This window comes from Saccopteryx leptura, chromosome 12 (assembly GCF_036850995.1).
Source record: "Saccopteryx leptura isolate mSacLep1 chromosome 12, mSacLep1_pri_phased_curated, whole genome shotgun sequence".
Classification (NCBI taxonomy): domain Eukaryota; kingdom Metazoa; phylum Chordata; class Mammalia; order Chiroptera; family Emballonuridae; genus Saccopteryx; species Saccopteryx leptura.
This window is the reverse complement of record NC_089514.1, coordinates 8,480,618-8,624,796: the sequence shown is the minus strand read 5'-3', so window position 1 is coordinate 8,624,796 and position 144,179 is coordinate 8,480,618. Positions and strand designations below refer to the sequence as shown.

Genomic DNA, 144,179 nt, shown 5'->3' with positions numbered 1-144,179 from the left:
AGAGAGATTTCCCTGTTTGTAGGGTCCTTAGCAGTGCTCCCCACATTCTGCCCTGTGTGACGCTGCGTTGTTGATGTGTCTTTCCTCCCACAAGACCTTGAACTTGGATGAGTTAGGAGAGGCCCTTAGTAACTGTCGATCACACACCTTTGTCTTGTCAGGAGTGAGTACGTGCATCATTGTACACACTCCCTAGGCAGCTCGGAAAACTGAAGAGCCCGCTTTCAGAAAGGGGGTAAGAGACCTCGAGCACTAAGAGGACAAGCCAAGGCGGAACAGCTCCGTTCTATAACCAAATTCCATTGTGCTTACCTAAGAAAATTATTTCATCTGGAACCGGACAATATCCTTTCCACGTCATCAGCCGTAGGCTGGCCCAGGGATGGAAAGATATGAACCAGGAATTCCGTAAACCAGTGTGGGGCTATCAGAGCATTCAGGGAACCCCAGCGCTCTGATTACGCCAAGCCTGACCTGCGGGACATCCAAGCCAAAGCCGACAACTGGGTTTTTCCAGAATCAGCAAACGGGAAATCCTATCTAGCTGTTTCTGGGATGCACGGCCTCGCTGACTGGTTCTACTTCCTGGTACCTAAGACCCACAGGTAACCTGCAAATCTGGGGTCTTCACTCCGCAGGGAGAAGTTATGAGCTGAGTCTTCGACACCGGGTCAGCTGCAGCTGTCCACGCAGACTGGGGAGGGGGGTTGTCAAATGCCCCCCAGGACTACAGTGGCTGGGAGCAAAGCAAATGGACACATATCAAGTAAGAGTAGATATACTTAAGCCCAATATATTAGGGACTGTCAGAAGTCCAGTCATCAGAAAAGCTTCTCGTCCTGGCAAAATTAGGATGTGCCTTGATGACATTGCTTAGAATTAACTTTAATTTCTCAATAATTCGTGTCAACAGGTGTCCATGTATTTACTACTCATCAACATGACTTCATACAGAGTAAGGGTTCAAGACAGGCAGGGCGAGGAGTCCCTGACCTCAGGAGATTATGACCACTTTGGGCCCAGGGTTTAACGCAAGCCGATGTCAGGAAACAAGGGACAGAGACGCTGAGAGGACGGCAGTAAGGGGCGCTCTGCCGTGGGCTGGCAGTGCCGGCAGGGCCCCGAGCTGTGGCGGCAGCTCCCGCAGGGTGTCCGGGCATCCTGGGCTGAGGGCAGAGGACTTCGGACAGGCGTGAGGGCAAAGGTGCCAAACCACCAGCCAACGTGTTGCAGCAAAAGAGTCCAGGCTCCAGATCCAACACCACGGTCCCCATCCGTCACCATCCAGCACACTGCAGCGTGGCTGTGCGGTCATGCTCTTGGCTGATCTGTCCATGGCAGGTGCCCAAGCATGGGGCTGGGGGGTCCTAGAACAGGATCTCTCCTTAGAAGGAGGGTGACAGGAGCTGGCCCCCGCAAGGGCAGGCCCCAGGACGACCAATGGGAGCACCAGAGATGTCATTCAATGCGTTCTCCCGAGGCAGCTGCATCAATGTTTGCTCACTCACACAAACCCGTGAGTGGAACTCAACTTTGACAAATGCGCTCCACACACAAAAAATTTTTAGCATGGCATTTTTAATTATAAAAACAATAAAATCAGGCACTTATCTAAAAAAATAGATAAATAAAAGTTGTCATTTTAAAGAAAACAGGAATAGAAGCTTTTTAAAAACCTTTCAATTAGCCTGACCAGGTGGTGGCGCAGTGGATAGAGCATAGACCTGGGATGCCTAGGACCCAGGTTCGAGACCCCAAGGTCACCAGTTTGAGCACGGGCTCATCTGGTTTGAGCAAAAGCTCACCAGCTTGGACCCGAGGTCTTTGCCTCAAGCAAGGGGTTACTCGGTCTGCTGAAGGCCCCACAGTCAAGGCACATATGAGAAAGCAATCAATGAACAACTAAGGTGTCGCAACGAAAAACTGATGATTGATGCTTCTCATCTCTCTCTGTTCCTGTCTGTCTGTCCCTGTCTATCCCTCTCTCTGACTCTCTCTCTGTGTCTCTGTAAAAAACAACAACAACAACAACAAAAAAAAACTTTCAATTTTAAAAAAGGGAGTGGTGTTTGCTGCCCGCGGCCGAGATCGTGTATGTGGAAGGTCGTAGCAATTCCAACTGAAATACCTCAGACGCCCTCTGTCCCTCTCACTCGGAGTCCAAGTGCTAATAACAGACTCATCTCTCACCTGTTATTATGCCTAATTGCTGATGAAATGAAAAGATTTGCATCCTTTGGTTCCGGAGTACCAGCAGTCCCCCTCACAGTTCATCCCAGCGACCGCTGTGTCGACAGGTGGGGTAACACGGGGTTCTGGAAGCTGAGGCGCTTCTGGACACTCCCTACGGGAAAGCCTTCTCTCCTTCTGGAAACGTCCTCGTGGCCCAGGGTGCCTTCTCACTGATGCCCACGGTCGCTAAGCATCCCAGGAACAGGCAAGACCTGAATCCAGGAACGAGGAAGAGAGGTGGACAGGGTCCCGGCGGGGGAGACAAGATCACAGAGAAGGAAAGCCGAGGAGCTTTCTTGTTTTTATCTCTCTCTCTCTCTCCCTCTCTCTCTCTCTCTCTCTCTCTCTTTGATCACTGTCACTGCAGAGAGCAGAGGGAGGTCTTAATAACTGCATGAGATTATTTAAATCCAATTAATGAGTGATGAAAACACAGTCTGGCTTTCTTCCCCACAGGCTCTGCTGGAAACTGAAGGACCAGCTTGTTCCTTACACACAATGCCTAGCCCAAGACAGAACCCAGAAAACTGGGGACGTGCACCTCCCCGGTCCCTTGGTGGTTTTTCAAGCAGAGGCAGAATTGCGTTGTTGTGAAATACAAAGGCTTTTTAGCCTAGGACCGATGTGGTTCGCATCATGGCCAAGCTGTTTTTTTATGTGACATTATGCATGTCACTTGATTTTTCAGTGCCTCAGTTTTCATGTCTGTGAAATGGAGATAAAAAAACAGCACCTACTTTATAGGGTTGCTGTGGCTAGTGAAAGATATAATGACAAAATGCCTAGACCACAGACCTCATACGCAGTAACTGTTAGTTGGTGCCATTAACTGTTAGTTGGCACTATTCAGCTGGGGAGAGAATCATTTCTGTCCTCCCTCTTCCAAGCCTATTGTTGGATTGGAAACCAGAGATGGCAGCTTGCTTGTGGTTCTAGGTGGCCGTTTGGGTCCCTCCTGCCCGTGGGTATATCTCACTGGGTCCCGCCCCTGGCCGTGGCAACGCCCCCTGAGTCTTAGTAACTGCGGATTTCTCATCACTTCTTTCAAAACTCTGCACCGTTGAGAACAGCTCTTGCTTCTGGGACACTGCACACAGGACTCGGGTCCGGGATGCTGTTCCTGGCCTCTTCTCATCCAGTCCTCCGGCCGGCAAATGCTCACTCAAGACCCAACTTTGAAAGTTACTCTCGGCCCTGGCCGGTTGGCTCAGCGGTAGAGCGTCGGCCTGGCATGCAGGGGACCCAGGTTCGATTCCCGGCCAGGGCACATAGGAGAAGCGCCCATTTGCTTCTCCACCCCCCACCCCCCCTTCCTCTCTGTCTCTCTCTTCCCCTCCCGCAGCCAAGGCTCCATTGGAGCAAAGATGGCCCGGGCGCTGGGGATGGCTCCTTGGCCTCTGCCCCAGGCGCTAGAAGTGGCTCTGGTCGTGGCAGAGCGACGCCCCGGAGGGGCAGAGCGTCGCCCCTGGTGGACAGAGCGTCGCCCCTGGTGGGCGTGCCGGGTGGATCCCGGTCGGGCGCATGCGGGAGTCTGTCTGACTGTCTCTCCCCGTTTCCAGCTTCAGAATAAAAAATAAATAAATAAATAAATAAATAAATAAATAAATAAATAAATAAATAAATAAGAAAGTTACCCTCTCAGGTAGAGGTTGGCACTCCCTCCTCTGGGTTGCACGGGTCCTGTTCATAATTATTCTAGGATTTATCACGTGGCATTTTGACTCCTTGTTTATCATGTGGCGTCTTCCCAAATAGAATGTAACCTCAAGGGTAACGACCATCTCACTCATCCCTGTTTCCTCAGCCCTTTTCCCACGGCTGGCATAGGTGCCTGTTGGGTAAATCTGGTAACCCTAAAGAAAGTACATCCGTTCAGCATTTCACTATATTTATATTCTCAGTGTCTTTCTGGCTCACCCCACTCTCCTGAAATCCTTCAGGGCAAGGGCCATGTTTTCTTATATCTCTGTAGCCCTAGGAGAGTCCAATACATAGTAGGTGCTTAATAATCAATCAATCATTTATAGAACAAATAAAAAGATGAATTTATGGAATAAATAAAAGGATTGTTTCTTTTGAACATAACTTTATGAGCATATAGAGTAAACCAATGCTGCTAGGGTCAGATAAATAGCACAATTAATCAAAATTAAAAAGAAATTAAAGATAAATAGTATAATTTAATCAAAAGTGGCCCTGGCCAGTTAGCTCAGTGGTAGAGCATCAGCCCAGCATGTGGATGTCCCAGGTTTGATTTCCAGTCAGGGCACACAGGAGAAGGGACCATCTTCTTCTCCTTCTCTTCCCTACTATCTCCCCCATTCTCGCTTCCCCTCCCACAGCCATGGCTCAATTGATCCATGATGGCCCCAGGTACTAAGGATGAATCCAGCTAGCCTCCACCTCAAGCACAAAAAATAGCTCCGATGCCAGTGGCCCCAGATAGGCAGAGCATCAGCTCCAGACAGGGTTTACCAGGCAAATCACGGTTGGGGCACATGCAGGAGTCTGTCTCTCTATCTCCTCTCCTTTTACTTATAAGAAGAAGAAAACTCTACTAAGGTAGCATTTTATAAGTAGAATGTTTAGCTGATATAATAAATCAGTTGTTTAGGGATTCTAATCCTTGATCCCCAGGTAAATTATGGCAGTTGAAAACTCCCTGAGTTATTAGAATTTGTCTTCTTGGGTTCCACCCAATTTATTTACATCCATCTATTAAAAAAGAAAAAGAGCTCAGACAGATTTTTTTGTTGTTTTCTTTTTCCAACTGTCTCTAAGATCAATGTGAAATTAAGATGGAGAACCATCCTGGCCCTCTAACGTACTAGATCTTGAGCAAATTTCTCATTTCGCTAAGTCCCAATATTCTCCTCACTTGTAAAACAAAGAGATAGTTATCATGCCTCCCTGCAAAGGATGAGTAAGGTTTAAGTGAAAGTGCTGAACACAGTACCTGCAATGCTGAGAGCAGGAAACAAACATTACTGTCATTTTCTTAGCGATTCAATTTTTATTATTGGAGTCTGAGCCTCGCCACCGCCCACGAGCCAGCTCTGCCACCATCGTGGCCCAAATACCCTAACTGCAGGTCCCAGTCCTCTGCATTTAAATAATCGAAACCAGAGCACCTGCCAATCCGAACTCAATTTATCAAGTAAAAGAGGGGCTGGCTGATAAGCATCCCAGCGACCCTCCCTTCTGTCAGTCTCTGCCATCAAGCCCCCCATTTCCCCCCTGCTTTCTAAGAATTAAATTATGCAAGTCTCATTCACCTTACTTGCTCCTGGGGGGAGAGGAACGGCAGCAAAGGAGGTGCTCTAAAGCAAAACTTTCAAAATATTATTCATCCCAAAAGAGTGCAAAGATGGCTGGGGAAAACGTACTGTGAGGGAAACTGTTTTGAAAAAATAACCTGGATTGGTTCATTAATCTCCTCTCCGTTATCTCTCTGACATCCTCAGCACCTCCTGTCCATTTCCATTTCATGAAAGGGGACCCAAATGAGTACCTTCTATGCAAATTACAGCACGTGCAAACTCCTTTAAGATAAGCTCGGAAATCCATTTCTGTGTTACTTTTTAGGGGAAACGAGGTAAATATTTATGAGTAAAATAAATGCTTAAGGTAGAAAAAAAAAAAGAATCTTTGAAGAAAATAGCCCAGGAACTCCTATCTTCTTCTCTGAGGGTGGAGGTGATCGGAAAATAGAAACCGAGTCTTAGAGTGGAGAAAACGTCACTAGAATGTCTTCAGTTGAGACCACCGCTAGACGGCGTCTACCGCAGAACTCACCTTCACATTGGTTATGAAAGGCACTCTTCCCAATGACAACGAAAGGGAAATCCTGTTACCCCAGGATCACAGGTGAGGAAATGGTGCTCAAGGTGAGACTTCACAAGTCCCAGTTAAAGGCGAGACTTCACAAGTCCAAACTACTGTTAGGGGCAGAATGGAGTGAGACCACACGGGGCTTGCTTCATTTCAAGACTGATCCTCCTCCTACTGAACTCTCCTGGGTACCACAGAGAAGGAGCCCACAGCTAACAAAGCCATTGCTAACTGCACCAAGAGTGTCCTTCCAGAAACGGGTGCAGGGCTCTGGGGGAATAGTAGGTGGCACGGAGGCTTCCCTGGGGGCACGAGGCCAGGAGCACCTACCCTGTACAGGTGGTTTTCAGACACGTGGGATGTGAATAAACAGTCTCAACTTTGCAGAAGAAAAAAATTGGTCAATGGTTAGAGGACAATTTATTTCTCAGTTCTTCATGCTTTGATTTGAAAAAGATATTTTCTTTTCTCTTTCTCTTTCTTTTCGTTCTATCTCTTTTATTTTCTTTCATTCTCTTTTTTCTTTTTTTACTTATTATGGCATTAGAGCCATACTGAGACATTTTTCTCTATTTTGTCAGATGAGATTCTAAACATTTTTTTCACTTTCTCTTTTGTTTGTATCAACAGAAAACAATGCTTTCTGAATCAAAGTATTTGATGTTTCCCTACCAATTCCTCAAAATCTTAGCATGAGACAGGAACAACTCTCCACTTCAAGCTCAGTGCTTCCCTCTCCACAGAGGCCTGAGTGGGAAAGAGCTCTTTAAGGAAATGATACTCAGAAGCCCTGGCCGGGTAGCTCAGTTGGTTCAAGAATCGTCCCAATACACCAAGGTTGTGGGTTTGACCCCCGGTCAGGGCACATATAAGAACCAACCAGTGATGCATAGATAAGTGAAACAACAAATTGATGGGGTTTTTTCTCTCTCTCTCTACCTTCCTTCATCTCTCTCTCTCTCTCTCTCTCTCAAATCAATAATTTTAAAAAGATTTTTAATTGCCTTTTAAAGGCATCTGTACCAAAGGGCTAGCTTTGGAGCAGTGAACCACAGGCTTACTGCACTGTTCTCTGAATGATCTCCGGGCTGTGGGTTCTTAGAGCTGACCTCTCTCTCACAAAGAGGGGAAAAGGATTTATCACAATGGATAAATACAGCCTTCTGCAAAATGTTACCAGTTTTAAGCAACGGCAGTACATTCAGGTCTCACATCTCTCCTCTCATTTAATTCTTAAGACAACTGTTCTTATTCCTGTTTATCAGAAGGGGACACTGAGGCCCCGAGGGGTCACTTAGCTTGACCACGGCCACAGAGGCCCTGAGAGATGGACCAAACTTTCTCTGATCTTAACCTATGCGCTTGTGCAGTGTGAGGACCTCAGAAGCAAAATACTTGGGTTCGAATTCTGGATCCACTAGCTACATGACCTTGGACATGTTTCTTAATCTCTCCGTGTCTCAAAGACATCATCTCCGAAGTGGGGAATAGTACTAGAGACAGGAAGTCACGGGGCATTGAGAGGATGAATACATTTTAAGTTCTTAGGGCAGTGATTCCCACTCACCGTGCCCAGCTGCCCCACGGCACTGTGTGAATGTCATGGAGGGTTGCTGGGGCACGTAAAATTGTCACAGGACCAGTGGTAATACCTGACATCTGTCAGACACTGAGTGGACTACTAGCTTAAAGCAGTTCATGATGCCAACATCAGATCACACGGCGTTCCTTCTGATGATGGCAGATCTTCCGAAAGCTGGATTTTCAGGGAATGAGGGGCAGGGTCTAATCTGATCGCTACATTTGCGAAGTTGTGCAGACCCAACAGGTGCGCACATTCCATTGTAAATCATCGTGTTATTGAAAAAGGAAATAAAAAATATTATCTTTTCTTTTCATTTATGGATGTCATTTTTTTCCCCCAAATGACTACTTAAGTTGTCAGGACATAAATATGTATCAGGTTGTTAAGACCTAACAACATAATAAGTGGATGTGATGGGTATTTCTTCTGGCCCAGATGTGCCAGGCAGAAAACATATTGTCACTATGAATGCCACGAAATGAGAACGTTTGGAACTCCTGGCTTGGAGCAATTATTGGAGCACAGTCCCACCGTGCGTGTGAGCTGTTATTACGCCCCACGCTGTACCAGGTTTCATACCAAGTGCTGCCGGTTCCAGTGAGCAATGTCGCTCATGCTGTGTCTGCAAACTGCCTGAGCAGGTTGGGAGCGAGAGAAGACCTGTGTTTACAGAGAAAAGAAACGATGCCGGCATGTGACTTGTCCTGGATCACTAATCTGCCCCCCTGATGTTTCCTCTGAAACAGCCTGCTTCTTCGCCAAGAAGTGGCGCTGAACAAGAAAAATGTGTCACAACAGTTGAGTCCCTTTCTTCTTTCCTTTAATTATCAATTCAATTGAAAAAGGAAAAAAAAAAACCCTGTTATTTACCATTTTAATGCCAGAGTCACTCTACTGATTAGGATGACACATAGGCAGAATTAATTTTCCTCACTGACTAATTGGAAAGGGCTTAAAGATCTCACCAGGGATTCTAGGATTTACATCCCTATCTGCTACTTCTACTCTGGGAGAGTCGAGCCCGGTGGGGCGGGAGTCTCCTGCCGCCTCTTGAGAACCAGGGCTGGCTTCCTAGAGACCCAGCCTGGGTGCCACAGAGGGGCAGCGGCTCGGACATCTTAGTCCTGTCATTCCTAAGCAGCAAAAACAATACCGCAGAGAAAAGATTCCACTTGACGGAGATAACAGGACGATTGGAGCAAGAAGCCGCCTAGCGGGGGTTGTGTTTTCCTGTTGGTTTGCTCATATTATCTTTCCAGGTTTCCCTTTAAATATTTAGGGAGGCCCTGGCTGGTTGGCTCAGTGGTAGAGCGTCGGCCTGGCGTGCGGAAGTCCCGGGTTCGATTCCCGGCCAGGGCACACAGGAGAAGCGCCCATCTGCTTCTCCACCCCTCCCCCCTCCTTCCTCTCTGTCTCTCTCTTCCCCTCCCACAGCGAGGCTCCATTGGAGCAAAGATGGCCCGGGCACTGGGGATGGTTCCTTGGCCTCTGCCCCAGGCGCTAGAGTGGCTCTGGTCTGGTCGCGACAGAGCGTCGTCCCGGAGGGGCAGAGCGTCGCCCCCTGGTGGGCAGAGCGTCGCCCCTGGTGGGCGTGCCGGGTGGATCCCGGTCGGGCGCATGCGGGAGTCTGTCTGACTGTCTCTCCCCGTTTCCAGCTTCAGAAAAATACAATATATATAGGGGATGGGTTTACCTTTCATACGCTCATAGCTCATAGCACTCCTGGGTAAAGCTTCATTCATTTCAGTGGCAGGTTTCCTGTTGGCTATTTCACGGGGTGGGTGAGGGGTTCCGCAAAGGGGCTCGGAGGACACCAGGGTCTCGGCGACCTTCAGAGGTCCAGCTCTAAGGCCTTTCAGCCTCTGCAGCCCGCCCCCTCGCTGCCCTCACTGGGCACCTGTGGAGGGCACACTCGGACACACAGTCTGTTCAGAAACTCAGTGCCGAGTGCCGCTCCTACGACTTGAATCCTCCTGCCCTCCCCACCGCCCAGCCTCCTTATGACCTCATCACTCAGTCCCCTAAGTCTCGCTCTGCTTCTCCGACAGGTGCTGCTACAGTGGTGCTGGACTTCCCATCAACACTCTTGTCACTTCACGGGTCTTTCTCCCACAGTACCCACAGTGTTAGCTATTAGCATTATCATTATTATTAAAAGAAACGATCTGTTTATTAGCCCAATCATCAGAGACTTTATTTTTGATGGGTAATAAGGAAGTGAGTATACCTAATTTTCAGAATTCAGTGACAGGCTGCCCACAGAGTCCAGCCCAGCCTCCCCGGCTCCCACCACTGGCGCCTTCCTTAGTGTGAGAAGTGTCTCCACCTCTTGACCCGGTAAGGACGGGGGGAAACCCAGAGCCTCTGGTCAGGAGGCCTCCACAAATGTATGCGCCATTATCCCTCGACCTGTGAATACATTATGTTCCACGGGAAAAAGGGATTTCGCAAGTGTGGTTAAGGTTATGGACCTTAAAATAGGGAGACACCCGGGATGATCCGGGCGGGCCAATCCAATCACATGAATTCCTACAAGCGGAGAGAATTCTCCGGCTGGAGCCAGAAGGATGGGGCGGAAGGGAGTGGGAGAGATGGGACATGTGAGAGGGACCTCACAGGCCAACAACGGAGGGGCTGGCCATGTGGGAAGTGTGACAAGGAACTCAGGTAGCATCTAGGAGCGAAGAGCTGCCCCAGCTGACCACCAGCAAGAAAACGGGGGGCCTTGTCCCACCACCACAAGGAAGCGGATTCATCCAGCAGCCGGAACGAGCTCGGAGGCAGATTTGATCCCTGGAGTCTCTGGAGAGGGACACAATCCTCTCAACACCCCGATTCCAGCCTGGAGAGCCTCAAACCCGAGCGCCCCAGGAGCAGCGTTAGGGAGAAGTCAAACGCACGAGTGACTGCAGCCCAGGGAATGGAGGGCTGGAGCCCATCCGCCAGCGCACGCGGTGTTCCCCTTCGAGCCCGGAAAGCAGCGCCAGGTACCTGTGTCCGCAGCTGCGCGCGTGGGAAAGAAGCCAAACCATGTGCTCTGTATGGATTCTGTCACTGTCCCGCCGAAACCCCTTTCTGCGCCCTCCCCCGAGCAATCCAGGCTCTTTCTTCACAATAAAATAAACACATCGTGAATACTGCCTTGTCCCTTGGTCTGGGACAATGTATTTGAACAGGCATCTAAACAATCTCTCCCTGAATCCATACAAAAGCAAAATAGATGGGGTGTCTCTCTACCACAATGGGCAAATAGAGAAAAAGATACAAATCAATAAGAACAGTCAACAGTTCCAAAGAAACAGAGCGTTCTGAGAAACCAGAATAAAGGCTTCCCATTACAGAGGAAGTCAAAGAAAATATACATTGTAAACAATTTCTGTTCGTGTTTTCAAAAGATGCAAGAGAAATGTGTATCTCTGAGAAGTTAAAAATCTGGGTTAAGGACCATCCTTGGATGATCAACATATAATTAGGATGAAAATACAACAGAGGCTGTGAATGACAAAATATATATATATATATATTTTTTAAACACTGAAATTGTTTACTTGTATGAAAAGCTTAAGGAATTTTCTGGTAACAAGGGGGAGCATAGTCTAAAGGTAGACACAGTTGAAAGGACCAGGAAATTTTATTCACCTATTATAGGAGCAAGAGAAGGAATACATAAGAGAGACAGAATTATATAAATAAATTTTTTTAAGTAATAAAAAAGAAACTCCCTGAGATGTGGGAAGCTTCCACTTTCAGATGAAAAAAGCTACTGAGTACTTGGAAACATGAATGGAGAGAACCAGTAGCCAAATTTAATTAGAATTCCATTTGCAAGGGCCCCTCCAGAGTTCAGTAGTGGAGCAAGGGCAGGGAAGAGGTTTTAGAGCAAACAGGCAAACTGGCACAGTAATCATGTGCTGTTTATTTCACAAATAAAATATAGTTCAATATGAGAAAACCTCTATGGCAATTCATTATATAAATGGATCGAAAAGTATAATAATAATAAAAAACACTCAAGTGGTACTGGAAAAAAGATAAAAGCAGTCCTTCTTGAGCTGAATACTAAAGATAGACCTACGAAAGTAAAAAATGATCCAAGATAGTTTGCTACAGTTAAATTACTAAATATATATTGTTCTGGATATTTGGGCCAAGGCAATAAATTCTTTGCCCATACTAAAAAAGGAAGAAAATAAAAAAGGTTAAACTGAGAGTGATAAATATTGGAAAAGAGGAGACAAATTACCACTAATTTCGTATGCTGTCATTTTATACCTGTTGAACTGAGAAAAAACCCAGCTAAGTAACTACGGGAACGACTAGTGCTGCTGTTGCAATGGGAGCTAAGGGCTCCTCGTGGGAAAGCCAGGGCTCTGGAGGAACTTGGGACCACAAAGGAAAGGGCTGTCCTGCACTGGCTGGCGGAGCCCGTGAGGAGACGGGTTACTGCCCCAGGGCACACTCAACACAAAGAAAAAAAAGCAGAGAAATAGCCTGGCTTCTCCGCTCATTGGCGAATCTACCTGGAACTTAGGCAGGGAGTCTGGGATAGGTAGTCCCCTTGGCAATGCAGGGCAGAACAATAAACGCTGAGGAGTGAACCTGCGAGAAAACAGCAACAAGCCCACACAACTGTTACATAATACTTGTTGATAAAGAAAACATAGCTGTGACGTGTTTTAAGGAAAGAAACAGGTTATGAAAATGTATAGTGTCCAAATAAGCATATGAACATATGCACACATACATAAACACATAGAAAAAGGCAAAGGAATTAAACTAAAAACAAACAAACCGGCCCTGGCCGGTTGGCTCAGCGGTAGAGCGTCGGCCTGGCGTGCAGGGGATCCGGGTTCGATTCCCGGCCAGGGCACATAGGAGAAGCGCCCATTTGCTTCTCCCCCCCCCCCTCCTTCCTCTCTGTCTCTCTCTTCCCCTCCAGCAGACAAGGCTCCATTGGAGCAAAGATAGCCCGGGCGCTGGGGATGGCTCCTTGGCTTCTGCCCCAGGCGCTACAGTGGCTCTGGTCGCCGCGGGGCGACGCCCCGGAGGGGCAGAGCATCGTCCCCTGGTGGGCAGAGCATCGCCCCTGGTGGGCGTGCCGGGTGGATCCCGGTCGGGCGCATGTGGGAGGCTGTCTGGCTGTCTCTCCCCGTTTCCAGCTTCAGAAGAATACAAAAAAATAAAAAAAATAAAAAATAAAATAAAATAAAAACAAACAAACCTAACAGACACAGACAACAGTATGGGGGCTGCAGGAGGGAAAAGGGGGGTGGGGGGAGACCTCACTTGGGGTGGTTAACACACAATGTAATATATATCAATAGATGGTGTATTATAGAATTATACACCTGAATCTTGTCATTAACCAATGTCTCCCCAATAAATTCAATAAAAAACTTAAAAGAAAAAAAAAACTTGTCTAGAGAGCGCACACCAAGATATTAAAGTTAGCATGTGTCTGGATGATATTATTTTGGGGTTATTTGTATCTTCTAGTTATTCTAAAATAAATTTGTAACACTAGTGATTTTAAATAATAAAAGGAGAATTGGTTACTCTGTTAATGAAGAGAGCAACCAGGTTGCTGGCCTCCTGAATACTGAAGATAAAGATGAGCTATCTTTATTATGTTTACAGCCTTTAATTTAGAGAAGAAAGAAGAACTTAAACTTGTCTTCCATTATGACATATGTAACCACATCTATTGATGTTGACCATTAGACAAAACGTTCAATATATGCTTACTTCCGTTCGCCCTTTTCCACTTACGTATATAATTGAAATAACAAGGTATACTGTAGCTGACTCATTTTTATCTCTTAATACATCATGAATCATCGCCTTTAAGAATTCCTTTGGCATTTGTTTCATTTTTATCATGTTAACCTCTGTAATTCAGACAGTTCCATTTTATGGTTTTCAGTTCAGTATCATTTATTTTAAAACATACATTCTCTATCCTATCGGTTTGAATATTTCCCCCTCCAGACACTATCCCATTATTGGAATAGTATTAGAATAGAGATCTTGTTTGGGAGGATAGTTCTGATGCCAATATGAAATGGGAAAATGAGATCCTCTTACAGCTCCATCAGTAATACCCGCCCCCCCCCAGACTTGTCTCAGTTGGTACTCAGTAAAAAGGCAGTGATCACACCGGGTATTTTTACAGAAATAAGTTAACACAAAATAGTTAATTATAATTACATATTGGAGAAATGAAAAGGAAATTGCCAAGGCTGTAACTGGAAGAAGTAGTAACCATGTCCAGGGTTGGGAGGACAAACAGAAGGGGCTGTGATCAGTACAATTTACATGCTTAGAGGAGAGAGGTCCTGAGTAACTAAGACGAAGTCCCCTTGAGCAGAGGACACCGCCTGCGGTGAAGGGTTGATGACGCTAAACATGAAATTCATAGGTTAAAGAACTTCTAAGTCTTCTTCACATTCAGAGTCCAACCCATGTTCTAAATATGCTACACGTATAAAACTCTAATAATGCTACTATTTTGTCTTCCCATAATTCAGTGGACATCCCGCTTTTCCTCCTCCTAATTCATGAGATCTCGGTAAATCACACGTCTTTCTCCCAGCTGTATAAAAGGAGGTGGATATTATTCGCCATTCCTTCTGTTGCGTTGAGGTAAAAATGGAAAACCTCAAAGGGATTGGAGCACAAGCTCAAAGACACTGAAAGACAGTGTGGGAATTGTGGCAAACATCTCAGCAGAGTGGAAGCAGTGTAAGGAGTACCAAGCTCGCTCCATCTAGGAGTCGCCATGTTTAGTCAGCTCTTACTTGAGTTGCTATAAGAAACAGATCACTGTCTAGCGTGGATTTCCATGTGAAAGACCCCTGCGTAGTGAAGCCATGAATATGATGATATTCATAATAACACACTTCAGGAAGCTGTTATTAACAATCACTGTTCTAACAGAATTTAAAGTATCCATGGCCTGGTCCCCTTTCCTGGTCATATATTTAAAGCCTTGATTAGGCATTCTTTCCATTTCAAAGTCTTTGTGGACAACAAAAAGCACAACTACAACTGTTTCTATCTTTTCAAGGATGTAAATTGTTTCTTTGTTGGAGCTTTCTTGACTTGTACAAGCTTTTCAGGAGCAAAGTGAGTACTCTATCCGCAAAATGTAGTTCTAATCTCTGTTTCTTTTCAGCGGTAGACCTGATTAGAGAATTCATCTGCTATCTGGCTCAACTGTGAGAATCCCAAAAAACTGGAATTGTGGATTGGAAAAAAAAAATCTTTTGATACGTATGCTCTATTTATATATTAGCATAGTAAATGTCAGACCAACAATATTTCCAATGGGTGAAAGAACTCTCTCTCTGATCCTTCCCAACACTCTCTGTTCCAGGAAGTAACCTAGAAACCAGAGTATACAAACTCAATATAAAGAGGACTCTATGGTTACAGTATGTTTCTGAGAGCATCAGTTGCCCTTCCAATTCCTAAATGTCTTAAAATAGACACTAAATAGATATTACTACTACTTGACTTATTCTCTTCCAAAAGATATTTTCATGCTAATGAGCAAGTTGAGGCACTGGATCTGAAGAATGGCCACACATGTTTAATGATTCAAGTCTTATTAAAATAATAAAAAAAAATTGGACAAAAAACTCCCGTTAAAGTAAATAACTAAAAAACAATGAGGAGATTAATGAATTCTTATCCAGGCAACATATGGTCTTTAACAAAAAACAGATATATGATTATATTCTATGTTTATAAATTTTTAATTTTCCGAACTGTTCTAAGAAGCTCAAACTCATTTTTGGCATGTGTCACTTCTTAAAACACAGTCTGTCTTTTGATTCACAAGAATAAAATTATTTTTTTGACTTGAAGATTTAACTGATGTCAATAATCAGATGTTAGAGAAACTAGTTTCATATAAGCCATGGGTAAATATCCTTTTAATTTAATCGTTGTTTATTTCTTTCAAAAGTCATGCCTGTCTAACTTGTCATAGAATTCCTCACATATCCTGATCTATGTCACACATGAATTCCTCCATTTAAAAAAATTTTCAAAAGAAAACTACGGAGCTGAGAGATGAGGCTGGCATGAGGCTCACACATGACTCCCACTTCCTCCTGAAAATTTTCAATTGGCTTCCTACATTTATCCATGATGATGATGATGATGATGATGACAGTGACGATAATGATGTTTCACTCAAATGTCATTAGATTATTTTGCATAGATGCTCTTACAACACTTGCACATTTATTACCTCCTTTAATTTTCACATCAGCTCTGCAACAGATAATATTATATCCATTTTTATGAACAGCATAAGAGAGATGAAATAATTTTACAAAATTACAGCATTATCAAGGGCTGGTATGCAGAATGGTACCCAGCCCTCCTAATGCCCAGCACACTGTGTGTTCCATTATGTCCTCAGTGGAATTAATTTGAGTCTTGGTATTGGACACACTTCAGTAGGAATTTTATCTCTTAACTAGCTAGATGAGAGTGGTTTTAGCTAAATTCCTTAAGACTCTCCTTGAGCTTCAGTTTGCTCATCAACAAGATAATAAATAACAATATATAAACATCTTGGCACAGTTACCAGCACATCCTAAGTTTTTAACAAGTAGATGCAGTGAAGATGCCACTTGCTACATAACAGATGCTCCCTAAATACAAGTTTCTTCTTCCCAGCCAGATCACATCAAGTTTTGTTGCAAGTAAGACTATCATTAAATTAAGATTAATAACGTAAAACACATTCACAAATTAAGTTGAACAATTACTATTAATAATTAATACATGTGAAGCACCTACTAAAGTGCTTTATATCTAAAGGTACGTACTTATTAGTAACTCCATTTTACATATTAAGAAACTGAGTAGAGCCTGACCAGGCGGTGGTGCAGTGGATAGAGCGTCGGACTGGGATGCCAAGGACCCAGGTTCGGGACCCCAAGGTTACCAGCTTGAGCCCAAGGTCCCTGGCTCGAGCAAGGGGTCACTCAGTCTGCTGTAGCCCCCCGGTCAAGGTACATATGAGAAAGCAATCAATCAACAACTAAGGTGCCACAACAAAGAATTCATTCTTCTCATCTCTCTCCCTTCTTGTCCCTGTCTGTCTGTCCCTCTCTCTGACTCTGTCTCTGTCACAAAAAAAAAAAAAAAAAAAAAAAAAAAAAAAATACTGCTGTTAGTAAAAAAAGAAACTGAGTAGAAAAGATGTTAATTTCCAAAGGTCACTTAACAGTGACAAAGCTGAGATTTGGACCAGTTAATCTGGTGTGAGTCTTCCGAGTATAGGTCAATTCTAATATCAATATGACATCCAAATTGTTTCAGCAAAATGATATAGCCAACCTGCGTAGGAACAAGCCCTGTTTGCTGTTATATTTTGGCAATAATCCATTTTTATCTTTGCAGCAGTATCTAAGCTTAATAAACCAAAATTACCAATATCTTGATATGAGGTAACAATTGCTTTTAAGAACAAGCCAACCAACAGCTATTTTTTTAAACCATCAACTAGCCATTAAAATCCTGTCTTTAAACACGAAGAAGAAAGGTCTCTCTCAAGTAGATCAGATGGTATCATCCCACTTCTGAGCTCCAAGACCTCCACTGTCTCCCCTTTCCCTTCAGAATCAGCTCTTCTTTTACTCAGAGCCTGAAGTCTCCACTCATCTCTTAATGTTACATTCCACTGTTGTCTGCACAGCTTTTCTCTAGTTCTCCCCACACCCAGGACGCCACCGTGCCCTCTCTCCACTGTCCCTGTCCATTCTCCAAGGCATACAGGCAATGGGCAGCATTCTAGGAGTTACCTCTCGCTTCCACTGTCCTCTCTCGCTAATGATGGAAGCACCCTGACGCCTCCAATCCTTTGATGTCAACCCACACATAGATGGAGCACCCATGATGTACTGGCAGTGGGCAATGAACTCATTTTAAAATCAAATTATACATAAATTGATCTGGCAAATGCTGCGTCTGGGCAAAATGAGCATGTTATATTATTTCTTGAAAGATTATTCTCATATTTACCTTCCTGAGAGCATCAGAAATTCCAGTGCCTACCTAATAAAGGCATGTGTGTCGGGAACTGATCTCGGCCAACCCCGATATCCATGCTGGACTGGCTTTATTAAAGAGCCCTTGTTGTATGGGGCATGACGATCACCACCTTCCCTTGCGAATAGTGAAACAGAAGTGGACGGTACTGGCGGGGGTTTGTAGGAAAGCTCCTTTAAAAAGAGCTGAGTCCATGTAGGAAACAAAAGGCAAAACTTAAGAGAATTTCAACAACAATGGGGAACATAAACAAGCTTGTCTGAGTCTTTGAGAAAAGCATGTGAACAAAAACTAATAGGTGACCTAGAGCTGTTTTCTCTGAACATATGTACCCTGATTTATCAATGTCATCCCATTAAAGTTAATTAAAAAAAAAAAAAAAAAAAGCTCAGATGAAGACCAGGGAATAGATGAGTAATTAATATGTGAAGAGGTTGGGCATCAGTCCCTAGTTATTTGTAAACTAATTCTGGACCAAAAATCAAACTTCATCTATTTTTTTTTTCATTGATGTTCACATTTGAATAGAACTTTCTATAATAAAAAAAAACAAAACTAATAGGTGAAGAAGATGAAGTTCTAAAGAATATAGAAAGATTAATAAGGGTGCCCTGAAATATTGGCACATGAAAGTGTTTGTGTGTGTGATTATTTTATTGTCTTGTAAAGAGAATTCCATGTTTTTTAAAAGCCAATTATATAAAATTTTTTAAATATTTCAAAATACTGATCTTGCCTTTGAAACACAATTCAAGAAATAAATAAAAATATGAAATGGCATTGGATTGCACAAAGATATCAACATTGGGAAATCACTCACAAGTACCTCTTTGGTCCAAGAAGAAATCAAAATACAAATTACATACATTATCAAACCTAATAAAAGAAGGAATAATATGTATCAGAATCTAGACAACATGGCTAAAAGCATATTCAGAGGAATATTCATTGCCTTAAACACTAAAGAATGAAAATAAATGTCAGCATTTCATCCAAGGCTTCAGATAAAGAACAGCAAAATTAAGACAAGCAGAAGGAATGGAGGAAGAAGAAACTGCAGCAAATGCACCTCAAGAAAAATCTTTTGAGTAAATTACCAGACAAGTGTTCAGAGATGAATGTTCAATGCACACTTTTTCGAAAAACCAGACAACTTAAATCTCAATTATATGGGGATGAGTGAATAAATCCTGGCAACACTACATATTAGCATTACAGAGAGACACTAGAAATACCCGTTATATTTATTGATAGAAAAGCCGACAATATATGAACTTAAAAAGCAGAATGCCAAACCGACTGCACAGTCCGATCTCATCTGGGGACTGAGGGATACATTAGCAGTGAATATAACTTGTGTCTTTGCATGTCCAAGCATTTGCTTAGAGTAGGCAAGTTTTCCTGTTTAAATCAGAGCGATACAATTCACAAAGCGCAGACTGCTAAATCATATTTCTTTGTGCATCCTCTTTAAAATAGAGCATGGCCACCCATGTCTTTAGGGACTACATCTCATAAATCATTGTAACATGTGTAACCTCTCGTACCTATCAGAGCAAGCAATTACCAGATGTAATAATACTGCGCTTATCTTTTCTCCGAGATCCCAAGGATTTCCCTCTGCTGTCCAAGCAGTTTTCTCTCAGCGGCCAGGATTATTTCACACGCAGGACTGAGAGAGCCCTCACCATCACATCAGAACGCAGCGCAAAAACAAAGGAGCTGGGGCAAGGTTCACCGGCGTGGAAGTCAATGATTATTTCTAATTGTGTTGCTCTACCTCTACCTGCCTGGTTAAAACTCCTCCAACCACTCCGTATTTACACAGATTCTAAAAGAGGCACACAGACGTCCAAGCGCAGCAGCTGTGCTGCTGGATCCACGTTAGGTAACAGGTGAGACATCATGACTACCACAAGCTTACGACGTCCGCTTGTTCCTTTGAGAGAGAATCCGTGGGGTGGAGCGTCTGTTAGCACCTGAAAGTTAACCTCTGCGGGCAGCGGCAAAGGTTGGTATCAGAGGATCAAAGTCCCCCAGAGGAACTTTGTCCTAAACCCACACTTAACCTGTTCTCCACCCTGGTGGAGGGAGAAAAGCAGTGTGCTCCATTCAAAGTAATCTAAAAGAAACCAAACCTACATTTAAAGTTCGAAACCATGATCCTTGCCTTCCCGGAGCCCAGGACATTAATTCTCTCGACTGCTCACTTGGAATAGTCACACTCTACCTGAGTCACCTGCGGCTTTTGCTATCCCGCCGGGGAGAGAGCCCGGGTGACCTCTTCAACCACACCGGAACTTCCCCACGCCACCGGATAATCACACAGTCCTCACACAGCAATTGCTTAAATACATTCTTTACAACCGATACCGCTTTTCAAAAATTCAGCAGAACACAAATCTCTGAATGGGTCAGAGGTATCACAAACAACATGGCACTTTGGTAAGAAGAGACGGAAGAGATGGTTGCAAGGGCAGGAAGGGGACCATTGCAATAGGGAGACTGGCCCTCGCAGGCCTCTGCGGACACCTCAGGGCTTAGGCGCAGAGGGGTCACGAGGCTGGCCAAAAGCAGGCATCATGGTCTGACCCTGGGGGGGGCGGGGGGAATGACTTCCGGTCAGTCAGCCGGTTCCAGTGAAGGGTTCACTGGCTCAGGCTGAGGGGGAGAACTGAATCGTAACCCAAGTCTGTCTACCCAGCATTCTCCTCCGATTGATCGGTGGGGACTGAACCATTTAGCTAAACATTTATGAGGCACAGAAAGGGAATGGAAGGGTCTGTGTCTGGCGTGGTCGTAGGTGCCGATGACCCACAAGGGGCCATCCGTGAGTCTGAGCTTGAGTCACAGGGGGGAATGACGGTCAATTGCAGTCAGCTGTTTGAAAAACACAAAGAAATGGTGACCTTCTCCGTTCTCCAGGATCAGCGGGCTGAGGTGACAAGTTCAATGCGGCTGGAGGACACCAAGAGAAAAGGGGGCAGCTCCCGCCCTTCAGGAATTTTGAGACTAAAACGAAGAGCCCGGAACAATACACACACTATCAAAATACAGTCATAATTCTCAGAGGGGAAGAGGAAGCCGTTAATACGAATGCACAAGGATTCATCATATCCTTCCATCCCCTGGGGTCAGGAGGGCAGAGTGAATTTCCAAACCACCCCGAGAGCAAAGAAAATCTGACGGGTGGAGCTGGCCTTCTGTGAGCCAGACTCCCTTCCTTACCTGGAAGCTCTCCTCCCAGGCTCTGGGTGGACAGTTAGTTGTTAAGGACGGTGACAGTGCTGGAAAGGTGATCCAGTGGCCTGTCTGCACGCCTCCAAGGTGCAGGTTAGCTAAGACTTCCTGTTGCTGACAGGAAGAGGAAAGCCTGGTGGCCCCCAAATACGGAAAGCAATGGAAAAGCTCCCGCCCACTCTCTGCTCTGCAGAGGCTACGGGTGCCCAGTGACTCAAAGGAGGTCTTGGGAAAGGAGAGCCCGGGAATGATGTTGGGCTCTCTGCAGGGTCCGAAGAGTGACTGAAGCAGCGCTCGGGCATTGCAGGGGCAGACATTGAGGACAGTGGCCCCAGGATGAAGACCACAGGCAGGGGCAAACATCACAGAGTGGGAGAAGTGACCTGGAGAGGCTGTTCTCCTGGGGCAGGGTTTCTCTTCCCTGGACGTACATTAGAATCACCTGGGGACCTTCAAAAACCTACCGGCCCCGGGGAATAATCTAATCAGAACCCAAGATAACCTGGTCTTCCCAGGATCATCTGATCAGAAGCTTTGGGGTAAGAGCCAAGCATTAGTATTCTTTAAGAGCACCTGTGGTTAATCCAGCGTGCAGACAGGTAGGGAGCACCTGTCCTGGGGAGCAGGGAACATGCCGTCGACAGGCCTTGGACACAGCCCCCCGTTTCCACAGGGAGTGGAGAGATTTGAGACTGTGAATTGAATGAATATAGCAAGTATGAGATAGGAGCAAAAAAACAAAAGCTAAACAAATAATAGTAAAACTGTGAGCCCATTCCGGTCACCTAAGGGTTTCTACTCACCTAAGGGTTTCCTTGGTGTCTAACTCTTCAATAATTGAAAATTTATGACTGTGAGATTTCCACCTGTCACAGTAGACCATTGTCATTCAGGTGTTTTGCATCCTATGAATTAATTCTTTTTTTTTTTTAAGTTGAATTCATTGGGGGTGACATTGGTTAATAAAATTATATGGGTTTCCGGTCCCCCGTTCCGTGACACATCATCTGTGCACTGCACCACGCGGTCACCACCCCAAGCCACGTCTCCTTCCGTCACCATGTACCCCACTTCCCCTCTCCCGCCTCTCCTCCCCACCCTCTCCTCCCGTAATCACCACACTGCTGTTTGTGTCTACGAACTTTTTTTCTTTGCTTACTCCCTTCACCTTTTTCACCTGGCCCCCAGCCCCCCTCCCCTCTGACAGCTGTCAGTCTGTTCTCTGTATCGATGACACTGTTTCGGTTTTGTTTGCAAGGTTATTTTGTTCATTGGATTCCACAGCTGAATGAAATCTTATGGTTCTTGTCTTTCTCTGCCTGGTTTATTTCATATAGCACAAAAGTCTCCTGGTCCATCCCTGCTGTCACAAAAGGTAAGGTTTCCTTCATATATATGAGTAGTATTCCATTGTATAAATATACCATAGCTTTTTAACATACTCATCTACTTGGACTGCTTCCAGATCTTGGCTGTTGTAAATAACGCTGTAATGAACATAGGGGTGCAGATATCCGTTCAAATTAGTGTTTCAGGTTTCTTTGGATATATTCCCAGAAAATGATATTGCTGGTTCATAAGGCAGTGTCGTTTTTAATTTTTTTGAGGTAACTCCATACTGCTTTTCACAGTGACTACACCGATCTGCATTCCCACCAACAGTGCCTGAGGGTTCCCTTTTCTCCACATCCTCACCAAGACTTCTCTTGTTTGTGGGATGACTGAGGAGAGCCGTTCTGACAGGTGTGAGGTGATAGCTCATTGTGGTTTTAATTTGCATTTTTCTGATGATTACTGCTGTTGAGCATCTTTTCATATGTCTATTGGCCACCCATGGGTCCTCTTACCACAATTTCTGTATCCACTTCACTGTTAATGAGCCCTTAGGTAGTTTCCAGGTAGCAACAGTTACAAACAGAAGTGCTCTATTCATCTTTACATATACATAAATGTTCCTAGCAGTGAAACTGCTGGGTCAAATAATATACATATGTTCAACTTTAGATAACACCACTGAGAAGTTTTCCAAAGCACTTGTGCCCATTGACAGCACTGCAGCAGTGTGACAGTTCTTCCTCCCGCCCGTCCTTACCAATACACGGTGTCTCCTGTCTTCATGATTTAAGCCTTGGTAGCAGGTGTCTCGTGGTTTTACTCTACAGCAGGGGTCCCCAAACTTTTTACACAGGGGGCCAGTTCACTGTCTCTCAGACCGTTGGAGGGCCGGACTATAAAAAAAACTATGAACAAATTCCTATGCACACTGCACATATCTTATTTTAAAGTAAAAAAACGGGAACAAATACAATATTTAAAATAAAGAACAAGTAAATTTAAATCAACAAACTGACCAATATTTCAGTGGGAATTATGCTCCTCTCACTGACCACAAATGAAAGAGGTACCCTTCCAGAAGTGCCGCGGGGGCCGGATAAATGGCCTCAGGGGGCCGCATGTGGCCTGCAGGCCGTAGTTTGGGGACCCCTGCTCTATAGCCTGTGATCCATCACTGCCCCTCCCATTTTATTTGTAGAATCTCTGGGGATGAATTCAGGTAAGGAGCTAGATGCCATGTGTATTAGTTGGGGTTCTCCATATAAATATAACCAATAGGAGGTAGGATGGATGGGTGGATGGGTGGATGGGTGAATGGACGGGTGGATGGATGCATACATGATGGATGGATAGATAAATAGATAAATAATTATTAGAAATAAGCTCATGTGATTATAATAGAGGCTTTAGAAGTCCCAATATCTGTAGTCAGCAAGCTGGAAGGTTAGGAAAACAGATATGTAGCTCCAATTCCAAAAGCTGTCAGGCTTGAGACCCAAAAGGAACTGATACTTTAGTTCAGCGGTTCTCAACCTGTGGGTCGCGACCCCGGCGGGGTCACCTAAAGCCATCGGAAAATACATAATGCATATCAGGTATTTACATTTCAAATCATAACTGTAGCAAAATTACAGTTATGAAGTAGCCACCAAAATTATTTTTTGGTTTGGGGTCACCGCAACATGAGGAACTGTATTGCGGGGTCACGGCATTAGAAAGGTTGAGAACCACGGCTTTAGTTTGAACCCAAAGGCCCGAAGAGACCAATGTCCCAGCTCAAAGCAGCCAGGCAGGAAGGGCTCCCTCTTATTTAGGGGAAGCTCAACCTTTTTCTTCTATTCAGGCTTTCAAATGATTGGAAGAAGGCCACCCACATTAGGGAGGGCAGTCGGCTCTACTCAGTCTACTGATTCAGAAGTTAATCTCATCCAAAAACATCCTCACAGATACATGGAGAATAACATTTGAGCAGATGTCTGGGCACCTTGCTGCCAGTCAAGTTGATACATAAAATGAACCACCACATACGTCTCTTAGTTTGCCATCTTGCCTGCAACCCTTTCTTTGCACTGTTGTGTAGCATTCCATCGTGAATGTGTATGTAAAATACATATATATGCCTGTATACATGCATACAGTTATACTTTATATTCATGGGAAAAGTGTGTATTACTTTTTTTCATATTACTGTAAGTATTAGCTATAATGTTGTATTGGCTGCAGATCGTTCCTTCTCACTCTGTCATTGTGTGACCACGTGGAAATGTATTTATCCAGTCTACTGCTGATGGACATGTGGGCAGTTTCCAGTTGGGAGCGTCTTGTTGATATTGTCACCATAAATCTTTGAGTTGCTTCTGATTTGTTTGTGTCTCCTTATACATATATATATAGATGTTCCTCTTGGGCAGCCACAGGTCAAGAAATGACCGTCTGGACCGTGAGTGGACAACACACCCAGAAAGCTCCCCCTTTACCCCTTCCCCATCCAGGGCGTCTGCCACTTCCTCTCTCTCCACCCTCACCACAATTCGACTTACCCAGCGTCGGCCCTCTCCCAGAAGTTATTTGCAGATTTTGTTTTATAAATGTGTGTTGAAGTCAAACATGCCCATGGAACAAAAAGCACTTGCATTTTAAGCGTGGAGTGGAATGCATTTTCCTAAATTGGACACCCATCAAAGTAACCCAGATCAAGAGATGGAAAATGACCATCACAGAGATACGGCATGATTATAGGACAGGTCATCTCATCTTCACTGATCCCGCCAAATTGTTCTGCAACATGACCGTGCCAGCCAACTCTTAACACCAGAAGTGGAAAAGTACACTCATTTCTTGCCGTCCTTGTCAGCCCCTGGGGTCGTCACACCCTAATTATACAACACCGATAGGTCGCCATTCTGTTATTGAGCATCTCTTCACGTTCATTTGCCAGGGGGATGTTTTTTCGCTCATTTTGCTATTGGGCTGTTCTCCCATCTTGACACCCCCCCTTCTCTAAGAGCCGACTGCTCGCATGGTTTCCTGCATAGCGGGTCCGCTGCCCCTTCCTTACAGATGTAATCTCTTCTCCCCTCTAGCACACTGCATGCTTCCTGGGCTTCCCGGGTTGTGCTAAAGCTTCCCCAGGAGCCACCGTGAGGTCTGCAGTCTGTTACGATCATCACTCCAGCTGCTACCCCTTAGACCAGGTGTCATAACCAGCTGCTGTGCGCATTGGGCTCACAGAGTATGTGCACTGTCAGTGACCCGTAGGTAATATGCGTGGTTGCTGTATGAACGGCTTAGCTGCTATTGTTTTACACCTGGCCGCCACCCTTACTCATGCCCACATAGGCACTCGGGATGTTTGGTGCAGCTCAGTGTCCATTGCAGTAAAAGCGCCACTGTCCAGGAACTTCTGAAGACGTGGCTTAACCTCCCATTTCCATCACCGGCTGTGGGATCTTGGACAAGTCACCCCACCTCTCAGAGCCAGACTTGTCTGGTGTCCAGTGAGAGCCCGCAGGTATACGCCCTGCCTGCCTCACGGGTGGGTGTGGATGCCGAACGAAAGCACTGGGCCTGACCAGGCGGTGGCACAGTGGACAGAGCACCAGACTGGGACGCAGAGGACCCAGACTGGAAACCCCAAGGTCAGGGGCTTGAGCGCGGGCTCACCAGCTTGAGTGGGGTCACTGGCTTGAGTGTGGGATCATAGACATGACCCCCTGGTCGCTGGGTTGAGCCCAAAGATCGCTGGCTTGAGCTGGGGTCATTCACTCTGCTGGAGCCCTCCAGTCAAGGCACATATGAGAAAGCAATCAATGAACAACTAAGGTGCCACAACGAAGAACTGATGCTTCTCATCTCTCTCCCTTCCTGTCTGCCTGTCCCTATCTGTCCCTCTCTCCGTCTCTGACACACACACACACACACACACACACACACACACACACCCCTGAGGCATTAAAAGTGTTTCCCAGGCACAAACCCCGTCATCACAAGGGACTGTGGCTTATTGACAGGCACGGACCCCAGGCTTCTCAGAGAACTGCCCTGTGCAGATCTAAAGTGCAACCGGCAGGGTAACGTACAAATGTGCTATTTGCCCACGTTTACTGACATAACGTGCAAGCTACTGAGTCCACGGCTGAGTGAGGACTGGAAGTCGGAGGCAACCTCCGCTGCACAATTATGATTGGGTTTCAGAAGTGCTACCACGACCTGAATTAATCAACCTGCTGATCAGTCCCAATTCCTCTGTTGCTGAAACTGTAGCAAAAGGGTGTGTGGGAGGAGTCCCTCCTAGAAGGAAACACACAACCGGGCAGGGAGGCCTGTCCAGGGCGCCCCGTGGATGGCTGCAGGGGGCTCTGGCGAGCCCCCGGGGGTGAGGCCCGGGCCCTGGGCAGCTCTGTGGGCGGAGGAGGCTGTGCCGGCTCCTGATCAGAGCTGCCGAGGAGAGAGCAGCACGTGAGTCCTCCCTGTCGTCAGGCGGAGCTCTTCAGTGAGGTGGGCTCCGGCAGGGCTCTGTGCCGCTGCCGAGCCGAGCTCCAGCCAGAAGCCTTGGGAGGCAGAGGAGGTGCAGCTGCTGCCCGGCTCTCAGGAGGAGCTGGACCCTCTGCCTGGGCTGTGGGCGCGGGGACAGCCGGGCTCCACCCCACCTGAGCCATGCCAGCCAACTTCACCCAGGATGGCCCCGATTCCAACGGGACCACGCAGACCCTGGATGCTCACTCAGCCGTCTGCCTCCCCACAACTTTCTCGGAAGCGGTGGAAGAAGAGGAGTGGGGCTCCTTCTACTCCTCCTTCAGGGTGAGTGCCCCCCACCCCTTCTGAACACTACTGCTAAGAACGGGAAAAGTAGAATTTAAGAGACCTCGTTAAAATCTAAGTAGACAGTATTGTAAATGCGGGCCGTTTATGTTCCTGAATTAAAAGAATGAAACTGATAAGCTAAACCCACAAGTTTTGTCTATCATGCAAGGAACTATATTGTAGTTTTTTATGAATACAGCTCTTTTTTTTTTTTTACTGCTGCTAATAAAAATGTGTGACTAGGAGTGGATGATATTTTTTTTAAAGTTCTTCTCATTTCCTTAAGTGAAAGTATTTTTAATGAATCCTATAGTTGTGCTTGAAATGTCTGTCTTGTAGAAGTTACTGCTGTGAGGTATTTTTTGCTAGAAACATCAGAAGGGTGGTAAACCCCACACCCCCAGGACAGGAGATGCCAGGACAGAGACACAGACCCAGGAAGGAAGGACGGACCACACTTTCTTTGTCGATGATTTTTTTTCATTGACTATCAGTAAAAAAAAAAACAAAAAAAAAACGATTCTTGGACAGCAGTGAGTGGTGTGACCGCAACAAGTGTTCTCCCAGAACAAATAAAAGAATCAGAGTGAGTTTTCAACCTGAAAGCAGGCAGGGGCCACAGGGAGGAAAGGGTTCCCGTTAAGCGAATACTGCTCCCTCTTCGGCAACAAGGCTGCGTGTGGTCGGGACCAAACCGGGCGTCAGGAAAGCAGCAGTCTCCTGCTCCCGGCCTCAGGAAGCTGGAGACGAGACGTCAGGGTATTTCACACGTTTCCCCGCCGTGCGTCCCATCATTAGCAATAATTCCCAGGTCTCAGACTGGTCCTTTACACCCGAAAGGAAAAACACTTCAAGAAAAAAAAATCCAGCCGTTTCTTTTGAAAAACCCTCTTGGTGTCCTGGAAATAATACGGTGTAAGCCAGCAAGGTAGAATGACTGTAATGCCACCTCTCTGCGAGAGAGCTCTGCTTCCGTGCAAACACTCAAGAATAAAATGTCCAGTGGGAGCCGTCCCCAGGGCCAGCCTCGCGCTCCCCACGGGCCAAGACGCGCTGTAGCCAAGTGGAGCCCAGATGAGTCACTTGACTCAGACTGGCTGCACGGGAGCCTGTCCCTTGGAGCCACCTCCGAAGGCACGCACAGGTGCAGCCCAGCTGGTCGGCGCCGCGCACGCACACTCACACGTGCACGCGCACGCACACACACAATTAGCACACTGAAATTAGAGTTCATTGCCGTTTACTGGTGACTAAGTAATCCCCCTATAAAAGCCGCCTGCAGCCCCCGACACTATCTTGGAGGAGCGGGCTGAGAGCGCCCAGGATGCACAGGGACGCTCTCAGAGCTGCTGCCTCTGCAGCCTCTTTGATATTTATAGAACGCGACAGCGGGCGGGGTGGAGAGGGACCGGCCGAGCGAGAGGGATAATAGTCAGCACGGAGGCGCTCCTTCTGAGACCCGGGCAATAACCACTCTCTGGCTGAAACCCCGTTTGCCATTTTTAAAAAATAATAATAATAATAATAATAATAATAATAATAATAATAGCAGCTCCTAAAGGGCTACTTTGAATATTCGGACAAACAAATCCCTGCCCTCTCTCTACCAGTGGCTCTACTCTGTCCCAGCAACATTACCTCGGAGCGCTAATGGCAGTCACCTCGTTTATATATCTCATACCGATGGGCACATACATTGCCACCAAGCAGCTGGACCACGGGGTGCAGAGAGAAGCAGAAAGAGGGCAGGCCAAGAGCTTACCTACCGTGTCCCGTTTTATTTTTTTGAGAGAGGCAAGCATTGACTAGAAACAGTGATTTTCAGTAACATGGCAGTCAGTGGTGGTGTCCCTGGGAATCTACCTTAAACGTCTCAGGGTCACCTTTCTCCACGGTCCCTTGGAGCACAAGCACTTTGGATGCCCTGGTGAGACAGAAAGAGCTCTGACAAAATCAAGTTTAAAACAAACCCTTGTTCACGGTGATGCTTTCATCCCACATGCTTCCCCAGAAGAAAGTCGGAATTGGGCTTCTTGGCTCTCTTCCAAGTGTGCCCTTTTAATCCCCATTGCCTTTACCAAAAAATATATCATAAAAATAAAAATGGTAACAGCAGTAAAAGCAGCTAGGGCCAGACGTCTCGGTTGCTGTGCGCTTCCTCGGCGATGGGAACCCTTCTAATCCACTTTGGTTCTGGGAGGTAGATGTTGGCACGTCCGCCTACTCCAACGCCATCTTGTCTCTCCGGGAACCCTTCTAAATGACTTCACCGAAGTAGCTCCTTTAATCCTCACAATTCATGGAGTGTCCCTCCGTCCGGAATTGCTTTCCATCTTCCTCTGCGTTTATCTAAGTTCCACTTGCTCTTCAAGGCTCTTTTTGGGTTGCTTCCTCCCTGAAGCCCCCCGTGACTTATCCCTGCTCCGAGTTCCAGTAGTGTCATAGAGTGTCCCTCTCCCCTTTGCTGCTTCATCCAACTCTGTCTCCATCCGCCCTTTCAGTATTTAAGGTCCTCAAATGCAAGCAACCTCTGATGTCCATTTTAGATCCTCTCCAGAAACCTGCACATCTTGGGCACACGCAACAAACATTTAGTGCAGAAGTGAAGGGTGGGGTTCCGTTTCTGTCCATCAGCCACGTGTTGTCAGTGCGGGCGACAGAAAGCTTGCTTTCTCTGTGACAGCGGTGGGGGCCTTCTTAATCACTGCTCCACCTGTCGGCCCTGCCCGGCCCTGCCCTGCCCTGCCCTGCCCTGTCTGGCCTCTGCCAGCCACACGCTCCGAGGTCCTCCTCCACAGGGACATTCAGGGCATCCTTATCCTACTTCGAAGCCTACATGACCCAGGTAAGTTATAGGTTCTGGTGGGTGGGGTATGGAATTCGTTGTGGCACCATGGACTGATAGCCCCTTACCCGGTGTAGCCACAGGGAACCTATAGCCACTGTGTTGTAGCCTTGTCTGGACTGAGCTGTCTTGCCTCGGACTGCATGTCTGAGCTTCTTAGCACCCTACCAACCTCTACTTCTCCTCTGACCCCGGCGCTCTCGTGGCCGAGACAGGAGATCCTGGTCTCGATCGTACTCGCTCTGCGCTCCTAGGCTTAGACCCCTTTCCGCCTTTCCATCTCCACCCCCAAATTCTTGCCCTGCTCCCCACCCTGCAAACCGACTCTGCCATTCTGAGCATGTCGTCGGATATCAGCAGGGGGTCAGAAGTGAGTCTACCGCCTTCTTCCTCTATCGTGAACTTCAGGGGGCTAACACTGTGTGGTCCTGGGGTCAAGGTCCTCAGTTCAGGCCCCGGGTTCCCCTTCCCAGTTTCCAATTTCTCACACGTCCCAGGTCCTGTCCAGCTTACTTCCTCACGTCCTAACCCCCAGCAGTAAGGGATTATCCAGGCTTCAAGAAGGGGACCAGAAGTTTCCCCGGAGGAAGGGACAGGTCTCCTCAGACAGTAAACTGGGCACCTGAAGATAAAGCCATCCAAGGGGCAGACAGAGATGGAATAATGAATCGCCTCTTCATAATAGCCGTGAACTCTGCCAGGCATTTCGCGAGCAATGTTTTCCAAATCTTTTGATTCTTAAAGATGAGAAAATTAATTCAAAGTAACTGGGCAGGGAACCTGGCTCAATTAGTAAATTGCCTAAGTTATACAATAATGCAAATGAATTCACTTTTATTGCTCTAAGGTGAGGGGAGACACAGCAACAAGACAGCTAGGTGTCACCTAATGACAAATCTTTTTATTGAATCTCCCTAAGTGGGTAGTTACAAATGATCCACAATTAGTCTAACCATTGTTTGTCTGCAAACGGGAGCTTCTAAGTGTGAGGTTCGTCCCCTTTCTGTGGGGTTTTCCCTGCCGGCTCTTACTGGGCATTTTCTGACATGCCCTTCCTCCGTCAGTGCAGCAAAAGCAAACTCCCGTTCCACCCATGTCCCAGTTATCTCACACTAGGCTTTAAGCAGGAGCTCAGTGTACGGTGTTTAAGTGTACTACTTGCATTGGGCTGGTTTTCATTATATTTAGTTTGACAATTTATTGGTAAGAACTCAGTCTGCCTACTGAGGACCATGATTTCCCCCTTTCGTGACTGTCATTTCGGCTCCTCTCCGCCCACTGGGCTGCTTCCTGGAAACCCCTTCTCGTGGCATCACACCCCTTCAGGACTTGCTTGAGCCTCCCGCCCTGCTCTGGACCCCAGGACAACCTCGGTGACGCCCCTTCCGGATCCCAGCAGCTCTTGGTCCCCCTGGCGGCCGGTGTATGTCCTGCACCCTTGAACAAGGGATACTGCGTTCACACCCTGCGTTTCTCATCCTCTTCTAATCAGTTCCACTCCGTGTGCTGTTCATTTGGAGTTTCTACAGTTGAATCCTACAGCTGCTCAAAGGAAATTACTATTCGTTTTGCTTAATGAAATAATTTATTTTCTGTGTGTTTTTTTTATTGATTTTAATTTATTGTGTTTACATGGATTCAAGTGTCCCACCGAATACATCCCCCCATCCCTGTGTTCCCCTCAACATCCCCCTTGCCCCCCTCCCCCCAACACCCTTCCCCCTTCCCTCCAGGATTTGCTGTCCTGCTCTCTATAACGCTGTGTTATGTATATATAATTTCACCATCTCTTTCCCTTCTCTGGTCCCATCCTCTCCTCCCCTTTCCCTCTGTCCGCTTTCCCTCTGGCCCCGTTGATCCCTCCTCTGTCTCAATTCCGTTCCTCAGTTCACATTGTTCCTTGGATTCCTCAAATGAGTGAGGTCTTATGATATTTTTCTTCCTCTGCCTGGCCTATTTCACTTAGCATGATAGTTTCTGGGTCCATCCATGTTGTCGCAAGTATTTTTTTTTTTTTTTTTTTTTTGCATTTTTCTTAAGCTGGAAACAGGGAGAGACAGTCAGACAGACTCCCACATGAGCCCGACCGGGATCCATCCAGCACGCCCACCATGGGGCGACGCTCTGCCCACCAAGGGGCGATGCTCTGCCCATCCTGGGCGTCGCCATGTTGTGACCAGAGCCACTCTAGCGCCTGAGGCAGAGGCCACAGAGCCATCCCCAGCGCCCGGGCCATCTTTGCTCCAATGGAGCCTTGGCTGCGGGAGGGGAAGAGAGAGACAGAGAGGAAGGCGCGGCGGAGGGGTGGAGAAGCAAATGGGTGCTTCTCCTGTGTGCCCTGGCCGGGAATCGAACCCGAGTCCTCCACACACTAGGCCGATGCTCTACCGCTGAGCCAACCGGCCAGGGCTGTCGCAAGTAATTTTTAAAGGCCTGCTCTTTACTGCCCGTTTCCGCTACACAAACCTGGAACCATACTTTCAAATCCCCTGCCTTCGGTAAGCTCCACCATGGCCAATTTCTCTCCGTGTCACTGAGAAAGGCACAGATGTTGCTGGCTGGACCCACAAGGATGCAGTTCCCAAGTTGTGCGCTCTGGTTGTGAGAAAGGAAAGCTTCGTCAATTAAACGTCCCTGTGTGTGACTGATACATCTGGCGGGCTCCCGCGTCAGGGACGAGGCAGGTGGCCAGCCCCGGGCGGGAGCTGAGCCAAGTGGGCATCGGAGATTGAGGCGTTCTTCCGGCCTTCGAAAGCCGCCACCCTGGCCCTGACCCTTGTGTTGACCCCCCCTGGCTGCGGTCAGGCACGCACTGCCTCCTGCTACAGCATCCCTTGGTCATTCTTCCCTTGGGGACACAGGTCCCTCTCTCAGTCCTGGCTCAACGTTTGAGTCCTCCCTGGGAATGAAACATTTCACTTCCTTCACTCCCAAATCTGGGCGGCAGAAGAATCTCTGGTTCTTTCTCTCCTCACGTGGCCATCATAACTGGACGACTCTCACACCAGGAGAGCTGGGAAAATCCCCGGGGGCGGCCCCGCCCCGGGTTCAATCCCGCACGCCCCTCATCCCGAGCCCCACACTCAGCGGGCGCTATCTCTTCCTCCCTCTTTCTGTCTCTTCCTCCCTCTTTCTGTCTCTTCCTCCCTCTTTCTGGGCTAACCTGCGGAGGTGACAACAGAACGTCCTCTGAACAGTGTCCTGCTTCCTTGACACCTGTCTCCCCTTGTGCCCTGTAACACTCTTGTGTCCCTTAGTCCAGTGGTCCCCCACCTTTTCTGGGCCACAGACCGCTGTAATGTCAGAAAATATTTTCACGGAACGGCCTTTAGGGTGGGACAGATCAATGTATCACGTGACCGAAACAAGCGTCAAGAGTGAGTCTTAGACGGATGTAACAGAGGGAATCTGGTCATTTTTTAAAAAATAAAACATTGTTCAGACTTAAATATAAATAAAATGGAAATAACGTAAGTTATTTATTCTTTCTCTGTGGACCGGTACCAAATGGCCCCACGGACCGGTACCGGTCCGCAGCCCGGGGGTTGGAGACCACTGCCTTAGCCAATTTCTCTGGCGTGAGGAAACGGACCACACTCTCCTTCCAAACTGCTTATTCCGGGCTCTCTGCTCTGCATGTGCGAAAGGCACGTCTCCTCACCAGGGAAACAGCCACTTCTCTCCGCGCGGCTCTGATCTCCTTCCTCCGAGAGGCACGTTGCAAGCGTGATGCCGACCGCTTCTCCTCCGTCCACATAGACAGGGCGAAGATTCTCCACTGCGAGCGGGTGGAGTAGAGCCCTTGGCTGCCTGGCTGGGGTGGTTTCAGCAACAGAGAGGGGGCTGAGCTCGTCCGATAAAGCTTCAAAACTGTCATCCTGACATCCTTGAAATACTTCCCTGTGGCCGTAGCCGGGAAGAGTGTTTCCGGCCATGAACTCCACGTGGACAAGGCACCTACCTAACTTTCCTTTTTCTCTAACTGCATCCGGCTTCTCTCTGGACCTCTCAGGCCACCTGACCGCAGAAAACGTAGCCTCGTCATCCCCGGGTATAAACTCAGTCTCTCCACTCTTCGTCATTTTAATGAGGCCCAGATCCAAATGCCCGAGTCCCAGCGCCGCCCCTGTCTGGCTCTACGACCGTGGCGGTTTGTGTCTGCCCGTGCCGTGGTTCACTCACCCAACAGATGACGCTGAGAACTGACATTTTTCCGGAGGGCGGTCATGAAAAAGTTACATGACTGATACTAGGGAGTGAAACCTTTAGGAACAGCGAGAGGCCCGGAGTTGACTACATGTGAGCTAGTCTACCCCCAGGGACTCGTAGTTTCACTCTCTTCTCAAAGCCACTTTACTGAGAGGTGACGAGCCACCAGCATTCTCAGTATGGAGGAAGCTTCTGAGGACTCTGGGAGAGGTCACTGCAGGTGGGGGACCCTCCGGGATGGCTTCAATACACATTAGGTCCTCAGACAGTGGTGGTGAGGTGAGCTATTTCTTTTCTTTCAATTTGACCATGGAACATGTAGCATAAGATATTTAGAGAAAGTTCCATTTCTTACTTTATCATCCAAATATAACGTCTGAGTGTTATCTTATTTTTTATTTTTTTTTTTGTATTTTTCTGAAGCTGGAAACGGGGAGAGACAGTCAGACAGACTCCCGCATGCGCCCGACCGGGATCCACCCGGCACGCCCACCAGGGGCGACGCTCTGCCCACCAGGGGGCGATGCTCTGCCCCTCCGGGGCGTCGCTCTGTTGCGACCAGAGCCACTCTAGCGCCTGGGGCAGAGGCCAAGGAGCCATCCCCAGCGCCCGGGCCATCTTTGCTCCAATGGAGCCTTGGCTGCGGGAGGGGAAGAGAGAGACAGAGAGGAAGGAAGAGGGGGGGGGGAGCAAATGGGCGCTTCTCCTATGTGCCCTGGCCGGGAATCGAACCCGGGTCCCCCGCATGCCAGGCCGACGCTCTACCGCTGAGCCAACCGGCCAGGGCATGAGTGTTATCTAGACAAGCTTAATGGCCCACTGCATGAAGGGCTGCTCCCAGACAGGGGAACGATGCTCACTCAACCCGAGGAAAGGAAGGGTGGGTTTCGGCTGTGCCAACAGGACTTTCCAAGTCACAGGAAAGAAAACCACCCAAGGCCCCCATGAAGTCATGACGGGGTGATCGGGGTTCTTCTCTTTGTCACAGGCAATACTGAAGGCTGCCCACCGATCACGGCTCTCGGACTTGGTCTAGTTAGCTCTTCAGAGCTAACCACACGATCTCACACGGTCTCATCCGAACCTCCCTTCAGCTCAAGAAGGGTTGAAAATAGCGTTCTTGTTTTCTTTGAACCAGATGTGAACCTCAAGGCTAAGAGAAGTTAGAGACCTGAACTTTCTAAAAAGTAAAATCAAATAAAAAGGAAGGGAGGAAAGGAAGGAGGGAAAGAGAAAGAAAAGAAAGAAGGCAGGGAGGGAGGGAGGAAGGAAGAAAAGAAAAAAATTTAAGTATGATTCTTTTGCTGATTTTAATCAGAATAGGTTAGACTCGGCAACAGTAAAAAATTAACCCCTGAATCATAATGTCAATTGCAAGCAGGTCACTTCTTCTAGAACAAGTGGTTTCTAAAGAAGATTGCAACCTCTTTTGATCTATTTTAGCCTGAAATGACACGTGACTTTGATTCCAATTTCATTGGCAGGAATGAACTAGCCGATGGGCATGAAAAATGTAGCCTCGCTGAATACCCTTTGTGTGGGGAGCACCATGTGCGCTGTACGGCGCGGTCTGATCATCACCTGGCGCAGGATACAACCCAGACTCTGCAGCCGGGCCGAACCACCCCCCTCTTCCCCCTCTGCCCCTGTCCTCACATCTGGGCTGAACCACCCCCCTCTGCCCCTGTCCTCACATCTGGGCTGAACCACCCCCCTCTTCCCCCTCTGCCCCTGTCCTCACATCCGGGCCGAACCATCCCCCTCTGCCCCTGTCCTCACATCCGGGCCGAACCATCCCCCTCTGCCCCTGTCCTCACATCTGGGCTGAACCACCCCCCTCTGCCCCTGTCCTCACATCTGGGCCGAACCACCCCCCTCTTCCCCCTCTGCCCCTGTCCTCACATCCGGGCCGAACCACCCCCCTCTTCCCCCTCTGCCCCTGTCCTCACATCCGGGCCGAACCACCCCCCTCTTCCCCCTCTGCCCCTGTCCTCACATCCGGGCCGAACCATCCCCCTCTGCCCCTGTCCTCACATCCGGGCCGAACCATCCCCCTCTTCCCCCTCTGCCCCTGTCCTCACATCCGGGCCGAACCACCCCCCTCTTCCCCCTCTGCCCCTGTCCTCACATCCGGGCCGAACCATCCCCCTCTTCCCCCTCTGCCCCTGTCCTCACATCCGGGCCGAACCACCCCCCTCTTCCCCCTCTGCCCCTGTCCTCACATCCGGGCCGAACCACCCCCCTCTTCCCCCTCTGCCCCTGTCCTCACATCCGGGCCGAACCATCCCCCTCTTCCCCTGTCCTCACATCCGGGCCGAACCACCCCCCTCTTCCCCCTCTGCTCCTGTCCTCACATCCGGGCCTAACCATTCCCCTCTGCCCCTGTCCTCACATCTGGGCCGAACCACCCCCCTCTTCCCCCTCTGCCCCTGTCCTCACATCTGGGCCGAACCACCCCCCTCTTCCCCCTCTGCCCCTGTCCTCACATCCGGGCCGAACCACCCCCCTCTGCCCCTGTCCTCACATCTGGGCCGAACCACCCCCCTCTTCCCCCTCTGCCCCTGTCCTCACATCCAGGCCGAACCATCCCCCTCTGCCCCTGTCCTCACATCCGGGCCAAACCATCCCCCTCTGCCCCTGTCCTCACATCCGGGCCGAACCACCCTCCTCTGCCCGTCCTCACATCCGGGCCGAACCATCCCCCTCTGCCCCTGTCCTCACATCCGGGCCAAACCATTCCCCTCTGCCCCTGTCCTCACATCCGGGCCGAACCACCCCCCTCTTCCCCCTCTGCCCCTGTCCTCACATCTGGGCCGAACCACCCCCCTCTGCCCCCTCTGCCCGTCCTCACATCTGGGCCGAACCACCCCCCTCTGCCCCCTCTGCCCGTCCTCACATCTGGGCCGAACCATCCCCCTCTTCCCCCTCTGCCCCTGTCCTCACATCCGGGCCGAACCACCCCCCTCTGCCCCTGTCCTCACATCCGGGCCGAACCACCCCCCTCTGCCCCTGTCCTCACATCCGGTCCGGTCCCACACCCGGCACGGAACATCTCACCACATTCCAAGGAGACGAGGTTCGGCTTCCCTTGGGCACAAATGCTTTTCTCACACCTTTTTCTTCTGCTATCACCTCTGAGCTCCGGGTCCCCCTCTTCTGTGAGGTCCTCGGGTTCGTGCAGTAGTCCAGCACCCTGACTGCCCCAGAGCACTTCGCCCCTCTGCGAGACGTGACCCATCTCTGGCCGTGGGGGTTTGCCCACCCACAGAAACACAGATCGCTCACGGACATACTCACCCGCACGCAGACTCACGTCACACACACTAGATGTCAGTGATCTGAGAGCAGCCTGGGTCCACCTCCCCGAGCACAGTGACTGATGCACAGTAGCTAGGATGGCCCATAAATACTTTGTTGAACAGAAGAACGTATCAAGAAGCAATCTATATGACAAGTTTCTTCCTAAGGTCTCAGTGAATTCATGTGAACGGTTTAACGTGGACGGAGTCTTCATCCTCGTTCTACAAGGCATTGGGTTTGCGTTTTAAAGACACCATGATTTGGGGGACTCCCTGATACCACGGCAAGCCATATTGCAAGGGGAGCATGTGCAGACAGATCTTTAGACCCAGAGCAAACTACATCCGAGGTCTGTCTCCCTCCCTGTGCCACCAGCTCTGGTCCTGCATCTGACCAGGGGGGTCTGACCATCCCCCTGGGAGCCCCAAGCCCCCAGGCAGGTGTGAAGGAAAGCACACGTGAACATCCACATCCCTGCTCTTTGCTTATGTGTCACACACACAGAGCCACAGCGGAACTCAACAGTTTGGTGGGGACAATGCAATGGATGGTTCTGCATGTCATTTCTTTCTCCCCTCTCGCAGATCATTTTCCTGCTCCAATCCCCGACTGAGAACTTGATGCTGACTTCCAGGTTAGGCATGCAACCCGTGAATCATCTATTCCTTTGAAAATCCATTTCTCCAGCCTCGTGTCATTTTTCTATTTTCGTTAGGATGGGCTGAACCACAGAGTGTGTGTGGGCTTCCGTGCCGCCTGGAGAACAATCGGAAGGTCGATGTGGCCAGGGAAGGAGTCAGGCTAGAGGATCAAGCTGGCCCAGGGGGACTGCTCCTGCTGGGACAACCAGGGCTCCTCACAGAGGTCCAGGGTGGTGTCACCAACCTTATCCAAATCCGGGAGGCCCGGGTGGGGGTGATGCTTGGAGCCAGGCAAAGGCTGCATCTGTTCCCATGGAGATAGGCTCCCATGAAATGACTAATGACAGGTGGAGGGACAAGTGCCCCATCCTGGGAAGGGAACACCTACAAGGCTCACATAGCCCATGGGGGACGTGGAAATGCAGGCAAGGGGACAAGAGGACACACGGAAACCAAGACAGATGACCAAATATGTGAACGGGGTTCATGCCACATCATTAGCCTTTTTTTAACCTCTGCCCACCGACCGCCCCACGTAGATGCGCAGACAATGAAGCGAGAAGAGTCGCAGTTCAGGACGTTCCACCTGGAATCCTCCTACCGAGTCCCTGTCACACCCCTTTCCCTTCCCTGTCCCCTACCAGGATGCTCAGCTTCCTGCCCTGGCCGCACACCTGCTTCTGCTCCTCCATTTCCCAGTTGCCCCAGTCTCTTCTGAACCCCCTGGCCGGCCTGGAAATCTCCCACTGAAAGTATTGGGGTGTGAGCAGAGCTAAGCCTCTCCCCCCGCCCCCGAGGGAGGGGAAGTGTCCTCGGTCAGTTTCCACTGTTTATTATCACCTCCAGAACAAAAAAATAAAATCCCGCAGACTTGTTTTTTCATTACATGGGTCATCAGAGAGAATAGTTTCTTGATATTTTTATTTCCCAGTAATTACCTTGGTTTCTACTACCTTGTAAGGTTTTGGACCTAATTTGAAGCAAATGCTAGTTTTCAATATTTGAAGGGTCTAGAACTCAAATAGCAATATAAATGTTAATCTCAGTTCTCAGCACACGGCAGATGATTCACTCGTTCAACAAATATTAATTACCTCCTGGACCTTGAGCCCGGCGGGTTTTCAGATGGTGTCTAATATCCCCGGTCGGTGTATTATAAGAATTCAGATAGAATCCCAGAAGTTAATTGCCTCGAAGTTTCCGAAGTTTCCTGTTTGTGATTAACCTAGAGGGCTTCTTGTGATCTCAGAACGAGACACAGAAAGTGACTCCCATTTAAATGCATGTGGGACACCCGGCGGTTCAGTTTCTGGTGAAATCCGAGGATTTGTTAGCAACCAGAAAGCGAAATCAGGCAGTTATGCAAATGGAGTCCCATGCACCCAACTCTGGTTGAAATGAGAACAGTTAAGCAGAAGGGAATTAACATTGCTAATTGAACATGAACTCCGACCCCCAGCAGTAATGATGAAATATGCCAGACCGTGGACTCCTAACCCTTTCAGGTCAGAGTAGAAAGAGCTGATGTAGTTATTTAATATGTCCTGGAAGCAAAACTAGCGAGTGGCTTCCCTGTTCAGCCCCAGTCTGAAAGAGGCGACTTGGCTGCATTCTATCACCTGTGACAATGGCGTTGAGAGGTAGGACAAAGGCCATTATTCCAGCAAGGATGACGACTGAAGAAAATTCCAGATGGGGAAGAATCTTTTTCTCTTGGTGGCAAAGTTCTTCCAACTCAGGACAAAGACGTGGGGTGGACCTTGCCCTGTTTTTGAAATAGTTGGTTTTCAGAACACTGGTTCAGTTTCTCATCTACATATAAGCCTTTCTCTGCTCTGTGACCACACCTAGTGTTCAGGGATGTCCCCATCTGTCCGCTGCTTTCTCCCATACTTGGCCAGGTATCCTGCTTCTTTGCCTGGCTACTTTCTACTCACTTTTTCCGACATGACTCACATGTTAAGTTGTCCAGGACATACACACCTTCTGGGCAGCCTCTTCCTAAGTTCTCCATTACAGTAGGTCACACTGAAAATTTTTGTCTACATATATGCCTCCACCATCAGACTACGAGCTCCTGTCTTAGCCTTCCTTCCATCCCCAAAGTATTTTGAACTTTGCTACAAGATTCTCAATAAATGTTTGTTGAACTTAAGTATACAGAATGCAAGCCAGTATAATCATGTTCAAAGCAACGTGGTTTCAAAGAACAGTTTTCCCACTTCTGGCCTGAGTATCGTTTCTGCACCACAATATATATGCCTAGGGTCTCCCTCAGGATAAATGCCTCCCCCTCTAATATCCTACAGAGAGTTCAGAGAATGACCTAGTCCACAATTATGTGGAACCACTTTGGTCCACAGCCCTGCTGTCAACCTCGACAGACCCAGGCTGTGACAATACCTCCCATCCCATTCATGCTCTCCGTTCTTCCTGCCTGAGCCCCCCATCAACCTGTCCCACCAGCCCCTAGTCAGAGGGTGCAACCAGCATTCCTGTTCTGAGTACCTGTAACAATGAGGAGCTTTACAAGAATATAAAACTTGAATTAACATTCCCACTTCTATGTTGCTGTATCACTTTTTTATATTTTGTAATAGTAATGCATTAAAATGTCTTGTTTTGCCCTGGCCGGTTGGCTCAGCGGTAGAGCGTCGGCCTGGCGTGCGGGTGACCCGGGTTCGATTCCCAGCCAGGGCACACAGGAGAAGTGCCCATTTGCTTCTCCACCCCCCCTCCTTCCTCTCTGTCTCTCTCATCCCCTCCCGCAGCGAAGGCTCCATTGGAGCAAAGATGGCCCGGGCGCTGGGGATGGCTCCTTGGCCTCTGCCCCAGGCGCTAGAGTGGCTCTGGTCGTGGCAGAGCAACGCCCCTGAGGGGCAGAGTATCGCCCCCTGGTGGGCAGAGCGTCGCCCCTGGTGGGCGGCCGGGTGGATCCCGGTCGGGCGCATGCGGGAGTCTGTCTGACTGTCTTTCTAGCTTCAGAAAAATACAAAAAAAAAAAAAAAAAAAAAAAGTCTTGTTTTATATGTACTTTTTTATCATTGAATAAGAGAAATAAAGAATGCCCTGGATAATTCAAGATAGAATAGCTCTAGGTCTAGGTAAAACCATCAGAAAGGGTGAATGCAGATAGAGGGTGTGATGACGAGAATTCAACTGTCTTTGCAAGGGTGTCTCCCGGCGGGGTTCCAGGGAAGGCTGGTGAAAGTGCCCATTTTCAAAGGGAGCGTCGTCGGGAGGAGGTGGTCGTGGGGAAGAAGCCCAGGGGAGCCCTGCCGAGCACGCGCAGTCCTCCCTCTGGGCCTCCTGCTTCACTGCTCCTGGCTGTTACCACCTGGCGGTGCCCTCGGAAGCGGCGGGCGGGGTGAAACACGGGCCCGTTGGGACCAACGCCTGACTGAGTGGTTCCCAACTGTTCAGACATGGCTGCCCTCCAGGGGTCTCCGGAGCCTCCGACTGTGTCTCATTCCCTGGTCCCAATTAAGGAACCCGAAGTTTTGCCGCCTGTTCCCTCCTGTCCCGCTTTAAATCGTGAGCTCCCTGTGTTGCATGGTTATTCATCTGCAATGGCCTTAGATGTTCTCAGATCTCTGCTCCTGGTATTTCCAACCCACCTCCTGCAAATTACAGAGGCTCTGAGCAGCCTGAGAGGCTGGGCGCTGTGAGTGACAGGTGCGTCCCTGGTCTCAGCGACAAGTCAGCACCGTTCCTTTGCCTGCTCGCTGAGGACAGAGGCTGAATTATAACCTCTCTGGGAACTTCATGTCCTCTCTTGGGAAGGAAGATGTATTTGCTCTTTCCTGTGTTTGAGATACTCCTCTTCAACATCCCAGGAGTAACAATAATCAGGCAATAAACCACGAAAATGTGAGGGGTACGAAAGGCTCCATGATCGCCGGGCCAGAGGATGGGGCTGCATCTCGTGTGGCATTTAGGAGGGTGTCGTGTGGAAGCCATACAGGGCTCCAGTGTCTGTCCGTTCAAACGCACATTGAGCATAGATAGACCTTCTCCTCAGCCTGACAGTAACGTCACAAAACCAACCCAGCTCCAGAAATCCAGCTTCAGACAAGTTTGGGGTCAGAAGGAAAATGAAGATCTGTTTCCCACTTGAAAACTGAAAGTAAATGAGGCAACCTCACCATGTCCAGCCCCATATCGGAGCAGAAAACCACGACAGGAGGCAGGGCACGGAATTCCCAGTTAAGCAAAACAATATTCAGATCTCAGCTGCATTGCTTCTGAACCACGTGTACCAGTTAGGGACTTCTCTGAGCCCCATCTCTTCCCTGGGAGACTGAGGACGGTGACATGTTGTTGGTCAGGTTGTGAGGATGAAGTGAGCAGTAAGTACAGCATTTCAAACAATGCTCGGCACGTGACAATCGAAGCAAAGATTTATCGATCACCTACTGTCCAGTGCAAACTGACAAGGTCAGGAGCGAGATTAATGGAGTCGCTCAAATAATGTGGGTGCCCATTCACCGTACGGTTGTTCAAGATCCTTCAGACATTTTAAAATGATTATTTTATTGATTTTAGAGAGAGACAGAGAGAGAGAGAGAAAGAGAGAGAGAGACAGGAACATTGATCTGCTCCTGTAAGTGCCCTGACCAGGGATTGAACTGGCAACCTCTGTGCTTCAGGACGATGCACTAACCAACCAAGCTATCTGGCCAAGGCTAGACGTTTTTTCCTTCCAGGTTCCAGGGTTTGGGTAAATCGTGTCTTCCTCTCCAGACAAGTCTGTCCTATTCAGTTCCAACTAGAGCCACCTAACGAAACGTTCTGTATTTCCTGAGATAAGCCCTATGTCGAATAACATTTCCTAGAATACGTCTAAGTACCCTTGCACTTGTCATCAACCATTCAGCCATCCTACAGATACTTACCAAGCACCTTGAACAAGAAAGACAGAATGCCACCTGGAACAGTGACCCAGACCTAATGTCTGCCCTCGTGGGCAACATTTTTGACCCCGGAAACATATCCCATGGAGTCAAATTCCAGGGACCAGCCCTGTGGCAGCACCAGCATCATGAAGGGAATACTGCGATTCATCCCTCTAAATCCCATGTTGGGATTCTGGCCTGAAGAGAGCCGACTTCAATGAGTGGCCGCAAGAACCTGAGCTTGAAAGTAAATTAGCCGTGAGACCACAACCCTGCCGCTGAGTCCAGATCACTTGAGACCTTTGTCACTGAGAAATTCCGGGTTTCACCTGTTCTACTCAGCACTGAGCGTCTGGCTGGAATTTTTCCTCCTGTGACCACTAGGGAGCATTTAATCCCCAACTATATATATTCTGCAGTAGTTGTGGAAATACTAGTGTGAGGACCACATCAGTACCTGGGTGGAGGGGGTGGAGGGAGAATCCTGTTAGGCTCAGGTGAAATTCCAACAGAGAATAGGGCGAACAGGGTGAATTTGAGCATTGTTCTTAAAAGGCTGGGAGTTATTTATAAATCACTTCCCAAACCTATGTATCCGCTGTCCATGAGACGAAGGAAGGCGATAACCCTATTTTTAGTGTGCGTATATATACTGTTCATCAGGTACGGAACTAGCGATCTTGCATTGCCATCATAGTACGTGTCCATCACAGGTGTTCTGAGGCAGACCTTTTTTTTTTTTTTTTTTCATCTTCATTTTATCAATGAGGAAATAGGTTCAGAGAGGTTATCGCTTACCAACACATCAGACATCTAGCAAGTAGCAAAGCATCAGATTCCGAGTCCGGCTGGGGTCGAAGCCCGTTTCTTTCCATTGACATGTTTTACTTCATTGTGTAAAAAATATCAGCTTTTCTTTAGCCGTCCCTCCCTATGCACGGTATGTCCAGTAAATATCAAACCGGCACACACACACACAAAAAAAAATACGTATGTGTGTGCACGCACACGTGCACTCTTATCAAGTATTTTTCTTTTTTTTTTTTTTTTTTTTTCTTTCTTTCATTTTTCTGAAGCTGGAAACAGGGAGAGACAGTCAGACAGACTCCCGCATGCGCCCGACTGGGATCCACCCGGCACGCCCACCAGGGGGCAATGCTCTGCCCATCCTGGGCGTCGCCATATTGCGACCAGAGCCACTCCAGCGCCTGGGGCAGAGGCCAAGGAGCCATCCCCAGCGCCCGGGCCATCTTTGCTCCAATGGAGCCTTGGCTGCGGGAGGGGAAGAGAGAGACAGAGAGGAAAGCGCGGCAGAGGGGTGGAGAAGCAAATGGGTGCTTCTCCTGTGTGCCCTGGCTGAGAATCGAACCCGGGTCCTCCGCACGCTAGGCCGACGCTCTACCGCTGAGCCAACCGGCCAGGGCCCTATCAAGTATTTTTCAAAGGACTGGGAGGAAACACAATTTAATCAAAATGATGTTTACCTTCTGGGAGAAGAGACTTCATCATGATGGAGAGTTCGTGTCAAAGGGGATTTGAGCTTTCTCTGCACTTTTCTAGTTTTTAAAGGAAAATCTATTCATCAGTTACTGCGTAATTTGAACTTCATTTAATATAAGAGACACTGCCGCTGTGATACCTGAGATTCCAGGGTGTGTGTCATCGGGGTTCTCCAGAAAGAGAGAGAGAGTAACAGAGAGAGAGAGAGAGAGAGACATGTTTTGAGGAACTTGCCCGGGGGCCATGGGGACTGGCCAGACTGAAGTCCACAGAAGGAGCCGCAGGCCGGAAGCCAGGCTTAGTCTCCGTGTCCTCAGAATCACTGAGGAAGATGCCTTCTCCTCTGAGGCACCTCAGCTGTTGCTCTTAAGATGTTCAACTCTTTGGATGAAGCCCACCCACACATGACAGGTCATCCGCTTCATTCACAGTCGAGGGGTGGTAGATGTCAACCACGTCCAGTACCTTCTCGTCAGCATCTCACGCTGGTGCCTGACCAGGCTGGACCCCACAGCCCAGCCAGGCTGACGATGTAGCCTTGTATACCATCCCGAGGGGCTTCCTCTGGCGGGGCTTCCTCCCTTCTCCTGCAAACAGCACTCAGGCTTCAGTGTTAGACCAGGACTCTGCCCGGACCCGCTCGGTTGCCTCTTGACGTCTGATTTGGGGCTTGCCTCTGGACCCTCTCGGCCCCAAGCTTCTCCCCCACCACCCAGCCTCGGGTCCCGCCCATCCCGGTGCCTGGAGCCTCTGCTTTTTCTGGGCTGTGGACCTTAAACAAATGAATAGCTTCTTTTAAAGGAGTCATGTGAAACGTTTTAATGTAGGACTTGGCTTTTTTTTTTTTTTTGTATTTTTTTCTGAAGCTGGAAACGGGGAGAGACAGTCAGACAGACTCCCGCATGCGCCCGACTGGGATCCACCCGGCACGCCCACCAGGGGGCGATGCTCTGCCCCTCCGGGGCATCGCTCTGCTGCCACCAGAGCCACTCTAGTGCCTGGGGCAGAGGCCAAGGAGCCATCCCCAGCGCCCGGGCCATCTTTGCTCCAATGGAGCCTTTGCTGCAGGAGGGGAAGAGAGAGACAGAGAGGAAGGAGGGGGGTGGGGGTGGAGAAGCAAATGGGCGCTTCTCGTATGTGCCCTAGCCGGGAATCAAACCCCGGTCCCCCGCACGCCAGGCCAACGCTCTACCGCTGTGCCAACCGGCCAGGGCCAGGACTTGGCATTTTAAACGAGTAGCATTCTTGCTTTTATCCTTCGTTTTTACTAATTGTACATTCTTCAGTAGAACTTCAATATTACTATATTATAAAATCCTGTCAAAAGAAAAAGATGAAGAAAACCCGTAACTACACTACCCTGAAATAACCACTCCTGACATTTTAGTATTCTTCCGTCTTCTTCCTACATATATAATTTTGCAGTTGTAATCATACCCAGTATATAATTTTATCATGTTTTTCCACTTATCATTATGAGCATTTTTAATTTGGCTACATAATCTTCATGGCTGTCATGGTTAATAACTACATAATTGTTCACTGAGTTGAAGTGTTTTATTTACTTAATGATCCTGTTATCTTTAAACAATTTCCAATTCCTCCTTACAATAAATATGCACATCTTTGCGATTATAGCGTTCTTTCTCACACCTTGACTTTTATCACGTAGACTTAAAATTGCTTGGCCAAAGAATATATTACATTTTTGGTCTCTTGACATACATTGCCAGATATATTATTTATTTTTAATTAATTAGTTATTTTACTAAGTGAGAGGTGGGAAAGCAGAGAGACAGACTCCTGCATGTGCCCCAACCAGATCTACCTGGCAAGCCCCCTACAAGGCTATGCTCTGCCCATCTGGGGCTGGTGCTTGGCAACAGAGCTATTTTAGCACCTGAGGTGAGGCCATGGAGCCATCCTCAGCTCCCAGGGCCAACTTACTCAAACCATTCAAGCCACAGCTGCAGGAAAGGAAGACAGAGAGAGGAGGAGGTAGAGGAGGGAAAGGAGGGTTGAAGCAGATGGTTGCTTCTCCTGCGTGCCCTGACTCAGAATTGAAGCTGGGACATCCACACGCCAGGCCAACGCTCTATTGCTGAGTCAAGCGGCCAGGGCCAAACAGATATTTTAAAAGTTTGCACCAATTTCCACAGTTATCAGTGTAAATGAGGACCATGGGTCTTGGGTCTTTGGAGAGGAGAGCTTTGACAGGTGGGGACAGGAGAGCAGAAGGAAGACAGTCCAGCGCCCAAGCTGAGCGTACGCTCTGCAGATGCCCTGGTCCTCACGGTGCACCTGTTTCTGTTGCTTGTTTTTCACAGACTGAGCAGCTGATAACTCTGTGGGTCCTCTTTGTTTTCACCATTGTTGGAAACTCCATTGTGTTGTTCTCCACATGGAGGAGGAAGAGGAAGTCAAGAATGACCTTCTTTGTGACTCAGCTGGCCATCACAGGTATGTCACTGCGGCTGGGAGAGAAATACGCTGTGTGAAAAGTTCCCAAGTCCTCTCGCTGTCAATATTTTACCAACAGACATGGTAGCCTATCCGTCCAAAGGACTTCAGAAAATTTGGGAGTAATTTCTACAGGGATATAAAACCCATATCTGAATGTTTCTTCCAGCAAATTTAACACATTTAAGTATCCATGAGATGTCATTGTAAAAATAACTTACTACACAACAGAGTTGAAAATACCAATATTAGTGCCACCACAGGGTTCTAGAAGGTTCCACCCTCCCTGTGCCCAGAAGCCTCCATAGCTCACTAAGGTTATATTATGGTACTATACCATATTATAATAAAGAAGAGATCCCAGAAAGTGGACCAGAATGATCCCTATTCAATAATAAATGTGAAGTCTCAAATAGATTATTTGAAGATTATTTGCAGATTTAAATTCGTGGGCATTGCTTTTGAAATGTAAGTGACATGCAACATCACTGGTAGTCGTGGTATAAGTACATTAAAATAATAACCAAGATGCTTAAATATGGATTTTTGGAGAATGGCCAGTATAGTTGAAGTATGTCTGTATCACACCTAGAGGGGGAATGGTAAAACATTCTCAGGTTAAGAAAATGAGCTGTAAAAAAAAGACCTGCACAGAGATGGGTCAAGTTCAAACTGGTAGCAAAACGTAGCCAAGGAAAGAGTCTGATTCCACAGAAAGGGAGGGGCAGATGAGATGCCTAGAGGCCCAGCCTATGGTGGGCTTGAAGTCCTGAGCTCTGGGAACAAGACGGCTGACATATGAGTTGAATTTGAATCAGACTGTAGGAAAAAATGAAAAAAAATTACTAAGTTTAAGTGCTAACAAGAAGCAATGGTAGCCTGACCTGTGGTGGCGCAGTGGATAAAGCGTCAACCTGGAAACACAGAGGTTGCCGGTTCAAAACCCTGGTTTGCCTGGTCAAGGCACATATGGGAGTTGATGCTTCCTGCTCTTCCGCCTTCTCTCTCTCTCTCTCTCTCTCTCTCTCTCTCTCTCCCCTCACCCTCTCTAAAATGAATAAATAAATAAGAAATTTAAAAATATTTTTAAAAAAGTTAGTTAAAGAAGCAATGGTAAATGACTGTCAGAAAGGGGTGTTTGGTACATTTCAACCTTGTCAGGTGGTACTGTGTTCTAGTAATGGCAGTGGAGAGTTTTGGGGAATTTAATCCTGTGCCACAATCCACAATCCACATTCCTACCAACAGCGCACGAGGGTTCCCTTTTCTCCACATCCTCACCGAGACTTCTTGTTTGAGGGATGACTGAGGAGAGCCATTCTGACAGGTGTGAGGTGATAGCTCATTGTGGTTTTAATTTGCATTTTTCTGATGATTACCGCTGTTGAGCATCTTTTCATATGTCTATTGGCCACTGGTGTATCCTCTTACCACAATTCCTTTATCCACTTCACTGTTAATGAGATTCACTTTTATAAAGATTTATTTTCACCTTACCTAAGGAGTTCTGAAAGTAAACAGTCAGGGTTCATAATGTGTTCCCTGATCATTGGGGTTCCAGGCTCATCTATATTTCTAATCCATTAAAAGACTTTCCTCTTCAAGGTTAGCTCATGGTCAAGACGGCTCTTGGTTCAAGATGGCTGCTAGAACGCCCATCATTGTGCCCAACTTCTAGTCAATAGGAAGGAAGAGAGGAGGAAGGACAGCCCTTGCCAGCTACCTGTGCCCCTCTTAGCCAGCGTTCCTAGAACTCTAATCTATTCATCTTTACTTGCACTTCATTTGTCATCTCTAACTGAAGAAAAAGCTGTTTGTTTGTTTGCTTGTTGGTTTTTAACCTGGGCCCATTGGCTGGTATAAAGCCAGGGTTTCTTTTCCTAGGGAAGAACGAGAGATTAGCGGTAAGTAGCAGTCTCTGCGTAGCATCTCTTTCATACTTTCATTGAGAAAGAAGTTTCGACAAAGAATGTCTGTTTGACCACTGTAAGGCCAGTGGCCACGGCCAGGGCTACCATCACAGCAGCCCGGCCCATGCAGGTTCGCACTGGATTCGGACAGTCGGTAAAGAAACAACGGAGCCAAAAACTGATAGGCCATTTTCTTTAATTCTAGCTTGCACCCGGCGGGCAAGTAAAAACACACACTGGGCTCCAAAACCCACTCACATTCAGTGCTCACAAGGCCACTGACTTATCCGAGTTTCCTAGAATCAAAGGTTTCTAGCTCACCAGCCTTATTCTCCTCAGTTCCCCATCTCCTTCCTTATCCCAGATACAAACACTACACAAACTGGCATCTCACTCAGCACTCCGCCATCTTGGCTGCTTCTCCTGGCCACATGGCCTCTTTCTGCTCTCTGCTCTGCTCCCTCTGCTCTCTCATGCTAATCATCCCAGGAACCAAGAGAGCAAGCTCCCGCTCCGTCCCCATTTTATAGTGTAGAAATCCAAACCCTTAATCCAATATACAAAATAGGGAAGTCTCTAATACAAAGTCACCCTCTGAGGCATGATAGGATTGTACCAACCCACATCAAAAATGGGTGGGAAAGGCTTAATCCCAAAACCAAGCCCCAGGCTACAAGGATTCTCAACACACATTAATATCACCTGGGCAACGCCATCTGTAACAAAGTGAGCATAATACATTTTATCTGCCCAACAACCACCCATTCTCCAGCTCTGAGAACGCTTCCTCCCGAGAGCCAGGCTCTCCTCTTCTTGCCTCTTCCCTCGGCAGATCGGCCCTCCACATGCTCTCCACACCCCGGGATAGAGATGATTGCCCCGTTATTTAGATATACTAGTGTTGGCTGTTTCTATTTTTCCAAAGAAAAATTGGCTAGTATAAGCAAATCTACAGTGAACATTCTCACAATTAAATCTTGTGAGCGTTCTTTGTTATTTAGGGAAGTTCACAGAAGTGGACTTACTGCATCAAAGGCAGTTTTGAATTGTGGCGTTCAAACTGACCAATGTCCTTTTAGGTCACCCAGGACTACAGGATGATAGGAAATGTCATAAGACAAATGCTCTAGAAGCCACCAACAGAGATGCACACTGAGTCTGGCTTTAAAACCTCCCTGAAAACAAAAGCCGTATGGGCTTGCAATAGCTACAGAACACTAATCAGTTTCTTGAGGGTAGAGATCCTCTGCTCATCCGTCAATGATGCTTACACACATACTCAAGCATAATTTGCTTATTTGAAAAGGAGCGTTTTCTTCTATGGTCACTGATGTATCAGAGAAGAATCCGAGCCTAATTTGTCTATTTTTGTCTCACACTGATTACAGCAGTGCTCCCGTATTTGTGAAAACAAAGAACACACCACTTACCAGAGAACATTTGAACAGGGGGAGCGTTTCAATTTTGTACCTGTTCTGACTCACTTTCCTCTTTTCCACATTTCTGACTCATTAACTAATTCTTCCTCATATCCATTGGGATGATAGCTGTAGGATTACTCTTGGGAGTGGAAGGAAACCAGAAGATCTGGAAGTTGCTATTTCTGCACATTCTGCAATTTTAGCACTTCAGATTCTAACAATTTTCTGGATAAACTTAATGACTGTTTATAGTTTATGAGCTTAAGTGCCAATTAAAATGCCTCAGTCATTTATCATCTTCAAGACTGACTTGTCTGTTTTATTCAAACGCGATAAAGAAGGGAGTTAATGAGAATCACTCCCACTGAGCATTCAACAAAGGAACGACAGAAAACATATATTTTTGGTATATATCCAAATAACTTCCTTCTTCTGAAAGAGCCCAATCTTCTCATATTAGTAAAAGAAATTAGCTTTGCCACAAAGCACTTTCTGGAGAGCAATTTTGCTAATGAACTAAAAAATTCTTCACCCTTAAGCTCTCCTGTTAATAAGCCAAAAACAGAAAACTGAGAGGTTCAGCAAGGGAGGTGAGACCAGGAATGTTGGGGTGGCCAAGGCCATGTGAGTTCAATATCACTTTTCTCTGTTGATTTCATTCATTTTTCCTCCCTGTAGTTTTGAATTGCATAATTCATTCTTTTGTTTTAATTCTGCTCTTTTACTTCTATATTTTTTACCTTTATTGAGATACAATGCACGAAGAATATGTGTAAGCTTAAGGAGCCCAAAGCAACATGTACATAATGAATAAAGATTGCCACAATCATTTTAGTTAGTATCCATTTCCTCACATAGTCTCAGCATATGTGTGTGTGTTGAGAGCTTTTAAAAAACTTCTCTCTGAGCAACTTTCAAATATACAATATTGTTTTCTATAGACACTGTGTTATACTTTATACCCCTGAACTTATTCATCCGATAGCTAGAAGTTTATGCCCTTTAACCAGCTTTACCCATTGGCCCTAAGCCCCGCCTCTGACAAGCACCCATCTCCTCTCTGTTTCTGTGAGTTCAGGTTGGTTGGTTTGTTTTTGACATTCATGTACAAGTAAAATTACACAATATTTGTCTTCCGCTGTCTGACTTACTGCACTCAAATTGTATCTATGTTGTCATAAATGAGATTCGCTCCTCTTCTCTGCCTGAATAATATTCCACTGTGTACAAACACCAAAGAGTCTTTAGCCATTCACCATTCATGTGCTAATAGACACGTGGGTTGTTTACGTGTCTTGGCTACTGTATACAACGCTGCCGTGAGCATGGGGGTGCGGCTGTCTCCTCATCGAGATTTCATTTTCTTCAGATATGCACTGAAGTGTGAAATTGTTGGATCATACGGTAGTTCTATTTTTAATCTTTTGAGGAACCTCCATACTGTTTTCTATAGTGGCTGCACCAATTTACAATCCCACCAACAACGGAGAAGGCTTCCCTTTTCTTCATATTCTTACTAACACGTGTTATCACTTGTCTTTTTGTTACTAATCATTCTATCATATGAGGCACTGTCTTGCTGTGGTTTTGATGTGTGTGTTTCCCTGATTGAAGTGATGCTGAGCACCTTTTCATGTGCCTGCTGGCCATTTGAATCCCTTTCTTGGAAAAATGTCTGTTCAGGTCCTATAATGCAGTGTTTTTCAACCCCTGGAAAATCCATGAACTGGTCCCCCAGAAATGTTTAGCCAGCCCACGAAATTTGAGCCAGCCATCCTGACGTTGTATGAAGATTTAGACCCCGTGCTCTTAGTAGAATTTGCTTAAGTTCAGATGCCTCAGCAGTCCCCAAAATAACTGTCCTATTTTCACTGGGCCCCGAGTGTGAAAAGGTTGAAAACCACTGCTACAATATAATGATTTAAATGGACTATTTCTCTTTTGACTAGTGCATTGTATAAGTTTTAAAAATATTTTGGATATCAAGTTCTTACCAAATAGGCAGTTTGTAAATATTTTCTCCGGTTTCAAAGGCTGCCTTTTCCTTTTGTGGATCATTTATTTCTTTGGCTCAGCAGAAGCTCTTTAGTTTGGTGCAGTCCCATTTGTTGATTTTTTGTTTTTGTTGTTTGTGCTTTGGGTGTCAATCCATAAAATCGTTGGCAAGACCAATATCATCAAGGAGGTTTCCCCTCTGTATTCTTCCAGGAGTTTTGTGGTTTCAGGGCTTACATTTATCTTTAACGTATTTCAAGTGAATTTTTGTGAGCAGTGTAAGATAGGGGTCCACTCGTTCTTCTGCACGTGAATACTCGGTTTTCTCAGCACCATTTACTGCAGATGCTATCCTTTCCTCCACTGAGCATTCTTGCATCTCTTGTTGACTCCTAGTTGACTGTATTTGCCTAGGTATGTGGAATTCACAACTCAAATCTCCATAGGTGCGGCTGCATTGACTCCTGGAATTTTATGTTATAAAGGAGAAGTGTCAAGTCAGTCTGGGATTTCTTTCTTGCTAGGTTATCAAATTTCATCTGTTTTCTTCTTTGAAGATTTATACTTTTACTTGGTTGTATCTATTTACTAGCCTGTTTGAGCAGCTCGACTATTTGCCAAATAAGCTCTTTTGATCTGCAGATTCAAGGGATTTCTTAGCTCATTTTATTATGTCTGAATATTTTTATCTTCCATGTGTTCAGGGACACTTAGCTCTTCACGTGTCAGTAACTATGGTGTTTCTCTGTCATCATTTAAGTATCTTGGTCCCATTGCTCTATATTGGGAAGAAATTTAAGCTTTTCCTTATCACTTTTTAAAATTTTTATTCCATTATTATTTGCATTTTTATCATTTCTAATATATATTTCTTAAAAGTTGCTTTTCTGATGATCATTTCAAAAAATCCTCTTTTTTATATTATCTAGTACCTTTTTCACTCTGTCAACTTCTCAGTTTCCCTTTTCACCATCATCTAACGTCTTATCTTTCCCCTTTTAGTCCATAAAACATAAAAGGAACCCAGAACACCCTGCCTAAAAATGTAAACATACTTCCTGAATAAAAGGAGGGTTTTTTGTTTTTTTTTTGGAATGTATAAGGTCTACCAGAAAGTTCTGTCCGTTTTTGGAATAAAACAAAATACAAATTTTTCTTACCGTCAATAAACTTTATTAAATAATATAATTGCCATTATTATTAATGATTTCTTGCCAGCGTGAGGGCAATTTGTATATCCCATTTTTGAAAAAATGTTTTATCTTTTGATGTGAAAAATTGAACCAGTGCTTGTTTGATATCTTCTTCATTTTTGAATTTTTTGCCCTTCAAAAAATTTTGTAAGGACAAAAACAAGTGATAGTCGGAGGGTGCTAAGTCCGGGGAATATGGTGGATGCAACAGACATGCTTCTGTAGCATTTCTTCCTAGTTGAAATTCGTATACAATACAGTGGCGTAAATGAACTTTATCAGTAGCCGTGGGTACACTATCGCTTCACACATAAGACTAACGTGAATCAACTTTGTTTTAGTTCATTTGCTATGTCAGTATGTATACATTAAGTGATAAAAATAGAGAGGCACACATGCGCCAAATAAACGTGTGCTTACGTGTCGGAACTTGTTGTGATAGAAACGGGCAGAACTTTCTAGTAGACCTGATATATTCTTTTCCTGATGTTTGTGTGCTTTCTTCTACTTACTTAACGCGAGATTCTCTCTAGCACACGACTCCCTCATTCCACCAAACACCGTGGCATTGGCTAACACCTGACCTGACGCCCAGGCCCTTCATTAGCTGGCTCCTGCAGCGGCCGCACAATACTGTCCTTGTGCCCTGCTCTGAGAGGAGACGGTGCCTGTGGGTGCAGGACGCCACTGTTCTCGAGCAGGAGAGGGAGGTATTGTCCTCTCACTACGGGAATAGTTTAACAGAAAGCAGTGAACTATTCTCCCAGGAAAGCTTTATTCTCTTTTTGGAGAAACTGGGTTGCATTTTGTTCCTTGCCTTTGCTCCACCCTCAGCCACTGCGTGACCGGAGAAAGACACCGACCTTCAGGAAGCCTTTGTTATCCCGTCGCTAACATGATGGTGTTACCTGCGGTCTCTAGGTGACCTTAAGAGGCCAGACGTGATCTGATTCTAATAGTCCTGGGTTTCTAATTAGAAATTTCCAGTTGTAAACATGGAGGGGAATTTTTACATCTTCAGCTGTCTGCTCATTAAGGAATTTTTGCTATAATGAAGCCCAGTCGCCTTTATGAATTAGGTTATTCTTTCATAATGGCGGCCTCTGGCTCATGGCCCACAGAGGAGGAATGTGGCCAAGAGAATGGAGTAAGAAGGTTGACTCACCCCCCTGTGGCTCGCCGCCTCAGTGGGCTTCTCAGGTCAACAGACTACAGTTCCATACAGGGCATATCCCTTCCTTCCTTCCTCCCTTCCTCCTTCTCTCCCTCCCTCCCTCCCTCCCTCCCTCCCTCCCTTCCTTCCTTCCTTCCTTCCTTCCTTCCTTCCTCCCTTCCTCCCTTCCTCCCTTCCTCCCTCTCTCCCTCCCTTCCTTCCTTCCTTCCTTCCGTCATTCGTTAAATATTATTAAGCACTCAACTGTGATGAGGCATGGTTCTAGGTACTCAGGGCAAAGTGGTGATTTGGTGATAAGCCACACTTCAAACAATAAAGCAATCAAGAGGACAATTTGCTTTTGTCATGCAAAGGTCAGTGGCAGACTAAGCCTTGGCTTGATTTCGCTTTAGCAATTCGGCAATGATGCCGAGGACCCTGTCTCTGATAAGGTAGAAGGCATCCCCCCAAGCCTTGTTCCACATCCTGGGTACATGCTGCTGTATTGTCTGTAAAGGACCTATTTCTAGATTCCACTATTTGGGACTAAACTTCCCTTCGCGCTTCCCATGTGAAGTCTCAGAGGCCATGAAGACTCAAGACCTTTAGCCAATAAGACAAAGCCCTTTCCATTTGGCCTGATACTGGATGAGAAACTCTCCTTGGTCTGTGAACAGATTCAGCAAGGAAGTGTTAATTTGGGGTCTACTGCACGCCAGGTCCTCTGCTAGTCCCAGCAGGGAAGAGTGACATTAGTGGAAAATAGTCATTTCCCTGAAGCCCCCTCTATCTCAGAGAGAAGTCAAAGTTGGTAATTGAACTGACACAGACAGGATATGTCATGAGGAAAATATCCATAAAGGCAAGAGCTAAGAGGGTTTCAAAGAAAGAAGGTGAAATTTCATTCGCATAGAGAAAATCAGAAAGGCCCTCTGGAAGAGTTGGGTCTTCAGTGATGGGAAGGTGTCCCGGAGAGACAGACAGGAGCTGTCCTGGACTAGAAAACAGGATACCAAGAGGGATGGATCTAGCTAAGAAATATTAATTGAATGAACTGTCTGAGAACACAGCTGTCTGTCGGAAACACTCCGATTTCTCCAATCCAGTTATCTACTTCACATTCCTTGCCGTGTTTTCTTTCGTGGCTGCTTTGATTTTAAAGTCTTTATCCTTACCCTGGAGCCAAAGTGATCTTTCCAAAACTCATTAACATTACTGAAGCTGGGTGGTGGGTGTAAACAGCGTATATACGGTGATGTGATTAACACACACGTGAATGATCACATTCCACCTGTTTCTGTGTGTGGGAGAGAGGGTGTCCAGAATTTCTACAGGTCCCGGTGATGCAGAAGGGCTTAGGAATCACGGCTCCAGGGGTCAGTGCAGGCCCGGCTGCAGAGGGCTCTGAGGACCAGGAATCGGAGCGTAATCAGGTAGGACACTGGGTCATCACGGAAGCTCTTGAGCAGAGGTGCAATTTGAGCAGAGATGTGTTTAAGCGTGTAGGCCAGAGCTCCGCCTGTGGATGTGAGGGGGAGACGTAATTACTTATGAGAGAGGTTTCATGCATTTCTCAGAGGACCTACATAATCATCTTAGTTCTGTTTCCAGTTTCCTTCCTTCCATAATTATTTTTTTTTCCTCCATCCGCTCGCCCTGATAGCCTCATGCTCATTTTAGTATCTGTCAAAGGGGCACATTTCAGTATATTAATGCTCTTGCTGAAAGTTACAGTTTGAATTCCCATCTGCTGGTTTTATTAAAATCTAAGAGGGGGGAAAGTTCCCCCACGTTATCTGGGAGGTGCGTGTGAGCAGCCTGGCCCCGTTAGCTGTTGTCGGCAGTGGCGGTGGGTCAGGGGCGGGTCTAATCCTGAGGACGGCTCTTCGGAGGCTGTAGAAAGCCGCACAGCCGTGGCAAGTCCCCATAGCAACAGAGTCCCAATGGTCAGATCTACCCTGGTGGAACAAACAATAGGACACAACTGCAAACTTATAATCATCTAACAGCAGAATTTCATTTTTCTGAGTGAACTTGCATCCTTTCAAGGAGTGAGCACGTTCATGGTTTTGCTAGCAGAATCTTATGATGTGTGTGTGGGGTTGGGGGCGGGGGTGAATACTCAAAAATATTTCAGAGAGAAAGTGGGGAGTTCAAGTTAAAAAGTCAGAGTGAACAGCCTCCGGAACGTCCCCTTGGCCTGCCAGCCTCAGCTCCACTCCAAGATAGAACTCTTAGGAGAAAACACAACATAGTTCCAACAGTGATGACAGATGGAGATGGAGGGAGACGTGACTTGGGGTGGGGGTGGGGTGGGGGTGAATACACACACACACACACACACACACACACACACACACACGACGTGTTGTAGAACTGTGCGCTTGAAACCTGTATAATTTTATTAAAAAATGTCACCCCCAATAGATTCAATTTTTTTTATTTTAAAGAAGACACTGATAAACATCATCTAGGAGATTATTTTGAATAATGGGGAAAAATTTGAACCAATTGAAGTAAGAAAAACTCTATCTCAGCAAAAAATAAAATGAATTGCCTAGCTCAAAGGCAGAGAGTGGGACCTGCCCCGCCCAGAAATAACGAGCAGACCCTCACCCTGGGGCAGGAAGGCCAGGGGAGGGCGGCTCTGCAGACATGGTGGAGATTACATACAAGGTTCAGGGGACGTTCTCTCCTCTCTGGGGGAGGTCCGGGCTCAGGACAAGGGCACAGACCCGGTCTCCCGGGGTGAAGCCGGAACTGGGTCGGCTGCACAGTCTGCGACTGGGAAACGGAAGCCCTCCCCAGGGGCGGGGAAGCCAGCCCGCTACCCCAGGCTTTGTGTCAAGCCCCTCCACCTATAGGAACCTCGGAAAACGGCATCGCAAAGTCACTGCCCGCCCATGCCCGGCCCCATGTCCGTGGACACCTCGGGGAAACGTTTGTCACATGCACAGTTGTCCTTCCTTCTGGCCATTGATCGTTAGGTAACGAACCCAAATGTGAGTAACCTAACACATCAGTTGATGTCCCCTGATGTCCCTAAGGATCGGGAAATCGAACAAGATACAGTTAGGCTGCCCACCTTTGCCCCCTGGAGTCTGGGACTCTGCTGGGCGTGGCTGGTGTGTTAGTTCTGGATGACTGATGGGAGCTTAGCCAGGCCTTTCCCACAGGGTCCTGGGCTCCTCTTCGCGTGGGTCCCTCCAGAGCTTCCTTGATGGGCGGCGGCTGGGTTTCAAGAGCACAGGGCAGAAGCTTCAAGGATTCCGCGGCCCACACTTAGAAATTACCAAGTGTCACTTCTGCCACTTGCCATTGGTCAAGCAGGAGTTAGAGCCCAGCCAGGATGCAAGGGGACCACGAAGGGTCACATCTTAGGAAGAGCGGACGTTCGGATCCTGGGATGTCCCTGCGTGTCATGGTAATTCATCAGCGAACAGGAAGTAATAATCGGTGTGTACACCCAGCAAGTATAGGCTCCAGAAATAAAGGCGTTTTCCTTAGGACACATGGCGCATGGGACATTTTAAGTGCCGTCAAACATGTCAAATGTCTGCTCTCTCATTCACTTAAAGGATTTAGGATCCTCTGGTCCCCCAGAGAGTGCCACTGGGGCCCTTTGGGAAGTGTAAGCACATAATAAATGCAACAGACAAGTCCTCTGCCTCAACAGAGCACCAGACAGTGCTCCTTTGAACACAGGTTTGCTTGACCTCAAAGCCCCTGCTTTCCCCAGCCCCACTGGCTTGGTGGGAAGGCGTCCAGGGTCAGCAGGGATCAGAGAGGGGTGGAGGGTGGAGTTTTTTCTAGAAGTTTATCCAGAGCCCAAGGCACGTGGTAACTATGCCAGGAGTGTGTGAGCCCTCAGTCCCTAATAACCACCCTGAGTGGGGGGGGGGAGGGTCTATGCAGTGAGCAGCTGGTTGTCAGAGGGGTGGAGGGTGTGAGCACTCAGTCCCTAATAATCACCCTGAGTATGTGTGGGGGTGTCTATGCAGTGAGCAGCTGGTTGTCAGAGGGGTGGAGTGTGTGAGCCCTCAGTCCCTAATAACCACTCTGAGTAGGGGGGGGTCTATGCAGTGAGCAGCTGGTTGTCAGAGGGGTGGAGTGTGTGAGCCCTCAGTCCCTAATAACCACCCTGAGTGGGGGGGGGGTCTATGCAGTGAGCAGCTGGTTGTCAGAGGGGTGGAGGGTGTGAGCCCTCAGTCCCTAATAACCACTCTGAGTGGGGGGGGGGGGGTCTATGCAGTGAGCAGCTGGTTGTCAGAGGGGTGGAGTGTGTGAGCACTCAGTCCCTAATAACCACTCTGAGTGGGGGGGGGGGTCTATGCAGTGAGCAGCTGGTTGTCAGAGGGGTGGAGGGTGTGAGCCCTCAGTCCCTAATAACCACCCTGAGTGTGTGTGTGTGTGGGGGGTCTATGCAGTGAGCAGCTGGTTGTCAGAGGGGTGGAGTGTGTGAGCCCTCAGTCCCTAATAACCACTCTGAGTGGGGGGGGGGGGGTCTATGCAGCGAGCAGCTGGTTGTCAGAGGGGTGGAGTGTGTGAGCCCTCAGTCCCTAATAACCACTCTGAGTGGGGGGGGGGGGTCTATGCAGCGAGCAGCTGGTTGTCAGAGGGGTGGAGTGTGTGAGCCCTCAGTCCCTAATAACCACTCTGAGTGGGGGGGGGGGGGGTCTATGCAGTGAGCAGCTGGTTGTCAGAGGGGTGGAGGGTGTGAGCACTCAGTCCCTAATAATCACCCTGAGTATGTGTGGGGGTGTCTATGCAGTGAGCAGCTGGTTGTCAGAGGGGTGGAGTGTGTGAGCCCTCAGTCCCTAATAACCACTCTGAGTGGGGGGGGGTCTATGCAGTGAGCAGCTGGTTGTCAGAGGGGTGGAGTGTGTGAGCCCTCAGTCCCTAATAACCACCCTGAGTGGGGGGGGGGGGTCTATGCAGTGAGCAGCTGGTTGTCAGAGGGGTGGAGGGTGTGAGCCCTCAGTCCCTAATAACCACTCTGAGTGGGGGGGGGGTCTATGCAGTGAGCAGCTGGTTGTCAGAGGGGTGGAGTGTGTGAGCACTCAGTCCCTAATAACCACTCTGAGTGGGGGGAGGGTCTATGCAGTGAGCAGCTGGTTGTCAGAGGGGTGGAGGGTGTGAGCCCTCAGTCCCTAATAACCACCCTGAGTGTGTGTGTGTGGGGGGGGTCTATGCAGTGAGCAGCTGGTTGTCAGAGGGGTGGAGTGTGTGAGCCCTCAGTCCCTAATAACCACTCTGAGTGGGGGGGGGGGGTCTATGCAGTGAGCAGCTGGTTGTCAGAGGGGTGGAGTGTGTGAGCCCTCAGTCCCTAATAACCACCCTGAGTGGGGGGGGGGGGGTCTATGCAGTGAGCAGCTGGTTGTCAGAGGGGTGGAGTGTGTGAGCACTCAGTCCCTAATAACCACCCTGAGTGGGGGGTCTATGCAGTGAGCAGCTGGTTGTCAGAGGGGTGGAGTGTGTGAGCACTCAGTCCCTAATAACCACCCTGAGTGGGGGGGGGGGGGTCTATGCAGTGAGCAGCTGGTTGTCAGAGGGGTGGAGTGTGTGAGCCCTCAGTCCCTAATAACCACTCTGAGTGGGGGGGGGGTCTATGCAGTGAGCAGCTGGTTGTCAGAGGGGTGGAGTGTGTGAGCACTCAGTCCCTAATAACCACTCTGAGTGGGGGGGGGGGGTCTATGCAGCGAGCAGCTGGTTGTCAGAGGGGTGGAGTGTGTGAGCCCTCAGTCCCTAATAACCACCCTGAGTGGGGGGGGGGTCTATGCAGTGAGCAGCTGGTTGTCAGAGGGGTGGAGGGTGTGAGCCCTCAGTCCCTAATAACCACCCTGAGTGGGGGGGAGGGGTCTATGCAGTGAGCAGCTGGTTGTCAGAGGGGTGGAGGGTGTGAGCCCTCAGTCCCTAATAACCACCCTGAGTGTGTGTGTGTGTGGGGGGTCTATGCAGTGAGCGGCTGGTTGTCAGAGGGGTGGAGTTGGGGGCGGTAAATGCTGTCAGAGTGCATGCACCTAGTATGCAAACGCCCCCCACGCCCGCCCTTGTCAGGGGTGGGTTGGAGCAAGGATTTTTCCTCTCCTTCATTTAGACACTGGCGTAGTTCCCTGCAAAGCGGCTTCTCTCTCCTGACGTCGTTAGGAGAATGGAGTCACATGGTTAGCATGTCAGATGGTTTGGAGTTGTAGAAGTAGCAGGTGCCCCAGGAAAGACCTGCCCTAAGAAAACACCAACCACGTGCTGACCCTGGATAACAATGACACCCTGTCTCGGTGCAGTTTCTGCGAACAAGTTTCAGAAATATTATGGGAAACAAGTTAAGGGGCTTTTCCCACAGCTGGCACTTAACCTAATAAATGGGTATTTCATACCTGGTTCTTTAAGGAGGGTTTGAAATGTATTCTGAGGCTGCTGCCACCACGTGTTCCTCAATCACAGACAGATTGTTTCCATTCTCTTATGCAAAAAAAAAAATAGATCTAGATGGACTTCCAGTTCAAGACTGTGCCTGGCTCACGGCCCTCGAGGCAGCCTATCGCATTTTCTCGCTTTAAAAATATGGGAAACTCCTGTTACTCCTGTAAACCGCCACCGACAGACAGCCTGACGTCAGAACCAGAGAGGAATGAGCAGTACGGAGAAGGCAGAGAGAGGTGCACTGAGAAACGCTGAGCCAAGGAGCCCTCCACCCCAGCCCTGGCTCAGGTTCACAAAACAGTCAACAAGTGCAAGCCGGGGTCACTGCCTGTGTCCTGCTGACCCACCTGACGGGGAGGCGCTTGTCTGTGGATGCTCCCGGGCTAGATGTAAGCAGCGGGTGCTCTCTTTACTCCATTGACTGCTTTCTGGAGAGGGATACAAGTCCCAGGGGGCAAATCATACGATGGAGAAGCAGGTTCAGGAAATGCGACGGGTCGTCTCCCAGGCCAGGCGCTGGCGGCGTGAGCTGAGACGAGTTCTCTGATAACAATGCTTTGTCGGGAGTAGTATGTGGTTTGTGTGGAGGGGCGTGTTTGATGTTATATGTACGTGTGTAGTATGTGTGGTGTGTATGCATGATGGTGTGTGTGTGTGGTATATGGAAAAGGAATGGTGTGTGTGTGTGTACACTTAACTGTAATAATCAAGAGTCCTAAAGATTCAGGCAGTCAAATGAGAGAAATGGTAAATACTCGTCAAAACTTGGACCTGGCCCAGAGCTGCTGGTGCCGCTGACCTGACCTCCCAACGCAATAATGGGCATGTGTTCTTGGTGCACCATATGCTGATCAGAGAACAGGAATAAGACTAATTCATCGGCCATATCTGCTTCCAATCATCAAATCTGAAAAGAAACCTGGCTATTTTTTGAAAAGAAAAATAAGGAAGCCATCCATAATTTGGAACAATAAAAGAATACTTTAGATCGAGAAAACCAAACAGAATCTGGAAAGCTCTGAAGAAAAGGATACTTAAAAAAAAAAAAAAAAAAAAAAAAAAGGATAGCTCTAATATATATATATCAATGACCAGAAAAAGAGATTTTAAGGCAAGGCTTTTATCTCTGGCTGAGTAGTGGGTTCGATCCCCGGTTAGGGCACATACAAGAGTCAACCAATGAATGCATAAATAAGTGGAGCATCAAGGCAAGGCTTTGGTGTCATCCAAAGATGTAAGAAGGCGTCACTCGGTATGTCATAAGCAAGAAGACAGGGTGATATGGACGGAGCCGCTGCAGGAAAGGCGTAAGGAATACCCTTGAGGCAACAACAACAAAACAGACCCAGTCATGGTGTGGGAAAGCCCATCAGTTATTGGAAGAAGGCATCTGAGGAGTCTTTCCAGAAGGCCAAGAGAAAGGATAGAAACTCAAAACACTGTAAGCAGAGATATGAATGGGATACAGCAAAGAATATTCCTGGAAGAGAAACAAGAATAAATAGAAAAAAACAGAATCAAATCTATAAGGGAAGAGGTCTTTCCTCAGCTTAAAAAAAGGAGAGAGAGGCTTGTGTTGCAGATGTCAAGTCTCACCATTTGGGGGCAATATAAGCTCCCCTCCCCCATTGCCACATCCTCTAAACACATCTTAGCAAAGCATTTTTATCTCTTCACTCATTATTATTTGATGTGCTTGGCACTGCCATTTTAGAGGTTCAAGAAGAAGTCCCCCAAAGAAAGTTTTAGGTAAAACAAAATTGTTTACTTACAGTACTCACAGTGACTTGAGATTTTTTTGCAAAGCCAAGTATTGGAACATTGTGAGACGTCTTAAGGGGATAGTTTGTGGTCCATGATTTCATGGACTGCCAAGTGACCTTTTGGGCGTGAAGGTAACAGGCAAATGCAGCTATGCGGTGGCTTAAGAACCATGGCATTACTACTGGATGTTTAAAAATATACCTAAGTGTGTTCTACAACCCATGGAGAACTCAAGCAGAATTAAAGGTTTAAGACTCAAGAAATGGTACAGAGGCCTGAAATAATTAAAATACAGATAAGCATATGTAATTGGCACATGTGGTTGTAAACTGAAACTATTACATATAGATAGATCAAATATTATACTAGAAAAAAAATACATGTGAATGTCCATACACTTCACTCAACAATACTCTTAATAGAAACTGAAGTCTGGGAGTCTCTGGGGTTTACAGTTAACGGCTGATATAGCCGGACGGCAAGAGCTGGCATGTTTGCTGTTTTGTACGTTGGTTTGTTTTGGTTTCTCTGGATTTTCTAGGTTTTCTGCAAGTTACATGTAAGGAATGTAAACAAAACTGTGACATAATTGGATTTTCAAGGGTGGAGTCCGGACCGCAGGGTCAAGATGAGAGAGGCACAGTAACTGAAGCTAATCAGCTGCGCGATGGGTGGCTGCCCAGAGCCGGGCAGCGGCAGTGGGACCAGACAGACGGATGAAAGCAGGTAGACGTGAGTGATTCCACAGACAAGCACCAATGAGGGCGGAGACTGGTTAGATACGGGCAGGAGGCTGCAGATAATTACTGAGCTTTAAATAACAAAGAAGAGCCAGCCAGATGGAGAGGAGGGGAAGGCCGTTTCAGCCAGAAGTATGTGCCCCGTTATTTGACCTGTCTCACAGTGGCTTTCCCCAGCCAAATTGCAAACACACTCACCAAATGCAAATCATCATTCAAAGGGGGAGGAAAGCACCATTGTCTTTGGAAGCTCTGAGCACATTAAGTCAGAGCGACTCCATCCATCCCGGCCACAGCAGTCTGTCCCCAGACAATGCGGCCCGGCCCGAGGAAGCGGCAGAGAGGGGCATTCTCCACTGAGCGCCTCATTTACTCCTGAATGCAGCTCTCCTGGGAACTGAGTCAGCCACGCATTGCTCAGCTACCGTTTCCAGGAAATTCTCATTTGACCCCAATGACTGACAATAGCAGAGCAACGTCCCATTGCCCAGCAATAATCACTGTGACCTTCGTTGACAACGAAGTGTCCTTTCCCCCAAGGACCTGCTCCAAAACACTACCTCGCAGACTGAGCTCCTGTCGGAACATGGAGATTCATCACCCTGACAGGTTCTCCTTGAGGACTCCTCGTGCCTGAGGATCCGATCGAAGCATCCTTTTATATGAAGAATGTGGGGACACGCAAGTCTCAACGCTACAAGGACAGGCAACCTGTAACTACCTACTGTTAGCAGACATCTGACGTAGGAATAGTCGTGGGTATTCCCTTTTCAAATTTACACTGAAGTTCTGGGACAAGTTCTTTATCAAAAGACGTCTCTTTTCACTTTGATCTAGTCAACATTTTTTTTTACCAGTTATAATTTATAGCAGTCATAATGACAATCGAGATAAAACACTATGAACGTTTGTGAGTTTGCCAGACCTTATTAGGAACATATCACATTTTATCTTTACGCCACACAAAGAAGGTAACCCGCTTTCTCCAGATGTCAGAGAGAAGACTGGTCCATTTGGCTCAACCAAATCCATCTACTTCCCACTTTGAGGAGTCAGGCTTTTAATTTAAAGAAGGGGCTGTTATCCAGAAAAAAACTACTACACTTTCGCTTTGACCTCTGCCCTCGGAGTCATCCATATCTGAATGGCTCGGCTGGTTTCTCCAAAAGTATAATTAACATTGACTTCCATTTTATCACCTCCTATGTGTAGATCTGGAAAAATGGTCTAGTCCACATAAAGTAAAACCTCTAAACAATAATAGCCACATTGCCACAGAAACAGATTCAGAAAACTAAACCCAGGAACTCTAGAGAAAGAAAGGATATTATTTCAGTGTTTCCCCTACCGTCTGGCCATCTTTGCTCAGGGTTGGCTATAAACTCGTTCAGTTTGACCAATAAGCCTGCACGACTTCACTTCCTGGCAACTACACTCCCCTCTCCCCCACCAGCATCCGAAGGGTCCTTTCATCTGATAAAGTCGAGAGTATTCGTGGGGATAAGGTGTGTTCAAAAAGGCAAAGGAAGCAGATGGCCTGATTCGATAAGTCTTATGGGAGGTGGGAGGCATGTCTTGGAAAGCCAGATATATTTAACCACCCCCTCAAAGTTATTGTCACTTGGGGGGGGGGGGGGACTGGAACAATGATTTGACTCCCTGGAGTGGAGGATTTAGTTGTGGTATGCACATGGTGGCTTTGAACATGGGGTCATGGCATCTGGGGTCAAGTCCAGGCTCTACATCTCATTAATTGGGTAAACATGACAGGCCAATTAAGTCTCAATTTCCCATTTATTCAGAGGACATAATAATATATAAAAATTAATGAGGTAACTATATATGCAAAGTGCTTTTATATAGCACAGTGACTGTATTACAGTAGGTAATCAATAAATGAAAGTCATTATCATTATTATTATTTTATTACATGTAAGTGCAAACTAGATAGTGCTATAGATAGTCTGCAGCAAGGTCCTTATTTTATTGGACAGAAAGAATTAAACACAAATCCTCAAATGTCCGTTGGCCATGGGGTCAGACAAGAGAGCCATCCAACAGTAATGAGTACACGTGTTACTGAGCTAACCCAACGGATAGCCATTTAAATTCCAGTTCAAAAAGGGACAGAAAAGGAAGGAAAGGGACTTCTAAAAACTTTTTCAGCACAAAGATCAGAGACCTCAAAATGGTAGACTGCCCACTGCCCTCCCACAAGGTGACGGCAGATACAATTTCATAAACGTTCCCGAAATCACTCATGTTGTAAAAAGAGAAAATACTTGTAAGTCTACGCAGTTAGTACTTGAGACCCTAAAGCCAGATAGGGACATCCCAATACTTGTTATATATAGTAACACTTGTAGAGAATTTACTGTTTCTCATCAATTGTGCCAAGTCCTAAACTAGTATTCGCTCATTTTGTCCTGAGTGCTACCTTAGGGCACGTGTTGGGCTGCTCCCCTCTGTGACTGAAGGTGCCGTGGACAGAGAGCTGAAGTAACTTCGCCAGGCCCCATACCTCAGGGACAGTGACACCAGTTATACCCAGGTTAACAGATCCCAGTGCCTGTGCGTGTAACCAGAACCCTCACACAGAACTGCCCCGTGTAGTCAAGAGCAAAGCAGGGTCCCCTGACTCTGGGCAAACCCCAGTGGAGGGGCTGTTTGTTGCACCATCCTGACGATCTGTCGCCACCAGCTTGCTAATGGAAGGGACAGGAGAATGAAAAGACAAGCCGCCTGCTGCAAGAAAACGTTTGCAAAAGGCACATCTAATAAAGGCTCCCAACCAAAATATCCAAGGACATCTTATAACCTCAACAGTAAGAAAACAAACAACCCAATTTTATTTTATTTTTATTTTATTTTTTATTTTTTTGTATTTTTCTGAAGCTGGAAACGAGGAGAGACAGTCAGACAGACTCCCGCATGCGCCCGACCGGGATTCACCTGGCACGCCCACCAGGGGGCGATGCTCTGCCCCTCTGGGGCGTCGCTCTGTTGCGACCAGAGCCACTCTAGCGCCTGGGGCAGAGGCCGAGGAGCCATCCCCAGTGCCCGAGCCATCTTTGCTCCAATGGAGCCTCGGCTGCGGGAGGGGAAGAGAGAGACAGAGAGGAAGGAGAGGGGGAGGGGTGGAGAAGCAGATGGGCACTTCTCCTGTGTGCCCTGGCCAGGAATCAAACCCAGGACTTCTGCACGCCAGGCCAACGCTCTACCACTGAGCCAAACGGACAGGGCCCAACCCAATTTTAAAAACGGGCAAAAGGACTTAACAGACACCTTACCAAATATATATATATATATATATATATATATATATATATATATATCCACAGATGGCAAATAAGCATATGAAAAGATGCTCCCACATCGCATGTGGAATTAAAACAGTGAGATGCCACTCCACACCTGTTAGGATGGCCCATATCCAGAGCACTGACAACAGCAAACACTGATGCGGATGTGGAAGAACAGGAACTCTCGTCCATCGCTGGTGGGAACTTAACGTGGTGCAGGCACCTCAGGAGTCATTTTGTCTGTTTTATATATATATATATAACTAAACATACTCTCACCACACCCTCGGGCCATCACAATCTTGGTATTTACCTAAGTGGACAGAAAACTTATGTCCGCACAAAAACTTGCACGTGGATTTTTATAACTGCTTTATTGATAATTACCAAAATTTTGGAAGCAACCCAGATGTCCTGCAGCAGGTGAATGGATAAACAAACTGATACATCTGCCTGTGTGTGGAGGGGGCGATTTTTCCTTCTACTTACCATCTTGAAAATACTACGTACTGTATAATTCCAACTGTGTGACAGTCTGGAAAAGACAAAACCATTCTAAGCGATTTTATTCCAAAATGAAACTGGAAACAGTAAAAATGCCAGTGGTTGCTAGAGGGGAGGAGAGAGGGAAGGGTGATCAGACAGAGCACAGTTTTTAGGTCAGTGAAACACTTCTGCGTGATCTCACAATGGCGGATACAAATCGTTCTACACATTTGTCCAAACCCATAGAATGTACAACATCAAGAACAAACGCTATGGACTCTGGGTGATAATGATGTGTCAGTAAAGGTCCATTGGTTGTAGCAAATACATTCCTCTCATGCAGGATGTTGACAGTGGGGGGGGGGGGTGCATGCATAGGGGGAGGGGACATACGGGAACTCTGAACCTTGCTCTCAGTGGTACTGTGAACCTAAAACTGCTCTAAAGAAACTAAATCTAAGTCTTTTATCCATTCTGAGTTTATTTTTGTGAATGGTGTAAGTTGATGGTCTAGTTTCATTTTTTTGCAGGTAGATGTCCAATTTTCCCAACACCATTTTTTTTTGTGTGTGTGTATTTTTCTGAAGCTGGAAACGGGGAAAGACAGTCAGACAGACTCCCGCATGCGCCCGACCGGGATCCACCCGGCACGCCCACCAGGGGGCGATGCTCTGCCCCTCTGGGGCGTTGCTCTGCTGCAACCAGAGCCACTCTAGCGCCTGGGGCAGAGGCCAAGGAGCCATCCCCAGCGCCCGGGCCATCTTTGCTCCAATGGAGCCTTGGCTGCGGGAGGGGAAGAGAGAGACAGAGAGAAAGGGGGGGGGGTGGAGAAACAGATGGGCGCTTCTCCTATGTGCCCTGGCCAGGAATCGAACCCGGGTACCCCGCACGCCAGGCCGACGCTCTACCGCTGAGCCAACCGGCCAGGGCCAGCCCAACACCATTTATTAAAGAGACTGTCTTTACTCCATTGTATGCTCTTACTTCCTTTGTCAAATATCAGTTGTCCATAAAGGTGTGGGTTTATTTCTGGGTTCTCTGTTCTGTTCCATTATCTATATGCCTGTTCTTATGCCAGTACCACGCTGTTTTGAGCACAATGGCCTTGTAGTATAACTTGATATCAGGAAGTATGATACCTCCCGCTTTATTCTTCCTTTTCAAGATTTCTGAGGCTATTCGTGTTCTTTTCTGGTTCCATATAAATTTTTGGAATATGTGTTCTATATCTTTGAAGTATGTCATTGGTATTTTAATTGGTATTGCATTGAATTTATAAATTGCTTTGGATAATATAGACATTTTGATGATGTTTATTCTTCCTAACCATGAGCACAGTATATGCTTCCACTTGTTTGTATCTTCCTTGATTTCTTTTATCAATGCTTTATAATTTTCCGAGTACAAGTCTTTAATCTCCTTGGTTACATTTACTCCTAGGTACTTTATTTTTTTGGTTGCAATAGTGAAGGGGATTGTTTCCTTAATTTCTCTTTCTGACAGTTCATTGTTGGTGTATAAAAATGTAAGCCATGAAACCATAGCATCTTAAAAAAAACATAGTCAGTAAGCTCTCCGACATCTCTTGCAGCAATATATTTGCCAATTTATCTCCACAGGCAAGTGAAATAAAAGACAGGATAAACAAATGGGACTATATCAAACTAAAAAGCTTTTGCACAGCTAAAGACAATAATAGAATAAAAAGACAAACTACACAATGGGAGAACATATTCGACAATACATCTGATAAGGGGTTACTAACCAAAATTTATAAAGAACTTGTAAAACTCAACACCAGGAAGACAAACAATCCAATCAAAAAATGGGCAAAAGAAATGAATAGACACTTCTCCAAAGAGGACATACAGATGGCCAATAGGCATATGAAAAAATGCTCAACATCACTAATTATTAGAGAAATTCAAGTTAAAACCACAATGAGATATCACCTCACACCAGTCAGAATGGCACTCATCAACAAAATAACACAGAATAAGTGCTGGAGAGGATGTGGAGAAAAGGGAGCCCTCCTACACTGCTGGTGGGAATGCAGACTGGTGCAGCCACTGTGGAAAACAGTATGGAGATTCCTCAAAAAATTAAAAACCGAACTGCCTTTTGACCCAGCTATCCCACTTTTAGGAATATACCCTAAGAACACCATACCGCTGTTCCAAAAGGAGAAGTGCACCCCCATGTTTGTGGCAGCATTGTTCACAATAGTGAAGATCTGGAAACAGCCCAAATGTCCGTCAGTGGACGAGTGGATTAAAAAGCTTTGGTACATATATACTATGGAATACTACTCAGCCATAAGAAATGATGACATCGGATCATTTACAACAACATGGATGGACCTTGATAACATTATACTGAGTGAAAGAAGTAAATCAGAAAAAACTAAGAACGATATGATTCCATACAATAGATGGGACATGAAAACGAGACTCAGGGACATGGACAAGAGTGTGGAGGTTACAGGGGTGGGAGGGAGGAAAGGGAGTGGGAGGAGGGGAGGGGCACAAAGAAAACCAGATAGAAGGTGACGGAAGACAATTTGACTTTGGGTGAGGGGTATGCAACATAATCAAATGTCAAAATAATCTGGAGATGTTTTCTCTGAACATATGTATCCTGATTTATCAATGTCACCCCATTAAAATTAATTTTAAAAAAAGAAAAAAAAACTAAATCTACATTTAAACGAAAGGAAGTGGATGCTGGTCTTGAAAGGTGTATAGCTTTTTACGATTTCCCACATGGGGAAAATCCATTGTCCTCAATGACTCATCATCCAGAAACTGAATGAGAATTCCCAGGGTAGCTTTTGGACCGTTTTGTTGATCCATAACGGAACCCCAGGACTGCTTTCGCTTTCTCTGGTACCCACACTCGGTAAAAGTCATTATAATTTTACCGAGGCTGTATCGGACACATCCAGGCTTCTGAGGGGAGCGGTGTGCAGAGTACATCACTCAACTGCTGAGTAAGGCTAGGGGACCACTCCTCAGCCGCAGCTCTACTAGACTTCCTTTGGTGTATTGATCAGCGCACACATGCACACTTTTCTAAAGAGTTTGTGATTTTGTGAGAAGTGCGCACAGAAAGAAGCTAACTGCCAGGACTCGTGGTGGCCGTGAAGAGCGATTGATTGATAGTGCTTGGGCAGAAAAGAGGAGTTCTGGATAAATGACAGAGAAGAGAAAGATGAGCTCGTTTATTTGTTAAAGTTTAAATGACAACAAGTCCAGCATTTAGGAAGAAGCAGAGGTGATTCCGGAATCTGTTTGAATGATTGCTTCAACCAATTCAAAATTGCTCATCCAGTTAGAGATAAAATAAACGAATGATGAAATTAACTTAGAGAATTAGCAGGTGTCTGACTCTTAACGGGAACCTGTGTACAACGAAAGTGTGATGAAGGCTTTGATTGCCGATGCTGAAAAATAAAAGTTAGCTGGAAATGTTAGGAAATATTGTTCTCTTCACAGAATTTAGGCCTTTGTGAGGATAGGGCTTCTTAATCACACAAGTGTGGACTCTATAGGAATGATTAATATCATTCATCATTCTTGGTCATTGTTACTACAGAGATACAATGCAATGCTATGTGGATATTATTTTCATGATGAAATAAAGTATAATTGTTGTTAAAAATTACCTTAGTTCTGCATTTATAGGGTGATGAAAGTCATAAATCTGTCAGTTACAATATACTGCATCGTATGAAAAGAAACCATATGACATTTCAAGAAATAGAGGTTCACAGCTGCATTGAGATATTTCTCAGATGAGAACTGAAGATGACTTGGGTACCGCTCGAGGATAAATGGGGAGGGGGGGCACAGGAGTTGATACGGAGAAGATGAGGGGGGAAGCCCACCATGAGGTTGTGTTTCAAGCCACGCCTAGAGGTTACGGTCACAGAAAGGTTACAGTCTTTGAGAGTGACAGAATCAGATAGGTTTCCCTGGAAACAGGTTTCCCTGAAAGTGTCCCCAGAAGTGGTATGGAAGACAGGCTGGTAAAGGACCCGGCTGGAGGCGTCAAGGTGACAACGCAGGAGACTAATGCTTGTAAAAGATGATAAGAATCCCAGGTTAGGCTCAGATCCAGTGGTTCTCAGCCTGGGCTGGATTTTAGAGTCGGTTGGGAGCTTTTGAAACTTTTAAGTTTCCGAATACTATTCCAGATCCATTATATCAGAATCTTTGAAGGTGACCCGTGAGCATCAATATTTTTTCAAGTTTCCCAGAAGATGTGGATGCGAAATGAGAGTTGAAAATTCTGCTTTAAACCAAGTCGTAGCAATAGATGCGGGTCCAGTCAAAAAACATTTAGGAGATCGGACTTCATGGTGACTAACAGAAATAGTGGAACAGGAAGCGTCTAACTTGAAGGTGTGAAATGTCAACTTCACAGCTGGGGGGAGAGGGTGGCACTTCCCAGGATGGAAAATATGGAAGACCTTCTCAAAGTTAAACACATTCCTCAGTCTCTTCAAAACCTGCCCTACAAACCTATAATTTGAAGTGGCATTTAGTAAAGAAAGCCTCTTGTTATTTGAAAAATAATGCTTGTCTCCTTTTGGAAAAATTATGTCTGCTCAAAAGTCACACAAAAGAAATGACTTGACTATAGGAAGCCTGTTCTCAAGGAGATTTGGATATTGAAACAGCAACAATTCATGCCTGACCTGTGGTGGCGCAGTGGATAAAGCATCGAACTGGATCACTGAGGTCCCTGGTTCAAAACCCTGGGCTTGCCTGGTCAAGGCACATACAGGAGTTGATGCTTCCTGTTTCTCCCTCTTTTCTCTCTCTCTCTCTCTCTCTTGTTCTCTCCCTTCTCTAAAAGGAATAAATAAATAAATAAATAAATAAATAAATAAATAAATTTTAAAAGAAAGAAATAGCAACATTTCGTTTTGAGGATTTTGTTCCTACCTAATTAGATTTATCATTTCTTTTTTTTTTAATTATTTTTTTATTTTAGAAATAAAGAAGGGTAAAGAGGGAGGAAGAGGAAGAGAAATAGAGAGAGAGAGAGAGAGAGAGAGAGAGAGAGAGATGAAACACTGATGGCTGTTCCACTTAGTTGCACATTCATTGGTTGCTTCTTGTATGTGCCCCAATCAAGGATCAAACCCACCACCTTGGCGTATCTGGATGACATTCTAACAAACTGAGCTACCCAACCAGGCCTATCATTTCTTTTCTTTAGACTGATGGGGAGCGTCTCCTCAGAGGACGGTGTTTCTCAGCATCTTGGTCTAAATGCACATGAAGTTTCACGACTATTATCACGGGTCAGTCTCCTTGAAAACCACATCCATCTGCAAGTGTGTCCTGTGCCATCTCCTGCCAGCACATTGGTCTCACCCTGCTGCTCTCTCCCCGTTTAATGGTTGTACATTTCTCTGAGATGCTGCTTCTCTCAGGCACGATCTCTCCACAAGGGAGCCCAGCAGCACTGGGCTTACATTATCCTTAGAGCTAGTAACCAGTATGGCCATGGGGTGGACTACTCTGATTGGTCAGGCCTGGATCATGACTTGACCCTGGCTGGGTGGGGGGGGCGGGGGGACGGAGAATTGAGCCAACAGCACCCAAATCATGTAGACTAAGACCTGGATGAGGCAGGATAATTGAGATACTGTCCTCAAGAGCAGAAATATATATAAGGGAGGCAGAAACAACAGGTGGCCAGTGAAATTTCAGTGGGTCTCCAATTCTCCACCCCCCCCCTCGGGCCTCACCGTGGTTGTGCAAACCCCAGCAATGGTCCCTGGACATCTGTGCTCCTCTCCAGTCTCCACGCCTGGCCACGTCTGAGGCAGAGATGGCCACGCTGCATGAGCAGGCTCTGCAGGTATCAGGAAAAGACCACCCTGGAGGTCAGAGCTAAAATAAAGGCCAACGTACGCCCTTCAGGACGGGGCCATTCCCCCTGCTTCTTTCCCCAGAGCCCCATCCCTCGCCTCGGTTTCAGTGACTTTGGTAAATGAATCCATGAATGAACGATTAAATGAATATCTATTCGGCTCCTACACACACATTCCCTACAAACCCCACGCCAGTCTTCCCTCTTTTCTCTAAAACAGAAATTGAGTGTTGGTGGGAATAGAAGAGCTAAAAAGTGACAGCTCCCCACTCAGGAGCCAGAGAAAACAGAACGGGCTGGTGGAAAGCAATGCTTAATGAGTTGATTTCCAAAAGCACAGACAGGGCCTTAAAAACGCTGATTTCTTTGAAATAGTAGTTAAGGTTTGATCATCTACCCTGAGGAGGTCTTCTAGAACTGCTGATAAAGCTTTTTTTTTTTTTTTTTTTTTTTGCAAAGATTTTCATCACCAGGCTATTTATAACAGCAGAAAACTATAAACAACTTAACCATCCAGCATTGAACAGACAGTTAAAAAACACATGCTGGGCCCTGGCCGGATGGCTCAGTGGTAGAGCGTCGGCCTGGCGTGCAGGGGACCCGGGTTCGATTCCCGGCCAGGGCACATAGGAGAAGCACCCATTTGCTTCTCCATCCGCCCCCCCCTCCTTCCTCTCTGTCTCTCTCTTCCCCTCCCGCAGCCAAGGCTCCATTGGAGCAAAGATGGCCCGGGCACTGGGGATGGCTCCTTGGCCTCTGCCCCAGGCGCTAGAGTGGCTCTGGTCGTGGCAGAGCGACGCCCCGGAGGGGCAGAGCATCGCCCCCTGGTGGGCAGAGCGTCGCCCCTGGTGGGCGTGCTGGGTGGATCCCGGTTGGGCGCATGCGGGAGTCTGTCTGACTGTCTCTCCCCGTTTCCAGCTTCAGAAAAATACAAAAAAAAAAAAAAAAAAAAGAAGAAACCACATGCTGCACCCCCTCAAAGCATGGAATGTACTATTAAAAGAGATCATTAATTATAAATCTTTAATAATACAGAAAAAAAAATCTCATCAAGTAAATGAAAAGCGAGACAGAAAATTCTACGTGCACAATGACCTCCAGTTGTATAAGAAATGAAATGCCATAGACATTTTTCTTTTTTGGTCATCCATAGACATTTTTAATTAATCTTTCTAACACCCTCTGTTCCCTCTAACTCGCCTCTTTTTATCATATTGCTCGGTGAAACCACAACCTTGGTAAAATCCCATTTTCCATTTCTTCGTCATCTCTGGATAAAGCAGGCTGGAAAAACCATACCAAACCATATAATACTGCTGACTCTCCTTAGTTTAATAACTTCGAACTCACACAAGCCATTAATCCTGCCCAGTAACCATATGCCCATTCGCCGACGGTTCATTGAATTCTCCAAATAAAAACGTCATCTACCTACCAAAGGTTGTAATAAAATTTTAAAAACTATTTGCACTTCCTCATATGACCTTGTGGTAAGAAAGCTGTTATCTCATACCACCTCCCTTATGTTCCTAAATTATCTCTTACCTTCTCTCTCCTCCAACTTTCAACTTGTTCTCTCTCCTCCTCCCTCCCACCAGAAGACTTTGCTTCCTGCTCCACTCAGAAAATGGAAGCAGGGAAGGAAACTTCCTCCTGGTTTTCCCACAGCCCTATACCCTTCTGCTAACCTTCATACCTGTAGCCTTCCCACCTGGGGATGTGACTACATTCTTTATGGCCCCAAGGCAAACCCATCTTCTCATGCTTTAGACCAGGGGTCAGGGAACCTATGGCTCGCGAGCCAGGTGTGGCTCTTTTGATGGCTGCATCTGGCTCGCAGACAAATCTTTAATATAAAAAAGTAACGTTAAAAATATAAAACATTCTCATGTATTACAATCCATTCATTTCCTAGTGCTCATGGTCATGGTTGCGGGTGGCTGGAGCCAATCACAGCTGTCCTCCGGGACAACACCAAATTTTTATTAGATAATGCATAACGTACACAGGTCGTTGTATGGCTCTCACAGAATTACATTTTACAATATGTGGCGTTCATGGCTCTCTCAGCCAAAAAGCTTCCCAACCCCCGCTTTAGACGCCACTCGATTACTCCCGTTCATTACTCCAGAATGTTCCTTCCACCCTGATTCTTTCCTTTTTCTGCTAGACAGTAACCATCAGCATTTAACAGGCTCTGTCATTCCTCAAACAACAAACAAACAAAAAAGACAAAACATTTTATTCACCTCCCTCACTCCTCCAGCGAGCACTGTATCACCCTCAGAGGAATGCTTCTTGGAGCTGTTGTCTGTAGTCATTGAAACCGAGTCCTCTCCTCCCGTTCCCACTCAAATCCACATCAGTCCGGCTTGTGCCCCTACCGCCCTGTAAACCTGCTTGGTTTAAGTCTCCTCAGTGACCTTCATGTCATAAACCCCGGGACCAATGATCAAACTTCAAATTAGTTGAACTTACAGTATTTGTATTTGACACAACTGATTGTTCCCATTTCCTGAAGTTTCTGAAAATATTTTTTTACTTGGCTTCCAGCCACCAAAAATCTCCTGGGCCTGCATTTTTCCTAAAGACTGCTCTCTCTTGGTCTCTTTTATTGGTTCCTTTTCTTAAGTCTGACCCCAAATTCATAGAATGTCTTCAGCTCTGAGATCAATGTTTTGATCAGCATTTGGTGGCATCATCCTGTCTCGTGGCTTTTAAAACATCTCTGTGTCAAAGATGCCCAAAGTTTTATCTGTACCCAGGAGTCCTCTCAAATTGAGCTCAAGTTCCCTAAACATACTCAGTTTATCGTCTATTCTATTCCTCACCACTGGGGTGTAAATGTCACCAGAAGAAGATTGTTATCTATTTTATTCACTGCCCCCTAGAGGAATGCCTGACACATAGTGGGCATTTAATAAATATTTGTTGAGTGAATGAATTAGTAATGTCCCACCAACTCTCCTTTGGCGGCTGTTTGTATAGAATACTTTTCACAGCCTTTTAGTTTCATCCTATTTGTGTCACTTTTTAAACAGGATATGGTTAGATAATGACTTTTTATCAATTCTTTGTCTTTCAATTGGAGAGTTTAATCCATTTACACTTAAAGCAATTACCGACAAGGAAAGATTTACGCCTGCCATTCATTGTTTGGTTTGTAGCTTTTTTTTTTTTTTTTTTTTTCCGTCTGCAATTAAGTTTTTGACATCTAGCAGAGTAGGAGTGTATGCTAGCAATTAATATCAGTTTCAGAAGATAGAGAATACTGTTTTTCCTGTACAACGGCAAACAAACAAAAGTACAATGGATGCTTCGATTCCAAGGCCCTTTAGCTGGTGTGACAGGCGGGGAGCAGGTGAAGAGGGATGGAGGAAAGGATCCTGGGTACCACCTCCTTGCTGCTCTCTTTCCGTGGGGACCACATCTCAAATGAGGCTCATTGTGGCTGTAGGCATGTTTACTGCCTAGTTCTGCTCAGCACGGCTCTCAGCCAGAGAGCATAATTGATGTGCACGGAGCCGGGGCGCTTGCCAGCTCCCGGAGCAAGGGCCTCTAATTCAGAGAAAAAAGGAATTGGGCCTCTGCCAGTCATGTACCTTTTATGCTTTCATGTGCACATCAGTCAGACCCCGGTTTCAGCTTGACAAATCAGGAAAAATAAAACTGTCGGCACGCAGTTTTATTTACCCGGGCGTGTTCTTTACCGGGACTGTTAGCTTGGTAATGGAAGGGAATGTTATTGCTCTGGGCATTTGCATAATATCTATTGATCAAGCGTCCCGCTATATTTCACGCTAGGCCCTGGCAGTGAGGGAGGGCTGTGTGTGGGCCTCACGTCACAGCCTCTTCGGGCTGGGCCACAGGCACGAACGCGGCTCGAGGCTGAGGCACAAGGTCTCCAGTGCGCCTCAGGCGGGGGGGGGGCCACGGTGTGAGACTGGGAGTCGGGACGCCTGGGCTGCAGTCACAGCTCTGCCACCACCTTGCTGTGTGACCTTGGGCAAGTGGCCAACCCATCCTGTTCCTTTTCTGCATTCCACACTTCCTGGAACCGCTCCCTTAGAGATGGTCTCCTGAGCCGAGGTGTGGTGACCCTCGTTAAAATGAAAACGCTGTTGAGAGACGAGGTGGTGTTCGCCATCAGCCCTGGAGAACTAGGACTCATTTTGAGTTGCTGGAATTTGTTTACTGCTGAGAGCTCATTGGTTCTGGAGGGTTGACAAGGGATAAGGGGGGAGACGGGGGGGGGGGCGGGGAGCAGGTGGGAGAAGGCTGACCGTGAGTCATTATGGAATCACAGACAAAGGTCTGTCAGACTTAGCCTGGGTCACTGCATGCTTCTCCCACCAGTGCCTGAATGCCCCACAGAGAGACGGAGGACCCTTACATAACGCTTCTCATAACAGGGATAATGGCTTTCCCCTGAAGCAAGCTATTTGGATGTACCAAGATTATTACCGAGAAAAGACCCTGAGCCCAGCCTAGTATCATCTGAAGCCTAATGTTTCTCCCAAGTGACAGCTCTTCTGGGCACAGATCACAGGCGCTCAGTAAGGTCAAGAGTGAGTCTTCTCCCGGTAAATGTCCTATCCTTTCTCCGCCAAATGGGCAACCCAACCGAGTCTTGTTGTGCCCAGGCCCAGCCTGACGGTGCTTGCGCCCCAAACAAGCATCCGACTTCAGTCTTAACCAAACCTCTCAGAGGTGGTGACATTTACCAGTGCTGCTAAACTGCTGGAACACAGCAACACATCTTTAAATCCCTCTCTATCGATCCATCTACCTCTCCCAAAGTCCCTGACAGACGCTCAAAATCATTCCATCCGCTGTCTCATAAGCTCTCTTGCCCCCTCCCCCAGTTTCTTCTTAAACTTCCCAAGGAAAGAGAGAAGGGACAGAAAGGCAAGTGAGAAGAAGAAAAGAAGAAAAGCTTACATTATTGAGAGTCTATTATATTCCAAACACTTAAACGACAATCTGCACATAGTAAGTGGGCTCATCTCAATTTTATCATGCAGCCGCTGAGATTCAGGGTGTTTAAATAAGTTGCCCAATGTCAGAGCAATTAAGTGGCAAACAATGGATTCAGAGAGTGACTCTGTCACAGGCCAGGCCCAGTTACACTAAAAATAATTCTCACCCTCCTGAGAGCCTGAGAGCCAAGCCCCAAGGACCCAGGGCTGGGGTGATGGACAGGGCGGAGAGTGCAGAGAGACAGGCTGCCGGTCACAGTTTGGCCCTGGTGATAATGACTGCTCCAATTAAAATTCAAGTTCACATCTTTTGAAGGTTTCCTTTATAATCCAAGTCTGATGGGAAGTTCACATTCTTAAAAAGGAGATCTGTTGAATATTTAAAACTGAGACCCTTGGTTAAGTCTTTTAAGAAGACTCTTCTTATATTTGCCCTTAATCTTCTGTGTCTATGTAATCTAGTGTTCAGGGTTTTACTAGGTGTCTCCTGGGGCAGGGCGGGGGGAGGGGGGGGCTAGAGAAGCCTAAGTTATGAGTCCTACCCATGAGTCTCTCACAATCTAATTGGAAAGACTAGTAAATTAAACGACATAGTAAATGACAGAGGACAACGTGGGCATCCGGCTCCCATGTCTTCACACTGGATGCCCCTCCCTTGTTCTGCTTTTTTTTTTTCTAGCAAAGCCCTGCTCACTCTTCAAGGTGCAAAGCTCCCGGGCACCCCTGTGAGGTCTGCCTTGTCCTCTCGGTTCCTACTCTACAGATTTCACCACTCACCTACCCTCTCTACCGACACCACACAATACTCCATGTTCAATCATTTTTCATGACTCTTTGGCACATTAGAATAGGAGCAAGTTGAGGGCAGGTGAGGCGTTTTCTTCCTTGTGTTACGAGCACATGGCATGATGTCTGCGGCCCCATAAACTGCAATCAATAATTGCAGACCAACACCCACTGAAAGAAGTGCTAAATGAAGTGATGCGAATCAGGGTCCCCCAGGGAAGCGTGGTGGGAACTGTATGGAAGGGGTGGAACCTGCATTGGGTCTCAGAGGATGAATAACATCTCGGGTTGTTGATGCTACTGAAAGTCACCAGCCACAGAGATAAGACAGAATAAAAAAAAAAAAGTTCAGAAATCCAAGGATGCCTTCCCAAGTGGTCCTGGTTCAACTTCCTCACTCTGTTGCCTTATAATAGTGTTAAAACTTCACAATGAGAAGAAGGGTTTCACAGAGAATATGGACGTTATTACGGATCACAAACCCAGCTAGGTGCTCATCATGAACAGAAGGGCTTGAGACCAGGGCTGCCCAGAGGGACACCTAGAGGTTCAGACACAAAGAAGCCATAGGGGGACTTTATCTGGGTCCCAGCCCAACACTGGGAAGAAGGTCCCGCCATCTTGAAGCCCCTGAATCCACTCTGACAGCCCTACACACATTTGCAGAAACCTGGCCAGGTCCAGAGGGTGACCCAGCGCTGGGGCTCCTTTCTCGCCTCTGCTCTTCCTGACACTCTCCCGAGGTCGGCCTTTGCAGCAGGTGTCAGCGGGACACAGGGTGAGCCGCAGAAAGACTTGCTGTCAGACAGAGGGCGGCTATTACGGCAGTGAAAATTCTCTGTACGGTGCCGTGATGATGATGAGCACATGTTATCATACATTTGTCCAAACCTGGAGGATGCACAGCTCCAAGAGTGAACCCTCATGGGAACTGTGGACTTCGGGTGACAATGACGTGTCCATGTGGGTTCATCCGTCGGAACAGATGCACCGCCCTGGCGGGGGTTGCTGACAACGGGAGGCTGTGGTCCATGGGGGGCGGAGAGGATGCGGGAATTCACTGTACGTCCGCTCCACTTTGCTGTGACCCTAAAACTGCTCTACAAACAAAGACTATAAAATCAAAACAAAAACTTGCTCTCGGGAAATCAGAACAAAAGAAGTACTTAGCGCGCACCCACGCAGACCTGTTCTCAGCACATGCAGTGACTCTCTCTGGGTATTCTCCTGAATGGTCACAGCGGCCGCTTCTGGGGCGGGGACGGAGTGACTGCGGGTCAGGGGTAGGGATAAGGCGCCCTTCTTATTCTTAAATTTGGAATTGAGATACGAAGTCTAATCCTAGGCACATATCAGTATCAGCTGGTGAATTTTCACAAACGGAATGTTCCTCTGTCACCAGCACCCAAATCAAGGGACGCAAGCATCGCCAGCCGACCCCCAAGCCCCTCCGCTGCCTCCTGCTCGTTACCTCTCACCTCCCCCGAGGGTCACCCCTTAGGCAAGGATGAGGGTGGCCAGATTTCATATTTTACCCAGACGGAATCTTCTAGTCTGTACGCTTTTGTGTCTGGCTTCTTTCCGACAGCATCCCGACCTGCAGATTCCTCGCGATGGCTGCACACAGTGGTGGGCTGTTCGCTCTCTCTACCGTCTGGTATTCCTTGGTAAGGATAGACCACCACTGATCTCCCCAGCCAGCTGGCCGTGGGTGTGTGGGTCATTTCCAGGTTAGAGCCATGATGAGTAGTGCCACCTTGAACTTTCTGGACAACACTGTTTCATGAGACCCTTATTTGTACTACTTGAATTTTGTATTGTGTGCTTGTATCACTTAAAAACACACAAACAAAAAACAACCCAGCCAGGACATTTTGACTAGGATCTGAGATTCAGCTCCTTTCCTGTGGACAAGTAGGCAGAAAAAAATACTAATGGTTAACATTTACCGAAGCCAATCCTTTGCTAAACAAACAAACAAACAAACAAATTAAAACACCTTCACATACATTTTCTCATTTAATTCTACCAGTGACCCATGCCCCAGCTAGATAAGCCCATTGCTCCCATTTTCAACCCGTGGAAGCTGAGGCGGAGAGGTTGGAATAACTGGCCCAAAGTCAACCAGCCAGGGGAGAGGCGCAGCACCAGCAAAGGCCCTTGACTCCACAGCTTGTGCTTCGGACCTCCAGGCTCACAGCCTCTGGGAGACAGGTGGGGCAGGACACGCAGGGAGACAGGTGGGGCAGGACACTCCGGGAGACAGGTGGGGCAGGACACTCAGGGAGACAGGTGGGGCAGGACACTCCGGGAGACAGGTGGGGCAGGACACTCCGGGAGACAGGTGGGGCAGGACACGCAGGGAGACAGGTGGGGCAGGACACTCCGGGAGACAGGTGGGGCAGGACACTCCGGGAGACAGGTGGGGCAGGACACGCAGGGAGACAGGTGGGGCAGGACACTCCGGGAGACAGGTGGGGCAGGACACGCAGGGAGACAGGTGGGGCAGGACACGCAGGGAGACAGGTGGGGCAGGACACTCCGGGAGACAGGTGGGGCAGGACACTCCGGGAGACAGATGGGGCAGGACACGCAGGGAGACAGGTGGGGCAGGACACGCAGGGAGACAGGTGGGGCAGGACACGCAGGGAGACAGGTGGGGCAGGACACTCAGGGAGACAGGTGGGGCAGGACACTCCGGGAGACAGGTGGGGCAGGACACTCCGGGAGACAGGTGGGGGAGGACACGCAGGGAGACAGGTGGGGCAGGACACGCAGGGAGACAGGTGGGGCAGGACACTCCGGGAGACAGGTGGGGCAGGACACTCCGGGAGACAGGTGGGGCAGGACACTCCGGGAGACAGGTGGGGCAGGACACGCAGGGAGACAGGTGGGGCAGGACACGCAGGGAGACAGGTGGGGCAGGACACGCAGGGAGACAGGTGGGGCAGGACACGCAGGGAGACAGGTGGGGCAGGACACGCAGGGAGACAGGTGGGGCAGGACACTCCGGGAGACAGGTGGGGCAGGACACTCCGGGAGACAGGTGGGGCAGGACACTCCGGGAGACAGGTGGGGCAGGACACTCCGGGAGACAGGTGGGGCAGGACACGCAGGGAGACAGGTGGGGCAGGACACGCAGGGAGACAGGTGGGGCAGGACACTCAGGGAGACAGGTGGGGCAGGACACTCCGGGAGACAGGTGGGGCAGGACACTCCGGGAGACAGGTGGGGCAGGACACGCAGGGAGACAGGTGGGGCAGGACACGCCGGGAGACAGGTGGGGCAGGACACTCAGGGAGACAGGTGGGGGAGGACACGCAGGGAGACAGGTGGGGCAGGACACGCAGGGAGACAGGTGGGGCAGGACACTCAGGGAGACAGGTGGGGCAGGACACTCCGGGAGACAGGTGGGGCAGGACACGCAGGGAGACAGGTGGGGCAGGACACGCCGGGAGACAGGTGGGGCAGGACACTCAGGGAGACAGGTGGGGGAGGACACGCAGGGAGACAGGTGGGGCAGGACACGCAGGGAGACAGGTGGGGCAGGACACTCAGGGAGACAGGTGGGGGAGGACACGCAGGGAGACAGGTGGGGCAGGACACGCAGGGAGACAGGTGGGGCAGGACACTCCGGGAGACAGGTGGGGCAGGACACGCAGGAAGCTGGGGGGGAGCGTGGGGGGGGGACCGTAGCAGCTGACAGGGGCAGCTCAGCCCTTCCCAACAGCGTGAATTCTCTTGTTCCCCTTCGTGCCCTAATTAATCAAATCCTCCCGAACATGAAAGAGCGAGATTGGATTTTTGTTAAGATGAGAAGGAGGAATCTGGTCCCATCTGGCTCCTTCCAAACTCTCCCGTGGCCGCCTGCAGGGGGCCCCTCAGTGCGACCTGCACGGCAGCTGAACGGTTCCTGAAGCACGCCCGAGGCAGGAGGCCACCAGGACTTCCCAGCCGCCAGCACGCAGGCGTGACGGCAAGTTCCGGGTCGGAGGTCCAGAACTAAGGAGGGTGGGGACAAATATTGGCTGACTACCTTCGTGCCAGGCATTGTGCTAGGCACTTGACATATATTATCTTATTTCATGCAGCGTTTTGAAAGGGCTCAGCCAGCCTTTTCTGCACAGGGCCAGAGAGTCCACATTTTAGCCTTTTGGGGGCCCTACGGTCCCCGTCTCAACCACTCAACTCCGCCACCGTGTCACGTAGGCAGCCACGGACTCAATGCGGGCGAGCGGCATGGCTGGGACGCAACAAAACTTCCTGTGTCAATGCTGAAACTTTGATTTCATGTACTTTTCGTGTGCCACAAAGTGTTTCTCTTCTTTTGATTTGTTTTCAAGCATTAAAGCATTTTTTAAAAAAACTCATTCATCTTTTGAAAGCTGGAGAGAACCAAGGGGAGGAGTCCGGAGACCTGGGTGTGCATCTCAGCTCCACCCGGGACGACTTAGGTGGCTTTTGGGGACATGGTCTCCACCCTCCCGGCTTCACTTCTGTCCTGGGGAGATGGACAGGCAGGGGCCGTGCTTCCAGGGCCTGCTCGTGGCTCTCTATGCTTCACTCAATCCATATAGCGACCCCCAAATGTAGAAATTACATTATTGCTTCTCTTCATAGTTACAGTGACAGAAGGAGATCTATCCATCCATCTACTGATGATTTCTTATTATATGCAGAAGCCTCTATGTTGGTTCAATGATAGTGTTTTGGCTTCTTCTAAGATGCTGTGATTTTTTTTTTTTTTTTTGAGTATTTGTAGTTGTAATTAGAGTGAATTGTTTCATCTAATTAGAAATATTCTATTCAAATTCCAATTGCATAAAAACCCACATTTCACTGAACCGAAAATTGCATGCACGCCCTGAGTGGTCATAATTCCATTAATGTGCATGGTTGAGAGGTCAGCTCGGGTTACATTCTTACAAAGCGCTGCATGAAGTAAGATAATATATGTCAAGTGCCTAGCCCAATGCCTGGCACGAAGGTAGTTAGCCAATATTTGTCCCCACCCTCCTTAGTGACAAGGATGAGACTCAGGGAGCCGTTTCTTAGGAAAGGTGAGTGTCATCTGGAGAGATGAGACCAAGGCTTTCTTTAAAATGCAAGCTGAACACCGACACCTTTTCCAAGGAAATCAGTGCAGAGTGTGCGGGGAGTCCCCGCTCCGCGGCCTGGCCAGCCCTCGTGTTCCCAGGAGGGGCCCTCAGTTTCTACCTAATCAGTCACCCTCCTGGCTGGCTGGGCACTGCTTCCTCCCACTCTGCTGCTCCGGCGGCCCCACAGCGGTCAACGTCCTCCAGCCCGCTCCGGGCCCGGCCCTTCGGTTCCGCCCCTCTCCTCTGCCTGCCCTCCGTGTCTCCGCTGAGCTGTGGCCTCAGTCCCCGTGCAGCACAGACAACTCGCCTCTGCCCCCGAATGGGACGCGGCCGCTCGGACGCTCCTGAATCACATCCCCTGGCCGTGGGTGTGTCAGCTCGCTGTGTTAGAACAGTCCGGAAAGATCCGTTTTTGCTCAGAGACCCTCGAGAGGCAGGGTAGCAGGACGGAGAAGCCAGAGCCTGGACTCTGGAATGACCCTCTGGCTCTGGGTCCCGGCTCCTGGGCGCGCTCACTGTTGAGCCGGTCACTTCCCCTATCATGATGATTGGGTTGCCCGTTGGCCACAGAGAGCCCTATCCTTGGGCTCTTGCTGATTCTGACATGTTTCTCTACACGTCCGGGGACACTTCTTTACTTCCTTGTATTTCTCCAGGCCTGGAATCAACCGTTTCCAGGAGCCACCACGTAGACCAGGACGCGTTTGGGTGATAAGGTCGTAGGCGTCGTCATGATGAGGTCTGAACTAGGACTGTCCCGTGGGCACCGGGCGGTATTCCCAATCTGACCCCCAGTGTCCGTCCCTACCTTGGGGATTCTGAGTGGAGGTGGTCCTGGGGTCTTCGCAGCTACTCCGCAGTCTGAGGATGTCGGAATGCCAGCCGTGCCCAGGCTGGTCTAGGCCGACGGAGAACTGCCCACTAACAGCAGCCCTGCTGACTTACGAGTAGTGCTCCGGTCTCTCAGCACTCATCGCAATGCAGCTTTCTTGTGTTCTGTTCGCTCAAATTTTGGCTTGGTCCCAGTCGCCTGGACAGGCCATCGGTTCATTTTAAACCTCTATTGTTATTGGTTCTTTTTTCTTTTCTTTTTTTTTTTAGTGGATGTCAAACATGTTCAATTAATTAGCACGCCTAATAGCATATAAAATTGGCAGTCTCTATTATATAGATCTAGTTCAAATGAAGCCTCATCTTTTTATTTATAATTGTTTTTCAGAAAACTATCTTCCAGCAAATTGGCTAGGAGCTCAGGGCTGTGGTGAAACTCACCTTCTTGTTCCGGTCCCTGCGGTTCTGTCTGTTCATTCAGCGCTGTCCATTCTATCGGCCCCGTGAAGATGGGCCAGGGGTTTCTGCGTGCAGCATTGCACTAAGAACTTCACAGGCACTATCTCATTTAGCCTTTGCAATAGCCCGAAAGGCCGGGTACCCTCACTGTGAAGTTTTCACAAATGACCTGATTCAGCGCGCTTAGTAACAGGTCCAAGATCGCACAGCTATTCAAAGACCCTGCCGTGCGGCTCCAGGGCCCAGGCTGCACCCACTGCCTACACAGGCAGGGTCCCACCCAGTGAAATAAAAAACACCAGATAAGAGGCTCACAGCAAATGTTCAACTCCAACGACAGAAACAAAAAGTCAAGCTTTGAGGCGCTAGCAAGTTACTGCCGCTGAACATATTTAATTCTGCGCTTCCTGGTGGTCAACGCTAAGGGCGAAATTCCTCGAGTATGATTCCTTCAAGCCTTGAGAAAAATGCCCAGTACATGTTTCCTGATCAAGAACATTGATCCTGTGGCACTTTATATATAGGACTTTTTTTTTTTTTTTTTTTTTTTTTTTTACAGAGACAGAGGGAGGGATAGATAGGGACAGACAGATAGGAATGAAGAGAGATGAGAAGCATCAATCATTAGTTTTTCGTTGAGATACCTTAGTTGTTTTATTGATTGCCCTCTCATATGTGCCTTGACTGTGGGCCTTCAGCAGACCAAGTAACCCCTTGCTCGAGCCAGCGACCTTGGGTCCAAGCTGGTGAGCTTTGCTCAAACCAGATGAGCCCGCACTCAAGCTGACGACCTCGGGGTCTCGAATCTGGGTCCTCTGAGTCCCAGTCCGATGCTCTATCCACCGCGCCACCTCCTGGTCAGGGTATATATAGGACTTTGATAATACATCACTAAAGTATCGCCAACATCCCCATAATGGGTGAGTCAGAGATTCTCACCGACCAACAACAGGAGCCAGCATCCTGGGGCGCAAGCACAGGCATGTAGGCCGCGTGGCAGGTGGGCTGGGAGCACAGAAGTCATCATTCACAGTGGTTTCCAGATCCCGGCGGCTTTTGCAGTGGCTTTATTTTTGTGGAAAGAGGACTTGGACTAAGGTCTTAGATCAGGAAGAGACGGCCTTCAAGAGCATCCCCTGACCGTGGATGACCGGTGTCCCTTCCTATGTCCAACCTCCTACAGCGTGTTGGTTTGGGGGGAAACAGATGCTAAAACAGAATTAGCCAGGCAAAGGTTCTGGGTGGAAATGATACCAATGGAAAGAAGGGAGGAAGCAGGAGAGAAAGAGCCACCAGAGCACAGTGGCCCCCTGCGAGGCCCTGACAGCTCCCGATGGGTTCCCACGTCGGCTAGAATGACTAGGCCCTTCTCCCTGCACCTTGCTCGGTCATCGTCAGAGTCGGCACTACCCACAGCATAACTGTTACTGGACAGGGGCTCGGGCCCTTCTGGTCTGCCTGGGGCCAGCTGGTCAGCTGTGGGTTCTTGACTTCGTGCTGGAAAAATTTCACAACGCCAGTTCAGGCGATTTGGGGAGTAGGTTTATTAAAGGTGGGGACAGGGAAACGAGGAGGCGCCTAGAACAGAAGAGCCTGGGCAGGCAGGCCCGCTGCGGCTCCCGGGGAAGTCAGAGGGAAGGGGGGCCTTGGGGACAGGGCGGGGGTCACCCGGGGCCAGCTGCCGCTGCCCACTGCTCCCCTGGCTGCAAGTCCTCTGAGGAGCCTTAGAGTGTAGGACACGGAGGCCTGTGGGGGAAGAAGGGGGGAGGGGAGAGTGCAGCCACGCTCCTGCTGGGAGGGGGCTTGCAGGGGTCTCAGTCCTAAGAGATTTTCAGGGTGGAGGTCTTAGGGGGCGGCCCCAGGGGAGGATCTCAATGGAATACTCAGCGGCTCTCCAGGTGTGTCCTTTTAGGGTCGTGGTCTCCCCTGATTGGTCAGAGCCAGGGCAGGGGGCCATCGTCCATGCAGCCGGTCAGAGGTCAGCAGCTGTGCCATCACATGTCAGGTTTTGCTGCCTTTCTGGGCCTGGAGCTGGAGCACAACTGAGGCCCAGATGTATTTGATGCGGATCGGAACCTCATTGTCCAGGGGGTTCTGAAGCTGAAGGGCAATTCTCTGGCCTCCTGGGTCACTCCCCTGCTGCAGAGTCAAACATGCATGACTAGCAACATGCCAGGGTTGGAGAGGTCAGGGAGAGTCCAAACCACGTGACCACAGATATGAAACCAGGGGGTCTAAACCGCCTGACCAGCAATCGGCTAGTGGGGGGAAGGTCACCCTGGGGCGAGACCCTCAGCTTCCCAGGTTGACCCGTTGCTAAGCACCTGGGGCTTCCTGCCCTGGTGGCCTCCTGTGCCTGGCCTACTGTCCTTGCTCTGCTCATGACTGCCTCACTGCTTACCACGTCACCTCAACTAGAGACCTGAGGCAAGCCAGGGGGAGCCCAGCAGCGGGAGGATGCCCGTGAATCACACTCGCAGCTGGGCACGGAGTATTTTTCTTGAGCAGGTGTCTGAGGGGCACATCTCCATGTCTGCCACACCTCCCTACGTGGCTGGAAGCCCGTGCCTGGCCGAAGCCGGGTGAGATGAGAGCCAAACATTTCCTGCCCTGATCCACCACTTCCACCCTTCCCTGCCACAACTCTGCTGTCCCTGGGAAAGAACTGCAAAGAGAAGGAGACGTTCAGAGAGCTCATCTCTTGGATAACTACAGGTGGAACTCTCCTCTCCTCTGAGTGGCTTTCCAAACATCCCAGACCATTGGTTTCAATTTTTCTTACTAGGGAAACAAAAATGGCATTGAAAGAGGAAACAAGGTGTCAGTTTCTTCTATTGATGCTTAGCGCACACTCTGAGCCATATGTTGTGCAACATTGTACAACCTGGCTTCAGGAAATTTCACCTTAACGTGGCATGGGAGGAGAAATGGTGGTGACTCAACCCTCGGCTTTTTTCTCGTTTGAAGGAAGCATGTGCTCTTGGTGAACCTGACGTTTGCACGTGAGTGTGAGAATTCATCACCAACGTAGCAGTGACCAATGGCCCAGGCAGGCCAGCTGGCCTTATTCAATGAGAGTCTTAGCTTTTACCCACAATAGAAGCAAAAAGAATAAGTTTTAGGAGGACTTGGTTTTCTTTAATTATAGATACATGGTTTTTATTTGGGGTAGACCAATGCAGAAAGAGAGACACTACTGACATTTATGACTTGTTAAGATTAGTTCAAGATCTCAGGAACAAAGTTTGCTGTGAAGAGAGCGCTCTAACGAGGATGGATGTGATGATTATTTACCTAATTGAGCAGGAATGGCTGAGGTGTGGACCACTTTCTGGGGATTAATGAAGAGTTTGGAAGGGTGACAATTTGGGCCATTAAAACTCAGCTGGTACTTCAATCTTGGAGAAGGGCACAGTGCCAGGATTTATAGTGGTGTTGTAAAATCAGCTCAAAAGTTAGAGATGCAAGAACTTACTTTTTTGAGAAATAATTGTGATTGACAGCTGAGCACCTGACATCAGATTGGGCAATGCAAATTCTATCATTAAACAAACTCTCACATAAAATCTTCAAACTTTGTTCTCTTTAAAGCTTAAGGTTATGAAAAAAGAAAGTGGGAGAGAGAAGGACCCTTAGCAACATCAACAATAGTTTCTTGTGGAACTGCAAGCAAGCAACCTAGTATCATGTTCCTTGCTTTCATAACAAAGTATCACTAGAGACACTGAGTAGAGCTGGAAGCATTGGATGCCCTAGAGTAGACTAAGCAGGGGTAGTCCACCTTTTTATATATACCTACCACCCACTTTTGTATCTCTGTTAGTAGTAACATTTGCTAACCGCCCACCTGTTCCACAGTAATGGTGATTTACAAAGTAGGGAGGTAACTTTACTTTACAAAATTTATAAAGCAGAGTTACAGCAAGTTAAAGCATATAATAATAATTACTTACCAAGTACTTTATGTCAGATTTTCGTTAAGTTTGGCAGAATAAATCTTTCTAAAACAACTTACTATAGTTAAATCTATATTTTTATTTATACTTTGGTTGCTCCGCCACCGCCCACCATGAAAGCTGGAACGCCCACTAGTGGGCCGTAGGGACCAGGTTGACTACCAGTGCCTTAGAGCCTTAGTCAGCAAACTGCGGCTCCTGAGCCACATGCGGCTCTTTGACCCCTTGAGCGTGGCTCTTCCACAAAATACCACGTGTGGGCGCTACCTCGATAAAGAATGTACCTACCTATATAGTTTAAGTTTTAAAAATTTGGCTCTCAAAGAAAATTTCAATCGTTGTACTGTTGATATTTGGCTCTGTTGACTAATGAGTTTGCCGACCACTGCCCCTAGAGTCACAGTTGACCTTGTTACCAACAGCGTCCCTCCAGGAAAACCAGAGCACCTCTCAGCTGTAACACCATAATCAGAGCTAAAATGATCTTATATTATTAGAAATGTCAGTGTCACCATAAGAAAAATGTTTATATTCACTAGCCCGCTATCTAGTGCGATAAACGTTCATGAGCTTCTCCCTTGTCAAGAAGAAGAGTTATTCGACTTGCTAGATGTGCCTTATTCCTACAGTTCTGCTCTATGTGGAAAAGTTCAAACATCAACTGAGAGCAAGTAGGAATCTTACAAAATGGCCTTCAACTTGCTCTGTGTGTAGGGTGTGTCCAACGTTAGCGGCCTTGAATTTTCAAGAAGTTTACCCATCCGTGGAGCAAGGCAACATTTCCTCCTGTATCTAGCAAGCACTGAGTATCTTGCATGACCCTGTGAAAGGGGGTGGGACCAGAGACGTGAGTAAGGAACAGTCACTGCCAATTAGGAGCTTGTAACCCAGCAGAGACCTGAGACTCTCAAGAGCTCTTCTAGAAACCGGCTGGGGGCTCCAGGTTCCTAACCATGCTCCTCCTTTCAGCACCTTGACTCTGTCATCAGGGTCTTCATCCACAGCGAGGAGGGTGGTCCCGGGGCTCATTCTGCAGCCCGCCCAGCCAGGGCAGTAACCGTTTAGTCCTTCATGGAACAGAGTTACCTCGCTCTTCCTATGTCCCTAGGACCTACGACAGTGGTGGGACCTGGGGACGTGAGGTGAACATACGATGACCTCTCTCCCCTCACAGTAGAGTGGAATGAGATATACAAAAACCTGAACTGTGTCAATGTGCTCCAGGTGCTCTTTGAAAGCACAGCAGGGAGAGGCCCCGCGGAGGGAATGGCCCCAACTCAGTGGCCAGAAAAGGCTACGGAGCTCACCTTGAACGTATCTCAGCTGGAGGCATTAACCTCCGGGTCAAGGGAGCCGCATAAAGAGAGGGGCAGCAGGGTGGATGGCTTGGACAGCTGGGACGGCCAGGGGACAGGAAGAGCTCCCAGCAGACACTCTCTAAGCTACTCTTCTTAACCGCCTCCTGGAGTAACCAACACTCTCCCATCTTTCTGCAAAACACCCTGACCCCCGAGCACCCACAGCTGGCAGGGTTGTCCCTCATGGGCCCGTCCGTTTCTGTTCCTACCTCTTGGGTTCTGCGAGTCAGAGGTGTTCGTTCCCAAGCCAGCCTATGTCCGTGGGGCTCGTCATTGAAACTACTTAAGGTGAACACCGTTGAAGAGTGGTTCTTTCCGTAACAAATGAACTTGGATACTTTGGAAAGACTTGAGGTATTTTTTTTATTTGTTTGTTTACTGAGTCACTTAAAGAAGCTTAGTAGAATAAAAAAAATACTCTGCTAAGATAAACAATAGAGTAATAAAGAGAATGGGAACATTGTCAGGAGAATAAAGCCCAGGGGGAGAGTGCAACTATGAAGGAATGACGGAGGATAAACGTCCCTCCAATGAGATTCCGCCTCAGACTGCTTTGCTATCTCCAGTTCTCACTCCAATTTAAAGAAACAGAAACTATAAATCATAAAAGATGGATTATGGGGGTATTTTATGCACAAAATGGTGATGCATCAAATCAAATCCAAGTCTTGGCCCTGCTTTAAAGAAATGACAAATACATGCACATTAATCTTCTCTATTCAACTGTTTGAATGTGAGTATGCACACACTTCTCTCTTTAGCCAGTGTTTTCATCAACTAACCAGCTGCCAGGAGGAATATACCGGTTTAAAGGGTTTCCCTTGTAGTATGAACCTGGGGTGGGATGAGAAAAGCTCAGGCTGAGGAGGGAGGCAGGAGAGTTCCAAGGGTCACAGTAAGGCAGTTGGAGTTCATCTGTAGCCCAGGGGCTGGCAAACTGTAGCCCACAGGCCAGCTCCAGCCTGAAGCCTGTTTTTTACAAATAAAGTTTTATTGGGACACAGCTATGCCCATTCAGCTACAGGACTGTCTGTGGCTGCTTCCACACTGCAACAGTGGAGTTGAGGAGCTGTTTCGGAGACGGCATGTAGGAATACAGGAAGGTTTAGGGCAGGCCTGCCGGGAAGCCATGGAATCCTCCCTTCCACCAGTCACTTCTCTCCACGAAAACCCTAAGCCACCGAGGGACCAGATCCTGCTGCCGCAGAACAGGAGGAAAGGCGCAGAAATAAACCACAGCCGCGCCTCAGCTCTTAGAGGCGGGGGCACTAAAAGCCCCGGCCTTGAACCACTCCCTCCCCCACAGGACCCCACACAGATGCAAGGCGGGAGTTTGACTGCCATGGGGCGGGAACTGGAATATTGAGAATGTCCCGCCCGTGAGGCCCAGGCACACGGGTCTCTGTGAGACTGAGGCCGCGCCAGGACCAGACAGGGCCCTGCACACACCCGCCAGCGTGCTTGGAGCAACAGCCCAGAGCCGCATTACAGGAAGACTATGCACCTGAGAGAGGAACAGGGAAGCACTGAGACGCCCCAGCACCCCGGCTCCCACCCTGGAGCCCCCCAGAGAGGAATGTAAAGCCTGCAGGGGGCTGACAAGGACTGCAGCAACGACAGATCCCGAGCCTTGCGGGGTCCCTGCATATACACTGACGCAGCACCATGCCCCGCAGCCTCAGACACCTGTGCCCGGGTGCGAGACATAAGGACTCGACGGCTTCACCTCTCCTGAACTTCTATACACAATGCCCCCCCACTCAGCCGACACGTATGAGGCACACACCCCAAAAATGTCACCCCCTCTCCAGAGCCAGAGCCATCAGCGGAACCAGACAGGTGACTCAGATGCTAGAACTATGAGGTAGAAACTTTAAAATAATTATGGGAACGCACCTATCAGTGTTTTGTTTTTGATTTTTTGTTTTTGGAATAGCCAAACACTTTTTTTAAAAATGGAGAAAGACTAAAAAAAAAAAAAAACCAATACTTTATGAAAGAAAACTATGGATGGCAAATAAGCACAGAAAAAGATGCTCACCGTCGTCCATTCGGGAAACGCAAACGGAAGCCACGAGGCGAGGCGTTCGCACCCAGTAGAGCGACTAACAGAAAACACCAGCCACAAAGGAGCTTGCTCACCTGCAGTTCCTCTCTGTGGCGGCAGCCACCCGTGGTCAAGTGCCATCTGAGAATATTAAACAGTGGATTTCAGAAATGAGCCACGCATACGTTTTGAACTGCACGCCGCCGTTCTGAGTCGCAAGATGTAATCGCACGCCAAGCGCTGACCCTTTTGTCCCGTGATGGCCACCTCAGTTGTCAAATTACGTCGCATCGCAGTGCTTACATTCAAGTTACCTTTGTTTTATTTTATAACGGCCCTAAAGCTGTTCACATTGCTCTTACTACAGTATATGGATATAATTGCTTTTATTTTGAGTTGTTGTTGTTAATCTCTTACTATGCATAATGTATAAATCAAACAGTATCCTAGGGATCTATGTACAGGAAAAACATACCATCCATACGGTTCAGTATTATCTGCAGTGTTAGTCATCTGCTGGGGGTCTTCGAACATATCCCCTGTGGATAAGCGGGACAACTGTCCCAAGGGCGGGCAAGGACGCAGAACCACTCTGTCTTGCATACCTTGTGTGTATGTATGTGTGTGTGTGCGTGTGTGAACACACAGTAGTGCAACTTTGAAAACCTGTTGGCAGTTTCTTATTAAGTTAAACATACACTTACCCTGTGTCTCAACAAACTTATTCCTGGGGATCTATCCTTGGGAAATAAAACTTGTGTCCACACAAAATCTTATGTATGAATGTTCATAATCAGCTTGATTTGGAATAGCCAAAACTGAAAACAACCCAAATAGAATGAGCTTATCTTCCTGTGTTCTCAGGAAGGACCAGCAGCCCCCAGGGACACCCCAGCCAGGAACCGATAGTACGCTGTAGACTTCTTCTGCCTCACATTTGAAACATCTAATCCTCAGCCACCAAATCCTCCTCGTTTCACCTTATTAATGTATCTCAAGCCTGAATCCTTGTCTAGATCTCTAGACCCTATGTGAGCTGCACAAGGTAGAGTTATCTCGTTCTTGAATGTCGGCACAGTTCCCTAACAAGTACAATGGTCATTTCAGTACTGCATCTACCAAATCGAGCCCCCCCCCACCCACCCACCCCAGTAACTAAGGAAATCTATTCAAAACACGTGTTTGAATACATAAACATTCCGTAGCTCCCATAGTATACAGAGAAAATGCAAGCACCTCTAATTGGCACACAGGACCCTAAAAGGTCTGGGGTCTTCTCTCCAGCCCGTTTCCCACCACTTCCAAGCTCCCATTTGAGGCTTCAGCAGCAACAAACTGAGGTTGTCGCAAGTCCACGAGTCATGTGGTTCCTCCTCTCGCTTTTTCTCACCTCCCCACCCCCCGCTGGTCTGTGCGTGCTGTCACCTCTGCCGGGAACCAGCGTCCTCCACTGCCTCTTCCCCTGACCTGTGCTCACCGACCCTTTGGGGCTCAGCCCAGGGTCACTTCATTCTTCGCTTCCCCCAACCCCTAACCCCATCGCCTTGCTCAGCTGGGAACCCACCTTCACGTTTGCAAGAAACTGCGCCAAAGAAACGAGGAAGCCTGCTGGGAACCTACTTTGGCTTCTCTGAGTATCACAGTTTCCTGGGGATCTTTCACTGAATAAATTTTTAAAAAAATAGGAGTAATAACAGAGAAGTGATTAAGCCTTTAAAGTGTACCCTTGGTTCCCCGGGGCCTGTTCATTACCATTGAGGAAAAGTTTATTTGCAATGTACCCAATTACTTAGGCAACTAAATAGCTTTCTGCTGATCAGGTAAAGTAGCATTTGCTTAATAGCAAATAACAAATGCTTATTTCCATTTAGAGTCTACTCCCAGGGATGGGTTTATTGACAGTTGAACTCCAGAGGAAAGCAGAAATTTTATCTGAGTCCATTATCATTGCTCATATGGCCACTTCGACCTGGAGGGACAGGAGTTCGGGTTTCCTCTCGTCACATTAAATGAAGGACTAAGTGAACCCAGAGAGAATGCCCAAGTTGTTCCAGTGTCCCTTCTTTTTTTTTTTTTTCTTTTTTTTTTAAAGCTAGTTTTTTAATTTATTTATTCATTTTAGAGAGGAGAGGGAGAGACAGAGAGAGAGAGAGAGAGAGGGGAGAGAGAAAGAGGAGAGACACAGAGAGAGAGAGAGAGGAGAGACAGAGAGAGAGAAGGGGGGAGGAGCTGGAAGCATCAACTCCCATATGTGCCTTGACCAGGCAAGTCCAGGGTTTCGAACTGGCGACCTCAGCATTTCCAGGTCGACGCTTTATCCACTGCGCCACCACAGGTCAGGCCCCAGTGTCCCTTCAACTCATCCATCCATCCATCCCTTCCTGCCAGGAAAACTGCATGGCATTCCTATGTGATTGGGTCACAGCCCAGAACTCTAAGACCCGGTTCAAGTCTGACCTTCTTAGTGAGACCTTCTCTGACCGCCTAGATCTGCCATGATATTTCTTCACCAAACTTTTGACAATTTGACACTTCAAGCATCATCAAAGGATTGCCAGTGCTTCTAAGTGTTGTTACTTCCGGAGGAACAAAGAGGAAGGGACAGGCAGGCCTAGGACTGGGAGGGTCACACGCCCTTTTGGGGTAGACCGTGACATGTGACAGGTTGAGGAAAGCTTCTGGAGAAGGGGATGTGACGGCTAGGTATTGGAAGGTAGATAAGAGTTCAATCAACTGGTAAATGGAGGGAGGCCATTCCAAGCAGAGAAACTGCATACCTGAAACACACAGCTGTGTGCTCACTGTGGTACTCAGTCTAAAAAATGCCAGGTGGGGATTAGGCGAGGCCGGATGGTGGAGAAGGCTTTTACGCTAACCTGGGGGTTGGGGGTGGGTTAGGCTTTATTCTGTTCACAGTGAGAAAAGGGAGATTCATCTCCCCAGGTCTCTAAAGGAATAAAAGCAACTTTTATGGGTGGAGGACCCTGTAAATAGGAGGGGCTAAAAGAGAAATCAGGGCAGCCAAGCAGGAATAAGGGGACGAGAGGAAAACTTCTGCCTGCACTTTAAAATAAAAGAGAACATATATAACAAGTACTACAGAGGAAGGAAGGAAAGAAGGAAGGAAGGAAGGAAGGAAGGAAGGAAGGAAGGAAGGAAGGAAGGAAGGAAGGAAGGAAGGAAGGAAGGAAGGAAGGAAGAAAGGGAGGGGAAATAAAGAAGAGAAACAAAAGGAAAATACAGGTAATGTGGTAAAGACCATGAACACTGACATCCAAGAGTCAGAGTTACAAGCCAGGTTTCCCCTCTAACTTGCTATCAAATCTTAAGAAAATGTTCTAACCACACGTAGTTTACTCATTTATAAAATGGGGGGGTTTCTCTCATAGTCTTTTGTTAGATTAAATAATCTTTATATACTTCAAATACTTAGAATCTTGCCAAGGATAGAATTACTGCTTAATAACATCCTTTAAGATCATGCTCAATGTGGACTGAGAGTAATACTTCTTTAACCCACAAAGTGAACTGTAGTTATGTAAGAAGATGTCACTGGTAGGGCAAGTTGGGTGACCGATACATGAACTCTCCTGGTAATGACTGATATCGCAACTTCTTGTGAGTCTGATGACTTCAAAATAAAAAGTTTAATGAAAATAAAATGCCATGGTGCCTTTTCCGAACCACAGTGACAATTCTTCTAAGTATGCTCTGAGCATCTACTCTGTGCCCTACGCTGTTCAAGATGCCAGCCTCCTGCCCGTTCTAGCACTAACAAACCTCATCGTTTGGTGCTCACTGAAGTCATTAACAAACAGCAGCGCGACGCTCAGCTTTGCTATTCCTCCTTAGCAGAGAAGCACAGCCACAAACATAAACCACTAGCAGTGGAAGTATGGGTGCCCCAGCTTCACCCCCAAATGGCAGTTTCTTTGTTTAGCTGTTCAGCTTTCTGAGCGCCGGAATCCAGGGGAATACACGGATTACTTCAGAGTAAGCTTCTGTCGTCTCTGTCTCAGCAGCTGACAGCTAAGATCAGGGCCACCACCTGCTTGAGCTGTTGAGTCTGCCGCCATTCTCCAGGACTCACCCCTTTCTGCAGGGATCAGCATGAGTTCAATGACTTGAACGAACTGAAAACTTCCACTTGGCCTTTTCCCACTATCCCGGGGGGAAACCAACATGGAGTTGTTCCAACTGTCAAATCTATTCATTCAAATTAAGTACTCTGGGGCTAGAGAACTGATCAATAAAAGGTCTGCAGATCGGGGGATCATTCTTCTGCAGCCAGGGTTCTATTTATCACCTGCTCCCGTAAGACTCTGTTCTTGTAGTGGGGCCATGATGACACTTCAGGTCCCTAGATATCAGGTTAACATAGATCCGATGCCTAACACTTCGCAAGACAGCTGGATATGCCTCTTTCCTCAGTGTCAAATTACTCAAATAAATGGTCATAGGTTCCTCTGGGGAAGGACTAGGGGGATCATTACAGTACATAGACCTGACCCTATGACCACCTCTCCTACCCTCTGCTCTGGCCCGCAGGTGGGAGCCACCACTGAGCTTTTCATAATGCTGGTCCCTCTCTCACCAGTACATTCCTAGTGCACCTGGTGAATGATGTGTCTTCTGAGAGTTTCCATGGAAGAGAATTCCATGGTGGGTCTTCTGGCTTCACCTGATATATCAATTACAGCATGCCCACGCTCTAGGGCCTTTTTACTCTTTTGTCTACTGTCTACCAGGGGCGACTCAGGCATTTCCATTTTGTTTAGGAAGGGCCATTGATCTCCCTAAGCTTCAAAGACCTTACCCTAGCAATGAGTTTGCCCCTGGTTCTTGGGTCCATGTCAGAATTATATCCCGTGTCTCAGTGCATTCTTGTTCATCCAGATTTAAGTTCTGGTCCCATCCACCAACCAGCAGAGAATCCCCACTGCCCTGTTTTGAGGAAGATGCTGGATCACGTGCTCCATAGCGCTCTCTGTCATGAAGGGGTGAAAAAGGGCACTTCTAAACATCCATAGTTTACCCTTCCTGCTCTAGACATCCGTACAACTCTAGACAGTCTGTAGCTATAGGGTTGAGTCCAGATGACCTTGGCCTCCGTCCCTCTGTGGTTTTATCAGGTGGGTTAAATCGCTAGATCAACGTGCCTGATTGTGTCCAAGGGCAGATGTTACAAACGGAAAGGAAGAAAGCAGAGGAACGCAGGGAGAGAGGGGCTGTAATTCGGGGGAAGGGAGGTAACCGGAGGTCCAAGCTGTCAAGTAATGGATTCTGAAAAGAGAATTTTGAGAAGCTTCTCAAAGATAAATCTATTCCTTTTCTTGATCCTCACACAGCCCTTGTGTTAGCACAAGTCTAAACCTTCTGAAAAGTTCTCTTCTGTTTCTTAAAAGACCAACGCTGTGCATAGTATGGTTCCTCTGCAGTCGTTACCTAAATCCTTCCTGGGTGGCCACATAACAAGCTCCAATAATAAAAGCCGAGCGATTCTTCGCTTCACTTTTTTCCTCCATAGCTTCCTGATTCATTTCTACTGTGGCATGGCGGCCGCCTACGGAGATGGAAATTAATCACTTGTGTGTTTCTGTTAGACTCTTTCACAGGACTGGTTAACATCCTGACAGACATTATCTGGCGATTCACCGGGGACTTCATGGCACCTGATCTGGTGTGTCGAGTGGTCCGCTATTTACAGGTACGTAGCAAATCGGCTCCGGGATTCTTCCTGGGAAAATAATAGAAAAGCTCTCCCTCCTACACAGCAAACTGCTCAGTTCCTTCTAGCTGACAGAACAAGCAACATTTGTAAGATTTTTTTAAAAAAAATGTATTTCTTTTTGCTCAAAAAATAAGACCTATATAAGGAAAATGCAAATAAGCAATACTAAGAATAGCAACATTCATATTTCAAGCATCAAATACAATTTCCAGGTCAACGTGAAGATTTTTGACATAGTCTGGCTACCTCTGTCCATTCAGGGTGTTAGAACAAACATAGTACAGAGCAGGCGGCTTATAAAAAACAAATATTTATCCCTCCCAGTCCTGGAGGCTGGCAGTCTGGGATGAGTGTGCCAGCACGGTCCAGTGAGGGCCCTCCTTCCGGTTGTGCACTTCTCATTGAATCTTTACATGGCGCAAGGGGCAGGGGAGCTCTGGGGTCTCCTTTATAAGGGCACTAATCCCATTCCTAAGGGCTCCACCCTCATGACCTAGTCACTTCTCAAAGGCTCCACCTCCTAATGCCATCAAGTTGGGCTTTAGGACTCCAACATGTGAATTTGGGGAAGACATACACATTTAGACCAGATAGAACACTAGCTGAATAATCTCCAGGAAAAAAATTCTAATTTCTCTTTGTTCTGTTTCCATCAAACTAACCCAACACTAGCTATCGTTCTTTTCAAAAAACATTGGCAGTTTGTTAGAAAATAGCTATTATCTCCGGTTGCTTGTACTTGTATTGCTTGTATCACTGCCTAAGTGGGACCTTTGGAAATATCCATTGGCAATTCAATTTCTTCCTCTCTAAATTGGTTATTACCTTTTTTCAGTTCTTTTACAACAGGCATACTTATTTGCTCAGTGATTGCTAACATCTGTTTTTAGATTGAAGACATTTCACTCTTTGACTGTCAAACATGCTTCAATGTAAAAATATAATTTTAAAAACACATATATTTGATGTAAAGTATTAACTATGTACCTTATACATATATTTCATTATTAATACACCATACATATATATATAAATTAAGACACATCCACTTAGTATGGAAAGAATGGACTATTTTATAACTGGTATTAGGAACAAAGTGTCTTCTGTTCCTGAGTTCCTAAAATAATTTTCCATTAATATATTTTATTTCTGATGCCAGTACTTTAGGTCTAAATTATTGTAGCTTTACAGAAGTATAATACATTTCTGGAAAGCCTTATTCTGTTAGACTCCATTTGTTAGTATGATTCTTTTAAAGAACCTTTGCCTCTATATTCATAAGTAAGATGATTTCCATTTGTCCTATCATTTTCAAATCTTGGTAATAAAATTATGCCATTTTCAGAACTAGAAAATAGTTACAATTAAAAATCTTTTGTACTCTGAGCCTAACCTTGCAATTTTAGTAGATGTGAAAGAGCCCTTATTACTTACTGACTGGGGCTGGTATCTTCTCAGGGGTAATATTTTAAAACATATTTCTTCTTAAGGATTTTTGCTTCTTTACAGATAAATATTTTCAATGGCTTACTCTATGAATTGCACCAATTACAAATTATACCAATATTTAGTAGCTTAAAACAATAAACATTTATTATCTCACAGTTTTGTATTAGTCAAGAATTGAGAGCCCTGGCCAGTTGGCTCAGGAGTAGAGTGTCAGTCTGGCATGTGGAAGTCCCAGGTCTGATTCTCGATCAGGGCACACAGGAGAAGCGCCCATCTGCTTCTCCACCCCTCCCCCTCTCCTTCCTCTCTGTCTCTCTCTTCCCCTCCCACAGCCATGGCTCATATGGTTTGAGCAGAATTGGCCCCAGGTTCCATGGCCTCAGCCTCAGGCAATAAAATACTCATTTGCCAAGCAACAGAACCGCAGCCCAACTGGGCAGAGCATCGCCTGGTAGGGGCATGCCGGGTGGATCTCAGTTGGGATGCATGCAGGAGTCTGTCTCTGTCTCCCCACCTTTCACTTAATAAAAAAAAAAAAGAAAGAAAGAAAAAGAATTGAGGAATAGCTTGGCTTGGTAGGTCTAGCTAAAGGTTTATCACAAAGTTTGATCAGACATTGCCCAGGACTGCAGTCACTGGCAGGTTTGACCTTGACTACACAATCTACTTTCAAGGGTGCTCACGCACCTAGCTGGCAAGCTCATGCCAGCTCTGGACAGAACAGGCAGCTCTTCTCCACCTGGGCCTCTCCACCAATCTTCCTTAGCGCCCTTACCTCATGGCAACCAGCTTTCCCAAGACTCAGCTGTCCAGGAGAGTGTGGAAGAGGCATATATTTTTCTGAACTCATCTCAGAAGTTATACATCATCACTCCGCATTATTCTATCAGTCACATGAGGCATCCCTGATTTGGAACAGACACAAGGGAACGACAAAATGGCGGGTGGGGGACCAGGAGGCAAGGATCACCGAGGTGGCAACACTTCCCTTCACATCTTTCAAAAACGCATTATGACCTACGTTTTTTTCTAATTGCTAACTTAAAAAATACCTTTTTGAGCAAGAGTTATTCATGCCGTAATATTCCTTCTAATAGTATGTATAATGAAAATCAAAGTAACACTAATATATATATATATATATTGTATTCTGGTAATACAGTGAAAATGGCTGAATATAAAAAAAAAAGTCTGATTAATTCTCTACTTTATAAAGGCAACAAGAAAACTGTTTAAAAAAAAACTGTCAGAATCAAAATTTGAAGCACTTTGGATAACCAAAATTTGCAATAATCCAGGGAGCATTTATTCAATAGAATGGCTGGGTCTCAGTAAGAAAAATGGCATTCGAGGTGTTTTAGCTTCAGCCAGTCTCGTCCTCCAGGCTCCGGCTTTGCGGCCCACCCCACAAATTAACAGCCTGCATTTACGAGGAAAACAAATAGTCTGGCAGCCAGGGAAGAGAGCCGCAGAGGGCCAGAGCCCCTAACAGCCTCCTTCCGGGGAGAGCGTCGGTACCGGATTGTCTGGTGGTTCTCTGGAAGACCGCACTTGCAAGGCTGCCTGTATCGTACTCGATTCAGAACTCACCCACTGTGAAAAGCCTTCTCCCTGGAGGCATTTGTCAAAACAAATTACAGGCAATTGATTAACTTCATGTGCGCCTGAGGTCTTGGATAAGAGTCGGAAACAATGGACTGGCGTGAAGCTTGAAAACAGAAGCAAACTTGACTTAGGGTGGTGAACACACAAAGCACTAGACAGCCGAGGTACAGAATTGTACACGTGAAACTTCTATAATTTCATTAACCAATGTCACCCCAATACATTTAATAAAATAAAATATATATATATAAACCATATTTTAAAAAATAAGTTGAGTAACGAGATAGCCATAGATGCTTTGAAAAATCTCTAAGAGAGACCTGAGAATCTAGATGACCAGGATGGTGCCCGGGCTTAGGAAGAAGGAGCGAAGGCCCTTAGCTCTTACGTTTGTTTGGCTGACCTTGAAGCTGTGTGCAAGCAGGAAGAGAAGGCAAAGGCAGAACTGGCCGCTGTCTGGCTGAGCGTCAAAACTATGCCCCAAAGGTCACACAGGGACTCTCTGCAATGACTGGAAGGCATACAGGTTCCAGGCGTTTGTTCGTTGACTGTACCACTCCTGCGTGGGATTGTGATAACAAGGGAGGATGTGCTACCCATGGGCTGGGCGGGGAAGTCTCTGTACCTTCCACTCAGTTTGGCTGTGAACATAAAACAACTCCAAAAATGGGAAAGTTTCTTAACTTCATAAAGAACATCTACAAAAAAATCCTCCAGAGAACCTCATATTCAATGATGAGAAACCAGAAGCTTTCCTCCTAAGGCTGGGAACAAGACGAGATATCCCCTCCCACCATTCCTATTCAGCACTGCCCTGAGAGTACCAACTAATTCAACAGGAGAAGAAAAGGAAATAAAAGGGATACAGACTGGAAAAAAATAAAGACAACTTTGTTCACCAATGACAAGGTTGTCTATATAAACAATCCAAGAGAATAGGAAAAAAAACTGTAGGACTGTTAGGTAAAATAGCAAGATTTCAGAATACAAAGTTACTGTATAGAGGTCAATATATCAGCAATAAAAAAACTTTTATTTTAAAATTAAAAATACAATAACATGTATGTTAGCACCAAAGTATGATTTACTAAGGTATAAATTTAACAAACTATGTGCAAGATAAATATTAAAAAGCTACAAAACTCTGATGAGAGAAATCAAAGGATATCTAAATAAATGGATAGATATTCCATGTTCATATAGGAAGACTCACTGTTGTTAAGATGTCAACTCTTCCCAGTGTGACTTACAAATTCGATGCAATTCCAATCAAAATCCCACCAAGTTATTTTATAGATATAAACAAACTAAAGTTTATATGGACAGGCAAAAGACACAGAATAGCCAACAAAATAGCGAAAAAAAAGAACAAGTTTGGAAGACTGACAACTGTCTGGTTTCAAGACTTACTATAAAGCTACAGTAATCAAGAGAGCATGGAATTGGTGAAAGAATCAACAAGCAGATCAATGGGACAGAATAGACATGAGAAACAGATGCACACACAGGTAGTCATCTGGTTTTTGAGAAAGGAACAAAGTCAATTCAGTGGAGAAAGGATAGGACCTGTTCAAGAAATGCTGCTGGAGTTAACTGACATCTACATGAAGAAAAGAATGAAGAAGAGGATAAAAAAAAAGGGGGGAGGAGGAGGAGGAAAAGGAGAAGAGGAGAATCTAATCACTGGCCTTACACCTTTCAGAAAAACTAACTCGTAGATCTGAATAAAACATGCACTACTATAAAACTACTAGAAGATAACACAGAAAAGCTAGGGGACTTCAGGTGTCTCAATGGCTTTTTAGATACAACCCATGAGAGCAAAAACTGAAAGATTGGATTGCATGACAATTATAAACTTCTCTGTGAAAGGCACTGTTCAGAGACCAAGAAGACAAGGCACAGGATAAGAAAAAATATCTGCAAACCACCTATTTGATGGAGTTATATCCAAAATATACGAGGATCTCATAAGATTCAACAATAGGAAATGAACAACGCACCTGAAAATGAGCCAAAGATCTGAACAGGCACTTCACTAAAGAAGAGATACAGATGATAAGCCTATGGAAAGAAGTTTGACACTATATGGCTTTAGGGAATTGCAAATTAGGATGACAATGAGATGCCATTACATTTCTTATTAGAATGACCAAAATCAAAAAAAAAAAAAAAAGGAAAAATCCAATCACATGAAGTGCTAGAGAGAATGTAACAGGAAATCTCTTTCTTTCCTTGTGAGATTGTACAAGGTACAGCCACTTTAGAAGATAGTTTAGTATTTTCATATAAATTTGAATGTATTCTTACCGTATGATCTACTAATTCTATTTCTAGGTATTTACCCAATTGAGCTGACCGCTTATTTTTTCACACAGAAACCTGTGCAAGAATCTTTATAGCAGTTCATAAAAAACTTGTTCATAATTGCCAAAAACTGGAAGCAATATGTTCTTCAAAAGCTGAATGGATAAATAAACTTTGGTTCAGCCATGTGATAAACTATTAATCGGGAATGAAACAAAATGAGCTACCAAACCACATACATACATGCACATGCGCGCGCGCGCGCACACACACACACACACAGCATAAATAAACTATGGTATATCCATATAATGAAATATTATTCAGCAATAAAAAAAATTGAGCTATCAAGAGGTAAAAGGTCATTTAAGAAATCTTAAATGTACACTGCTAAGTGAAAGAAGCCAATCTGAAAAGTCTGCATGCTATGTAGTTACAACTATTCAATAGTATAGAAACATCAAAACTACAGAGGCAATAAAAACAAATCAGTGGTTGCCAGGGACTTGGAGGGACTGAATACAGTAAAAAGTATGGGAGGGGGCAGGTTTCATCCAGTGAAACTTTTCTGTACGACACTGTAATGGCAGGTACATATCATCATGCCTTTTTCAAATCCCATAGAATGCACAACACCAAGAGTGAATCTTAATAGAAACCATGGGCTGCAGTTAATAACAATGTGTCAATATTGATTCATCTACTTCAGGGGTCCCCAAACTATGGCCCCACGGGCTGCATGCAGCTCCCTGAGGCCATTTATCCGGCCCCCACCGCACTTCTGGAAGGGGTACCTCTTTCATTGGTGGTCAGCGAGAGGAGCACAGGACTCCTGCCGCAAAGTGCGGCATCGCTCACATACCATACTACTTCCAGTGACGCGGGACGCACATGTCACAGCTCTGGAAGCACGTCATATCACTTGTTACGGCTAGCAGTGACAAATATGGAACCGGACATTGACCATCTCATTAGCCAAAAGCAGGCCCATAGTTCCCATTAAAATACTGGTCAGTTTGTTGATTTAAATTTACTTGTTCTTTTTTTTAAATATTGTATTTGTTCCCATTTTGTTTTTTTACTTTAAAATAAGATATGTGCAGTGTGCATAGGAATTTGTCCATAGTTTTTTTTTATAGTCTGGCCCTCCAACGGTCTGAGGGACAGCGAACTGGCCCCCTGTGTAAAGAGTTTGGGGACCCCTGATCTACTTTTAAAAATGGACCAGGCTAATGTGAGATGTTAATAAATACGGGAAAGTGTGTGTGAGGGGGTGCTTAATATGGGAACTTTCTATGCTACCTGCCCAATTTTTTCCCCCCTGTAAATCTAAAATTGTTCTGAAAATATAAAGTACATTAAAATTTTTCTAACAGTCAGTCCAGGAATCCTCCTTTAAATAAATCCAGTCTGGTATTTTTAAAAATAAAATTTCATTAAGTTTTCTCTGTTTAAGTCTCACGTCTCTGCAAGATTTTATTTGGTTTCCTATTTCCTAGGTCATTTTTGTCAGAATTGAGGGGTAGGGTGGTGAGAATTCAAACATATGTCCTCAAACTGCCGTCTGTTCTCCAAATGGTATCCCATATGTTGTTGACGTGGAGAATTTTCATTGTTGACATTTATGAATTGACTATAATTGTACTTTGATTTCCTTCTTGACTCAAGTTAATTATAAGGGTGTTTAAATTTTCAAGTGGTATTAAAGAAAATTTCAGCTTTTATTGCTTGTTTTAAATATGTAAATCCCTAAGTTCCACTTTTGGAATCTACTGAGGGTTTTTTTTTCCTTCGTAGTTTAGTTTATGACAAATTTTTGCAATGTTACCCAGATACTTTACAATAATGTGTATTCTTTTTTTTTTTTTTTTTTTTTTTTTGTATTTTTCTGAAGTTGGAAACAGAAAGGCAGTCAGACAGACTCCCGCATGCGCCCGACCGGGATCCACCCAGCACGCCCACCAGGGGGCGATGCTCTGCCCATCTGGGGCATCACTCTGTTGCAACCAGAGCCATTCTAGCACCTGAGGCAGAGGCCACAGAGCTATCCTTAGTGCCCGGGCCAACTTTGCTCCAATGGAGCCTTGGCTGGGGGAGGGGAAGAGAGAAACAGAGAGGAAGGAGAGGGGGAGGGGTGGAGAAGCAGATGGGTGCCTCTTCTGTGTGCCCTGGCTGGGAATCTAACCCAGGACTCCTACACACCAGGCCAATGCTCTACCACTGAGCCAACTGTCCAGGGCTAATAATGTGTATTCTTAAAGTTTGTTTAACTTTTTTCTATCTATGTATTGTTTTTCCTCTGTAAAACTCTGACTATTTTGGTAGTTTATATTCAGTGTTATGTTACCTTTTTCCTATAGGTTTACTAATATTCTCTTGCCATGATGTATTGTATCTTTTGTTAATATAAATAATCCCTTTATTCTATGCAGGGCTATTTGCCTTAAATTTCAGTTGTCTAACAGTAGTATTATAATGAATAACCTCCTTCTAGTTTTTAGTTGCTTGACATAACTTAGGCCATCCCTCTCTTTGTAAACTTTGATAATCATTTGGGCTTAGAGGTTTCTCTTCTAAACAGTGTACAGTTGGGTTTTGAAGAATGGTTTTATAAATAGTCCTTGTTTTAGTGAAGATGCTCAAGTCACTTTTATTTATGGTCACAAGTCGTGACTGGTGTTATTTCAGCCACTTCATTTTAATCTTGCCATGTCAAACTTTTTTCCTATTTACTTGTATTTTTCTTTCTACTTGGTTAGTCATTGTGATAGGCTGAAAAAATGGCCCCCAAAGAGATCCAAACCTTTATCTCTGAAACCTATGTATGTTACCCTATGTATGTTCCCTTCTATGGCAAAGGGGGGGGGGGACTTTGCAGATGTGACTAAGATAAGGGTCTTGAAATGGGAAGATTATTCTGCATTATCCTGGTGGGTCCAAATACAATCATATGTGTTCTTATTAAGAAGGAGACAGAGGGAGATGTGACACAGAGACAGAAGAGACATTGTAACCACAGACTCAGAGATGGGATTGGTGTGGCCACCAGTCAAAGAATGCTGGCGGCCACCCCGAGCTGGAAGAGACAGGGTCCTGATGCTCCTGCATGGCGCAGAGAAAGGGTGGTCCTGCGAGCACCGTGATTTTGACTCTCTGGGACAGATTTTGGACTTCCGGTCTCCCAAAATGCCAGAGAATAAGTTCGTGTTGGTTTAAGTCACAAAATTTATGGCAATTTGTCATAGTAGCCATAGGAAACTAGTAAATTATTTTTTCTCTGTTTTTAAGTCACTCTATTATAGCTTACCTTTCATTTTAAATTTCCTATGTCTTTATCAAAGTAAAAAGAGAAAGAGAGAGAGAGAGAGAGAGAGAGATGTCTAGAATGTCCATATGGAAATTTAATGTGACTTCTTCCTTCTACTCTCTTCTCTCATTCAAACCCCCGGGTGTTTTTTCTGAACTATTTTTATAACTACATTCACAGCTATTTGTAAACACTTTGTGTTTTTCTGACTCATTGCCTACCATAGCTATTATTATTCAACCCCCTTTCTGCTTCTTGAGTTCTTAATTTTAAAACAATTCCCAATCAGCAGAAATATTTCCAAAAGGAAGATTTTTTTTTTTTTTCAGGGAGAGGATATGATGTCCTATTTTCTCTGTTCTTATAAATCTGAGAGAAGACTTGGCCCCAAAATGCATTCACAAAATTCTTGGATTGCCATTTTTATCTCAATACTCCAACATGTTTTTATGCTGTTTTCTGACATTTACTTTTTGTGGAGAAAAGAAGGATGCAGTTCTTTTCTGTGTCCTTTAATATATATATATTTTACCCCTGCGTAGATGCTTAAAGAGCCCTGAAATTAAATGCTCTTTTTGACTGTGTCTCAAAGCAGATTTCTTCTTTTTATCAACATTGCCTGCTTCTCCGGGCACTCTTTATTGTGACCTTTCTTCCTGCTCCCCATTTGGAACGGGCACCAGCTACTGCACTCAGTGCACACTCTCTGACGGTCAAGGTTCTTCTGACCTCCACACCGTCTGACACATCGCCTTCTAGGGTTTGCCCTTGGGGAGCTCTCTTTCCCGTCCCCTCCCTGATGTCACCTCCTCAACTGTGTGTGGCCAGCCCTAACAACGGTGAGTTCATGGGTCACACACATAGAAATCCCAACTTTCTCCAGGGGGACAGTGGCCTGGGTTTTGTTTTGGTTTGGTTTTTTTTTTTTTTTTTGGGGGGGGGGGGAGTTAAACTTGGCCATCATTGTTCTTTCTGTTCCAATATCACCTTTTTTAGCCAGAGGAGAATTCTCCTCCTATTCCGCACGGAACCTTCGATCTCTTCTAGGTCCTCAGAGCCCCTTCCCTGGGACACCTTCCAGAATATTAGTGCCAGGATGCATTAGGCAGTCGTGTAATAGAAATAACAACCACGGGCCCTGGCCGGTTGGCTCAGTGGTAGAGCGTCGGCCTGGCGTGCAGAAGTCCCGGGTTCAATTCCCGGCCAGGGCACACAGGAGAAGCGCCCATCTGCTTCTCCACCCCTCCCCCTCTCCTTCCTCTCTGTCTCTCTCTTCCCCTCCCGCAGCCAAGGCTCCATTGGAGCAAAGATGGCCCGGGCGCTGGGGATGGCTCCTTGGCCTCTGCCCCAGGCGCTAGAGTGGCTCTGGTCACGGCAGAGCGACGCCCCAGAGGGGCAGAGCATCGCCCCCTGGTGGGCAGAGCGTCGCCCCCTGGTGGGCGTGTCGGGTGGATCCCGGTGGGGCGCATGCGGGAGTCTGTCTGACTGTCTCTCCCCGTTTCTAGCTTCAGAAAAAATACAAAAAAAAAAAGAAAGAAAGGAAGAAATAACAACCACGTACAACAATATAGCAGCTTGGCATCCGTCTGAGCTCGGGGAAGAAAAACAAGAAGGTACAAATTCAGACAGAGGTTACTGCCAAAGTCACGTTATTTCTATGTCATCGTAGAAAAAGTTCAGACACTCGCCTTTCAACTTCCATCTTCCCGTTTCTCGCCCACACGCTCTGGGCTTGACCTCCCCCAGGTTCGGAAGCAGAGATGGGGCCGGACTCCAGTGGAAACGAGGCTCCAAGTTGGCTGACCATCTTTCTCACCTTCCTCATCCTTCCAGAGCTATTCCATTTAATTACATTTTGAGTATGCTCTTCACATAAGAGGTATTAAGGCCTTACATCCTAATTTCCTTCTCTGCAAAGTATGCAAATAACACTGCACACAGGATAATTAGAGGGCGCGGGGGAGGTTAATAAAAGAGGGCGGGGAGGAGGAAAGGAGAGGCAAGGACCTACCGCAGGGAACGGCTCTGCTAGAGACGTCGGGGAGGAAAGGGGGCGCCCACTAGTGTCAACTCAGACGGCGAGGAGTGACGTCGACCAGCGCATTCACACCAAAAGCCTTCTTTCATCCCCTCTCAGCAGCTGATGCTGATAAAAGGCAAATGCACTTTTGTTCCTCATTATTCTGGAATGTCCACTGTGCCAGAGAAAATTAGTTTTAAAAGTCAATCACCGACAGCTGTACCATGCAAATGTCCAAAGAGAGACTGATTCTGAAATGTGGTGTCTCCAAGGAGCCAAGAGAAATGAGTGAGCAAGTGAGAGCTGGGAGCCTTCTCAGCTGTCTCTACTTAGCGATGCAAATTCCAGCATCAGGAATGGCGACCTGCCTGACCAGGCGGAGGCGCAGTGGATAGAGTGTCCGCCTGGGACGCGGAGGACCCAGGTTCGAGACCCCAAGGTCACCAGCTTGAGCGCGGGCTCATCTGGTTTGAGCAAGGCTCACCAGCTTGAGTCCAAGGTCGCTGGCTCGAGCAAGGGGTCACTCAGTCTGCCGTAGCCCCACGGTCAAGGCACATATGAGAAATCAATCAGTAAACAACTAAGGAGCCGCAACGAAGAATTGATGCTTCTCTTCTCTCTCCTTTCTGTCTGTCTGTCCCTATCTGCCCCCCTCTTTATCTCTGTCATAAAAAAAAAAAAAAAAGAAAGGAATAGCGACCTGCTTCTTAGGACAGGAATGAGCCTCTCTCTCCCTCAGTCAGACCTCATCCCTCCCTGGGTCCAGTGTGCTGTGCAGCATGAAAACCCTCAATTTCCATTCTACGCCCCCCCCTCACGTCTATGAAGTCACGCACCCCCCTCGTTTCTGTCTGCAGGTCGTGCTGCTCTACGCCTCCACCTACGTGCTGGTGTCCCTCAGCATAGATAGATACCACGCCATCGTCTACCCCATGAATTTCCTGCAAGGAGGTGAGCTGTTCAACCAACTGCTGCTTCGTAGGGAATCATCCTGGGGGGGAGGTGTTTTCACTGTTAAACTTAATAATGGTTCATTTCCTACCCCCTTCTCCTGCTCCTCTACCCCCTTCTTCAGTTCTGGGTCTGATTGTCCAAAAATATATCTGTAAAGAGGAAAGGTTGAGGCCTTGAGGCCTGGAGAGGTGCTGGTGGTCCCATGGATGGCCGAGAGCCACTAGGGCGGGGTCCGCTGAGCGTTCTCCTGGATGCCAGTGCCCCCAGATCCTTCCCTTAGAGCAGTGTTGATACACGTTCCTGTTCAGAGACACCAACTCTCCCACTTCAACTTGTTCATTTTCCAGAAACAAGCACTTTGCCCTCTTTACCCCCCAAACCATAGAAATAAAAGGGAAGATGTCTTTAACTGATAATCATACTGGGAAGAAGGGCACCCCTCCTCGATCCAGGGAGAGTGAAGAGTCACTGCAAGACGGAGGCAGAGGGCCACAGGGAAGGCGGGAACCACACAGCCTCGATACCCGCAGACGACGCTGCAGCAATGTGGCCGCGTGCTTGGAGCGCTTCCCGAATAGACCGTGCAAATGCCCGGCGCAGGAAGGACTCCAGGAGCCAGCAGGGGGACTCCTGGGGCGGAGGGAGGAAGGTTGTCACAGCATGTCTCCCTACCTGCCGTCCTCCCCGTCCCCGAAGGACAGTGGTCTCTGCTTGCAAGTAGTGGGGATGCTGGATTCGAAGAGGCAGAGTGGCATTTTGGAAGCAGTGATGTCTGGGAGGACACGCTGGGTACCTAGTCATGGGACTGCTGTTCATTTCTCTGCCCACAGGCAGAGCCTATACTTCTTCCCAACCCTGAAAGCAAGTAAGAACCCACCATCTAGTGACTCCTCATGGCACTCTCCAAGCAGGCTGGGAAAACTGATAAAATAAAGACCCTAAAGTAAGAGCCTGGCTACGAGGTGTAATCAAGTCTCATTTAAAAATGTGACAGAAGCCAAACTGTGGAAGATAGGTCATATATTTAAAATACCACTTTGCAGAATTTACACCTCAGGATGCAAGATTTAATAGAGCAAGCAGAACTTTGGAATAAGCACAATTAATGTCCTCAAATGCCATAGGTTACATCAGATAGCGTTGGCATGGGTACTCTGAGTGGCAATTTAACAATATGTAATTAAATGTAAAACATGCAGCCTCTTGACACAGAAATTCTAGTTGTTGGTCTCTTCTCTGGAGGAACGCCCACATGTGTGCATGTGTACACGTGTTGTGTCTTGTAGCATTGCTTAGAATAGCAGGGATTCAATGCTGAGAGAGAGAGAGAGAGAGAGAGAGAGAGAGAGAGAGAGAGGATATAAGAAAAAGGGAGATCCCAGAATAATATCCAACTGCCTGCAAGGACACACACCAACTAGTCCTCGCTTCAGAGGAAGGGAGTTGGACTAGCCATAGTGACCACAGGGACTTACATGCAAAAAGGTCATTTTTAACCAGAAACATACCATATATGGTGTGCAATTAAAAATAACTTAAAAATAGAATTTACACCTGTTTCTTAGGCTTCTTGTAGGTTAGGTTATATGTGTGTATGCATGTATGTGTGGCCAGCACCGAGCTTTCTGGCACTGCCGTGCCCTGGTGACTGTGTAGAGAAGGAGGCAGGGAGTGGGATGAGAGGAGTGGGAGAGACGGTCTACCATACATACATGCACACAACCCTGTGCTGTGCTCACCATTCATTTCTTTATGTCCAGCGGGCTCCAGGAAGCACTGGATGTGGCGTACAAAAAAGACAGCCTCCGGGGCATTTTAAGGTGAAGCAATAGGAGAGAAGGGAAAGTAAGCATAAAGAAAACGTGTGGCCCTGGCTGGTTGGCTCAGCGGTAGAGCGTCTGCCTGGCGTGCAGGGGGGCCCGGGTTCGATTCCCAGCCAGGGCACATAGGAGAAGCGCCCATTTGCTTCTCCACCCACACCCCCCTCCTTCCTCTCTGTCTCTCTCTTCCCCTCCCGCAGTCAAGGCTCCATTGGAGCAAGGATGGCCTGGGCGCTGGGGATGGCTCCTTGGCCTCTGCCCCAGGCGCTAGAGTGGCTCTGGTCGCGGCAGAGCGACGCCCCGGAGGGGCAGAGCATCGCCCCCTGGTGGGCAGAGCATCGCCCCCTGGTGGGCAGAGCGTCGCCCCTGGTGGGCGTGCCGGGTGGATCCCGGTCGGGCGCATGCGCGAGTCTGTCTGACTGTCTCTCCCCGTTTCCAGCTTCAGAAAAATACAAAAAAAATAAATAAAAAATCAAAAAGAAAAAAAAGAAAAAGAAAAAGAAAACGTGTGAGGGGTGTCTCAGGACGGCTTAGAATCCATAGCCGAGAGGGAGGCGTGGTCAGTGACACGCCTCCCCATATTCATTGGGTAAAAATATATATGTAAATATTTATCCGCTGTGTAGCTCAAGGCAAATACTACGAGTTCTGGGAGACACTGTGCATCGCTCTGAACAGCGCTCTAAATTACTATTGAATAGAACGGTGGCGACGAAGGTGATGGTGTTCTTTCGGATACGTAAAGCAATTTATTTCCTCAGCACAAAATTAATGGAGGTTCCACATAGGGCACTTGGGAAATCGCCGTTTCCCGCGGCGCCAGGGAAAGATGCAGGCACGGACACCGGGATGGAAGCCTGAGAAAGGAGCCATCCAGACACCCGAACTTCCAGGCCTTCCCAGCACGCAGGGAGCAGGTTTAACAGAAATGCCAACGCCCCTCGGAAAGCTGGGTGGCCTTGTGGGAGGCGGCAAAGATGCCCCTGGTTACAGGGGGAGGTAGTTAGGGAGACCAGGGCGTGAGGGGGACCCTACGCCAGCATCACCATGGACCCGCAGCTCATAGGGACTCAGGGGCCACTGTGAGGGGCACGGAGCTGAGGGAAGGCAGGAGAAAAGACTCCCCAAGGAGCCCCACGCCTTCCCGTGGAGAGCGGACCAGGGGGAAGCCGGCGGGACCCTCCAGTGGCTGAGCTGGCATGAGGCAATGACAACTGACCTAACGGAAGGAGAGGAGAAGGGGGAAGGGGACACGTTCCATTGATTATTTTTTTTTACTGATTTATTTTTTATTAAAGTGGTAGTTTCTGTAGCCAAAAACTCCACAGAGATAGGCGATTTTAAGATTCATTAGGAAATGTAGATATGAAATAATTAGGAAAACATGTCCTAATAATGAAGAGATATGCAGTGCTATCTGCAGTATTAAAACAAAATATAATGCTGTGATAATTAACATAATGGGAGGCTGGAAGCAAATAACCTGCGTAAAGCACGTGGGGCATCCAATTAGTAAGAAAAGAGAGAGCTAGTCTATGATGTTAAAATGGCTAAGCATTTAAAAAGCATCAGCTGACCACCTGTCACAACGGATTACAAAGCGCATTCCAGCTTGAGGAGAAAAATGAACCTGTTCAGTGTGGAAAGGGAGGGGTGAGGGTAAAACGTTCATAAGTTGTGGGAGAGAAAGAGCTTTCTAGGAACACCACCCAAAACAGAAACAATAAGGGGAAATGGAGATAGTTTTTAATATATCAAAAAAATTTAATTCACTATATAAATAACAAGCCTCAGAATCATACTTACAGTAAAAATAACAAATCGGAAGTATTTATATATCACAGGCAAAGGGCTAATATCTTTCTTATCAAGAACTCTGGCAAAGAAATAACATACCAGTTGAAAACATGGGCACAGGACATAAAATTATTAAAAAACACAACATATAGAAAGGACATATAGACAGGCTCTTTTTGACTACTAGTGGAAGGACGCAAGATTAAACACTTGGACAGGAAATCTGACCAAGTAGATGCCAACATTAAGGGAAAGACCCCTCGCAGTGTAAGGGAGCAGGAGTTCCATGCACTTTCACTCGGAGCCCTAAATCATAGACACTTTGGGGGGAAATGTAACAATATTTGGCAAAGTCTTCTGCTTCTAAGAGTTCATCCTGAGGAAATCATTAGAACAGGGCAGAGAGATATTGATACATGTAAGTTATCTATGCCTCCGCCCTAGATGTAGGGCCTGCTGTCCTTATTTCACAGATGAGGAAACTGAGACTCAAAGCAGCCCAGAGCTCCCCTCGCATGCTGACCCCTTTCTACACTGGACTCTAAGTGCCCTCCCGAAGAATGCGTCCCGAGGTCCAGCCCCCCCTCTCTTTCCTTTGAGCAGAAAAGCAAGCCAAGGTGCTCATCGCGGTCGCCTGGGGCCTCTCGTTCCTGTTTGCCATTCCCACCCTGATCATATTTGGGAAGAGGAAGCTCGCCAACGGCGAAGTGCAGTGCTGGGCGCTGTGGCCCGATGACTCCTACTGGACCCCGTACATGACCACCGTGGCTTTCCTGGTGTTCTTCCTCCCTCTGGCAATCATCAGGTAAAAGCTCTCCCGGTCCAACTGATGCTCTCCCCCGCAACGACTCACTCACGGTTCCTCGTGTTCTCCGGGGGTGGGGGTATTGTGCTATGCCCAGTTTCTCCAAAGCAGAATAAGGGGCAGGAAACTAACATTTTCTGAGTGTCTACCATGGGACAGGCATTATACTGAGTGGCTGACAATTACCCCATTAACCACGCAACAAGTCTATGGAATACCTACTGCTGTCCCCTTTTAATAAATGATAAAACTCGAGCTCAGAGAGGGTAAGTGACTAATACAACATCACACAGGATTTGATCCCAGGTTTGTCTGATTTCATACCCTGTTCTTTCCTCAGCCTTTCAGATGTAAGACAGAGTACCAGTCTCAGAGATCTTATCATTGAAAAGATAGACATACTTGAAACAAAGCCGAACAAAAACCACAATGACACAAAAGATGTAGCAGAGTATGTGTGCAGCGAGGTCAGGTACTGGCAGGAAACATTTCTCAGAAGCCACATTGAAGGATATAGAAGGATTCAGAGAGGAGAAGGGGGAAATGGAGAGATAGCTGGCTCCCTGGGGACCGGAGGTCAGAATGAGTTTGGTGACAGGAGAGGACAGGCAGGCAGAGCCAGTGGGAGAGAAGTTGACAATAAGCTCTTTCTAGGTGGGTCAAGCTCAATTATGAAGGGCCTTAGCAACTAAGTCATAGGATGTTCCCTTTGTCCTGCGGCCAGCAGGGGGCACTAGCGCTGGTCTTTCAGCAGAGAAGACCGCAGCCACCTGGACAGGGCAGGGCCACCTCTGGAAAGGTGGTTCTGCATGGGTGGGGGTGGCAGGGAGATACCTGGGTGTCTTGCGTGAATGTGGGACAGGCTGGTCTCACAATCCTGCATCTTCTGAGTGTCCCCCAGCCTGCCACAATGTGTCACATAATTTGTCCTGGGCAAAGGAAGATTAGCCTTTGGTGTTGGTAGTATAAATAATCCTGGGATAAAAATCTCTGCACTTAAAACCACTTGGGTCCTTGGTTATTTCCTCAGAACTCATTCTGGTGGAGCTGCTAGATCAAAGCCCACACTCATTGGAAGACTTATGCATATTCATGAACTGTCCTCCAGGAACGGTGGCTTCCTGCCAACACACAGCCTGTAAGAACTCGGGTTTTTCTTCCCTTTGCCCAGTGGAAGGTGGTGCCATCTCTTTACTAAATCTTTGCGAATCATAGGGTTTAAAGAAAAAGTATCCCACTGTTTCAATATGCATTTCTTTGATCGTGATGTGGTTAAGTATTTTTCAATTGTTTTCTGATAATATGGGAATCACTCGTTCTTGCGCTTTCCTCACCCGTAGTCTCAGGAAACACTAACGCTAGAGAACGTTAGTCATCCCATCATTCAACCCCCGAGTTTTTCCACAAGAACAGACTTAGGGCTCAAAGAGGCAAAAGGACTTGCTCTGCATCTGAGGTCAGACTGGGCGGAACGAGCCCCCTGAGCCAGCCCACAGCCTTGCTGAGAATAGAGGCCGTCCAGTCATCGCTGCCCCACTGATAAATTAACATCTACAATTCATTTCAACTTCCTGTGCTCCTCTGCACCGAGCGGAACTCGGGATGAGTCTTGAAGGAACCACGCAGGTGTTTTAGACGACCAGTTAGAGGCGAGTCATAGCAACGTTAGAAGGGGCAGGTGGGAGGGAGAGATGCTTGTCCCAGACATGAGAGAGGATTTGGAAGAAAGCTCAGCTTGTCGCAGGTAGCTGACTCATCGATTCCAGGGGCAACATGGGTCCCTGCTTCTCTCCTCATTGATTTCCTATCGGTTCCTGAAACCAATCAAAGCCCTTGTTCAGAAGGGTGCATACGTGTGTGAAGCGCGTGGCTCCCACTGTGCTGTCTGCCCAGATCTGCCCGGTCGGTCTTTCACTGTCTGGAATGGGCCCCATTTGTGGGAGCTGCTTCTTCCCACTGGGACTCCTCCTCAGACTTGCCTACAGCCCAACTCGGGTGCTTTTGTGCTGTCCTTGGGGAGAGCAAAGTGTAACTGGGTGGTTAAAGGGCATGACTCCCACGGCGGGGTTCACTCAGCGCTCGTCCAGCGAAGGCCTCCTCAAATGTTCCTCCTTGCCTCCTGCCTGGGCGGAACCAGGAGCCTTCAGAGTGACCTCCCTCTGCCCTGGAGCTTCTCGGTAGGGTAGCGGTAGCGTTCCTTCTTTGCTCAGTCATGACCGCCACTCCTGAGTGGCCAGGGTCCTCCTGTTAGAGACAGAGCTCCTCTCTGGCGGACCCAGCACCCTCAGCTCCTACCGTGCCCCCCCCCCCAAACAAGACCAGGCTCAGAGGGAATTTCCCAGCTGACTCCCAGGATAAGTTGCTACAATTTCATATCTGTCATAGCTAGGGTTCAACTCTTTCTTTTTCTCTCCCTCCCTCCCTCTCTCCCTCCCTCCCTCGCTCCCTCCCTCCCTCCTTCCTTTCCTCCCTCCCTTTCTTTTCTTTCCTCCCTTCCTTCCTTCCTTCCTTCCTTCCTTCCTTCCTTCCTTCCTTCCTTCCTTCCTTCTTTCCTTCCTTCCTTCCTTTCTTCTTTTCCTTCTTTCCTCCCTCCCTTTCTTTTCTTCCCTCCCTCCCTCCCTCCCTCCCTCCCTCCCTTTCTTTCTTTCTTTCTTTCTTTCTTTCTTTCTTTCTTTCTTTCTTTCTTTTCTTTCTTTATCTCTCTCTCTCTCTTTCTTTCTTTCCTTCTTTCTCACACTATGGCTCCCAGACCTTGATTCTGCTATTTGTAGTTCTTTTAGATAATATTAAATTCTTAATTCTAAGATTAAGAGGACAAAAACAAGTCAAAGTGATCACTTATGCTTTATTGTCCTTTGTACATTATATACCCTTGATAGATAGATGTGGATATAGAGGTATAGATATAGATATGCATAGATAGATACAGGTGTATAGATATATATCCTTACCAAATTCATAGGCAAATACACGTGTATATATTTGTTGTTGTGTAATTTACATTTTTTCATTACAAATAAGGCTGAACACATTTCCTATGTTTATCATTTTTATTTTTTAAGGCAATTACCTATTGATACTCTTTCACCCATCTTTCTCTATACTCCAGAGATATTCTTTACGTAAACTCCTCCTGTTTTTATTACATCTTGAGGATATTTTCCTAATTTGTCATTTGCCCTTTCCTGTTGAATGTGGTTTCTTTTGCTTTGGGATCCTAAGACTGGCATAATGAAGAAGAGTAGACAGAGCGTGAATAGTAAAATGAGAAATGAGAAAGCCAAATGTTAAAAAGAGGAAAGCACTTTACAAAACTCTGTATAAACACATGTGAAAATATGAGTGAAATACACACGGCTTCTGTGACTTATGTAGGAATTTTACCTGTTAGTGTATTCACATCGACCTAGGCATCTCTGTATTTTTTATTCCTAAGAAATGAAATGATAAAAATATACTTTTCTACACTTTAATTTTTTTATGACTTATGATATTAATTATTTGAAAATAATTTTAATGTCGGAAGTATGTTAAAAATATCACTTTAAAAATACATTTGATTTGATTTGCCAATTGTCCCAATGCCGTTTACTTTCGATGGTAGCTAGGAATTAGAGATCTGTTAAATTTGTTTTTTTTTTTAATGCAAGGTCACTTGCCTCAACATCACAGAAAACTCTGTCTCTTCTCCATGGTATGAAATGGCAATTCTGTTGTTTACATATCTATATTTATAAGTGCTCTGTTCCTTAGCTTTTATTCTCTTTATTTTGTTGTTATTTTCTGTATTCTCTACCTTTAGAGATATTCCTTACACAATAAGCGTTTTTATGTGTTGTGTTTCCCTAGTTTGCCATTTCCTCCCTGATTTTGAATACAGTTTTATTTTTAGTTAATAGTGATGGGCATAATTGAGAAAACACACACACACAGCTAAATTAGCGGCTTCTCTGCCCCCTAAGACCACATGGTTTTCATTGCTGTAGCTTGCTCTGCATTCATATCTGCTAGGATGAGATCACTGTCACTTTTAAAGATTTCTAGCTGCTCCAGGGGAAGTTGAGGACACAACCCCTGCACCTCATATTACAGCCCCAACAGACCGACCACCTGTGGTTTCTGAATGCCCCAGGTCCCTCTCACCTGGTGCCCTGCACAGGTCATCCCTGGCCCCCAACCATGCCCACCCTGCCCTGCTCCTGGCAAACCAGTTCACCTTCTGCCGCTCCCACATCAAATGCCAACTCCAATACAGCTGCCCCTGCCCGCCCGAGGCCACGTCCTGCCTCAGGTGTCCCCTCGCTCACCTCCACCTTCAGCTTGTCCGTGTCGCCGTGAAGGCTTCGAGGTCCCGTCATTGCCGGCTTGTGCGGCTGTACCTCTCGAGTCCAGGAACTGTTGTCTCTCAGTTTCTGGATTCCAAATCCAACACACAATGGACACTCCCTAAATGCTAGACTGAATGACCAAGGCAGGCCTGCCTGATACATTGCATCAAGCACTGGACAGAGGTGACACGTCGCCGTCCCTCACACACACCCCTAACGTGGACATATCTGGCCATTGAGTGCCTTGCTCAGTTTTGCTGTACGTGATGGAAAGGAAGGAAGGGAGGAAAAAAGACAGGAGAGAGGGAGAAAGGCAGAGAAGGAAGGTGAGAGAGAAAAAGAAAGGCGTCCTATCTTCTGTGGCAAAGCCGTGAGAGGGCTGTGCGTGAATAAAGATTTAGCCGTTCTGTCACCAGTTAAATCAGGCTCCCAGGACTTGACTGACAGGGAAGGCAATACAATGATTTTCAGGGTCAACACAACTTCTGTTGTTTCCAAATTCACTCGGCATAACTGTCCCACTGTCGCAGGGGAGGTGATTAGCCCTGGTGTAATTGCTCTGCTTTAGCTCTGTTTATTTTCTTGCTACCTAATTGATTCCTCATTCTCCGCTCGTTTTTTCTCCGTGAGGTAACGGTGGAAGCATAAAAGGTCCGGGGCCGGCAGTTGCAAAGGAGTAAGTGGAAGAAAGCACATTTGTCATGGAGCAAGGATGCATGTTATATGAAACAAATGCATTTCTGTTACTTGGAGACTGGGATCAGGCTGGGAAAGCCCCGTGCTGGAGTTTGTACCAGCCCCGTGGAGTACAAGGCCATGGTGGCCAAAACGGTCCCAGGGGCCTGGCCAGCATAGTCCACAGACAGGAGGACTGAGACCAAGGAGGTGACCTGCCACGTTAGTGCAGGGAGTGACTCTCTCTAGACTGTTTGTTTCATGCCTCTTTCTATTCACTCATTATTTCTAGAAACACCTGCAGGGCACTCACCCTCTGCCAGACAGTGGGCCAGGCAAAGGGGGATATAGAAATGACCAGCCATTCCTGGGGTCTGAGTTCAGAAACCATCTGTGTAACGGAGGAGGCAGCCAATGAAAAAAGAGAAGTTATAACACAGTGTGATTGATGAGTGTTACGGCAGGACAAATAGAGAGCCCCCTGGGGCCCCAGCAGCGGGGGCTAACCTGGTCTAGAAACCAAAGAAAGCACCCAGGTAAGAACTAGAACTGTACAGAGCAGGTGCGGCCCAAATGCCACCCAGAAAGGAGCCTATGTCCCTGCCTTGCTGAGAGACAGCAGCGTGCGCTTGTTAACGGGACTTGGCCGTCAGCGGACCCAGGCTCTGGCCCAGCCCCCCTCCTCTAGCGGGGAGAGCTCAGACCGGCACGGAAGCCTTCCCAAGCAGAAAACAGGAATGACACCGGCACCAACCATATAAAGTTGTCGGAGAGGTTAAACGGGGTCATTTCCATGACGGGTTTGGCATGATTATTGGTGGACAGTCACGGTGAGCCAATCGCCCCTATTGTCGTCACAATATCTCATCCCCGCTCTGGTGGCCAGCAGACCCGGATTGGAATCTGGTCTCTGACCCTGCTTACTCATGGGACTTCAGCTTTGTCCTCGATAAAATGGGGCAATCAACTCAACTTCCCATTGTTCACATGTGAAATCATAGACTAAGAACTTGCAGGAAACAAAACTCACAACCGATGAGTAGTCAGCATTGACCACAGAGGGCCCCGCCCCGTGGTAACCAATGGAGACCGGGTGTCAAGCACTGTACAGAGGGGCGGGCCCAGGGCGGGGCCCAGCTCTGCCTGCTCCCCGCCCCCCCCCCCCCCAACCATGCGCTCACCAGGGTGACAGGTGAGGCCATCGACTCTGTTCCCATCTTAGGGCTCCTGCGCCACATCCAGCAGCTTCAGTTGCTCTGGGAGCACATTCTCTCCCCCAAGTCATTAGGCCACGTGACTGCAGTCATTTCCCCAGGAGACGGGATGAGATACAGGGACAGTCGAGTCGGAACACGCGCCCAGCGGTCTTACCATCTTTCATTCTGTCTCTTGCAATAGCGTCCTATCCTGACCCCTCTGCAGTTCCCATTCCACCGGGCAGTCAGAGCGATCGTTTTGTTTGGGAAATCGCTAAGCAGACAATAGAGTGCGAGATGAAAAATAAAAATATTCCTCCCACTTCCTCCCTGGTGGCAGGCACCCCACAGAGGGAGCGCTGTTAAGAACTTGTTGTATACTTGTCCAGGACTGTTCAGTTCACATACTTAGCCTCTACATCTATATAGAAACAAAATGTCTGATCTTTCGGGGAAAAAAAAAAAAGTTAAATCAATTATTTCACTTTCCTGATTAGAGCCCTCTAATAAATTTCCATCGTTCAACGAGAAAGTTCAAAAACCTCCAACGCTGTGCACGAGGCCGGCCTCACCTCCGGCTCACAGACGGCCTGCGCACCTGCTTCTGCCACACTCCCTCCGGCCTCTGAGGCTGGGCACCTGCCGTTCCCTCTGCCTGAGTGACCAGCGCCCTCCGTGTTTAAAACGCCGCTGTCTCCTCCAGATCATAGCCGAGACTTCACATCCCCTGGGGAGGGGGTCCCCAACCCCCAGGACAAGTGAGGGCCCCTATTACCTCTCACCCCACCGTATCTCTTCACAACACTTTGCTCCTTTGTAATCATATAGAATGGATTATATAAAAGATATTGATGTGATCTACATGTGGTGTGTGATGTATGATTATGGGCAGGATGATCCTGATCAAGGTGAGGAAGGCTGAGGAAGAGGAAGGGAGGCTTTGGACGCCTGGCCTATGAGACCGGGTGTCATCTCGTAGGACAGCGTAGGCGCTGAAGGGCCTGTAGGCCAGGGAACGGCGCTCTGCCCCGAAGCACCAGCTCTGGTGGTGGTGTGGGCATCCGGGCAGCAGCAGAGTGGAGGTCTTAAGACGATTGCAGCAATAATCAAGCAAGACATGGCAAGGGGTACTCGCTTGGACAGCAAATATCCTAAAATTGGGATGATATGGAGAAGATTGGGGTGGCCTCCGGGTAAGAATAAGCTACAAATTCAGGAAGCTTTCCAAATGTTTGTGTTTCGTGGATACAGAGTTTCCGTTTGGGAAGATGAGAAAGTTCCGGAAATGGACGGTGGCGATGGTGGCACACCAGTCTGAACGTACTTACTCAGTGTCACCGACCTGAACCCTTAAAAAACGGTTCATGTGATACATTTCATGTTATGATTATCTTCCCACCATAAACACTCATCAACACACATAAAAAGAGATGGTCAGGGTCTGGAAGAGCAGGAATGGAGAGGATGGTCCACGTAATAGAGCTATTTTGAAGGGATAGTCCACAGAACTTGCGGAGTAATTAGAAGAAAGGATGAGGAAGGAGGAGGGGAGAGCTATAATTCAGCAGTAGCACTGATGCATGACTGTTACCTCTGAGAAATGGCCTGATTTGGGTAATAAATTAAAGTGGCACTCTACTTAGTGGGCATTTTTCTGGTTAACAGTAAAGCTGGTCCTGACTGGTCCTTTAAAGGCGAGATCAGAGACAAGCACATAGAACCATAAGACCTAGCACATAAGACCTTTCTTAATATCCATCGAGTCTGTGGTTGATGGTCAATAAATATTTGAATTATTGATCAATCAAGCGCTAGGCTTGCGATTGTAATACCCAGCACTTCGTGGTGGTTGTAACCTTTCCTTGGATTTCATTTACCTGGGGAAAGCTTTCTTGCTTTAGCAAGTACTCAATTTAAAGTAAAGAATAGATTTATTAGTCATTTTCCTCTCATTTTTTCTTATTGTAGACCTACAAATTGCAGGGGAAAAACATCTCCCTGGGCAGGCAGATACCTGAGGAGAATGAGGGGAGGGTCCCAAACAGCTGTGAGCTTTCTCGGAGCACTCAGAGGGGCTGGCCGAACGAGGCAGGCAAAGCCTGAAGCAGAACATTTTAACGCAGTCATTAATTAAGTTATATCCTAAAGATCATTAAAAGCAATTAGTGCTTTGTCAGCCGCTGCAAAGTAGAGCTCTGATTTTTTTTCTAACCTGTGATTCTCAAGAGGGAAGTTGGTATGGTTTTATAAGAAAGCAGTGCTTTCTCCTCAAGTTTTTAGTCAAGAGACTTAATATATTTGAAATGTCAAATGACAGGAAAGAAGGGCATTGCTTCTTACATTCATCAAAGGGACACAGGAGACAAAATCTGCCAATGCTTCTGAGTTATTAATACGTTGTGGTTCCTGTTAGGCACAGAGTCAATCACACAAGAGCAGATGCGATATCACAGGAAAAGTGGGGGAGAAAGAGGGACAGAAAACGACATCTACTGAGTCTCTGCTGATTTTCAAGTGCTGGGCTTGGCACTTTAAATGTTGTCACATTTGATCTTAAAAGACTATTCAGAGGTTTGTATTATTAACTCCATTTTATAGTTTCAGCTGGTGCTCACTGTCTTTGTTCATTTGGGCTGCTACATCAAACGGCCACAGATCATCCACAACAGGAAGTTATCTCTCACAGACCATCCACAACAGGAAGTTATCTCTCACAGATCACCCACGACAGGAAGTTATCTCTCACAGACCATCCACAACAGGAAGTTATCTCTCACAGATCATCCACAACAGGAAGTTATCTCTCACAGATCATCCACAACAGGAAGTTATCTCTCACAGATCACCCACAACAGGAAGTTATCTCTCACAGACCATCCACAACAGGAAGTTATCTCTCACAGATCACCCACAACAGGAAGTTATCTCTCACAGATCACCCACAACAGGAAGTTATCTCTCACAGACCATCCACAACAGGAAGTTATCTCTCACAGATCACCCACAACAGGAAGTTATCTCTCACAGACCATCCACAACAGGAAGTTATCTCTCACAGACCATCCACAACAGGAAGTTATCTCTCACAGACCATCCACGACAGGAAGTTATCTCTCACAGACCATCCACGACAGGAAGTTATCTCTCACAGATCACCCACAACAGGAAGTTATCTCTCACAGACCATCCACAACAGGAAGTTATCTCTCACAGACCATCCACAACAGGAAGTTATCTCTCACAGACCATCCACAACAGGAAGTTATCTCTCACAGATCACCCACAACAGGAAGTTATCTCTCACAGACCATCCACAACAGGAAGTTATCTCTCACAGATCACCCACAACAGGAAGTTATCTCTCACAGACCATCCACAACAGGAAGTTATCTCTCACAGACCATCCACAACAGGAAGTTATCTCTCACAGACCATCCACGACAGGAAGTTATCTCTCACAGACCATCCACGACAGGAAGTTATCTCTCACAGATCACCCACAACAGGAAGTTATCTCTCACAGACCATCCACAACAGGAAGTTATCTCTCACAGACCATCCACAACAGGAAGTTATCTCTCACAGACCATCCACAACAGGAAGTTATCTCTCACAGACCATCCACAACAGGAAGTTATCTGTCACAGACCATCCACAACAGGAAGTTATCTCTCACAGATCATCCACAACAGGAAGTTATCTCTCACAGATCATCCACGACAGGAAGTTATCTCTCACAGACCATCCACAACAGGAAGTTATCTCTCACAGACCATCCACGACAGGAAGTTATCTCTCACAGATCATCCACGACAGGAAGTTATCTCTCACAGACCATCCACAACAGGAAGTTATCTCTCACAGATCACCCACAACAGGAAGTTATCTCTCACAGATCATCCACAACAGGAAGTTATCTCTCACAGTTCTGGAGGCTGGGAGTCTGGGATCAGGGTGCCAGCACAGTTTGGTGAGGGCCCTCTTCCAGGCTGCAGACTTCTCTCTGTGTCCTCACATGGTGGAATAGGCTAAGGCTTGTTTTTAGAAGGGCACTAATCCCATTTATGAGGGCTCCACCCTCATGACTAAAGCATCTGCCAAAGACCCCACCTCCACAGACTATCAATATACCTTCATAGCGGGCATTAGGATTTGAACACAGAGGTTTTGGGGGGGACACATACATTCAGCCTATATTAGTGAATTTGTTAGCTATTGCTTGATCACAAAGGATAGTGAACCTGGTGACTTCAAACAACACACTGTATTATCTCATAGTTCTTGTGGGTCAGGAGTCTGCACGTGGCTTATCTGGGTCATCTGCTCAGGCAGGGCAACACGCAAGGTGTCAGCCAGGGCGGGGGTGCCCGTCAGAGGCTCCACTGAAGGAGGATCTTTTCCCATCTCTCATGGCTTCCTGGCAGAATCAATTTCCAGGGGCTGTAGGATGCTTGATCCTGCAGTCTCAGAAATTAATTGATTCTTCAAAGCCAGCGGTGGAGACAGACACTAGTAAGACAGATGCCACGCTTTTCTGTAATCACAAACACGCCATCACCTTCACCCCAACACATCGATTAGAGAAGCAAGTCGCAGGTCCCGTCACACTCAATGGGAGAGGATCACACAAATGGCTGCACACCAGAGACAGGAAGCACTAGGCCAGAGTAAAGGCTGTCTAAAGTCACCATCATGCCACCAGCAGGTAGTGGAGTCACTTACAAATCTAAAACCCTGTGTTCGGATTTTCATCTCAGCTATACCTCTACCCACTGGGGGCGATCTTAGAGAAATGTAACTTCACCACTCTTAGCCTCCTCACTTCAAAAAGATAGTTCTGCATCCAACTGATCATTCTGGTGGCTTTCAGTTTCAACCGTACTCTGTAATCGGCGAATACGGAGCAACTCCTACCTCCGTACCTCACACTCGGGGAGCGGGAGAGGCGCTCTCCCCGGGTCCTCCTGCTGGGGATCCGCTCGCCATCTCACTATTCCCTCTGCTCCTCCCCACAGCGTCATCTATGCCATCGTGATCCGAACCATTTGGATTAAAAGCAAAACCCCTGAGATGGTGATTTCCAACTGCTCAGGTAAGTCTCTAATCTGAATTACCCAGCCCTCGGCTGATGTCACCTCTGGAGAGGGTTTCCCCCAGCAAACACGAGCCTGGGCTCTGAGTAGAACACGCCTGCACTGTCATATTGGCGCCCGGGGGGCAGACCCGACCCACGGGAGGCTGCCCCAGGCAGGCCTTGCCTTCCCCACCTGGCCTCCCTGGAAACTGGGAGGGGGGAAGGGCACTTCCAGCCTGGCCAGGCTGTACCTGCAGAGGGTCCTGCTAAGCAGCTTCTGAGCCAGAATTCAGAGCCACCCCAGCCTCTCAGGCCTGGTTATGAGGAGGGCACTGGGGTGAAAAGACAGGACTGTCCCAAGAAAACACGGAAACCCTGGAGTAGACATCTGTGATGGGCTGAGTTCACAGATGGAGGAAGCTGCCACTGATCCACAGAACAGCCTGGACCCCCTCCGGAGTGCGGAGCAGATGGCAGTCTGAGAAGCCCGTATCCTCTGCATCTTATTCATATAGTATTTCCTATCTGCCATCACCGCCAAGCAGCTCGGGTGTTGGCCGGGAGACACACTCTCCAGTGGTGTTAGCATGCCGGGCTGATCACTCAGCCACGGGGGTGTCAGCCACGATCAGTGTGAACAGAAGTTCACCTGGTAAATGCACGCTGCAAAATTCAAGTCATCATTAGTTTAACCACTGTTCTCACTGGCCAATATGTCTAGTTGCTCCCCCCTCAAAGGATGGCAGGAAAATAAACTACGTAATACATGATTAGTAGACTTTCCCACAAACAAGTGTGGAGGGCAGGGGGGTAGAGAAGATGGGGTTCCCACACCTGTGCGTCGTTATCTTTCATAAGCCAGCATGCTCATGATGTGCAGGGGTACCTATCCACGCCTATGAGATAGCAGATGTATTGCATGGGGGCAGGAGATGGGGGAGGCGCAGCCGTGGAAAGACGAAGTATAACATCTGGATATAACTGTGTCTGGCCCTTACGACTTGGAAGACAGGATGTGATTCCTGCTCTATCCAAATGGCATGTTGAACAAAGCAGAGTGAGGTGGGCAGAACAGCTTTGGAGGAGGAACTGGGTTTGGGTTCTGTTGACTTAGGATAAGCCCATGAACTGCTCTTAGCACCTTTTTCATCAGTACACGTGGGTAACACGGGCTTCTCTGCCAACAACTGCATTTAGTGAAAGACATAAAGAACTTCTTGGGGGGGACAAAAAAGTGAAGACGTAAGTAAATGAATCTTCCAGCATGTTCGTGGATAGTACGATTCAATAGCATAAAGGGATGTCAGTTCTCCCCATCCGATCTACAGTTCCAATCAAAATTGAAGTGGAGTATTTTATTGAGCTTGACAAGCCAATTTTGAAATGTACATGAAAAATTTAAGAGCCAAGAACAGCGAGGGTACTGCCGGAGAAGTGGGACAAGATAGGAGAGGTGTACTGTACTAAATATTAAGATGGAGCATAAAGTCAGAGTGACCAATAGGGTGTGGTATTGACACAATACAGTAGACAAAGAGAAAATACAACAGCCCCGAAACAGAACTACATGTATATGCAAACTTGTTATATATCAGAATATCAGAGGAAAGAAAGAAAACTGTATTTTCACCTCAATTCATAGGCAAACAAATTTCAGGTGAATTCAAGACTTAAATGTGAAACGTCTGACTATTAAAACTTATAAAAGAGGCCTGACCTGTGGTGGCGCAGTGGATAAAGCATTGACCTGGAAATGCTGAGGTCACCGGTTCGAAACCCTGGGCTTGCCTGGTCAAGGCACATATGGGAGTTGATGCTTCCAGCTCCTCCCCCCTTCTCTCTCTCTGTCTCTCTCTCCTCTCTCTCTCTCTCCTCTCTAAAAATGAATAAATAAAAAATTAAAAAAAAAAACTTATAAAAGAAAAGGCGATATCCTTATGATATTACAGTAAGGAAGGATTTCTTAACCAAGGTACAAGACACATTAAGCCATAAAAGAAATGATGGATACATTTGACTTTGTTAATACTTTAAAAATCAAGCCACAAAGGGTAAGAAATTTTGTGCAACACATTACCTGGGAAAAGCTTAGTATCCAGAATTTATGTAGAAGTCCTAAAAAAAAAAAAAATCAAAGAAATTTTTAAAAAGATAAATAGGAAAAAACTGAGCCAGACACAGGCATTTTACAGAAGGAAAAAGGAGTAATGGCCACAAATAAGATTCTCAACCTCACTGATAATCAGAAGGGTACACATTTAAATCTGTTAGATACAATGTTTTACCCACAGGATTAATAACAATTTTAAAGTCTGATATTTCTAAGTGTTGACAAAGACATCGAGCTCATGGTTTACTTGGCAATATTACTTCTCAAAAACTCAGTAGGCTGGCCCTGGCCGGTTGGCTCAGCGGTAGAGCATCGGCCTGGCGTGCGGGGGACCGGGGTTCGATTCCCGGCCAGGGCACATAGGAGAAGTGCCTATTTGCTTCTCCACCCCCCCCTCCTTCCTCTCTGTCTCTCTCTTCCCCTCCCGCAGCCAAGGCTCCATTGGAGCAAAGATGGCCCGGGCGCTGGGGATGGCTCCTTGGCCTCTGCCCCAGGCGCTAGAGTGGCTCTGGTCGCGGCAGAGCGACGCCCTGGAGGGGCAGAGCATCCCCCCCTGGTGGGCAGAGCGTAGCCCCTGGTGGGCGTGCCGGGTGGATCCCGGTCGGGCGCATGTGGGAGTCTGTCTGACTGTCTCTCCCCGTTTCCAGCTTCAGAAAAATACAAAAAATACAAAAAACAAACAAACAAACAAAAACTCAGTAGGCTTCTGATCTATTTGCTTCTGGTCAGTTTCATGGGCCAGCAACCATAGCCAAAAAAGCCTTTGTTAATAGAACTCGCAGGTCTGACTTGTCCTTTGCTTCCTCAACCAGTTCCTGTCTTTCAACTTAATAGATGCTAGCTTGAGGCCACCAGAAACAGCAGGTGAGGGGCAGCGTCCTGGGTCTGATCGCTGCCTCAGTGATCATTGATAACGGGCCTCTGCTGCTCACAACCTCTCAATGTTGTAGCTTCATCTGTGGGCCAGGGCCAGTTAGCTCCCTTGTCATTGTATCTATCCATATGTATTTCCGTTGGTTTTGTTTCTCTGGAGAGCACTGACCACTACACCAACCTTGTCCTTTGAGTTTTAGGCTCAGTAGGGACACCGTCTGCCTTCCCAAGTATCACGTGTGACAGTGCTGCCCAATGGCTCTCTAGCATCCCAGCTTCCAGTATCAGGTTTCTGGCCACCTGCCGCCTGCCCACCAGACCAATGCCACACGGATCAGGTTTTCAGTACAATAGCACTTCAGATGCAGTACCAATTTCTGCTTCCATTAAGGAAACATTAGCAGCTACAACAGAGAAGCCCAAAATACTGTAGCCCTAACGGAACAGAAGTTTGGGTTTTACTCAATCAAAGGCCAGTTGACAGTAAAGGTCAAAGACAAGGGCACTGATCCACACCGGTTTTCAATAACACAAGCAGATTGAAGAGTCCGCCACCCAGAACAGATGGCTACTAAGGCGTCCCTCTGCATCAACACCCAGCAGGCGGGGTGGGGAGAAGACACCGTGGTGGATTGCTGCGGGAGGGGGGGGTATCTGCACCAGGCCTGGGTCTGGTATACAAGGGTTCTTCCCGTGTTCCCATAGGCAGAACTTAGTCACATGACTACAGCCTGCTGAAAAGGAGGCTGGGAAATGTAGTCTAGCTGTGTGCCCCTGGGGGAAAGGAGAGGGTTTGATGGAAGCTAACCTGTCTCTGCCACAATGATTTTAGGCCTCATCAGGGGTCCTGGTTCTGCCTGAGCCAAAGAGCTGAGGAACAGAAAAGGCTGTGAGCTAGGTCAGTTGGGTCATACCTCCCCACAGCTAGCTGTGACCTCTGGGACTGCTAGAAGGTCAAAAAAAAAAGAAAAACCACCCTAGGGCAGGAAGTGGCCAACATGCCACAGTTGAGCAGAAATATGTAATACGTGGGTTATATTTGTAGATAAAGAGGCCGTCAACGATCAGAAATCAAAAACGAATGTCAAGCTTAAAAAAATTTTTTTGCCATCAGACATACCTTCTAAAAATATTTAATTTTGAAAATCAACCTGAAATAAAGTTCTCAACACATGGAAAAAAATTATACAAAGTTCCCAACATACGAAAAATATTCAAACTATTACTAGGTAGACTTCCTTATTAACAAACTAATCGCCTGCACTCATTACAGGTCCACAGCCGGCTCCCCTACCGCCAGGGGTGAATTCTGCCTGGTTTTAAAATCCCAGGACAACCCCCAACCCCCCCCCCCCCCCCCCATTCTGTGTTCAACCCGCAGGAGTGGATTCCCAGTGGCGCCACAAGGGGCAGCAGTGTGGGGCAGGTGAGGCGGCACTGGCCACCTGGGGACTGACTGCCAGCGTGGGCCCCCCGGGACTCAGACCAGAACTAAACAGCCCGAGGCGGTTTGCCGAACCAATGGACCTGCCCTCCCTAAGCTCCCCCAGTTATTAATGCACAGTGACGGCTGAATTGAACTGCTTTTCACTCCAGCTCAGGGCCCCCGACCAGGTAGAATTAATCCTTTTATCTCCAGATAAAGGAGAATCAGCAGCATTTTGTCGCCGGGCTGTCTTTGAAGAGCCTTCTTTAGGAGCTGGAGGCTTTGCATGTCCTCGAGTGGTCAGGTCAAAGATGCCCCTCGCTGAACTCGCCGGGAGACTGAAGGCAGGTTGATGGTTATATTGTCACCCAGCTGCCCTGTGGAAAGGCCTGAACGTTTCCATTGAAAGCATGTTTCAGATCACCAAAGCCATTCTGGAGACCTTTTCTGAAAAACCAGCTAGGTCTTCCGGGCCATTCAGTCTAGGAGTCAGCCGCTACTCTTAGCAAATGAGGACACTTTGTAAGGATACAATTTGGTCTGCTGTCCCTTCTGCTTGCCTCCCGTGGGTCTAATCCTCCCTGATAATTTTTGGATGTCTATAATTCCTATACACAGATAACAATGTAGTGCACACAATAAACCGTCTAAATATAGTAACACCTTCTGTCCACTTCCATAAAGGCAGCTCCCATTCCTCCTGAAACACAGTTGAAACCCCATTCATCGCGACTCATCCAGGGGAACTGACACACGCAGCATGGGGTTTGACAACAGTGCTTTATTTTTAATCTTCGAAATAACTGTGAACTTGGTGTTTCATGTCTCATTTTTAAAATTGGGGCTGGAAACAGGAGGCAGCTTGCCTGTGGTCCCTCAGCTAGCAGTTGGTACAGCCGGGGCTGTGTATGGGTCTGACACCGGAGCCTGTGCCTTTCCCGGGGTACCCACCCTGGAACCTGGGTGTCTCGGCCTGGGCACCATCAGCGTTCAGGACCGGACACTTCCTTGTTGTGGGGGGGGTGGGGGGGCTGTTCTATGCACTGAAGGACGTTTCAGAACAGCCCGGCTTCTACCTGTTAGATGCTAGTAGTAATCTCCCCCCAATGCAACAACCAACGATGTGTCCCCAGATATTGTTTTAAATAACCTCAGGAAGGGAGCAGTATTGCCCCCGGTTGAGAACCATTGCTCTCAATGCGTCGGAAGCATCTGCTTCCTTATACCACTGAAGTTTCGTGGTCCTGTGACAAGCACAGATTAATTTGAAGGTCTAATACAAGACATGCATTAAGAAGTAAAGAATCAATTACAATCAGCATGCCGGCTCACTGCACATGAAAAGCCCCTATTCCTATTATTCCCGAGAGCGGTGGAGGGCAGCGGCTCTCTCCTCCGTCCACGCGTGGTTTCTGTTTCTCTCTCGTGTTGTCCAGCTTTGTGGGGTGTGTGGGGTCTTTCACGCTGAATTGCAAGTTCCCGGACAACAGGAGGTCTCTCTTTCAGCCTATTCTGTTCCGTTCTAGCAGACGTGTGACGCTTAGGGGATTTGGACTGGATTGGAGTGGAGGGGGGTCAGAATAGTGCCAAGGTAACCATACCAGTTCCCAAAGGGATTGAAATAAACTTTAAACGTGAAATCTTAACAATGTAGGGAAGACACGTGAGCACAGTATCCGGCTTCTAGGATACAAGTGCCCTGCCCCGTGTGTGACTCAGATGCCTGGGGTGGGCCTCTGACCTGGGCCACCACTAAGGTTGTGCCCATTGAGCCCGGGATCAATGGCAACCAGCTGAAGGTGCATGGGTTGGCATCCTACCCATGCTTCCTTCAGTGAGGGTATGCTCTGGGCAGGGCATGCTTCCAGAGGAAGGGCCCCCTCCCCCAGTAAAAACTCCTGCACAGCACCAGGGGACCTCGCACCCAACATCTGCACCCCAAATTTCCCAGCTCCCTGCTCCCTTCACTAGGAGCGATTACACTGAAGGCTGCCCGCGCTCATCAACGTTCATTTTACCACTGATTGACTGGAGAGGGGTTTGTGTTCATTCATTCAAAAAATACCCGTCACTCATTAAGTTCAGGGAATACAGGAGTGGGGTGGGTTCTGTCTCCATCATGCTGATATTCCAGTGGATTTTATGTTTACCCTTAGGATGTTTTTGTTTTTGCTTTTGTTTGTTAATACCCCCTGGTTTGAGCTTTTGTCACAGTGGAGTTTCTAAGTTAGATGCACGAGTCAGATGCAGGAGATAGTTGGGGGGGGGGGGGGTAACCAGTCTAAGAAAACGGCTTTGCCCTTGGTTGCCAGAGCAACCGGATGGGATGGGTGTCTCAGCACCGTCCCTCGTGGTCCCGTGGCTCATTCCAGCTTCAGCTGACTCGGCATCCAGCCAAGCCTCCCGAGGCTCTGGATGTCCCAAAATATTTGCACTTTCTATTAAGCTGCAAACTGAGCAGTTTCCAACATCCAGCCCCGAGCCATCGTTACTCTGAAAACGTCCAAGGAGGTCCTCCCGGGCCCGGGTGAGCAGGATAGAAGTGGTCCCGTGACAGCTGTGGGGCTGACTTTCAATGTATGTACTGGCAGAAACAGCACTTCATTTTCCCGTTTGCTTTTCATGTCCACAGACGGAAAACTGTGCACCAGCTATAACCGAGGGCTCATCTCAAAGGCCAAAATCAAGGCCATCAAGTACAGCATGGTCATCATCCTCGGTAAGCAGTGTCCCCGCTCGTGCTGCGGGACTGTGCGAGGGTTACAAAAGCAGACTTGTCCCCAGGACCCGGTGGGGGAGAGCCCGCGGGAGAAGGGACTCTGTCTACGGACACACTTCCGCCTCTGTCTGATTCGAGAGGAATGTGTGGAACTTCTCCAGAAGTTCTCAAACTTTCAACCAAGAGTCACGGCAGTGGTCAAGTGGGACCCCCTCTTCGCAGAGGGACGGGCTCCAGGGACGCACTTGCAGGGGTGTGTCTGTGCGTCTCTGTGTGTATGTAAGGAAACATGACGTGAAGGTTCCCACACACAACCGTTTCAAATATTTCTGAGGGATCCCGGTTGCTAAGGAACGGGTCCCGGGTCCTGGGTCCTGGCCTCTCGGGGAGCTCATGGTTCTCTTCCCCCCCCAGCCTTCATCTGCTGCTGGAGCCCGTACTTCCTCTTCGACATGCTGGACAATTTCAGCCTCCTTCCGGACACCAAGGAGCGCTTCTACGCCTCTGTGATCATTCAGAACCTGCCGGCCTTGAATAGCGCCATCAACCCCCTCATCTACTTAACCTTCAGCAGCTCCTTCCACCTCCCCCGCAGGTCAGGGGCGTGCCAGCCACTCCCCGGGGGCGGGGGGAGTCTTCCTCGTCCCAGCGCTCCCCCCACGGGTTATAGATGAGACACTCGAGGGTTGAGAAGGTCCCGCTAGTTTGACAAAGGGAAACACAGACCCCGGCCAGGGCCCGTGCCCTGGGTCTCACGCCACATCACCTTCTCGAGCAATCGTCACCAGGTCACAGAGAGAAGACCTTTCTTTGGTTCCAACATCTGCACCCGAAGTGCCTCCACACACACCAGGGACAGAGTGTGAGTGCCGCTTCACAGAGGGGCAGACGAAGGCCCACCCGGCTAAGGGACACGACTGAGGCTGTCGGAGTAGTTAGTCGCAGACCTGGCCTATCTTCCTCCCACAACTCCTCAGTCCTTTTGCTGTTTTTCAGCTGCGTGCCGGCACAAGCCACAGGGGCTGGGAGGAGAAATTCATATAAAATAGAATGATAGCAGGGTTGTAGGCTGGGTTTGATCCCAGTAGCTGAGGCTCAAATTCTGCCACTGCGGACTCATAGCTCTCTGTGACCTTGGACACGTTATTGAACTTCCATAAACGTCAGCTTGCTCACCGGTAAAATGGGGCCAACAGCAGCGGCTCCCTCTTGGCCAGTGATGTCTGTTCAGTGGGCTCTGGTAGGAACCAGAGGGAAGGAGGGGATGTAATTAGTGCAGACGGAAAGTCGGGCGTGTGACACAGAAAATGCTTAGCACAGTGTCCGATCCTTAATACAGTCTCCCTAACTGTTCTCTCTGAACGTTCCTACTTCCCTGTGTGTCAAGTCGAATTATTTTCCCACTCTGCTCTAGGGCACAAAGGTCACAGGATTCCAGAATGACTGGGCCGGCGAGAAACGAGCAGCACGAAATGCAGGTTCTGTCCAAGCCAGAGTTCATCTAGACCCGGGGCCCGTGGGAGTGCTGGGCTGAGCGGTCAGCTCTCCTGGGGTCCCTGTCACCACCTCGAACAAGTGCATGGAGCCGGAGCGGAACCCCTGTGGCTTTTCCAGGCGTGAGGGTGCTGTAAGCGCTTTATCATTTCTTTGTATATCGCTGGCTGCTGTCGTCTACGAACACCTCAGCCAGGAAGCGCTGGTGGGCTTTATTTTGACAAGTCTGGAATTTGGCATTTTTCGGAATCTTCCAAGCGAATATATACTAAATGTTTTCGAGTCGATTTTTACCACCGGATTTTTCCATAAGGGGAAATGGAAGAATTTAATTTGATTATATATACATTCTCCACCCACAGCTCCGGGATGCGTGTGAGCTGCTTATTTTTAGTCTCACATACATCCTTGACATTAAAATCTCCTTGGCAAAACCCTCCTTCCCAGAATTATTCTGAGCTCAACTTTTTTTTTTTTTTTTTTGGCCCACTCCTGGTGCAGTCATTAAAATGTGCTGTATATTTTAATAGCATTCCATTCCTCATTACGATGACAACCCAGAGACTGCATGTTTAAGGTCACAGTGGCATTTTTTCCATAAATTCCTCTTTTCAACTCTACGTGGCCTGAGGGGAAGTATCTCCTTGGGCAGAAATCAGATTCCTCCGTCACCATCTTTCTGAGAACTATCTTCTGAAGCCGAGAGCTTGAGCACTCTGGTTTTATGGCAACGCGCGCCTTTGGAAGGCTGCCTCCCTCCCAGCCACCTGAGCCTGAGCATCCCTGGAAGCAGGGGGCGGCTGAGAAGGGCTTTTCAACGTTTCACTTGAAATCGAGATGGGCCGCAGAAGACCCACAGACTCGTGGCTAATATACAGCCGCCTGCAGGCGTGCCAATGAACAGAGCAGAACCTGGCCGGTGTCCCGGACGGCAAAACAGGAGGCCCGGGGCTCTCTTGACAAGTTTGCAATCTCTGTCAAATCCTGGTCTGCAAAAGACACGGCATGCCGACCATCAGAATCCGGCGACAGATTCTGGAAGTGAAGGAGAGTGTGAGTGAGGCGGTGGGCTCTTCAGAAACTGGGAACACGAGTGTCAGCGGTGCATCCCGTCCCCCGGGAGACCAGAGGTCGGTAAGATAATGGTACAAGCGGCTGCAGGATACGCCGCCGTTAGGGTGAAACTCGCTTTATGCCGGTGTGGATTCTGGAATCCTCGTTTCCAGGTATTTGCTGAGCATGGTGAAACAGGATTTCAACAGTATGAGCACACCGGTCATTAGCAGTCTTACGACTTTGGACACCTCATCATTCAGTGTTTCCGAGCATCCGTGGTCTCCACTGTCAGATGAGAAGGGAGGAAGGCTGGAGCAGAGGGCCGCGTGGTTTCTCACGGATAACGGGTTCTGAGATTGAGACAAGAGTTACATTATATCCTGAGAGTCGGAGCTTCTGGAAGTCTTTTCCCCAGAGACCAATGACTCAGTGACTGAGAGCTGAGTCACTTGCCCTTTAGAGATGGTAACTTCCCCGATGTTCACGATGAAGCCGGAGCGACATCTTTCCTCCGTGGAGAAATACCAGAAACACGTGGGGGCTCTTGAAGGGAATGAGAAGCTTAGTGCTGTGATGTCACTGTTTGTAGCCTTGGGTGCCAAATGGGGTCACGGAGCCAGAGGGCGCTCTGTAAAAATAAAGACACTTAACTTCCCACACTAAGATATCAAAGAAGTCTCTGGTTACATTGTCACATAGCTTCAGGCACAGGTGAAAATTGAGGATGGCCAGACCAGGTTTGCTCAGCACACTGCTGTCCCTGCGGTGATTGTGAGGAGTGGGGGAGGTGGAGGAGAGGGGAGGAGAGATAACTGGGGATGAACAGAGACTTGACTTGGGGGGGGGGGGTGAACACATCAATGCGGTGCACAGAGATGTGTTATAGAATCGGGCACCTGACACCTGTGTAATTATGTTAACTATGTCACCCTAATAAACTCAATTAGAAAAAAAAAAAAGAGTAGGTGTGCTTCACATATTCAGCCACACTGCAGAAAATGTTTCCACTTGACTGAACTAAATCAAATATGAATGGTATAAACGTCTCTGCTTCCAAAGGCATTTAGGGGGCATAGTTTAACTGAAGTTCAATCTCACCAAAAAACATCTCCCATCTTTTTTCCTCTCACAAAGTGGTACCACCACCTTTTTAATGGCTTTAACTTGTAATTAATCATGAGCTGGGAGGGGAAGGAATGTATCCCTTTTAAACTGAACAGACATGAAGTTTAAAACTGTCTTCCTCACTCTGTTTGGATACACCATATGCAGAAGTGGCTTTGCCTCTCCCTTCCACGCCGGCAGTGTGGAAGGGACCACCGGCTGCGTCTGCTGGGGAAACGGAAACGTATGAAACAGGAAATCAAGTGATTCTGCTCTTGTAGAATCAGCGCAGGTGAGCCCCAGACCGGCTGGCAACTGCGGTTCTTTTAGCGTCGTTTCTATATCGTCTGATTTCACGAGCAGGTCCGCCAGAGCTCCCCGAAGCTTTCGGGCGCATTAATTGAAAGGAGATAAACCCTACGTGTTTAGGTGCCAGCCTCCCTGCTTTTGGAAATATGAAAAACCCATGCCTCCTTTCTCTGCTATTGTCTTTTAAGAATGTATTATCCACAACAGGGCTAGCCCGGTTAACATTCTTAAAGTGCAATTCCAAGTTCATCAAATGTTAAAGCGGATGAAGGTTTGGATCATCTAGTCTCGTGGTATTCAGACTGCTCGGGGACCCCAAAGAGGTTCCAAGAGGCTGACTCGGTATTAATATGCGTACATACAACAGTATCACACACATCTAGAGTAAGCTAAGTGTAAGCTGTTTAAAGGTCCTTGAACTACCCAGAATGAGGGGAGAAGACAGATTACTGTTCGACATTGTTACACCAAGAATGAACATTGTAATTTCCAGAATGCATGCTGTAGTCACTAAAATAATAGAAATGAAGAGGTCTAGAGCTTCCAAACTAAAAGAGAAGGAACACCGAGTGATAAAATCCCTCAAGCAGTCCAAAAGGAGGCGAGAAAAGGGAGAAACAGGAACATGAGGAGCTGGGACAAGTAGAAAGCACATAGGAAAATGGTGAATATTTTATCCAATTATACCAATAACTGGTATGGTAAATATACCATAATCCATGTAAGCAAATCGAGTCCTCCAGTTAATAACCAAAGATTGTCAGACTGGATTTAAAAATAATAAAATAAAATAAGCTATCTGTTGTTCACAAAAGACAGGCCTAGAACACAAGGATACAGAGAAGTTGAAGTAAAAGCACTGACCACGGTGTCCCATTGAAACAAAACCAAAAGGAAGCTGGTGACACCACAGTAATAAGACTGAACAGGGTCTCAGGCAAGAAGTATGAGCAGAGTTGGCCCTGGCCGGTTGGCTCAGCGGTAGAGCGTCGGCCTGGCATGCGGGGGACCTGGGTTCGATTCCCGGCCAGGGCACATAGGAGAAGCGCCCATTTGCTTCTCCACCACTCCCCGTCCTCTCTGTCTCTCTCTTCCCCTCCCGCAGCCAAGGCTCCATTGGAGCAAAGATGGCCTGGGCGCTGGGGATGGCTCCTTGGCCTCTGCCCCAGGCGCTAGAGTGGCTCTGGTCGCAAAAGAGCGATGCCCCAGAGGGGCAGAGCATCGCCCCCTGGTGGGCAGAGCATTGCCCCTGGTGGGCGTGCCGGGTGGATCCCGGTCGGGCGCATGCAGGAGTCTGTCTGACTGTCTCTCCCCGTTTCCAGCTTCAGAAAAATACAAAATAAATAAATAAATAAAAAAGAAGTCTGAGCAGAGTTATACAGGCACACGTCAACTGACCAATGCCTTAGTTCAATACGATGACAGAATAATCCTAAATGTCTACGTATTTAACAACATGGCCTCAAAATGGTTTTTTTTTTTAAGTAAAAAAACTACAAAACAAACAAAATCACAGACACAGTAGGGGATTTTATCACAATTCCAATTACTGAGGCAGACAAAAAATTAGTAATGACCTGGACAATCTGAATGTCATGAATAACAGGAAAAGCACTTGGCCCCACTTCCCCAGAATAATCCGTCTTTTCATGCACACCTGAAGCAGTTACAGAACGGGGCCATGTGCCAGACCCTAAAACCAGCTTCAATACCTGCAAAAGATTGAGCTCAGCGGTCTAGTGTCTTTGATCGCAAGGCAACTGTGCTAGAACTCAAGAGCAGGAACACAACTAGAAAATTCCCATGTGTTTGGAAATTAAGAAATATATCTCTCAATAACTTAGGACAGAGGTCGGGAACCTATGGCTCGTGAGCCAGATATGGCTCTTTTAATGGCTGCATCTGGCTCGCAGACAAATCATTAATAATAAAAATAATAACGTTAAAGATATAAAACATTCTCATGTATTACAATCCATTCATTTCCTACCGCTCATGTTCATGGTTGCGGGTGGCTGGAGCCAATCACAGATGTCCTCCCGGACAACACCAGATTTTTACTGGATAATGAGTAAAGTACATGGGTCGTTCTATGGCTCTCATGGAATTACATTTTAAAATATGTGGCGTTCATAGCTCTCTCAGCCAAAAAGTTTTCCGACCCCTGACTTAGGATAAAAGAAGAAAGTATATGGACATTAGGAAACAATTGTACTGAATGGTAATAAAATTATTTAGCTAATGTGTGGGATACAGATAAATACTTAAAGGAAAAGAAGAAAAATTTAAAGTCAATGAACAAATCATCTATCCCCTGAAGTTAGAAAATTCACCAAAATAAACCCAAAGGAAATATGAAAAAGAAAAGACTGAGTACGAGTAAAATTAATAAATCTAGAAAACAACATAATTTTAAAAGCTCAACAAAGATATAAGTCTGTTCTTTAAAAACAGTAACATTAAGCCCTGACTGGGCGGTGGCGCAGTGGATAGAGTGTCAGACTGGGATGCGAAAGACCCGAGTTCGAGACCTTGAGGTCGCCAGCTTGAGCGAGGGCTCATCTGGTTTGAGCAAAAGCTCACCAGCTTGGACCCAAGGTCACTGGCTCGAGCAAGGGGTTACTCAGTCTGCTGAAGGCCCACGGTCAAGGCACATATGAGAAAGCAAGCAATGAACAACTAAGATGTCTCAACGAAAAATTGATGATTGATGCTTCTCATCTCTCTCTGTTCCTGTCTGTCTGTCCCTGTCTATCCCTCTCTCTGACTCTCTCTCTGTCTCTGTAAAAAAACAACAACAACAACAAAAAACAGTAACATTAATAAACCTCTGGTGGGACTGGTTAAGGGTGGGAGGGGGAGGGGGAGGGGGAGGGGGAGGGGGAGGGGACACAAATAAGCAGTATCATTTTTTAAGGATATCATTGTAGGTCCTGGAGTCAATAAAGACAAAATAAGTGGATATTATGATCAAGTTTATACCAAAACATACTGAAACTATAAATGCTATTTTAAAAATTATATAGATCACATAATATAGAAATTATAGCTAGATAGATAGATACCATGATTATCATTTGGAAGACTGATTATCATAAAATTATTAATTCTTCTCCAATTGATCTATAATATTAATACAGTGACAAGCAAAGCTCCAACAGGAATTCTGTAGAGCTTGCTAAGTTGCCTCTAAAATTTTGTATAAGAATGCAAAGGGCCAAGAATAGTTAAGACAGCCTGACCAGGTGGTGGCACAGTGGATAGAGCGGACTGGGATGCGGAGCACCCAGGTTTGAAACCCCACGGTCACTGGTTTGAGCACGGGCTCACTACCTTGAGCGTGGGGTAGCTGGCTTGAGCATGGGATCACAGACATGACACCATGGTTGCTAGCTTGAGCCCAAAGGTTACTGGCTTAAACCCCAAGGTCGCTGGCTCAAGCCAGGGGCCACTCAGTTTGCTGGAGCCCCCTGGTCAAGGTACATATAAGAAAGCAATCAATGAACAACTAATGTGCCGCAACAAAGAATTGATGCTTCTCATCTCTCTCCTTCCTGTCTGTCTGTCCCTATCTGTCCCTCTCTCTGACTCTCTCTCTGTCTCTGTAAAAAAAGAAAAGAAAAGAAAAGAAAAAGAATAGCCACAACATTCTTGAATAAGAAGGAAAAAACTGGGAAAGCTTGATACCAAAATTTATCATAAAGTCATAGTAATAAAGTTTGTGGTATTTTCTCCAGAGTGAACAAATTAGCAAATAAAACAGAAAAAGAGTCTAGAAAAAGGTGCTTACATACAGGAAAACTTGACACATTTTAGCAGTAGCATTGCAGAGAGATTAGGAAAGGGTAGTCTTTTCAATACATAATGATAAGACAATTTGGGCATTGACGTGAGAAAAAAATTAAAATAGAAGCCTAGTGGATGATATGCAAAATTGGTTCCGGGTGGAGGATGAATATATTTGCATAGGACAAAACAATCTTGAATAAATAATATAGGAGAATATCTTTAAGATCTATCATAGGGGAAAGAACTCTTAAACAAAATATAAAACTATTGCTCATAAAGAAAAAGACTGAGAAATTTGATTACTTAAAATGAGAAACTCTGTTCATCAAATGGCATCACAACCAGGGTGAAAAGGCAAGCTACTGAATGGGAAATATTTGCAACACACACAATTGACCAAGATCCAGTTACTAGAACATACAAAAAACTCAAGCAAATCAATAAGATAATAGAAGACAGATAGAAAAATGGGCAGGACTTGACTTCAGAAAGGAAGTTACCCATGGCCAATAGACACATAAAAAAGGTGCTTAATCTCATTAAACATCAGAGAAAAGTAAATTAAAACACAATTAGATGCTAATTTGTACCCACTAGATTAGCGAAAATGAAACACTTTAACAATATCAATTGTTTATAAGGATGTAGCTTATCAGAAATTCTCATTTTGTTCTAGCAGGTAAATAATTAGTAAAACCATTCTGGAAAATTATGGTCTTTTAACTAGGAAAATTAAAGATACATATACCTTCTGACCTTGACATTTTGTTCCTGGATGCACATACTACAGAGGAAGAATGTAATTGTGCGCACCTTGATACATGTGCAAAAATTGACCATAAGACCCCTAACTGGAGGCAAAACAAATGCTCACCAACAATAGAACAGACAGATTAAGATATATTTCAAACAGATAGAATACTCTGTAGCAACAAAATAAAAAAAAAACCCACAGCTACTTGACACAAAATGGAAAATATCTTTAAAAACATAAGGTAGAAGATACATATTAAAAGATACTATATGATTACATTTACAGAAAATTCAAAAGCAGCCAAAAGGAAACTGTTGTGTTCAAGGATACATGCATAAAATTCTAAAGCAAAGCAATGCAATCTCCTTTGCTACAATCCACGAGTGGGCGCCTCTGCAGGGAGGGCGAGCTGCGTTGGGAGAGAGCTTACAGGGCTCTGTTTTTTGCTGTGGGTGGCGGGTACGAGGGTGTCCACTCTAATTACTTGTTCATCTATATCTACTTGTGTTTTTGTGCATTTTATGAAGGTGTTCTATTTCATACTAAAGAGAGTTTCTAAAACCTGTGTGAAAAGCCTTTTAGAACGGTTGTTCTAGAAATACTGCAGAAGAGAGATCCCGACTGGAAACAGGAAGGTCGTGAGTTGGGTCTCAGTTACATACAGGCAACCGCAGACACGGCTGGCTGGCAGGTCACTCAGCTTCCTCCTCCGCATTCGGGGTCAACGTGTTTCATGAGCATCCAGTAACAGGGGGTCCTGATGCCAGCATCTTCCAGTCTGCAGAAACATCTTGGCTCCTCCACAGAGCCTTGGGAGTCAGTTCAGTAGAAGTGAATACCCATCTCTCATTCCCTTTCTTGCCTGGGGCACCTGGAATCCCTAAGTTTTTGCTACTGGCCTCCTACTTCCATATCCTTCGAAAAGTCTCCTCCGGCCCTGGCCGGTTGGCTCAGTGGTAGAGCGTCAGCCTGGCGTGTGGAAGTCCCGGGTTCGATTCCCGGCCAGGGCACACAGGAGAAGCGTCCATCTGCTTCTCACCCCTCCCCCTCTCCTTCCTCTCTGTCTCTCTCTTCCCCTCCCACAGCTGAGGCTCCATTGGAGCAAAGATGGCCCAGGCGCAGGGGATGGCTCCTTGGCCTCTGCCCCAGGCGACAGAGCAGACGCCCCGGATGGGCAGAGCATCGCCCCCTGGTGGGCATGCCAGGTGGATCCTGGTCGGGCGCATGCGGGAGTCTGTTTGACTGCCTCCCCATTTCCAGCTTCAGAAAAATACAAAAAAAAAAAAAAAAAAGTCTCCTCCTTCTCGTCTGCATTCTTTCTACCCTTCCTCGAGCCTCAGTGTGGAGCAAGCATGGAATCCGCCTTCTAAGATGTTACAGAGCCTACCTAGAATGCAGCAGTCCCTGGGAGACTTACACGTAGACAGAGAACACTGGAGAGAGGGCTGCCTTAACCCCAAGAACTAATCAGCAGCAGGAAGTTGGGAGAATATTTGGAGCCAAACAGCACGTAACTCACACATGCCCATAACTACCTGACAGATTTTTAAGGTGGTTGATCAAACAGTGTCAAACCTGGCTGGATCGCAGAATCACCCAATGAGTTTTTAAAATGTACCAACGTCTAGATCCCCAGCCCCAGAGATTCTGGCTGTTTGGGTGCTGGACAGAGCACGGAAAGCTGTGTGTATGTATACAAGCCACTTGGGTGACGCTCTGCAGTTCCACGGGCTGGAAATTCAGAGTCAGTGATCAAAAGCATGCGGGTACTTACAGCCCCGGTTTCTCAGCACCAGGAAGTGTGCAGGCATCCTTCGCTTACCTCCACCAGGTTGCCCTGGGTCCCACCTGAGGACAAATGTGTTCTCCTGAGAGCCCACTTGACCCCTCGCAACTATACAGATAGCTTTAGGCAAACCCCAGGCAGCTCTCATTCCTTCTTGCCACTCTGGATGAAAAGCGGCTTTTTTCCTCCATTGAGGTAGACCTTGATCTAAAGTAGCTCTGCATGGATATACCGTATTTTTCACTCCAGAAGACGCACCTGACCATAATACGCACCTAGGGTTTTAAGGAGGAAAATAAGAAAAAAAATATTCTGAACCAAATGGTGTGTTAAAATACTTAATGAAATACCGTATTTTTCGCTCCATAAGATGCATGGGCATTTTCCCCTCCACTTTGGGGGGCGAAAAATGTGCATCCTATGGAGTGAAAAATACAGGATGCCTGAGAGAGAGTCAGGTGGGGAGGTATGGCCGTGATGTCTGGGAACAAGGACGGATGTCCCTGAGTCTGGAGCTGGGGGACAGGTGTGGATGTGACTGCATAACAAAGCCCTCTAGAGCAGCCCGGCTCAGATGGATTACGCACATCCATTGATATTTACTACATTAAAAACTAAAACTGAAAAAAATAAAATTTTACTATTTATGAGCTTATTCATAAATAATACATGTATTACATATTAACATAAATATCTTTTATACAGAAAGTAACTATATTTCTCAAAAAAACCCCAAAAACTTCTAGCAAGGAGAGAAACTGTTTTAACTTTTTTTTGTGTGCAAAATCTCTTTCAGTTTGACTTAACAGACAGCTGGATTTGCGTCCCCTCTGCGTTCAGTCTGCTGCAATGTGTTGTTTTGATGGAAATATATAAAGAAAGTCAGGCTTCACACAACTACGTAGCTAGAAAAAAAAGGAGTATGTTAATCTGGTTCTGCAGTCAATCTGTTCAGTTAT

General features: G+C 47.2%; 1 protein-coding gene across 2 annotated transcripts; it reads left to right on the top strand.

Moving 5' to 3' along the window:
• Positions 1-26,947: 26,947 nt before the first annotated feature.
• On the top strand, positions 26,948-134,433 carry NPSR1 (neuropeptide S receptor 1). 2 transcript variants are annotated; one of them, XM_066354095.1, is made up of 9 exons: positions 26,948-27,091; positions 46,812-46,944; positions 98,336-98,439; positions 110,009-110,102; positions 114,326-114,527; positions 125,742-125,818; positions 132,842-132,928; positions 133,343-133,523; positions 134,343-134,433. In XM_066354095.1, the coding sequence occupies exons 1-9, from the start codon at positions 26,948-26,950 to the stop codon at positions 134,431-134,433; spliced, it is 1,113 nt and encodes a 370-aa protein (XP_066210192.1). The 2 variants fall into 2 exon arrangements, with proteins under 2 accessions (XP_066210192.1, XP_066210193.1); XM_066354096.1 differs by lacking the exons at positions 98,336-98,439; positions 110,009-110,102.
• The last annotated feature ends 9,746 nt before the right edge of the window (positions 134,434-144,179 follow it).

Coding starts and splice junctions, on each gene's coding strand:
- NPSR1 (XM_066354095.1), top strand. CDS start 26,948: ATGCCAGCCAACTTCACCCAGGATGGCCCCGATTCCAACGGGACCACG. Junction 27,092..46,811: donor CCTTCTACTCCTCCTTCAGG/GTGAGTGCCCCC, acceptor TGTTTTTCACAG/ACTGAGCAGCTGATAACTCT. Junction 110,103..114,325: donor CATGAATTTCCTGCAAGGAG/GTGAGCTGTTCA, acceptor TCCTTTGAGCAG/AAAAGCAAGCCAAGGTGCTC.